Source organism: Ostrinia nubilalis, chromosome 14 (assembly GCF_963855985.1).
Source record: "Ostrinia nubilalis chromosome 14, ilOstNubi1.1, whole genome shotgun sequence".
Classification (NCBI taxonomy): domain Eukaryota; kingdom Metazoa; phylum Arthropoda; class Insecta; order Lepidoptera; family Crambidae; genus Ostrinia; species Ostrinia nubilalis.
Window position 1 is genome coordinate 3,019,544 of NC_087101.1, and position 144,179 is coordinate 3,163,722.

General features: G+C 38.4%; 6 protein-coding genes and 2 long non-coding RNA genes across 9 annotated transcripts; 3 read left to right on the top strand and 5 right to left on the bottom strand.

Annotated features, from left to right (window-relative positions):
• Positions 1-4,899: 4,899 nt before the first annotated feature.
• On the bottom strand, positions 4,900-10,066 carry LOC135077974 (uncharacterized). Its single transcript, XR_010258554.1, has 2 exons — positions 9,799-10,066; positions 4,900-5,766 (listed from the first exon to the last, which is right to left on the bottom strand). It is a non-coding gene; the product is annotated as an uncharacterized LOC135077974 (long non-coding RNA).
• An 8,557-nt stretch (positions 10,067-18,623) lies between these two features.
• LOC135078293 (insulin receptor) lies at positions 18,624-32,553 on the bottom strand. Its single transcript, XM_063972891.1, has 8 exons — positions 32,478-32,553; positions 29,609-29,868; positions 25,083-25,296; positions 24,591-24,731; positions 24,137-24,342; positions 23,575-23,718; positions 21,294-21,456; positions 18,624-20,540 (listed from the first exon to the last, which is right to left on the bottom strand). Exons 2-8 carry the CDS (start codon positions 29,638-29,640, stop codon positions 18,678-18,680), a joined length of 2,763 nt encoding a protein of 920 aa, XP_063828961.1. The 5' UTR covers positions 29,641-29,868; positions 32,478-32,553; the 3' UTR covers positions 18,624-18,677.
• A 2,310-nt stretch (positions 32,554-34,863) lies between these two features.
• Positions 34,864-56,866, top strand: LOC135077975 (uncharacterized). Of its 2 annotated transcripts, XM_063972513.1 has the most exons (24): positions 34,864-35,034; positions 35,224-35,454; positions 35,768-35,916; positions 36,335-36,532; positions 36,889-36,984; positions 37,407-37,493; positions 38,019-38,087; positions 38,731-38,751; positions 39,976-40,497; positions 43,103-43,159; positions 43,261-43,311; positions 43,685-43,930; positions 44,443-44,593; positions 45,146-45,314; positions 45,968-46,039; positions 46,746-46,841; positions 47,643-47,880; positions 48,517-48,640; positions 49,517-49,733; positions 50,142-50,337; positions 51,570-51,742; positions 52,518-52,715; positions 56,471-56,583; positions 56,693-56,866. In XM_063972513.1, coding segments are annotated over exons 1-24 (3,582 nt in total). In that variant the 5' UTR covers positions 34,864-35,032; the 3' UTR covers positions 56,799-56,866. The 2 variants fall into 2 exon arrangements, with proteins under 2 accessions (XP_063828583.1, XP_063828584.1); XM_063972514.1 differs by lacking the exon at positions 39,976-40,497.
• Positions 53,021-56,111, bottom strand: LOC135077976 (nuclear valosin-containing protein-like). Its single transcript, XM_063972515.1, has one exon. The coding sequence runs from the start codon at positions 55,983-55,985 to the stop codon at positions 53,382-53,384; it is 2,604 nt and encodes an 867-aa protein (XP_063828585.1). The 5' UTR covers positions 55,986-56,111; the 3' UTR covers positions 53,021-53,381.
• A 98-nt stretch (positions 56,867-56,964) lies between the features above and the next one.
• Positions 56,965-58,738, bottom strand: LOC135077977 (26S proteasome non-ATPase regulatory subunit 8). The gene is made up of 5 exons (XM_063972516.1): positions 58,548-58,738; positions 58,297-58,472; positions 57,947-58,154; positions 57,585-57,755; positions 56,965-57,153 (listed from the first exon to the last, which is right to left on the bottom strand). The coding sequence occupies exons 1-5, from the start codon at positions 58,653-58,655 to the stop codon at positions 57,010-57,012; spliced, it is 807 nt and encodes a 268-aa protein (XP_063828586.1). The 5' UTR covers positions 58,656-58,738; the 3' UTR covers positions 56,965-57,009.
• Positions 58,739-62,395: 3,657 nt separating this feature from the next.
• LOC135078294 (uncharacterized) lies at positions 62,396-89,856 on the top strand. The gene is made up of 25 exons (XM_063972892.1): positions 62,396-62,589; positions 64,014-64,125; positions 64,521-64,668; positions 65,648-66,101; positions 66,485-66,695; positions 67,501-67,787; positions 68,580-68,772; positions 69,241-70,186; positions 70,541-70,718; positions 71,253-71,410; positions 72,465-72,626; positions 74,492-74,586; positions 75,020-75,188; positions 75,409-75,537; positions 75,897-75,953; positions 76,711-76,831; positions 77,702-77,773; positions 78,061-78,130; positions 85,929-86,062; positions 86,529-86,686; positions 87,529-87,666; positions 88,176-88,323; positions 88,533-88,932; positions 89,058-89,465; positions 89,565-89,856. Exons 1-25 carry the CDS (start codon positions 62,514-62,516, stop codon positions 89,854-89,856), a joined length of 5,316 nt encoding a protein of 1,771 aa, XP_063828962.1. The 5' UTR covers positions 62,396-62,513.
• Positions 89,857-92,349: 2,493 nt separating this feature from the next.
• LOC135077982 (uncharacterized) lies at positions 92,350-93,440 on the top strand. The gene is made up of 3 exons (XR_010258555.1): positions 92,350-92,438; positions 92,786-92,850; positions 93,130-93,440. It is a non-coding gene; the product is annotated as an uncharacterized LOC135077982 (long non-coding RNA).
• A 10,624-nt stretch (positions 93,441-104,064) lies between these two features.
• On the bottom strand, positions 104,065-121,129 carry LOC135077978 (uncharacterized). The gene is made up of 6 exons (XM_063972517.1): positions 120,984-121,129; positions 108,886-109,040; positions 107,252-107,474; positions 106,265-106,389; positions 104,925-105,111; positions 104,065-104,161 (listed from the first exon to the last, which is right to left on the bottom strand). The coding sequence occupies exons 1-6, from the start codon at positions 121,036-121,038 to the stop codon at positions 104,115-104,117; spliced, it is 792 nt and encodes a 263-aa protein (XP_063828587.1). The 5' UTR covers positions 121,039-121,129; the 3' UTR covers positions 104,065-104,114.
• Positions 121,130-144,179: the final 23,050 nt, after the last annotated feature.

Below are 144,179 nucleotides of genomic sequence, written 5' to 3' on the forward strand. Positions count from 1 at the left end.
GACAGACAGAAAAAACGTTTTAAAATAAGTATATTTTGAGCTATAAAGTTTTGAAGAGGAGCTCACAGTGACTGTGAAAATACGAGTATGTAGGTACTAAAAGTCTCCAGTTTTGTTAAAAAAGTTATAAAAATTACGTGTAGAGCAAAGCTTACGCCCGTGTTCACAAACGAACGAACTTAAGTGAAGCAGCAAATCGAACGCACAGCGTTGAATCGATCTGTGACTGGTTCGTGTGTCACCCTGTGCATGCACGCGCACTGTGAGACCTCATGGTAATGTTTGTGAATACGGGCGTTAATGTCTGTCAAAATGGATGTCGTTGTCGATTCTAATTGATTTTATTAACTGTCTTGTATTTAGAACCCATTTTTTTCTTTTGAGAACAAATACGACATAATAATAATGCCTAACATATTATTCTACAGACAAAAGTTAGCAGACGATACATAAATAATAAATATTAGCTCTCTGATTTGAAGTCCAAGGACCTTGTTTGCGTGAGCCAATTGATATTCAATTGTTTACGAACGTTGACGTGTAGGTACTCGAATATCGGAAATATTAATTAATTTTCCACCCTCTTCTCAACAGTTTTTGGCATAGCAACAAGTAAGTTAAGGGTGTGTAATAATAATATGTACCTACTCGTACATTTTCATATGATTTGACAACACAAACATAAACACAGATAAGTATCAAACGATTGTCAAGTACGCTATTTAAAGGAGGTTAAAAATACTCCTTTATACAATGATATTATAGAACTATATACAGGGTGTCCCGTAATGTAACGTCAAGCCGGAACTGGGTGTTGAGGCAAGTTGTGCTGGTTATCAGAAAAATATAAAAAAAAATCTATGTGGCATATTTTAAAAATAATAGGCATTTAAAAAAAATCAAAAAATTCTACTCCAGATGACGGTCCTTTTACTCGTGTTGCCACAAATCTTCACTTTTTCCAAATTTTTTTTTTGTTATGTAACCCTGAATAATGCTTCTCTAAATTGTTATCAAAATTACAAAACCAGCTGCTTCAGCTTGGATGAAAAAAATACATTATTCCCAAAAATAATTTCAAAATAAAAATTTTGCCTAGTTTAAACTGACTGTACTGAAAAAAAAATGTACTGCGCGAGTGTGGCAAGTGACGTCATAATTTGGCGCATTTAGTAAGGATTCCAAAATGGTATAACACTTGGTAAATTTTTGCTGTAATTGTCGACAATTTTTGGTTTTTTGGAAATAGTCCCGTTTTTAACTTTATCTACCTTGGTTAAAAAATATTATTCTAATGTGCCCAAAATTCAAGTTCAAACTTTTGTCACCATGACAGTAATAAGTAGTTGACATACTGTGACAAAAGTCACCCGTGCGCGCGCGCCTTTACTACCTGCTCTGCCTGCACTTGTACTTGGTAACAGGGATAATAAGGATATGAAGTTTCGGTTATGGATACGGTTACGGATATTAGAATAATATTATACCAGTTTCGGTTACGGTCACGGATATGAAATCATTTCAGATTATCCGAAAGTCTCGGATAATTTCGGTTACGGAATTATTAGAATTTCAAAAATGTAGGTATAATACAAATAGCAAGATGCTGCGTGAGCGTGACCCACATAGCTACTTTATGTACCAACTAAGACGACACCTATGTATGATAAAGGTAAAACAGGCTGGCATATTAGATGGTGCCAGCGAATGCCAGACAAGTTGGTAACAAATATTAAGATTTAAGGTACAATTCCAAGACGGGCCGCAGACCGCAAACTGCAACCGCAAACTGCAAAACTATGAAATCGGCAGCGCGGCATTGCAGCTGTGGCGTGTATACTGCAGATTTCATAGAGTTTTGCAGTTTGGCCTTTATCCGAAACTATCCGTAACTTTTGAATCAGTTTCGGTTACGGTTATGGATATTTTTTTATTTCGGATATCCGATAGTTTCGGTTACGGTTACGGATATCCATAACATCCCTGCTTGGTAAGATGGCCCTCTCCGTCCCGCTCATACCTTTTAAAATGGCTTCTCCACCTCACTTAAGCCAGAAACTTGAATTTTGGGCACATTAGAATAATATTTTTAACCAAGGTAGATAAAGTTAAAAACGGGATTATTGCCAATAAACAAAAATTGTCGACAATTACAGCAAGATTTTACAAAGTGTTATACCATTTTGGAATCCTTACTAAATGCGCCAAATTATGACGTCACTTGCCACACTCGCGTAGTACAATTTTTTTTCAGTACAGTCAGTTTAAACTAGGCAAAATTTTTATTTTGATATTTTTTTTGGGAATAATGTATTTTTTTCATCCAAGTTGGAGCAGCTGGTTTTGTAATTTTGATAACAATTTAGAGAAGCATTATTCAGGGTTACATAACAAAAAAAAAATTTGGAAAAAGTGAAGATTTGTGGCAACACGAGTAAAAGGACCGTCACCTGGAGTAGAATTTTTTGATTTTTTTAAAATGCCTATTATTTTTAAAATATGCCACATAGATTTTTTTTTTTATTTTTCTGATAACCAGCACAACTTGCCTCAACACCCAGTTCCGGCTTGACGTTACATTACGGGACACCCTGTATATGTTACGTTCATAGAAATTACGATTTTAATCCGTGCCGAGCTATTCCAAATTGCACACATTGACAAATGTAACTGATAAGTGAAACAAAAGATACGAAATAGTACGCAAATGAAAGAGATAGCTATAGTTTTAACGATTCTGCACTAACTAATCTATGTCCGCAGCGCACGCATCCTTATCGCTCTAACGTCAAAACAAGATCGCTTTCTCTTTCTTAACTTGAACATGGCGCATGGCGTCTTGATTGTTTGCATAAATAATTGAAAATATAAATACTAAATAATTTTGCATAATCACATGTGGTAAGAGATCCCTTGTATTTTGTTTACTTTAGAGTCATAATTGGTACACTTTCGAAACACACACGATGGCATTTTTTATTTATTTTGGTAAGAACACAGGAACTTACGGTGTGGTACGCACGTGATTGCACGACGTAGGCCACACGCAAACTAAACACAAGACGTCCCAATTGGGACGTATTTGAGTATTCACAGCGCGAGCGCTTATAACATATCTGCTTTTGTTTTTATATAATATCATTGCTCCTTTATATTATTGAATTGATCTTTATTTTACATGGATTCTCATTTATAACGTAATTTTCAGAAATATCTTATTTCCGTTAAGTAATTTGGAATGGTGTAAGGTTTCAGGATCTAAAAATATAAGTATATTTCCATTACAAATGAAAATCTAAAATTGTGGTTTAGTAATTAATTATTCTAAAGATAAAATTGACTCATTTTACACACTACTTAGCTTGTATGAAGGCAAAACCTGCAACTGGATGGATGGACTTAATATTTTACACACATATCTTTAATCCTAAATTAATTTTATTTTAAAAGCATTTGAAACTCAAAAAGCAAATGTAATATTCGTTTTTTCACGGGCTTTCAGTAAAACATAATTAAAAATGAATTTCAAGGAAGTACTTCTGTAACTCGCAATTTCAGTAGCACCTACTCGTAATCTGTAGCAATATCAAAATGCCCATCTTCTTACCCCAATTTCTCTGATATCTTAAATTGTTATACTCCTATAAATGTCAGTACCTCACAAGCGTTTCCAGGAACGTTTTATAAATTAAATTATAGGGAAGTGGGTGCGTTATTGCTAAATATTAATAAAGTACGTTGGTAACGAAATCCTTTCAGTTTCTATAAACAGCATGTCAATATTGATTATTCGGGGTTTGTTTTTGTAAGATTGTTGGGTTATATTTGCTTTTTATAGCCTTTGTAAGCTTTTTCATATTTATTAGTGGTATAACTATCCATGTCCTTTTAATAGTACTTACCTAAAAATGATAAAGAAACATGAAATTCTAGTAATACCTACTCTACATAGTTTACTATAATGAGAACATTTTTGGTCAATAGACAGCTTAACACATAGAGAGTAGTTGGCAAAGTTAAGAATAATTATGTAGGAAGTTTATTATTATTTCCAACGTCTTTTTCAGACACATCCTTATTTATGTTACACAACATTATTACCTAACCTCAATGAAAATACTTTTATCTTAAAAAACATTGCTAGTGGTGGACCTGGCAGAAAGCCAGCCATCCTAAAAGGCCTTGAGACATTAGGAGTAATATTACGAGTACTAGGTAGTTCTAAGAGCTATAATCTAGACATTATGTGGCGTTATGTAACACTCACACATCTAAAATAGCAATTCTGTAACTGTTACAGAACATCGTCAACAGATTTATTGTATAACTTATTTACGTCATCAGTTTTAGTTGTATTATGATGTTACAAATGGACTGTTTTATTTTTCTATTGGAAAAAATTATCCAAACTATGTAAGTAAGGTCTCAAAGTGGTTTGGAAACAGAAATTAAGAGGTTTTCCTTCGTGTGATCTGTCTCAGTGAAAATTATATTTAAACGTAAGTTTGCTTTGTGATAAGTTATAGAGAAGTTACTGTGTCTACTAAAACTTCTCTATTTTCTAAATTGCAAGAAAACCGCAATTAAATAATTGCGGTTTTCTTGCAATTTAGAAAATAGAGAAGTTAATATTATCAATAATAAGTAACTGCCAAAAAAAAATTAAAAATCTTGAGTAAAGTTACTACGACGTCTTAAAAATGGATTTCTGTTGTGGAACGCTTGCTACTGAACTTTCTTTAATAACTGAAAAGGAGTGATATTTATATCGAGTTCGTCTTTTGTATATCTTTGAAACAAAGTTTTAAATACTACATTGTAGGCGTGAAATTCACAGGATATTATTAAAAAACTTTATAGACCCACTAGGCGGACCGACGATCTGGTGAAGCAATCAAATCAAATCAAATCAAAAAATATTTATTCAGTTTAGACCACAAGTGGCACTTATGAACGTCAATAGAAAATAATAAAAAAAGAAAAGGTAGCCCTTATGGGGCACTTTACATGTCTCCTTATCTTTTGGGCCCTACCAGCGCTTCGAGACAAACATATGGCAAGTGCTGAGAAGAAACGCCGGAACAAACTCAGTCACCACTTATTGCCAGGAATTATCTAACGGTAAGAATAGTCAAATTTAAGTACATCAAATATGTGCAGACTGAACTGACCACGCATCCTTGTCATCAATATAGTCTCGAACCTTGTAGTACCCTTTGGACATAAGGGTATTTTTTATATGTATCTTAAATTTGTTTATTGGCAATTCGACAAGGTTGTGTGGTATTTTGTTAAATATGGTAATACATTTCCCCAAGAATGAATTACCTATCTTATGCAACCTAAATGATGGAACAGCAAGTTTATTCTTATGTCTCGTGTTAAATGAGTGGACGTCACTTTTCTTAGTAAATAAATGTATATGTTTACGGACATACATAATGTTATCAAATATGTATTGCGAAGCCACAGTCAATATATTGATTTCTTTAAAAACTTCTCTAAGCGAGTCACGTGGTTTAAGACCGTATATTGCCCGAACAGCTCTTTTCTGTAAAATGAAAATTGATTCTATGTCTGCTGCTGAGCCCCACAGTAAAAGACCATAAGACATAATACTATGAAAATAACTAAAATATACAAGCCTTGCTGTTTCAACATCAGTCAAGTTTCTGATCTTTCTCACCGCAAAGGCAGCTGAACTAAGTCTTCCCGCCAAGGCAGCAATATGGGGGCCCCATTGTAATTTACAGTCTAGGGTAATACCTAGAAAGACAGTAGAGTTTATCAGTTCAATGCGTTCATTATTTACTGTAATATTAGTATTAACTTGTTTGACATTAGGCATAGTGAATTTTAAACATTTAGTTTTTTTTGCGTTTAATAGCAAATTATTAGTTGTAAACCAGTCTAATACTTTGGAAAGAGCATTATTCACGTCGTCAAATATTTCCTGACGCCTGTCAGTTTTAAAAATTAAAGAAGTGTCATCAGCAAATAATACTATCTCACAAAGGTCCTTTGAATAAAAAGGTAGATCATTTATATAAATCAGAAAGAGCAATGGTCCCAGTATTGAGCCTTGGGGCACTCCCATTTTTAGGGGGGCGTCCGAAGAGTTAGTTCCGTGAATATTTACTTTTTGTAATCTGTCTGAGAGGTAAGAGTGTAATAGGCTTAAGGCCTTGCCTGATACGCCATAATGTTCTAGCTTAAATAACAGAGTTTGATGATCAACACAGTCAAACGCCTTCGATAAGTCACAAAATACACCAATAGCATCCTTTTTCTCCTGCCAAGCATCGAAAATGTGTTTGATAAGAGCAACCCCTGCATCGGTCGTACTTTTCCCTTTTGTGAACCCATATTGTTTTTCATGAAACAGTTTATTTAAGTTAAAATGAGACAGTAGTTGATTGAAAATAATTTTTTCAAATATTTTACTGAGCGCAGGTAGTATCGATATAGGTCTAAAGTTGGATGGGTCACTTTTGTCTCCTGCTTTAAATAATGGTATGATTTTACTATGTTTCATCAGGGTAGGGAACTGACCTTCGTTAATACATTCATTAAAGATATGAGCTAAATGGGGAGCTATAAGAGGAATGATGGGTTTTATTATGTCTGTTGATATGCCCCATATATCCTCTGTCTTTTTTATATTTAGTTCTTTGAAAGTTTTTATAATAACTATGGGGTCTATTTGTCTAAATTTTAATGGGCTATTGCAAACATCAACACAACCCTCGAGAAGAGACATTGCCTGATATGAACATGAATTAAGATTGCTTGTTGTTATGATTGGTACATTTGAGAAGTAACCTTCGAATGCGTTTGCTACCTTATCATTGCATTTAATATACTTATTATCAATTTTTAATGCGAATGTGTCATCCCCAGATATAATTCTACAAGTTTCTTTATTAATACAATTCCAAGTAGCTTTAATTTTGTTGCCAGAGTTTTTAATTTTGTCACGTATGTAAATAGATTTTGCCATGGTACAAACTTGTTTAAAAACTTTTGAGTATTTTTTTACATATTCTATAAAGTCCGGGTCGCTACTATAGGCTTTTCTACCATATAATTCAAACATTTTTTTCCTACTAATATAAATACCTACTGTAGCCCAGTCACTGAATTTAGTTTTATTGTTTTTAATAATAATTGTTTTCTTAGGAAAAGTTTTATTGAACTCATTTTTAATTAATTCAAATAATTGCTCATATAAAATATTTATACTACAGTTAAAATAATGCAAAAGTGGGACCTTATTAGATATTTGAGATTTAAATTTGTCTTTCTGGGATGCAGTGACTGGTCTATATTCTATTTCCTTGCTCGATGGCACAAAATGGTGTTGAAATGACACTATTTGACCGCAATGATCAGAATTAACAAAATTTATTATTGATTTCTCTAGCACTAAGCAGTTACAGAATATATTGTCTAAGCAAGTAGCTGATGTTGGAGTCACCCTAGTTGTTTCAGAGAAAAGATTTAACAAGTTAAAAGATTTGAATAAATTTAAAAACCGTATTGAAAGAGAGGAATCTTCTATTATATTAATATTAAAGTCTCCACATACAACTACTTTCTTTGAACTATTACACACTCTTCTAAGTACCTCTTCCATTGTGGTTTCAAATAATTCATAGTTACTAGATGGGGGTCTATATACACATACAATAACATAGTCGTCCAGTTCTGCACATGACAGCTCAATAGTTCGCTCAACAGAGAGAGATACAATATCTTTACGCTCTTTACATTTTAATTTATCATTGATTAATATTAGTGACCCTCCACGAATAGCTAACTCTCTAGTGAATGAACTAATAAGCTTATAATTATTAATGCTCAGCATTAGTTCATATTGCCTGAGCCAATGTTCCGTTAAACATAAGACATGAATATTCAATTCTTGGATAAATAACTCAATTTCCAAGTCTTTGCCGGAGAAGCCTTGTACATTTTGATGCACTAAATTAAAACCGTTAAATTTCTTTGTACCCGAATTTTGTATGCCAGAGTTATCCTCTATTGTCTTACGATGTAATTTAAATTATGATTTGGAACAGATTCCAAGGGTCGAACATCCATGTTCTGCTCAATAAAAGCAGTTTGGCTAGCCAAATTAATGGCTAAATATTTAATAAAATATGATAGCGAATTCGCTATTCGTCTTTTACAATATTTATTTAGATAATTATATTTATCTATTGTCAATAAACATTTATTTTTTAAATAATTGTTAATGTCAATTACATGGAATTTGCATTGATTATATGTCAGTGTATTCAATGTCAAATTCAATTTATATCTTAAATTATTTTCCTCCTGTGGCAAGCTTCTACTGTAGGGGAATGTGAACAAAATTATTTTATCTACATTAAGTAAACATAAGCTATCAAAAATATTTAGTAGGTCTTTTTTGCCTACATTGCCCCTATTTCCTATTAAAATTACTAATGTGGTATTTATTGAGAACGAATAATTTGTTATTTTTCTCATAATTTGTAAATAGGAAGCACCCGGTAAACAATGGTTGATTACACTTTGTCCCAAGTAACTATTAATAAGTTGGCCCATATTTTTGCCTAACTCATCACTGAACATTACTATGTTGGTTTTTTCAATATTTTTAGTTGGGGAGCCGTTGGTAAATGTGTGTGATATCCTAGGACAGTAGTCTTTGTTTAGGGTGTTTAGAGTAGGTGGTGACTCACAACCAGACTGAAAACTATCTGTACAAGATTCATCCAATAGGATAGAATTTTTACAGTTGCAATTAGATATAAATTTTTTCAAAGCCTGGAAATGTTCATCACACTCTTTTTTTGTACATTGATACCGTTCAGACATTGTGTTCAAAGATTTCTTAAGATTACATAATTTATATTCTAGGTTTTCGACATCATGTTCATATTTCAGTACACTATTCTCTAACATTGTGGAACATATGTCAAGCTCATTCTTTAGACGCTGTCTCTCATTTATATAGTTTACTTTGTTGTATAAGCATTTTTGTTTTTTAATCAACTTATTTGTTTTTTTAATATAATTACTAATTTTTACATACTTTTTAAATTTATTTTTACTGCATCTGACAATCTTACCGCATACAGGAGTATTGTTTAAAGTATTATCACAAGTTAGGTCTATGGTAATTAATTGTTTGTCAGATGCAGTTTGGGTCAGGCTGGGCGCACTACCGACTAACTCGTCAAACATGATTTGGGTTTTGGTGGCTGTGCAGGCTTCTCTTTCAGCTTCCATTAATTCGATATGGCTGTGAGCATCATAAAGGTCTTGTTTCATGATGGTCATACGTCTGAGGTTGTGTACGTACTCTTCATTGCATTCACCAAACCCGTCAATGATTAATTGTAGCCTATTCCGTTCCTCTACAATTGTCTCATAGTTGGTGTGCAGCTCAGCCATCTCTTTCTTTAAATGCTTGTTTTTATCCCACACATCCATCAGCTCCCTCTCATTGTCCTCTCTTTCCCTATTTAATTGCTCAATCAAGTCTTTGGCTGCCTTCAAATCTCTCAAAGCCAGTTGGAGTTGGGACTCCTCCCGGCGAGCAAAGGCTTTACGTGTAAGCATTGTTTCTTTTGGTAAATAATAAAGTATTAAAATGTAAATGCCAAAGGATCAATTGATCAATAATTGGAGGTTGACAAAAATGTAGGTAAATATAACCTCTTACGCGGGTGACAGTATAAGGTCACAATAATAGTATTTCGTTTCTAAAATATGTACTACTGTTGTAAATATAAAACAAATAGGTACCTGTTTCGAAAGATAGAACAATGTTAACAAAATCAAACGTAATATTTTCGCAATTGCACTGTCAAATCGGTCCTAAGTATTTGCACAATTTGCACCATAAACACAATGCAATACACAGATTTAAACGTTATTTCACTTATAATTACATAAAACAGTAACAGTGATGAGTTTAGAGACCTTTTATGATATTAAATTAAATAAAAATCAGTAAATAAATTGGGACAAGTTCAAATCAGCTGTTAGCGGTAGTGTTGCCACAGGAAAAAGAAGGTCGTGGGAAGAACCTGGATGTCGTTATGGAAATCCTTGAGGGAAGCCTTTAGTCCAGCAGTAGGAGGCATTTGTCTGAAATCAACGAACGAACGATCGATAGACGCAACTATAGAAAACAGCCGAAAATTACGCAAGCAATGTAAGACTGGGTTGCGCCATCTTAATTTAACTTTAACATACGTCAGAAATCTGTCAAACTCCATACAAAACTCACCGGTTATCGTTATAATTACGGTCAAAGTTAGGTGGTGCAACTCAGCCTAAGTGTTGTATAATATACAGGGTGTCCCAAAAAGTAGTGTCAAGCAGAAGCCCGGAGGTAGAGCTTCACTAGGGCTATCCAAATCACCCCCATGTATGTTCCGTAATTTTTAGATAAATACTAGTATTTAAATTATTATTCTTATTCAGAAGTATTTAAATCCATAACACGAATGTAATTCCTGTATGTTGTAAAGAAAATCATAACACGAAAATTATTAAAAGTCACGGTGATTTGGCTAGTGATGCTCTACCTCTGGGCTTCGGCTTAACACTACTTTTTGGGACACCCTGTATTGTGTGTAAAGTGTCATACGTTAGGCCAGTCGTATAATATCATAAATATGATTAATAGTAGACTCTCTATCATCCAGCAAACGGTCGAGCGCCCAAGGGCCCTACGTCTCTCTAGACTTGCCTTATTTATAGAGCTGATTTCAGTATGATATAATACTAGCTTAGGACTTCAGGCGAATTATATTATCTAGTATTTTTTGTGAATATGCCAAAAAGTATGTTATATCTTGGAGAAACATTATCGTTTTGAATGAGTATCGTCTGTCTCACGAACATTATTTATTATTTGCCATTACTCATACACTTTCAATGTGTAAATAGGTACTAATCTTGGAAGCTATCTACTATACTATCCTCTGTAAATCACCAAACCTTTTTCTCTTTCTTTAAGGTTTTACTCAAATTAATTTAAAATTAAAACGTGATTTCAAGAGCGACTTTCATTAATTTTCGCTATCGTATTACGGCCGGATTTACATCTCGTATTCTAAAATCCCCGTCATTTTAGGTCTTAGCAGACTAAAGTGTGAAATCTGAAATGTCTAACGAACCTAGAATCTAAGAATTTGTATTCTAATTAATGCGCAACACAGTTAGCACACGTTGAAATTCGGATTAGCCACGATTAAGATTCACCAAACCAAAAGTTAAGGGTCCCACGTAAATTGGGAACTTAATGACACTCCTTTTGAGCATTATCGTTAATATCAAAACTACTTTAACGCCTCGAGGATCATGAGGCCGCTGGCGATCAGTAACAATAAATAATTTAGAGAAGTACCTACTATGGTTTGCTAGGCTTGTCTTGTTATTACTATACTTCACATGTGTAGGTAATTATGTTTGTATTCAATGTTTTTGTTGTAGTTGTTTTTAATTTGCAATTAGACTAATGAAGAATGCTATGCTGCGCAAAAATATTAAATTAAATATTATAACATTTATCTCTTTTCAAGTGAAGTGTTAATATTGTGTTCTTATGAAAATAAAGTCTTTAAACCTAAATCTGTGTTAATTGGATCTTCAGTATAATGCAAATAAGTTACAAAATATGTATGGTGCTCTAAACTTATTAGTTCTATTACTGGAACATTTACTCAGTTAAAAGAAGTTTCTGGCCTCTCACACGACCACAAGCTACTTACATTATCTCCACAGTCTAAAACTAAAACTCTCATAAAACTCATTTATTTTTGCAAAAAGCTTTTAAAAAGCACTTTTCCACGTCCCTTATTATAGTTTTCTTTACAATGCTCAAAACTATTCCAAAGCCGGCCATACATTAAACCCTTAAAGGAACTTAGTTCAAGTTTACCTCAGTTACTCACATTAATCTTGGCCCAAGTGCCTTCTAATTAGATACATTTGATATCTTTGGCAACTACAAGTTACACGAAACACGTTACTCTGTTTGTAATAAAGTTATGCCAAAGTAGTATAATTTGTACCGACCAAGTTCGAAACTCGCCGAAAGTTGAATGCGATATTACAATTTATCATTTAATTCTGCTTCAATATGAATTTCTGCTGCTCTTTGCCGTTGAAAGGTTTTGGAAAAATACCTTGAAATGGCTTTCTAGCTGTTTGATATTTAACAGTTTTGCTTTAGCAGCTTAGGATTTCTAGAGCCATCCGTCGTCGGGACATAACATTTATCGTATACCATATCTAACTATAGCTAGGACGCAATGCTAACATGGATTTGGTCATCATCATCATCATTTCAGCGTATGGCAAAAAAGCCTCCCCCTCCCCCAAAAAGTTTCATAAGCATTTTTCATACAACTGCTAACTTTTTTAAGTTCGTACATCGATTTTTCGCGCGGGAATAGTGTGTCCTTACCGAGTCGTGGTCTCCATTCAACTACCTATGAATGTATCTTTTGTTTAAATTCTCGTAATATCAAATCCGATTACACCGGTGCTAACAACATCTAATCCGTTTACGCGGAACTTTAACCCTCCTTAAATATGGAGGTACTTACAAAGCGATTCCCAGCTCTATGTAATTCCAGTCACGCCTTCAGGATTTCATCTCCTGCAGACTGATATCTGAGTGAATTATTAAACAAATTCCTATACCATTACCTTCTCGCAAATGCAATCAGACAGGGCGTAACCGCAGCCAACTGACGGTTCAAATTGTTTACCAACTTGCTCGGATGATTTCCTTTAGCTGATTGTACCTGTTGAGATCAAAAGGCGTATTTTTGAGGAATTAGAATTCAATGAAAAGTTGAACAATGATTGATTAGTTAAGTAGGTACTCGTTTACCAAGTAACATTTAATGTAGACGCCGTCTGATGTTTAATTAGATTTTATAGAGCTTTTTATGGTTGAATTATTTACCTAAACACATGGATATGGGCAGCGCAGAATCGGTCATTGTGGAAATACTTGGGGGAGGCCTTTGTCCAGCAGTGGTCGTCATTTGGCTGAAACAAATTAACGAATCCTCTAAAATTCTTACTCTCACAAGTATGTTTCCACCAGTTGTTGTTTAAACAAAACTGGCCATAACTTTTACGAAGCTACTAGTTTTTGCGAATTAACTACAGTTCATTTTACGTTCCGTCGTCAATGATTGCTTTTACGCCTCTTGTTAACTGCTCGTAATGTTTTAATGACTGACATTATATTTGTTACAATCGTGAAAAAGTGGACATTGTGCTGTAATGGCAGTTGGATAAGTATTAAGCACCACTATAGTTTCGTTTTTATCACTACAGGAATATAAATGTAAACCCGTCGTTGGGCTCAAACTTGAAGATCGTAATCGAAAGATGGCTTAACACAAGAGGCGATGGTTAAGTATAGTTAAAGTCATTGTATTTTCATAATTTAGCAAAGTTTGATTAATTAATTAATTATTTATTACGCGTCCATGATTCTTTGTTAAAATAGTATTTTGTAGCGCTTTCAAAAGTAGACATTATGATGTTTTTTAAATTGTCACCAAACCATCTCCACCTTTTATTTGAAAATGATCCTACTGTATCTATTTTATTTGAAAAGGCATTTATTGGACTATCTACAGCTTTTGTTGTTTCGAGGTCTCCTATATCCTTTAATGTTTCTGTACACATACGATACGATACGATACGATAGTGCTCACCCAGCCAGGACGAGGCCTGCTCCGGTCAAACCGGCATACCAGGAGGCACGATTTTAAGGAAAGACACGCTCTGGGATGGGAGAGGACGGCCGACTAGCCGCTGCGTCTTTAAACCGCAACCGGTCGACCACAACCAAGTAGATATGCATCCTGAGCCTGGTCTAGGAAAATAGGTAAAGACGGGTTATCGTTGATAGGACTGAGCGTTGATGCGATGAGATGGGCGGTCTGGCCTTTGATGAGATGGCTTTGGTTGTTCTTGGTTCATGTACTGCTGCTAGACTAGCCTCGTTGTTCTCTTGATATCTGCGGTAGGTACTACGTTTTTGTCGTCTCTGTATCTTCCAGATTAAATATTTCTTCTACTTCTTTTCTTAATGTCGTTGGAAGGACTAAACGCGTGGTGCAATGAGATGGGCGGTCTAGCCTTTGGTGAGGGAGGTGGCTTGTTTATTCTTGGTTCTCGTACTACTGTTTGACTAGCTTAATTGTTCTCCCAATTGTATCGTCTTATAGGTTTTCTGCCTATATATTCCTCCAGGTTAGGTTTCTTGTATTTCTTTTCTTTAGTTTAATCTGGCTTTTAGTGAGATGGCTTGGTTATTCTTAGTTCTTGTACTGCTACAAGACTAGCTTCATTGTTCTTCCGATTTTATGCTTCTTTTCTTCATATCGTTGTTCGGACTGAGCGTTGATGCAATGAGATGGGCGGTCTGGCTTTTCGTGAGGCGGCTTGGTTTTCCTTAGTTCTACTGCTACAAGACTGGCTTCATTTTTTTGTTTTCAATTTTATGCTACTTTTCTTGATATAGTTGGTAGGACTGAGCGTTGCTGTGATGAGACGGGCGGTCTGGCCTTTGGTGAGATGTCTTGGTTCTTGTACTGCTGCTAGAATATCTTCATTTTTCTCCTGAGGTCTGTCCTTTAATGTTTCTGTACACATCTCTACATAATATGAGAATTCCTAACCATAACAATGTCTTGACCGTACCGTCCGTAATGATCATAATATTAATGTTTATGTCTGCATCTCTAGGCTATCCCAGCCTCGGTTTATATAAGCATCGGTATATAACTGTATGCTGATTTATTATAAACACCCTGTAGCGAGTAAGCAATATATTACGTCTGCTAAGTAAGGATATGTTCACTAAGGGATGCCAATTACCTGAATGTTATTTTAATAATCTTGGAACTACAGGGCTTTGGAGAGACGTCTTGTGGTTACGTTACCTGTGTAGTTCAGGTTATTGAACTTTGAGATTTAACTTCCAATTGAATGCAGTGACTGAGAAGAGAACTTGACGACCACTGATTGTGGGTTCGATTCATAAAATATGTACATTCATTGGCAAGCACAAGACGTAGGTATCTGTAAGTGGACGGGCGTTTTCTAAGTGAAATTAAAAAATAATTTAAATATTTTTTACCGTATTATGGTTCTCATGGTAACACGTTCTATTAAGTCTCAAATTAAAGCTTTTATTACGAAACGTAATGCATAAAAAACTTAAGTCTATCAGAGTCGAATATTGATACAACAAATCATATTTACGGTTGAATCTGTTTTGAGCCTCGCTTTACCTACTGATCTAAATGGCGCTAGATAAATGTATCATCATCATCATCATCATCATTTCAGCCATAGGACGTCCACTGCTGAACATAGTCCTCCCCCAATGATCTCCATGTTGATCGATTGGTAACGCTTCCCTGTAAGGGTAAATGTATACCTACCAGAATATTTCCATCAAAAATCCTGTTTGGTTACGTTCTTCGATGCCGAGACAGCCCTATGGCAACACAGTTACGAACCGAACCGTAGTAATAAACTGATGCAGACCACTCAAGTCCGAGCTCAGATGTTCGCAGCTAGATTAAACCTTTCCCTAATGAATGCACACGAAACTTGCCCACGTTAAAATGTAAATCCCACGTGCGAAACTGCGAAGCGTGGACGACCATTAGCCATAATTCAACCGAACAGACATTCATGCAGCAATTTCACACGAGCAACAACTATTTCTAGTTATAAAGCTATCACGACACTGTTGCATTTAAACATGACCAGTTAACTAAACCCACGAATGTATACACTCCACCCCCTTTTATACCCAGACACAGAACATTCTCAAGAAGCGGGGAAGGTCTTCGTTCTCTGGTCCTGGAGCAGCATTCCGCGACTGGTGGGCAGCCAATTAAACAAACTGTGCAAAGTTGTAATGAGATCTGAAGAGGATGAAACTACCAAAGTAGTTGTTACGATTTCATTAGCAATAACAAGTTCTAAACAGAATTGAAGAGTTGATGGCTGTGTCAAAATGAAACTAGTGAAACAACCAGAGAGTTCTGTGTACCTTTAGACAGGCTGTACTAAAATATAGGTCACTAAAGAATGTAATTGCCTTGTAAATTCATTCAGTCGATTGCTAGCCAGCAAGAGTAGCTGACGTACTTGCAAAAGTGTTAACTGCCCATTGCCGGTCATGTCGTCTCGTTCTATCGCATAGAATCACCATTTGATGAGAGCGAGAGCAAAAATGGATATGGATAGTTAACACTGTGGCCGATAGTACACAGAAGCCCATTAAGGTTGTAGTTGGCCACTAAAGTTCATATTATTGTCTATTAAGCTATCGTTAATTACGTGCGCCTATTATTTACGTGATTTGGTTTCTAGTTACCACCTTGCTATGACACATTTTCATTCTGAAAAGTTTGTCTATTTCTACTTGGACGACTTTGGAAACAACAAACTAATGTCGACAGAGGATCCGTGTAACTTAGATTCGAAACTTGACCAAGTCTTATTAAGCTGGAACCACGAATTTTCCGCACAAATTCGCTTAAAGTTTTTCGCAGTTTTACTACAAACAGTTTCTTGATACAGCTGCTCTACTTGCTATTTCCGCATGAACAAAAAGGGGTCAAGTAGCAACTCCACTAAGATTTTCAAGTTCCACAAACTTAGTAAATAGAAGCAAATTAATTTCTCTCGCCGTGCTATGTAAATGGAAACATCTATGAATAAGTAAATATGGAAACTTTAGCATGAACTATTAAATATGTATAAATAAACTGATTGATGTTCTGAGGGTCATCATTAAAGGGAGTTGTTTACAAAGGTAATAATTCTGTTTGAAATAGTTACAGTAATTTATTTACGGTTAATTAATTTATGTCATATATCTTAATCCTTCAATTTTATTAAATCTTATCTTTCTTCATTCCTTTTTTATTTCCCGAATAAGCTGAGAAAAGGCCTTCCATTAAAATTATCATAAAAACTTGGCTTCATTTCAGATTAAAAAAAATGCAAGATATTTTAATTTAACTAGAGCCAATAAATATAAATTTTATAGGTATGTAGAGTCTTTCTGCCCATTGCCACTTCAGCTTGCTAATCCATCAGGCTATGTCAGCAACTTTAGTTTACGTCCACCCACAAGGTGGACTGACGACCTCATAAAGGTAACAGGAAGACGCTGGATGCACGCTACCAACCGGGTGATGCGAAAATCATTCCTGTGTTCAGCAATGGACGTCCTGTGGCTGAAATAATAATGATGAGTCTTTGCAAAAATATGAAATTGTTGACTACCTTCCAAAAAATGTAGCATATTATTTAAATGTGCAAATGAACGGGTTTCCACTTGACACAATTATTATCAAACCGCACACTAAATACGTCGTCATACCCTATAGTAAGCCAACCGTAAATCTCGTTAGATATTACACGATCCCCTTATCCCGTTAGTTAGGGTGTGCGTGAGCTCAAACAGACAACATTAGGGCAGGAAATTCAAGTGTTATCAAGCAAATATAATGTATGTCGTTAGTATACGGTATACATTTGCTTTCAATTTCAAAAACTGCAAATTAAAATTTATTTCAGCTTTGGTTAAAAATACAGGCCATGCAGGCCACTACCAACCGGGCGATGTGGAAATCATTGGGGGAGGCCTATAACAGCAGTGGACGTCCTGTGGCTGAAATGATGTTTATGATGGAAAACTCAATTCATTATTTTTCGCAAGTTGGTTTTAAAAAAAAAGCGCTTTTACGCGTCTCAATATTGCTTTAACCCTACCACTGCTTTGGGACAATATATGGCTCAAGCTGAGAAGAAACTGTGTCAAGGACAAGATTTAAAAGTAAATTAGAAAACAAAAAATAAAGATGTCAGACTAGGACTACAAACGCAATAGGGTTTTTCATTTTTGCTCTCTGTAAAATTATGTAGAGAATCAAACTGACTCTCAGAACTTATTTACTTAACTTTTCGTTAAGTTCCAATCTACGCTGTCTCTACATCAGACTTCAAAGCTTACGCTCAGCCTTAATATCGGAATAGCCAAACATCACCAGGATTACTGAAACCGAATACTGTGGGCTTATTAGTCGTAGAGAAGATCGGCCGGATCAAACGTAAGCTAAGATTTTGCATTTGTTTGATAATGTTACCGTGGCAACGATTGTCATAGTAAAATAAGCTTCACCCACAGCCCACGCATCTTCGTTTCATATAAAAATGGTACTATTGAATAAAGGTGTCCTGAGAACTAATCAAGGGCAAATGTTTGTACAAAGGATTTTGCTAAGTAATTCTCGGGAGTGGGTGACTTTCATACGGGCTTCAAATGAAGACCTACTGCCACATTTTATTGTGGTAACTTGCCTTTGATATGACTTTATTTTGTTGACATCGTCTGAACTTGAAGTACACAAACTTTTAATAACGTTTTCGGGCTAAACGATGCGCTGGAAAAATCTGTAATTGCCCGCAATTAATTTCAACTTAGGTAGGTACTAATGGCAAAATATGACCAGGCAGGATAAAGAAAAAATCTAATATACAAAAAAAATTTATTGAGTATTATTAGTATCACAATATCAATTTTGGCAAGTTATATTATTGTTAAAAACTTAACCTTAGTCTAACCGCGTATCACGCAGTGGTATCGTATACACTGGCATGAAATCTGACATCATTGTACTAGGCGGTTCACTATCAGCTATGACCATATTTTCTAATAGAGGCATCTCATAAGAGTAATCGTTTTGTTTCTTCCATAAAATTCCAACAACTAAAGTGGAGATGTATATTAAAATACCAATAATAACGCCAGTCCAACACCAACGTAGTTCCAAATTAGTTGTCATAATTACTCTTTTTCTATCGCTACAAACACTTCTAGAAGCTAATGTTGTAGAGCAAACACTTATCAAATACTTTTTGGCTTTGATATACTTAACGACAAAATGTCTTTTATCGCCAGATAGGCACCAAGTTTGTGACTGAAGATGCCCAGGCTCATCATACTTAACTGAAGGTAGCACCTTCACAGTGTAAGCTAAGACCGGTCCGTTGGTAACTTTAGGAGGATCCCACTCGACACGAATCTCCCCTGATTCTGAAGCAGTGACGTAATTAATAACAGGCTTATCTGCGTATTCAGACCGCAGAGTCCTTACCACACCTCTGGCATATCGACTGCACTTATCAGCAGAACAAGCTCTTAATCTAAACTTGTAGTCCCTGAAGGGAGCTAGACCCGCAATTTGAAAATCGTTTCTTGGCCCGCTTATATTCAATGTTAAAGTCCGAACAAAATTTCCGAAAGAAGAATTTTTAGGTGGATCTACCTCAAGGTTATTACAACCGTCCTCGATGCTGCTACAGACGTCAAAGTACTCCTCGACCATCGCTCCAGCTGTCACCGTTGATAGAACTCCACACATGGACTCACATCCCCTGTCATAATCTGGAGGTGGACGCATAACAACAGCGTGACGAAAATAATCAATCTCTTCTTCTATTCTCAAACTATCTCTTTTCTTTTTGCAATGATCTCTTGCACTTACGTCCTTTGGATAAATTTCGATAAGAGTGACGTCCAATTCGTATCGCTTGATATGTGACCTATAAACTTTGTGGTCAACCCAGCGCACCACAACAACGTCAGAAGACGAAGCAACCAATTCTAAAATGAAAGGTGGCTCTGGTTTTCCAACAGGTGTAGTGAAATTAAAAATATCACTGCGAGCCAGTATCTTAGTTTTCGGGTCATATTTTTCTATACATAATGCATAAGTAGACGCTGGTCGTAAATTACGCAGTACAACGTTCGTGTTACTATCCAAATCATGGGGGATATTGTATGCGTGCCATTCTGAATCGCTACATGTTTCAGGTACGAATACCTTTCGAGAACCTTGTGGTAGGTGTATGTAGAGAATGGAATAATGAGCTTGAGGATTTGCGACGTGCGTGAAGTCGACAGAGATTGACGTTTCATTAATAACGTTCAATTGTAATCCAATTGATGCATTTGCGCAACCCCCACTGTATCCGTTTGTACCACTGGGAATGTCTAAAGGGCCTGGCTTATCAGGAAACCGACTTTTTATTTTGTCAATCTCATTCACGCACAGCATTGGGTTGTTATAAATATACAAAGACCCCTTTTCAACTTGCAGTGTATTAGTGACGTTTTCAGTAAACAAAGTCTGGAGGTTAGTCATGTCGTATATTATGAGGCTATGTGTTCCATTTTTTAGGTTACGACCTCCAATTCTTTTTAACGAAGACAGAAAATCTAAAGAGGTGATTTTTAATGAACCGTAAACGATGATAAAGTCTGAAACTTCTTGTATCCGACTCAAGTACGTTCTCAATTCTTCCATTGCCTCTGGATGGGATCTTATTCGGATGACTAAAGATCCATTCACATAAACGCATCTTCCAGACTCTTGGATGCTCTCTATAGTTTGTATGTTGAGACTGCCGCAAGTCTGAAAAGGAAAATTAAGATAAATGTAAAAAGGAATCACGCAGATTTAAAACTTTTCACAAAGCTGTATACAGCTAGTTTCTTATTTCCAAGGATATAAGGAAAAATGCTACAGTTTTTGGTTCTGTGGCCCGTACTCTTAAACCTCTCTTAGTAATAAGAATACTCGAGCGCAGTCGCAACTAGGCTAAGCAGCTGTGGAGTGAAATCTCAGCTTACGCCATTGTTGCAGTTTTTAATTTCTGTTCTGACGAAACAATATCTGCAGGATTACTAAATGCTCATGCATAAAACGTGAATATTAAAGACGATTGTTGGGAACTATGAAAGAAGGATGAATGTCTAGAGTCGCTAAGAGATTGCAATGTTTTCATGAATAATTTTTTTCATGAAATGCCTATTTATAAATTCAGAATGATTCTTTTAAACGAGACACGTTTGTGGTATACAAGTGAGTGATGACATCTTAGTATAGAAGTTAGTATCTTTTTCTTCTGTAAATTATTTAGTTTTTCGTTCGTTCGTTTCAGCTAAATGACGTCCACGGCTGGACAAAGGCCTCCCCAAAGGTTTTACACGATGAACGGTCCTGCGCTGCCTGCATCCAGGCTTTTCACGCGACCTTTACCAGATCTTCGTCCACCTAGTAGGAGGCCTGCCCTCGCTACGTCTTCTAGCCCGTGGTCGCCACTCGAGAATTTAGTTTTTATTACTTTCTAAATTACTATTGATACGATGATTCAGCCAAAATTACCTCTTCGCACTTCTCGCAAGGGACACAAACTGTCTCTTTGTCCCTTATATCCATCTTGTACCCAACTGTGCAGTTGAACACGCAAGTGTTGTTCCACGACCAGCCCCTCAGATCTTTGCACTCCTCCTCTGTGATGCAGTAATCGTTGTGAGGGAGTACTATTCTGTAAGAAAAAAGCAAGATCATGAGTTTCACTTTGGATGGTAGATGGTAGGTATCTTCGGCGAACGGCATCGAACGAGCTCGCGAACATTGGAAAGGCTTAAAATAATCTTAATTTAATTAAAAGCCTGTAATAATTTCTGTCTTAATTGATTAACGAAAGAAACCTACAATGGCTACCTCTTATTCGCAACGCCTTAATCTACAGATAACTGAACAATTTGTAATATTTAGAAGATACACAGCCATAAAATAGCCAAAATAAACTTTATGTCCTTCATTTTAATGCACAGGGGTATGCACTATGCATTAGGCTATTAGAAAACGAATAAGAGCTATAGAGACAAAACACTGTATGTGACTTTACAGTGTCATAGATTTACTCGATTCCCTATCGAGTAACCTGGATTCGGCCAGCGGCATCTAAGAGGAACCAAGAGTTACTCACGAATATGTAGAGCACAGATTTATCTTGCTACAAGACAACCTGATGGATTGAAGCCAAGGAACCGAAAGAAGTCGTAGTTTACATGCAAAAAGTCCCCATTGTAAAACACATCTAATTTTGAATTTAATTTTTGCTAGTAAGTGGTAGCAGAATTTTATTAGAATTCTAGGTGAGCTTCATTCAGATGGACACTTTTTTTATGCTATACATATACAAGGCAGGTATTTGACCGCAATCGTACCACTTTAATATAAAATTATATAACATAAAATAACATCAGTAAATGTAACAGTAACTTGGGTATGTTTTGATAGGCTTTATTTTCACAATTTGGGTCAAAGATACTTTTAATACAATTTCCTCGAACGCCACATTTTATTTTCCTGGAATAGAGGACGCTCTCGCTACCAGTTAGTCTCTTAATTCAAGATTTTTTAAGAGGAATGGAACTTCCGCCATCTTGTTTACGAATAATTATGAGCAACTGAACAGATTCCATGAATTTTCACCCTTTTTCCTAAGACTTATGAAAAATAATACATTAATTTTGGAAACAAACGAAGTAATAACATTAAATAAAGTGCTTCAAACAAACGAAGTTTAACAGAGATTTCGATATCAATTTGGCCTCCGGCGTTCGACACTGCGGATCCACGATTCTGCGGGTATACATCTAAATCATGTAGTGAACGATTCGCCGATTTGAATTCATACTCACGCCCGGACGTGCACTTAGGAACACATTGGCCCGGTGCGTGTAGTTTGCCGAATGGAGCACACAAATGAACTTTTAGCGTGTTACTGATTCAGATGCGAGGGATAAATCAGTTTAACACGTTTCCGTGGTTACGGACCCTTGAAAGCCGGGTTGATATCGTGGAGCAGAGTGGTAAAAAACTAAAATGTTAAGTACCTATACATAGATGACGTAGTTCTCAGTTTAGTTTATTTTTTTATGTGACAGAAGGCAAACGACCCATAGACACCCGCAGTCCCAGGGGTGTTACAGGTGCGTTGCCGGCATTTAAGGTGAAGATACGCTCTCTTCTTGAAAGTTTGCAGTTCGTATCGGTCCGAAAACACCTTATTAATGCATTCTCAAGTTGCAACGCCCAGTCTGCTTTTGACACCCATCTCAATTCAACAACCTACAAGAGCCCATTGCTCTTGAATCCTTTCAAGACACTCAGATCATAGGAGTCCCAGAAAACACATAAGAGAGTATCCACTCCAATGAATGATAAACGTACAAGCAAATCGCTTCGACTGTATCTATGGGAAGTTTATGGAGTGGTAGTACTGACCCAGTTGTGATTAAGACGTGCTCAATCAGATTTCCCAATAGGGATATACCTTCAGATGACCCTATTATTCTACCAATGTCTGACATCAGTTGATACTGTTAATATGTATACTACAGCGGGCTGAGTGTGAGTTTACATCAACCTCACTAGTGAGCGCGTTAAAAAAATTATGAAAATTTTAGTTCTCGAACGTTTCCGCTAGGGGCGCTGTACAATTCGTCACTTTTTTTACGCGGTCAACATCGAATGCGTTTGACGTAAACTCACACTAGGCCAGGCCTGTTAATATCTCAAACATTTGAATGACCCTTAAAATTAAAAGAAACCATAAAAACATAAAATATTGAAAATAGTATGTTATACTCACGTTCCAGCAGGGCACTTGGGCACACATCTGTTCTTGTATGTGTAGTGTCGACAAATGGTGCACTCATTGGGGTTTGAAAGTCGGCATCCGAGGCACTGCTTATTGCAATTTGAATTTATATCTTCTGGCAGCCGCTGGCATTTTCTGTGGACAAACAAGCATGCAGTTTACTTGAATATCATATTAAACGATTCGACGAGGTTGAAAGATGTAGACAAACCGCATGCATGACGTAGTAGCTTATTAGTAATCGCACCGCAAGTGTTTGTTTAAAGAAAGACCAGACATAATATTGATAGTAACTATTTCTTTGTGTAAGCAGTCACTGAATGGATATTGGCTACTGTACTATAAAAAAAAACTTATATTCTGTAGAAAAAATTCTACTAAACTAAGCCATATTTTTTGTTTAAAAAAATTATATTCATAAATCTAACTCGAAAAATTTAGATAAACGATCTATGATAAGTTAACTAACCCGAAAGATTACTAACCCGTGCCTTAAAGCTTCTTGGATTGAATTAAATAACCATTGACTTAAGTAACCCTCAGTTCCACTTACAAAATATTCCAGCAATAGTTAGTGGACGCGTTTCTAGTGCAGGAACAAGCAGTGTTGCACTGTGGACTGTCCCAGACTGGACTCAGCACGTGACGAGTTCGAGGCGCGATCAGGTTCCAATTGATGGTGTTGATGAAACAGGCCTGAGGAACCGTCCAAATGATGACCCCTCCCCGGTCTACCTTCAGCAGGTTGTATAGGCCAACCTGTAATTTGTTACCCGACGTTACCGTTATAACTTTTCAAATCATTCATTTTAATTGGGCAAATTAAAAAATAAAAGTAGTACCACTTATATTGGGATTGCGTAAAAGAGTCCGAGTCTACATAACTTACCTTCTATGCTATCTCAAGAGCTTTAAAAGTAAATGAAGTCTTGAAATCTACTATGTAGTCCATTACGTAACTGTAAGTTGACTCGTTTAGATATTGTGATAAGATGATGATGGATTACCTCTTTAAGATCTGGTATGTCGAAGATAATCAAAGCATAGTTGTAAAATAACTGCTCGCCCCTGATTCTGGTCAGATTGGGGAACAGCTGACCAATAGACTCCAGCCCATTCACTCTGTAGAACGCCACGTAACCTGTCACCTGTTGGAAAGTAATATCATTTTAGGGTTTTGGTTTCACCTACCTAAGCTTTAAGCAAAAGTATCTGGTCTCTAAGGTTTGTACCTAAGCAGTCCAGGGTGAAAAATTACGGTACTAATTATAATCGGTTAACAAAAATAGTATAGTCCTACCTATGATTTTGAATTAGGTATTTGACCTTAGACGAAATAAACGTCGAAGCACGCGACCCAAGCCAATCCCTTTGAAATTATACCATTGCATTGATTAAATTATTGATCATCAATATTGATCTTTGTAACACAAGAGGTGCCTATGCGACACTTTATCATGGTGCTTGCTTAGCTTTACTAACTTCATAGGTATACTTGCCTCCCTGAGCTTGGGAAAGCTAATGTTCACGAAGTCGTCCTTATGCGCCTGCTCCATGATCACAATCTTGAGGTTGCCCAGGATGACCATGCAGTCCTTCAGCATCCTCTCAAGCCTGTCAGGCCTGGTGCAGTGCACGTCGCCGCATATCTTGCCGGTCACGTTCGTGGGTTCGGAGTCTAATCTTTGTGCTGAGCATCCCAGGAATATTGCACTGAAAAACGAATATGTAGGGTAGATAAGGCTACTTTGGCTAAAGAATTACATCAAAATCAAAATCGAAAGTATTTATTCAGTTTAGACCACAAGTGGCACTTATGAACGTCAAAATATTATTATAGAAAATAATAAAAAAAGAAAAGGTAGCCCTTATACACACTTTACATGTCTCCTTATCTTTTGGGCCCTACCAGCGCTTCGAGACAAACATATGGCAAGTGCTGAAAAGAAACGCCGGAACAAACTAAAACGGACGATCAGGGACTTTATCTGCAAGTACAACTTTCAATTCAAATTATCGATTCATGAATGTGCAAAATATAAACCCGTGGATGGACCAAAAAACATTTATATACCCTTCAAAGCAAAATTCAGTTCAGTTGAATTATTTTCTCACTCAAATATTTTAATACTAGTACTCGTGCTACTACCCATAATTATGTACCATTGTAGTCTGATGAATAAAGAATTTTGAAATATAAAGATCGATTCAGTCGGTCCAGCGTATAAAATAGAGTGCCACTTTATGGTACCACTATAATAAAACTCCGGACGTTAAAAGCACATGTGCACAGAACGAAAACAAAAGAACTCACAAAATATAGTAAGATTTGTTAAAATAAAAAAATAACTCTTCTGAACGTACGAGCTTAGTAACTTTAACGTCTAAGGTAAAAAGGTAAAAACGGGCGCCCACGACTATTACTGGTAGCACGCAAGGCGCCGGATTCGCACTAGTCGTTGGTTCAAATCTCGTATATAACGAGACTTAAGAGCGTTGTCACATTTTTCATGCAGAAATCGAGAATTTGGCAGATTTCGAAATGATTTTAGTCATATAATTTATTGTTATAGCTTCTTTTGACTTATATCATCGTAATTATCATACGTTTTTACGGAATGTCTATTGACAAAATCTCGTTCAAATTGGATTTTTGCCTACGAAAACAGCGAATTTCGAAAGCCCGATTTCCAGGTAACTCGCGAAGGCACAACTTTGAACTAATATTACAACAAATTTATTTCTAAGTAAGAAGATAGAATGTATTCATTAGAATAAGCATACCCTGAAGAAGAAAGTGTATTGAGAAAATTTTGATGTTTAATTCATTAAAATGCATATTTATCATGTCTAAGATAGTCAAAATTCGAGAAAATTACTGCAAGAAAACAGGTCACATCTCATAATCTAAAAGTCATTTGGCAACATAAACTACTTTATACTTAAGAAGAAACATAGTACTATTATTGTGTGAAAAAGAAAAAATATCTATCTTCAATCTTCAAATGAAAAATTAATTTGAAAATACTATAAAATCGGGTGCATCAAATGGCATAAATCAGTCGTGCTTTGGCACTCGTAGACGCCGGGTCTATGTCAGTTGACTGCCCACTGACGTATATGCGTCACGCGTGATTTTTTCGTAAATTGTAGTATGATTGAGTACTTTTGATCCGCAAGTATTTTAAATTTATTTGCTTAGGTAAATCGGACTTGTAATTTCTTTCTTTTCAAACTTTTTATTATTTTACTTACAGAATATGGGTAGAATAGATAAAAGATATTATTATGGTATCTGTTTGGTCAGGAAAAAATAAATGACTAATAAAAATTTTAACAGGGTGTCAAAACATTAGTCCATGCTATTGTGTTTCTACCAACATAAAATATACTCTTCCTTACTAATAAAAGTTGAATAGCGTCTGTATGGTCACACAACGCTTCGTCATGTTTTTCCGAAAGTTCAGTTACTGACGACTGAATGAAAGAAATTGGTGCGTAACTATTCATCTGATATTAAACTTTTAGTAATAAAGGGGTAGGTCAGGTAAATGGCAAATCCACCAGCGGTCGCTCGATGACACTTAGACAAATAGTTTTATAAAACGTCAACTAAGTTGGTTAGGTATTTGTATTGTAGATACTTATACAAATGAACGTATAAAATGAGTTTATTTTTAAAAGTATAGGTACAGTGTGGAAACGATAAGTGATTTCACTTGATTTTTAATTATACAAGATATCGAGAAACTGTATACTGTTCTTGTAAGTGCTTCATGAACTCTTTAAAACAATAACAATAAATAGGTCAAAGAATAAACTGGATCTATTCGAAAATTCAATGTTTCCGAATTTCATACTAAATGTATGCCGCCAGCCATACCTACCATATTAGAAGTGTTAATTTTTTAAATTTAAATTTTTAATTGAGTAATATATAATAATCAAACAACAAACTCGTAAATTGCATTCTTATTAAAATTATTTACGGAAAACATGATTTTAGGTTTAACTTGCTACAATATCATCAAGAGATACTAATTAATAAATACTAAATAAACAGATAAAGGGGACGGCATTAAGGCACTCAGAATTCTCAGAAACCATTGATTTCGTGTTTGTTTGTAACTGTATTAAATGTATGAAAGCTGGAAATATAGGTTTTTTGAATAGATTCAGTTCGTTCTTAAACATATTATTGATGCCGTTTGCTAGGTCTCATGAAGCACTTTTGCAGTAAGTAACCATTTGTTCGACATCTTGTATACCTACTATAAGAAATATTCGAGTGAGATCACTTGTCGATTATTTTCGTCATCCTTATTTGTATTAAATTTAATTAAAATACACTAAGGCTGAGATGCACCACCTAACTTTGACCCTAACTGACAATAACCGGTGTTTTATGTTAGACAGATTTTTGACCAAAATTTTGATGTCAATGTTAAAGTAAGACGGTGCAACACGGCCTAACAAATGTATCGTAGACAGTACTTTTTATTTTCTTCATAAATCTTTCTTTTCTAAGCTTTTATTTCCTTTGACAACTGGAGTTGTAAAATCTTGCAACTTAAAATTTACTTACTTCCCGTTTTCCCATTGAGCTGAAATTTTGCATGTCTACACAGGTATGCAAAATTTCGTTTCATTTCGCACTAAATAATTTAATTTACACGTGTTTTCATGCGATGGCCAAGTCAATATATTTATGTAAAACGTTAATGATTTCCTGGACTGGACTTGGTATTACATGGATCTCACAACTTCTTACCGTAGAACAACTGAGTAGTGAGACTTGGTTTTTTGACAAGTATTGTTTTTGATGGGTTTGTATTACAGAACGCATGTGTACCTAATGGGATAACTGTTTAAAAACACGATTAGATATTTTAGCATTATACGACCGTGGTTTATAATAATAAATTCTATAAAATCACAATGATATCAGTATTTACCTCTTTGATTTCCTGACTTGTTTAGATTTACAACAACTAAATATTTATTATTAACTTTTAAATAATAATTTGAATGGCGCTTACGATGTTTAGTTACGAGCTCTTTGATGGACACAGATATTATAGATAACGTTTAAAAAATGGCACGCTCGTTTTCATACATTTCATTCTATTTATTTAACCTATCCATATTTATGTGCTGAAACGTCACAAAATCAGAATACATTTTAATTTTTCCATCCCGCATCATAAAAACTAAAAAGTCAAAAGTCAAATTTAAATAGTAAATAATATTTTTCATAAAGAAGCTTTTGATGCTGTAAAAAGAATAAAATAAAACATAAATTCTTTCAAACCCATCAACATTACTTTACTCAATTTAAAGATTAAAAACTTGTCGCGGGATTTACTAGTGTAAAAATACATTAATTACGTAACTTGATTTTGCTAAAAGTCTGATCTGAGAAAAAATCAAATAGGTAATTTATACATTATTTCTTTATTATTATGTATGATGTACTGTCTTAGGTACGATACAACTACGGATTAAGATCGTTTAGTCGACGCAGCGTTGAAATTGTACAGATAAATGCAGTTTGCGCACTCACTACGCGACGTCAAGCAATAAAAACCTAAAATTCGAACGCCAACTTTTTGCTACAACGCTCTTAACAGCTATATGAGTCATTCCTTTAAGTTTGTCGCCATAGCCAATTAAGCTAATCATTGTGGAATCTTATAAAGTTAGATAGATCATTTCATCCACGAAGACGTGTCCCACCATTCTTCCGCTAATGTTTGAGTGTTATCGGTACACGCTAAATTATCCATGAATGCACACGCACTACAATAATGACGCTTGATTGCTCGGATCAAACTCCCCGCACCCCACACTTCCCTCGACCAAAAATTGGTGGGGCGCGTCTTCGTGAATGAAACGATCTTTACGAGTAGAATATAATAAGTGCGATATTTAAACCAAAATGTTTATAGGCTGATGCGCTATCAACAGTACAAGTTCTGCAACGGATTTTGATAAAATGTGTGAATTAGAAAAGTATAATATTTACCATAACAAAATTACTGTCTTCGTCGCCTCCATTTCACCTTCAGCTTGCTCTTGCCGAATCGCTTATACTTCCGCGTCTGAGCTCCCAATCGCCGTCTCAGTATCACTCTATAAACTAACGCCATGCACTTTCGCACTCCAATGGGAAAACACATTGTATTCTGGCTCCCATAGTTTTTCTTTAACACTTCATTGTCTACGGCTGTTCCGGGTTTTGTGGAGTTTTTGTTGGCTTCTATAATTGGAGGTGCAATGACTTTCCTAAAAAATGTTTTGCTATTTAATATTAATGACAAAAAAGTCCCTGGACATCCGAATGAAATTAGCTTCCCCCTTCGGTTTGATCATCATTTCCATCAAGTGAGATGCAAGCCAAGAGCATCATGAAAAATCATTTCATACAACATTTTATGTATGGAATCCAAATGTTGTGACTGGTTCACAACTGTTTTGTTTTGGCATAAAGTTAGAATTCATTTAAAACTAACAAATGAAACATCTATCTTTTCTATGAAAGTGGAACAGAATACTGTTCATTTGACTACTCATGCATGATAATCATAGCATATAGTTCAGCAGGTAGTGCTAACATGAGTGATAAAAATATAAGAGGAAAATATTAAAATCAGGCTTCAATTTCAGTAGCATAAGGCTGCGGATAGACGACCGGAATAAACGGAGGTTGACTTTAAATGTGGCATGTTCAAAAGTAGTTAACCCGCTAAGGGCACATAGTGACATAAACACACAATAGAGAAGAATGTGTCTGGAGGAGAATACGGATTGGCACTAAGTACGCCCTATGTATAAGTTTTAATTAAATAAATGAGTACCTACCTACAACTAGGAGTGTAATTAATGTCAATGTAGAGTCAGTCGAGATTATCATAATCTTACGTATAATTGCGTTTGGAAATTACGTACGCTCTATTAATTGTAATTATGATAACACTATTACAAATTTAATTTCAAACCGTCTATATTTTGTTTTGAACCCGCAAAAAAAAGTATGAAAGGTAAAGGTAGAAAGACACCCAACAGTTTTCCCTCTTGCGCCAAAAGACACTCTCAAACTAAGTCAATAATCAGCTCTCTTTATAAAGCAGTAACTATCTTCATAAAATCACTTGAATCCATTAGACCCTATCTCTACCAAAGCGTAGAGGAAAGATGTTCTTGAATATCCAATAGGATCATTTTCACATCACTTCTCCGCTAAGATCCAATTCGTAAATCTGATTGGTTATTCAAACACGAATCAGACATGAGAAGATCCGCAGGAACACCAAAGTGGCCGTAGGTATAGCCCACAGGATTGCTAAAATCAAGTGACTATGTTCAGGGCACATAAGCTATGTAGCTTGTAGAGATGATGGCCATTGGGGCAGAAAAGTTCTCGAGTGGCGACCACGGACTGGAAGAAGTAACGTGGGCAATGGGCAGGCTTCCCATGGTGGATCGACAATCTGGGGAAGGTCATTGAAGAACCTGCATGCGGGCAACTCAGGACTGGTCTTTGTGGAAATCCTTGGGGGAGACCTTTGACCGCTGAAACGATTCAAACACATCTCCTCTCCGCTTTGGCTAAAACCGGGCCTTAGGTACATCATGTAGACTCGCCTTAAGGTATCGATGGATCCATCAACCTTGGGATGAGAAGCTGACGTCTTAGTAATTAACTGCCAACGTTCATGATGCTTTAGGGTAGAATATAAGTACTTTACATGCTACTATATCATATCTATTTACAAGTTACATAATATGCTCTCAGAAGTTGACTTTTTGCATAGATAACATGATGCAATAAAGATTTATGACTATGAAAAAAGTAAGTGCATATTGATATCGTTAAAAGTATTACGTATCTCAGTAATAAAACGTTTATCACAGAATACATTTTAATCTAACACTATGAGTTGTTTTTATTCTTAACCTTTTTGCTGACAGCAAGAAAAGGCATTCAATTAACATTTTTAACATTTATGTATTGTTATATTTTGAGTCAGCGTACCTGATAATATAAAAGGAATTCGAAAAATTTACTCTCTTTCAGTAAATTAACTCGATCGTTCAAAATATCCGTAGCAACAAACAAAACCGCTGAAATGAATTAATATTGACTGTGAAGCTTGACCTACTTTAAGCTATTTTAAGCCAATACTATATCGGTTCCATTTTGTGCCTATTATTTATTAAACAAATAACTTCTGCCCGCGACTTCGTCCGCGTGGAGTATTTACTAGTCTTAATCCGATGGTATGCCTATTTCCTGTAGCCTTCCTCGATAAATGGGCTATCTAACACTGAAATATTTTATCAAATTGGACCAGAAGTTAAAAAACTCATAAAACTCATTTATTTTTGCAACTAGGCTTATAAAAAGCACTTTTACACGTCCCAGTAAAAAAAAAAAGTCAAAATTTCTTTATTTATTTAGACTAATAAATAGTTCTTAAAAATACCACAGTGTTAACCCTACCACTGCCACTGCTTCGTGGTGTCAATCTCAGGTCAAGCAAACAAACTCTTCAGCATTAGTATAATAGATAAGCCTTAATAAATAGTTAAGTGCCAAACAAAAATTCTTATTTAAGTGCAGACCCTACACCTAATAAACTTTCACTAAAATCAAGTATTGTAAATTGTTGTTAAAAATAAGTTAACTATGAACCGTATAGTAATGAAACTTTAACCTAACTTAAAATCCAAAAACATTACCCTTCAATCTGCACTCAGTCAAAAATAATAAGCCCGATCCACAAAAAGCAATTATATTAAAAACGACTCTATGTGACTGAAAATAAAATATTTTGTAACTTAACGACGCAAACTTTTTAATTAGGTTCAAAATAAGCACATGGCGACCATACCTGGGCACTAATTAATTGATATCATTAAGGAAATACTAGTTAATAACACACAGTGACTGTACTGCACAAAGACCGCTAGCAGACTGTTGTAAATATAATGCATTTTTTAGTTTCTATTGCCATCGATATTGGGTCGCGACCTCTTAAAGGTTTTTAGATAAATGGTGTTTACATAAATCTATCTTAATGTATATTTGTTGCTGTTCTTATCGAACTCCGAAGCGATCAAGGTTGATCTTTGTTTAGATAGACAAGTTACAACCCGATCGAGTTTACTGCGCACCAGGCAGCCGTGACGTCACATCGACGCTCTGGTACGGTCCGGGGAGGTGTGCAGGTGAGTGCGCATTCCAGCGAGGTGCGCAGTTTGCTCGATCGGATTGTAACTGTTCTATGCAGTTAGTACCTACTTTGACGTCTATCTATATTGCTAAACAAGAATTTAATAGACCTAATGATCGTCTCAGCTAGATGACGTCCACTGCTGGACAAAGGCCTCCCCAGGGATTTCTATAACGACCGGTCCTGTGCCGCGCTGCCCGCATCCAGGTACTTCCCGCGACCTTCACCAGATCGTCGGTCCACCTAGTAGGGTTCCCGCCGCCCACTCAAGAACTTTTCGGCCCCAGCATTCATCTCCATCTCCATTTATTCTGACTCTATCAAACTCACCCAAAAGAAATAGTTCAAATGGAAATTGAACTTACAAAACGATTTTCTAGAGTACCTAAATCCAATAGCATTGGAAAAGAAACATAAAGTCCAGATTTTAAAGTAAAAAACTGTTATGTTAACGGTTAAACCGTGTACTTAGTAAAATTAAACGCCCTGTGCACAAGACCTCTGGGGTCAAGTGGTCTTAACGAGCAATATTGCATTTTATACGAAGGACCACTCAATGCCATGTCGGGATCGGATTTATAGTGTTCCGTCCGTAGCGAGAGGCAAACGATATTTTTAGTGCCCGACACAAGGGTAGTTTGGAAAGCTGCCATAAAATTGGGTTTCAGATTTGATACCAGGGTGCAAAAAACACGATGGTATAGGTACCTATAAAATACAAATCTAGGGTCGTAGAAATTCATTTGTGCTTGGGTACAGTAGGTATACTTTAAACTACTTTAAAGCTTAAGCAGACTTTCAACGGGAAAGGGTACAAACCGTATCGCCTTCACAGATTAGAGAGTATGTTGATCGCCTTTCGCCAGCTGTCATCGCCATTCGCGCGCTGTCAATCGCGAGGCGAGGTGTGCGGATAAGTTGCGTTGCAGTATGGGCACGTATGGGGTTTCATACAAAGAATACTAACTGCCTCGAGTTGATACGATTACGATCCCTTTCCAGGTTGAATAGATTGAAGAAGTTAGAAAAGCGAGATGAGTCGGCAGAGGCTTGCTTTGTTCAAATTCAAGTGCCGAAATTTTTTAGGTTGGATTAAAATTCCTAACTAAACGAGTAACTATGAATAACTTTTAGGAGGCTAACAAACGCCATGCCAAATACGCCTACAGTTTTACTTACTACTGATAAAGAACACTCATCCTACTGGTTTCTAAAAAAGAGACCGATACCGAAACCCGGTTTCGGCCTGTTTTGGCCATGGTTTTCTTTACGGTCGAGCGAACCCTACATAATTTTTATTTCCCGATCTCCCGGGATCAGGTGGAGTGCTGTCGAACGGTGCTCGAACTGCGCAAATGTAATATCTTAATAATAGGTAATAACGGTGCCATTACCGCCTGTGGTTGGGATTAATTAGTGTCAAATACGATGGAATACCGCTATTACGGATTTTGAGGCTTTGAATATTAGAGTAAATGGCTAAATAATGTTAACAGATGGTAGGTATTAGCGCACTACGCGTAATAAGACAGTTTATTTTATAATATAGGTGGTGCCAGTCCCCTTTGTCTAAATACTTAGGTCCGTAAATTAGTATGTGAGTCTCAAGGTGCATAATAAAAAGTGCATAGGTAATATCTCTTGTTGGTAAAAGGCAAAAGCTTTGGCTCAGTACATTTCGTTGTTGCACCGATTAATTGAAACAAATCGGGAATCGAACCGGGAAACGCTGATATTCACCCCATCAGGCTTTTATATGCTGAATTAACGCCATCTATCCGTACTTTTATAGACTGTTTGATAAGACAAATAGTTATGCTTTTTCCTTATTAAAAAAGAAAATGTAACTTTTTAATAAAGATTTTTATCACACAAATCCATTCGCAACGATCCCTAAACTAAAACACGGAACAATTTTCTGTATTCACCCCACTTAGAAAAGTGGTTTGTAATAATATTCGGACTACATTTCAGCGTTTTTTATTCTGTTCTTATGTCATAATCTGTCTGTCATCTACTGCCGGTCGTCTGTCATTAATGTCAGTCAAGCTCTGTGTTCGTGTTGTTGCCAAACAAAAATCTTAATTTCTCAGAGAAATTAAATAATTTCTTCAAAACTTTGGATTAATTAGAATTAAGAACACTAATAGGTTTTAACATTTGATTAATTTTGAAGTATTTAACGATTTTTTATTAAATAACCTACGACAATTATGTGAGTACTTTATTTCAATCTACAACCCAGGTTATTTATTTTAAAAAATCCACTATTAACATCATGATTAAGAAACCCTCTCATGCCTCCTTAAAATAGCTAGCCAATAGTTAATAAAGTATTCAGGTACAGTAAAAAAATACTTGTTTGAAGACATGAACTTAATGTGTAATTTAAACACCTTTACAGGGGCAAGAAAAAGAATAAGCGTAACCAGCCAACAACAAACCCGTTCTGGTCTAATATTCATAAAAAAGCTCCAAACACGAACTTGACCGCTATTCCGAAGGCAACCGGACTCTCTGGCACCTTTCAAGCGCCTCATCATCAGCCAGACTCTTTGATGGACCTCACCGATGATACGTCACCAAATAACCCTATGAGTACTGTGAAAGGGAATCCTGGCAATCAGAGTAATCAGTAAGTTCCTTTAATTATTTCTAACCTGACCACAGATATTTTTAAAATTACTCATTATTTTATGCCTTCATATAAAAATGAAAAATATGTTTTATTATGTCTGTATCTAGTAAAAGTTTTGATATTTTCATTTTTTTATAATAATTGTTGTACCTCTTAGCACCATCTGAATGTTGTTCTGAAGTAGTGGAAAAGGGCCTACATGCCTACTAATAAACAATTTAAATTGAAAATTATAAAATATTTCATCCTAGTTCTTTTTCGTTGATGCTTTGTTTGTAAATTATTAAATTGTGTGTATTTTTTTAAATAGGAGTACCAGCAATATTGCATCACAGCCTATTTTCGACACAACAGATGATGTGAAAGAAGGTTTCCATGCGGATGTGACATTTGATCCATCAGGTGATAAGAAGAATACTGGCTCAACTACACAAGCAGATTCACAGTCCAATAAAACTGGTAATTATAAAACATTACATTATACTTCAATCTGGCTGACAATAGTGACTGCAGAGTTTCTTGCGCTGCTTCTTCTCAGCACTGGCCCATTTATTGTCCTGAAGCAGTGGTAGGGTTAATACTGGGACGTGTAAAAGTGCTCTTTAAAAGCCTACTTGCATAAATAAATGAGTTTTGTTTTATGGGAACTTTACAAGGCATTAGCGGTCAAATACTTGCCTTGTTCTGCATAAAAAACATTTTATTTAGAAGCTTATTAGAACTACTATAAGTTTGCTCTCTTTCAATCTGTAAGATGATTATAAGATTCAAAACAGAGAAAGAATCATTTCACAATTAATTGTATGTCAGTCTTAATTTGCAAAAAAATTATAAGTTAAACCTTGCACAAGTAAAACATTATATTTTTTGCTGCCAGCTCAAGAATCCAACAAAGGAGTGGTGCAAGGATCTCCCTCGAGCATCAAACTGATGGTGAACAGTTCAAAGAATGTGAAAGAGGCAACTCAGTCTACGTCAAATGTGACTGAGGCAACACAATCCACGTCAAATGAGAAAGCCAAACCAATCATTTTGTCTTCTCAAACTGTAAAGCCACAGTTTTCTGTTCCAACCTGTACGTAATGAAATAATTGCAAGATAATTTTTTTTTTCATTAATTTATTATATCAAAAAAACTACATACAAAATTACATTTTATTGCATTTACATGGACCACTGCTGAGGTTTGTCTGCAAGGTTAAATTTAAGATTGCTAATCATTTTTATAGTACTTTCAGACCCTAATAGTCTTCAAACAGTTTGTGACACCCAAAGCGGCCAAAAAATTGATGACACAACTTTATACCAATTTATTGTACCAGTGACGTGTTGTGACTTATTGGGCTACTTTAGGTGTCACGAATTTGATGCTAACTGTACATAATATTTCCATACTTTAATTAAATACTATAACAATATCAATTTTTACAGCCACTCCAAACATACCAATTAAGAAGTCTCCCTTAATCGCAGTACCACCAAAAAAGGTCCCGGATCCGAAACCATTAGGTGAAATTTACGTTATCAGTAAGTCATTCATATCATACCTATTATAATAAAAATATTTTGTGCAGAGCCTCCAAATATTGTATAGATAACAGCACATCAAGCTAACATGGTGTAGTATTATCTCGTTTTACTACGGTCTATTTTGCAGCAACAATGTATGTCTCACGCACGTGGCCTCTCACTAGGACGTCCTATGGCTGAAATGATGATGATGATGATGAATGTATGTCTGATGTGATGTCGACTATACATACTACGAGAACCAGATAACATATTACTATGAATATGTACTTACTTAAAAGTATATTAATCTTAATAATTACTTGCTAGCCTATTTATTTATTTATGTCCAAGAAATTTAAAAAAAAAATTTTGTTTCCACTTATCATTAAAAGAGTTGTCCTAAATATTGTTACTAAAATATTTTTTCGTTTTTATAGACAATCATCAAATAAACAACAGAATAACCCGAGCTGTAAGGCCGATAACCCTGCTACCCCAGCAATACATAGCTCCGACCCCGTCAGGTAAGACTATGAAGAAAATGGATATAACATTTCCACAACCTACCGCCAGATGGCGCCACCATACTATGATAATAATAGCCATGGTTGGTATAAGTAGAATATGTTATATTATAGTTAGCTTGAGATAATGATAAATGATCTGCTAAAGGTCGCGGGAAGAGCCTGGGTGCGGGCAGCGCAGGACCGTGCATTGTGGAAAACCTTGGAGGAGGCCTTTGTCCAGCAGTGGACGTCATTTGGCTGAAACGAACGAACGAATGATAAATGATATTAAATATTACCGCGCTGTGCCAGTCACTTTAATTTTGCAAAATGAACTGTTTGGGCCACCAAGATACAGGCTATGCCTAGTTTGGGGCCCACTGTTATTGATAATACATCTTGCTTTTTTACTTCTTTTGTTAACACGTCTTGCTTTTATTATTTTGTAATGCAAAATGTAACCTGTGCCTATTTAAATAAGTATTTTTACATTTTCAATATTTTTAATTCCATTATTAACAATATTTCATTGTTTTATTTCAGTGTTCCAACCGATTCTAGTACCGCAAAGTCCAATTCTACAGCGAAATAACCGACTACCTGCACCTTTACGTGAGTATTTGATTAAACAATATTTATTTTTTAAAAGTCTATATTGGCACCACGAGGCTTATCTCTGATGTATTAGAATTCAAATTCGCATTAACAACGACTTCGCTGAAAAATTCTTCGATAATTCATTAAAAATATTTAATGACTTGTGCCAACGTTGTAGCTCAATATTGGCTACAAAAATAGTCAATACTCAATCATTTATTGCTTTACCACATCGCATTAAAGTCTTACATTCACGCAGTTTCACAAATGTATATCTTACCTATTCTAATTGAAATGGATTGAGTTTGTCAGTTATTTAAACTTACTTTTATAATAATAGTACAATGTTAACTTATTTTCATGCTAATAATAACTAATATAGTCAGATTAATTTGCATTACTTACATAATATACATAAAATATTGTCATAAGCTGAAAAGGTCAAAAATTATCTATTACTATCCAAGTTATCGCACCTTTAGTTCATACTAAATTATATTATCTGTGCTAATAGTATGAATCTTATTACTACTACTGTTAAAGGTCATTTCTCTAAAGCTGAAGTCTGGTTTTAATAATAATTATTACAGTATTTGTTTACTAAGTTTGTTTACATAATATTTGATGTGTGATTGTAAAACTGAGTTTTTTGTTGCAGTTTACCATTCCTACCCAAAAGGTATGTGCCACATAATTTTAAGTTACTAGCAAACAATTCGATCTAGCTAACTGCGCACCTCGCTATAAAGCGACTCTCACACTCACCCGTGTTGCCCCTTCCGTACTAGAGCGTCGATGTGACGTCACGGCAGCGAGGTGCGCAGTAAACTCGACGGGCTTGTACTTGACAAACCGAAAATTACTAGCGAGAGAAATAGTGATGTGCCCGGTTCGCGTCCTGATATCTAGATTACGTATCCACGACTGGGGATTTAGCATGTATTAGTATGGATACTTATAAACTAGAGATTGAAATTGATGGTTCGCTCTGCAACCAGCAAACGTAGCCGCCGGTGAGATCATCACCACCCTGGGTAAAGGGCGTAGGGCCTACGTGGCGTGTGATAGGTAGTTCAGGATGGGTGTCGGGATTGCTACTGCAGGTTAGGCCGGGTTCCCACTATGCCGGACCGGCATTTCTGCCGTAAACCGGACACCGGACAAGGGTGTTCACATTACACCGGATCACCGGATCCAAAATCCGAGCCGAATGAAGTGCGGGGAGCACGGGCGGGGCGGGGCGGGAAGCACGGGCGCGGCGGGGTGGGCCGCAACTCGTTCACATTACTCCGGTCCGGTGATTTTGCCGGCATTTTGTAGCGACAAAACGCTCGGTAAAAATGCCGGGCTCGGCGAAAGCCGGATCCGGGATAATGTGAACAGCTTCATACAATTTGTACCGCCGCTAGGCCTTCCGGCGATTTTACCGGAACGGGAGATCTGCCGGTCCGGCATAGTGGGAACCCGGCCTTAGGATCGAGTAATAAGCATGCACTCGGTAAGGATTAGAGCGGTTATACTAACAGCGGTGGTTGATCGTGTCACGAACCAGCTGCGAGAGTAAAGGCCTATAGAACCAGGGTAGTGGCTCTCGAGCGAATGCTAACGTTCGCGGTCGTCGACGCCTCTTAAGCCGTCAAAGTCTCGTCAGAGAGCTCTCGTCCAAACTCGCCCGAATGTCTCACGAGACAGCCCCATGTGCGAACACGGGAGCGGGAGCGAGCGAGCGATAACGAGATACCCCAAAAAGTAACGAGAGCTCGCCTGTACACTCGCACTCGGCCTGTCTCGTGGGCTCTCGGAGAGAGTGTACAGACGGCTGCCGCAAACGTTGATAAATTCGTATCCGTAATTCGTACTTTGTGTGTGTAAAAAATAATTTGAACTAAATCTGTCGCCCTAGACGTCAGCCTCCTCAGCCTGCTGGTAAGTCTGGAACTGGTCAAGAAGTATTCACAAGCGTCCGGGAGCTTTCGCCCAAATGCGCCAAAGAACTCTCGCCCAAATGCGCCCCAGAACTCTCACCCAAATGCGCCCCAGAACTCTGGCCCAGAAGCACCCGGGAGCTCTGGCCCAGAAGCACCCGGGAGCTCTCGCCCAGAAGCACCCGGGAGCTCTCGCCCAAAATCGCTCGAGAGCTCTCGCCCAAAATCGCTCGAGAGCTCTCGCCCAGAAGCACCCGAGAGCTCTCGCCCTGAAGCACCCGAGAGCGCACGCCCTGACTCGCCCGAGAGCGCTCGCCCAGACTCGCCCGAGAGCACTCGCCCAGACTCGCCCGAGTCTGGCCATGGAGAGAAGCTGGCCCAAGCAGAGGATCCCTGTAGGCGGCCGAGGAAAAAAAGGCGCGGCAAGAAGAGGAAGAGGAGCGGAAAACCAAGAAATAATAGAGAAAAAGCAAAAAAATCAACAGAACCAGCTGAACCAGGCCAGTAACATCTTAGTTTTAACTTTATAAGTTAAGTTTCTCAGTGAAAAAGAATTGTACACAATTAATATTATCTATTTCTCTTTTTAATATTTTCTTATTATTAATAACAAATTAATAAGTTAATCCAGACAATTACTAGTTTCTCTTAGCACACTTATTCAGTTACACACAAAATCACACTCACACTATCACACACACATTTTTGTTTTGTTTTTCTATTTAAATTATTTTTTAAATTAAAAGATAAAATTTAATCTAAACACTAAATTTTAGTCTTATGTTTTTCTTGAGGAGGAGCCTGACTCTCGTTACACAGGTTAACCTTATACGAGAGCGGCACATATCTTGTAATTGTAAAGTGTTTATTTAATAAAAGTATTTTCATTTTCATTTTCAATAGTGCGAGAATATTTAAATGCTTATTGCATATTCAAAACAACCTCTCAACTGCCCTTGTCTGTTATCCAGTTATAGGTACGTAAATTTAAAAAGCCAAACATGTCCGGTTAAAGCCGGACACCTGGAAACCCTATCTCCGTCCCGCTCATACCTTTTAAAATGGCTTCTCCACCTCACTTAAGCTAGAAACTTCAATTTTGGGCACATTAGAATAATAATTTTTAACCAAGGTAGATAAAGTTAAAAACGAGATTATTTCCAATTAACAAAAATTGTCGACAATTACAGCAAGATTTTACTAAGTGTTATACCATTTTGGAATCCTTATAAAATGAGCCAAATTTTGACGTCACTTGCCAAATTCGCGTAGTACAATTTTTTTTCAGTACAGTCAGTATAAACTAGGTAAAACTTTAATTTTGAATATATTTTTTTTAATGTATTTTTTCAACCAAGCTGCAGCAGCTGGTCTTATAATTTTGATAACAATTAAGAGAAGCATTATTCAGGGTTACATAACAAAAAAAAATTTTTGGAAAAAGTGAAGTTTTGTGACAAAAGGAAAGGAGTAAAAGGACCGTCACCGGGAGTAGATTTTTTAGATTTTTTTTAAATGCCTATTATTTTGAAAATATGCCACATAGATTTTTTTTATATTTTTCTGATAACCAGCACAACTTGCCTCAACACCCAGTTCCGGCTTGACGTTGATTTACGGAACACCCTGTATATTTAGATAAATAATAATTTACCACCGCTCAGATGCCTATTCATTGTATGGTAATTTAAATAATTAGACCAGTAATAATAATAACAAGTGTCAAGCATTGTAATGTGGTATAGTGACTAAATAATTATATTAACTTTAATATCAGGAATTATTTACTCGTATAGAACTTTTGTGTACCAGACTTATGATTTTTACAGGTATAAATTTCCGAAAACTAAGGAGGGAATGTAACGCGGCCCGCGACGCATCGACAACCCTAGCACCGAACGTGACCGAACGCGGATATTTAACAACCCTGCAGCTCGGTCCCGAGGCTATTATAATGCCGGTTGTGCATGCGCCGAGAGCCCGCAAGACAGGCCGAGTGCGAGAGTGTACAGAGGAGCTCTCGCTACCTCTCGCTCGCTCGCTACCGCTCCCGTGTTCGCACATCTCTCGGGCTGTCTCGCGAGACATTCGGACGAGTCTGCGCAAGAGCTCTCGAGCGAGACTTTCACGAGAGTGTACTATCGCCAACAGTGTTAACTGCCCATTGAAAGTCATGTCATCTCGTTCTATCGCAAAGAATCGTCATTTGATTAGAGCGAGAGCAAAAACGGAAATGGATAGTTAACAGTGTGGGCGTGTGTACATTCGGCATAAGAGGCAGCGGCGTCCGGAAGCGTTAGAATTTTCTCGGGAGCCATCGCAACAGCCAGACGTTCGCGCGCGCGTATATTCTCGGCTGAATTGTGCAGTCTAGCGAATGGCTGCTTAAGTGCTCACATATACCTGGCTCGATAGGCCTTTAGCTCGCGCGGCTAGATCGTGACATCGAGCAACCATCGCTGCCAGTATACCCGCCCCAATCCTTGCTCCTTGCATGCTTATTCTATCCTAACCTGCAGTAGCAATCCTTCTGCCACCCACCCTGAACTACTTACCTACGTCCTTTATCCAGGGGAGGTGACGATCTCACCGGTGGCTACAGTTGCTGGTTGCAGAACGAACCATTCATCGTACTCGCTAGTTTATAATAACTAAGTATCCGTACGAACACTTGCTAAATCTCGCACGGGGTGATATACAGGATGTTTCGTGTAAGGTGTCAAAGCCGAAGGCGGGTGATAGGTGAGGACTAGACCTCTCGATTTCACCCCCATGTTCTACAATTTTTCGTAGTTTAGAAGTTATCGGTAATTTTGTGATTTTTTAAAATTAATTGCAAATTCATTAGGGGGTAAAATCGATAAGTCTAGTCCTCACCTATCACCTGCCTTTGGCTTGACACCTTACACGAAACACCCTGTATAGGTACGTAATCTAGATAATATCAGGACGCGAACCGGGTACTATTTCTCTCGCTAGTAATTATTCAGTTTGTTAAATGCTTGGTTTTAATCAACTTTCCGCATTCGGTGCTAGAGTTGTCGATGCGTCGCGAGCCGCGTCACATAATGATATTGCTCTATTTCATTTTCATTTTGTTTTCAGGTATCCCTAAGAGTTTCCTAGTGAATCAGAATCAGCACACACCAGAACCCTATTCAAGTAAATATACAGTCTTTTTTTGTTTGTCAAATAATTATGTAGTATTTGATATAATGGTACGCATTTTTTAACATTTTTAATTGAAAATATTTTGTTTTCAGATAATTCATCGGCACCTGTCACCCAGCCAACCCAAGCACAATCGTTTTCAAGTAATTATTACTTATTCTTTGTATATTATTATTAATATAGGTTGCGCAACGAAAGTTGAGGCCAACACGTACTCACACTAATGTAATGATTTGAATACAGAACACAAACAATACATTACACATTCAAGTACTTCAAATATCGAATATACTATCTACCTAGCTCTGCAAGCAAAACAGAAAGCACGTGTCAAGTTGTCAGTCCGACTACGTAAGATGTCAGCGCAGGCAGCGTATACAGATGTAAATTTTTGCTTATATTCATAGCCTCAACTCTCGTTGAGCGATCTATATTCGTCACTGAATAACTCTGGCAGCGAATCATTTATTTCAAATAAAACTATTTTACACTACTTACTGGCAAAAATGCTTACAGGTCAAGCCACGCTGGATCCCAACGCCCAACAGTGGGCTCCGCAGCCCAAAGCCCCAGTGCCCAACGTGATCGAGTATGCCTACAACTACAATCCTACCTCAAACAAAGGTTACAAAGAGACCGGTCCGCTGTACGTCCAAACAGAAACGAAGACAGAAGTAGCGGATGACAAGTCGGTGTATTCCCCATCTGATGTATATGCTGATAATCTACTGGGGACCAGCTTGAATGATGAGGGGGCTACTGGTAAGTTTTCTACTGGAATTGCTAATTTATATTGACGTAACTAAGGATACAACACAGGCGCGGATCCACCGTTGTGGGCACTGTGGGCATGCCCACAACCCTAATTTGCTTGTTTTAATTATGATCTACCTATTGATAAGGTCGATAGGCTGATGATAAAAACGGCTGACTGATGAGCCTTTAAAAAATCGAGCGTGAGTGAGTTCGTACTCCAATCCAACTCTCACTTTGCAAATTTTTGGTGGCTGTGCCCACAACCTTTTTTGAGGGCTGGATCCGCGCCTGATACAACAGACCCACGATAGCCGAACGGTGAAGGTACGTTAAAAATAAAATCCTAATATAACGGGGATTAACGAACTTTTTAGTTCATTATTCCCCATTATAAGCTCCCAATTGGTGTTAACGGGGAATAGTGGAATAAGCCTTTTTGTGTTCATCCCAGGTTTAACTTTTTTGTAATAAAGCCCTTTGCATGCTAGCCCCTCAACTTACACTTAATTATTTTTCAGAGGAACAAGCAACAGACGGTTCGGAATCCCCGGACTTGTGTGAGCCAGGTCAGAAGCGACTAAGTGCCTTCAAACGACTAGGGCCTGTGACTCAGCCGAAGAAGCCGAAACTGACCATCAACTTGCTGTGCAATAAGGATCAGTCGGTTAGGTAAGAAGAATAGATATTAAGTTTTTATTAAAGCTAGCAATAAGCCTCAGCCAACGGAACTTGACTATTAACTTACTGCACTATAAGTATCAGTCAGTCAGGTAATAAGTAAGATTATAATACGTCCCCTGCAGGGCATAAGTCTCACCTCAACTGATGGCCGCGGGGCCTGAACTACTCCAGGTTTAGTCCATACTACATACACCATCCAAAACTTAATGTTATTTGTTTAAGAGTACTTAGTTACTAATAAAAGTACCTACCTTTCACTAGATGAAAAGAAAAATTTTGACATCAGCGCCGAGTCTCTATAACACTATTTTTTATTTAGTATTAAATACTTTAATGGGACATTATGCAATTGCATATACCCATAAAAGCAAACATTCACCAAACAAAGGGCAAATCGTTATACTTGCCTTAAGCGGTGGGCCTGTCACGTGGTTTTCGGTCATGGTCACCACATGAAAACTTTTCGGCCATTAACTAATAATTAATCCCTTAGTCCTTGCATAATCCTAGTCATAAATTATGATATTTCTTCTTCCACAGGGAAGTGGTGGACGAAACAGAAGAAGTAGAAGAGGAAAAATACGTACCGGTCCATCTTCGGCCAGAGATAACTATGAGCACCGATGAAATCGTCATGAAGTATATCAAACACTGGCCGTGGAAAAAACCGGTGCAAGTGAGAAAAACCGTCACTGCTAGGAATTCTAAGGTAACTATTGGCTACGGGACTATTCCCGCTCGTTCCCACCGCTGCAACTCCTGTGTAGCCAGGATCTACAATTTGACCGCCAATAAAAAACCCCAACCAGTGAAGGTCAAGTTTATTAACTATTGACTACTACATAAGGTAGCAGGAAGGCGTTGGAGGCGTTGGATGATGAATGGATCATTGGGGGAGGCCTATGTTCAGCAGTGAACGTCCTATGGCTGAAATGATGATGATGATGACTACATAAGGTGTGAAAAACTGTGTGAACCGAAAGAGTGTGATCAAATGGTAGGGCTTGATTAAGTCCGCCTAGCTAGCTACAACCCTCGAGCTACTTAGCTCGTCCGGGTTGAACCCTTACCTAAGCTGTCACCATGACAACAATGGTAACAGCATTGTTGTCTTCCGGCAGTTAGAGGTAGGATATCTAGTTCCTCTTTGGTTGAGGATTCCAGGTGAAGTTAACTTCCACCTTTGGCATGATGTACTGGACTACCATACTCGTACTGTATACATACTTGAATCGCTCTATGATAAAAATTGAAACTTTCGTGGTTTCGTTTAGTTTTCCTGTGCTTGCTCATGCAGCTAATATTCTAGTATTAATATTATTATATTATGTAATTATTATAATTGTAAATCTTTTGTTACAGTCTGTAATGATCTTAGAGCACGAGCAAATGTCTGAGATTTATGATAAAAACAACGTCTTCATCCAAATTACCGTAAGTTAAATTCGTATTTATTATACGTCCGTTTTTTCACCGGATGACGGACCGTCAAAAAACGGATATCTTTTTTTTTGCTGACGATTTTTTCGCTGGATCTATGTCCGATGCATATGCACACGTTCATTATAAACCATACACCATCGCTAAATCAAGCGAAAAAAATCGGGCCGTAGTCCGGTCAAAAAAATGAATGTTTACAAGCGTCCGCCGAACGCGGGTTCGATCCCCGCTGCCGCTCAATTATTGTGGTAAACCAACTCAATAACACAAGCATATTTAGCTTACCACGAGGGGTTAACGGGATTATTAAGCCATGTATGTATTCATTATACAACATTTGTTGATAAACTGTTTATGACTAGTGTGAAACAAGTTTACCATAAACACAGGTTTCTGAAACTTGGCCGTCCACACTTGCTCTCCACTCATAGCGGGGAGCACGGCAACATGTATCATAAACAATGTTTATGTTTATGGACTGTTTATAAACTGTTTACAGAGATGATGAAACATTGTTTATGAACAGTTTATAAACAGTGTTTATCAACAAATGTTGCCTAATGAACACATGGCTTTAGTAATTTGTATTTACAAATTGCGAACATTCTTATTTTTTTAAAATATCTAAAAAACAAAGCAACCACCATAAAGTCCTTGTCCCTACCCAAAGGAACGTATTTAAAGTTAATTTTGATTGCAGGTCACTGGATATCCTCCGACATGGAAGAAAGAGAAAGTTCTAGACATTTTGTTAGACACAGTCAACGGCAAGATCTTTGTACCATGCTTTATTGAGGTACTAATGCAATATATTGTTCCATACCATACAATCACCCTATAACAAAAGGAGAAACTGACCACCAAATAATAAAAGGAGAAACTGACTGACTGACTGACTGAGATATAAACGCACAGCCTAAACGGCTAAACGTAGACACTTGAAATTTGGAAGGGACGTAGCTTAGGTACCGTAAAGGTGCACTAAGAAAGGAATTCCCGAAATTCCCACGGGAACGGGAGTTAGCGGGAAAATCCTTTTGTATGAAAAATCTTAACCGCTTTAGTTAGACGCTTGAAATTTGGCATGCAGGTACCTTAGTAAACTTAAAGGTTCGTTACAACAGGATATTGCGAAATTCCCACGAGAATGGGAGTTAGCGGGAAAAAACATGCGTATGAAAAAATCTAAACCGCGTAAGATAGATGAAGGGGGTAAAACGGAATCCACGCGTACGAAGTCGCGGGCGGCCGCTAGTTTAGTATAGATCGTTTTATCCACGAAGACGCGCCCCACTAATTTTTGGTCGAAGGAAGCGCGGGGTGCGGGGAGTTTGATCCGAGCAATCCGAGCGACATTATTGTAGTATGCGTGTGCACTCATGGATAATTAAGCGTGAACCGATAACACTCAAACTTTAGCGAAAGGATGGTGGGTCGCGTCTTCGTGGATGAAACTATCTATACCCATATTTGTTGTAATATCGCATCTGTTACAACTACATAAGAACCTACAGGCAGTGTTAACTAACCGGATCAGTGTTCAACAACAAGCTCCATTGACTGCTGTAGTAAAATATTTTTTTATGATTGTTTTTAGTTTGCGCCACAAGAATGCAAGTTTCTAGTGATGCGTTGTCGCACCGCACTCGCAGTGTTCCACAGACTTGGTTTCATAATACACAAAGACGGTCACGAACTGCAAATATCTATATCGCACACTGAATTGACGTTGAACCAATTAGATTTCATACCGAAGAATGTATTGAAGAAAATACTCGTTTCTGGCCACTCCGGTGAAAGGAGTCTGGATTTAAGCGACTTCACTACGAAAGAAGGTTTGTGATTACATATTTATTTTTAAACAACTGTCCAAAGCAGAGGTGGAATTGTGTAAAGCAATCGTAATCATTTGACAGTTCATAACGTACGATAAAGTCAGTTAAACAAAGCGTTTGACAGAATAATCGTACGTTATGAACTGTCAAATGATAACGATTGCTTTACACAATTCCACCTCTTTACTTTCGAACCACGGGGAATGTCAGGAGGGCGTAATAAGTTACAGTACGTTTGCATTTCTGAAAAAAAAAATTAAACTTCTATTCTAATAAAATTCTAATTTGTATGAAGAATAGGCCTCGGCGTAATTTGCGCACTTTTATACATGTGCATAATTAACAGCTCGACACAACTATCGGCCAACTAAAAGTCGGTGGTTTGCGCCTAGCTAGGCTAAATACGTGAAGAAATCTACTGATTATTTAATTCATAATCTTCAATATTATACATATAATAATAACACAGTTGTTCAAAATCTGTATAAAATTACGTCACGTTTTAAACTTACCTACCTACACAGTAATAAAACTAATTTTTGAAAGCACAGTAGAAAAAGATTGGTGGTGTCATTCATCTTATTATGCATATCTTTAATGTATGGTCATATCTCCCTAATTTATTGCTCTTTCCAGATATAAGTCACTTCATTTACTACCCTCTGAATAGAATTAACAATCAGATGGACATTGTACATGTGCAAAGTACGGTAGCGTGGGAATACCTGACCGACATCAATTTGTCTCACAATAGACTTACGTAAGTAATCAACAAGTAATAGTATAAGTTTAACCGCCTCTGTGGACCACAGTTAGACCACCTGCTTCAGACGCAGAGGTCCCGGGTTCGATTCCCAGTGGGGGCAGATTTTTCTGTTCGGTTTGGTTGGTGGTAGGGCTTGTTCTAAGTCCGCCTGGCTAGCTACCACCATCTTACCTAAGTCTGTCGCCTTAACAACAATGTTAACAGCATTGTTGTGTTCCGGCAGTTAAGGTAAGATAGCCAGTTCCTCCGTGGTTGATGATTCTGGGTGAAGCTCGCGTCCACCTTCGGCCTGATCATCACTTACCATCAGGTGAGATACAGGCCAAGAGCTTCCTCGTTGTGGATAAAAAAAACCAACTTACAATAAAATATCCTGATGGCGTCTGACAAAATATTCGATAATAGTAGTGGTCATTGATTAAAATCAAGCACTGCAGTGAAGTGTAAGAGCGGTTTCGCACTACGTCCGATTCGAATCCGATCGAGACCCCTAAAAACATGGTTCGAGAAAACACTAGAGCAGCGTTTCTTAACCTTTACGGACCCCTTAGGAAATCAAGCACAATTTTATTAAAGCACACCTTTAATAAAAAGCAGCAATAAATTTGGTGCCATTTATTTATGATTGTTAAATGGATAGATAAAGCTGCGGTCCCCCAGGGTCCACACAAAAAACACTGCACTAGAGGAATCGGATCCGTACTTAGCTACCATACATGAGTTCTACAACTACGCTTCGGACCGCATTTTCACGAATTCGGATCGTATTCAGCACGAAACCGCACTTACATTCACTGCATGCTTGACATTTTTTACGAGTGATATACTTATTAATATGCTCATAACTGTATATCTTATTTAACATTTCAGCTCAATAGAAGGCTTCAATCTACCCTCAATCACACCCCGACTCAAGTTTTTGGATCTATCATACAACTGTATAGAAAAGGCAACTTTGCTAATAAAATGCCGGTCTCTAAGTCTACGCACGATCAAACTGGAGGGGAATCCCCTTTGCAACGATTATACTGACCCTGAACGCTATGTGAAAGTACTGAAGCTGATGTTCCCTACTCTGATTGAAATCGTAAGTAAAACAAATTGTCTTTGGCCTATTGAAGTCTGGTAATGAACTGAAATGCCTTTGTTTTTCAATTGTGACCAAGATATGGCAATTATTAAAAAATATTGACTAAGATTTGGCAATGATATAAAGAAATATAATTAAAAAAAGGTAAGTACATAAACCTTATAGGGCTCTTTATCTTTTGAGCCCTATAAGCACTAGAAGACAAAACTTGGCAAGTGCCAAAAGTAACGCCGAAATAAAGTCGGTCACCTAGACAGAACTGACTTGAATCTTGTAGTTGCCCTTAATGTGGGTATTTGGTGGCAGACACTGAAAGCAAAAAATCCTTAATAAGTACCTGTTCTGAGCAGCCAATCTAACTACTTACACCCGGTATAAAAATATTAATTCACCCTTTTTATACAGGATGGCATTCCAATCAAACTGCCAGGGGAAATCCCCAGCTTCAAAAACAACTACTGCCCAGAGGCAGCTACGGAGGTGATTGAAAAGTTCCTAGAGGTGTACTTCCCAATATTGGACTCGGTCGACGACAGGGAATTGATCAGGGAACTGTATCACGAGAGGGCGTGCATGACTATAACCACTCGGTATAAACTGCGTAAGTATATTTTTACTTGATATTTTTGTATCTTCTATACTAATATTATAAATGCGAAAGTAACTCTGTCTGTGTCTCTATCTCTTTCACGCCTAAACCACTGAACCGATTTTGATGAAATTTGGCATAGAGATAGTTTGAGTCCCGGGAAAGGACATAGGATAGTTTTTATCCCGGTTTTTGAAACAGGGACGCGCGCGATAACGTCTTTCTGTGACAGACAAAATTCCACGCGGGCGAAGCCGCGGGCGGAAAGGTAGTTATTTTAAAATTGAGATATTTTTGTTTCACTCGCAAAAAGGGTAGTGAAGCGGTGTGTGGATATTTTTGTTACGTCAAAACATCAGCGAGACTTCATACAGCCTCAGACATTTCATTTGAGCGACGACAGCCGATCCGAGGAACGCGGATTCGATTCACGCTGCCGCTGGACTGGTGAACCCACTCGTAACACAACCTTATTACTCACGTCACGAGGGGTTAACGGGACTATCAATAATTTGTATTTACAAATTACTAATATTCTAACTAAAAAAATGCCGTGATGCCTCTGTAAAATACTCTAGTACCGCAGCAACCGTTTATTTTTATCGCCTTTGATGCGTTCCTGTAGACCAGGGGTGGCCAATCGGTCGATCGCGATTGACCGGTCGATCGCGACTATTAGTCCAGACGATCGTGGCAAGGCAAAAAATACTACATGATTGTGTACTAAACTATGCTGTTTCATTAAAGATTTCAATAAGTATGTAAGTGGTAGATGACCCTGGGTTCGTTAGTAAACAGTAGATCTTATGTCTAATCAAGTTGGCCGCCCCTGCTATAGACGCTGTGTTTCCCTTACGCTTTATGCCTGCTGACGGTTTTCGTTGGGCCGAATTATCATAATTGGTAATAGGCTAGTTTCCTAAAAAAATTTTTTTAGTCCGTCATGTTTAATATCAAAAAATATTGGACACATATATTTTTATTTGTCAATCTAACAAATAATTACATACTTATGGTGCGTTGAAGTTCCGCACGACGTCACAACGTGCGGCACTTATGCACGCATTGACGTCACGGGCCTCTTATGAACTTTGGCGCGCTTTATCTCTTTAAATTTTCATTAGTTTGAAAAAGTGAAAAATACGTGTAGAGTATTTTTTGATAAGTTAATTGACGGACTAATTAAAACTCTTGCTTTTTGACCCAGGAAACATCCCTGTTGACACATTATTTTTCCACTGCAGGTTATAGTCCAGTGTTCCGCTCGTTCCGTACTTTGTTCCACCGAGCGCGGGTGCCGGACGAAGGCGCTTTCGACGCCGTGGAGGGTTCGCGTGACATCGCCAAGCTGGCAGCCAAGTGGCCGGCGCTGGAACACGACCCGTTTACGTTCCGAGTCGACGTGCTGATGCATGATGTAAGTTTTTAGAATATTTAGATTGGCTATTATAGATGCCACACTATCGATAGCTGACCTCGAATATCAGTTAGGATTATAATAAGTACTAGCGGCGTGGATCCCGTTTTACCCCCTTAAGGGTTGAATTTTGCAAAATCCCGTCTTAGTGAGCACCTACGTTCTAAAAGGAACCCCCATGCAAAATTTGAAACTTCTAGCACTTGTAGTTTCTCTAGATTTCATGATGAGTAGTGAATCAGTCAGTGACCTTTCGCTTTTATAGTTAGCTCGTTGGGAAAGAAAAAAATATCAATAGCGTAACGACTATCGTGTCTGGACACTCCTGCAAAACTATTCCCACCGCTGCAACTCCTGTTGCCAGGATGCCACAGCTTGACCGCCATAAAAACGCAACCAGTGAAGGTCAAGTTTGTCCCGGGGGAAAGTTAAACTGTCATTGGACCCGCAAACAACGAAATTAATCAGAAGAACATAGAATAGTTCGAAGTTAAGGTCGGATACTCTTGCAAGTTATCAATTATCATTAGAGCGGGACACTAGGGCGGGACACTAGAGTGGGACACTAGAGCGGAACACTAGGGCGGGACACTAGAATGAGACATTAGAGCGGGACACTAGGGCGGGACACTAGAGTGGGACATATATTTTGTTACAATTGAGTCAGATTCGGATGGTTACTCTTGCGTGAGGAATACCTCGTAGGTCAATCTTCAACCGCCCTTCTCTTTCAAAACAATCAGTCAACTTACATTTGTATTTCTTTTGCACCCAGGACTTCGTCACAATATTCAAAATTGGCGGCTTAGTTCGCCTGACAGCAGAAACATTGGCTGAAGATGAACACCTGCTGGCATTCTCGCGAACGTTCGTGTTACATTCGTTCGACGGCGCCGAATACAAGATTGCGAACGAAATGGTTTATTGGGACGAACCGACTGAAGAGTACGCGCATACTGCATTCCGGACTGCGGTGAGTACCTACATTTTTACACCTACAAGAATCATCACCATTATTTACTTACTACTGAACTGAACAGGCCTCTTCCAGATATGAATTTAATCGAAAATAAGTCATAATTAACTCAGTCCTGTGATACGCGTGTGGTTTGGCCCACATACTTGACACATAGACCTCCCACGAAGCTCACCACTGAGTCAGATTCTCTACTATTGGTTTTGCATCGCATTCTTATTTGGCTTTGAAATCTAGCGCTATAATCACTAGAAATGAGTGGAGTGTAAATGTTATTCTTGCTGAAGTTAGTAATAGACATATTCATAAGAAAAAATATTTTTATTATGTATTGTTGAATTTAAAACGTGCAGTAGTATAAATGGCGTAATGAGCGTATCTACATATCACTCTTTCATTATTATTTAGTCACATTGCTTAATTAATTAGCAAAATTACTATAGGGCTGATTCTATTTCTCCCAATACAGATCCATTACAAAACATACATTTTCTTTATTTAATGCATAAATTGCACCACACAAATTAATTAATACATATTTCAATGTAAACATACAAGGAACAACTTGGCACTATCGGTTTGAATTACATACTTAATGTAGTGAATGTGATAGTAATGAAAATTAATCTACTAATTCTGTATAAAACATAAGGTGAATGATTTTCACACTGTGTCCATGGACTCCTCATTTGTAGGCTCAGTCTCCATTTCCATATCTTTGTCATCCGCACCAGAGGCATACTTTAATCTCAATTTCTCGTAATGCAGCTGTTCTTTGGATGATACGGATGGTTTGCACTTTGCAAGGGCTGCTCTAAAATCTTCGAAGACAACTAGTATATCGCTGTCGAGGTCCAAGGTGCCGTTTGAGATGTGAGTGGTCAAAGCATTTGATGCTGCCGCTTTTACTAGCCCAGCCAAGTCGGCGCCGGTGTAACCCTCAGTGAGGCCAGCTATCACTTGCATATCTACATCAGGTCCCAATATTGGTCTTGTGCCATTCTTGGTCAGCTTTTGAAGTATGTCGTACCTATCTTCTCGCGCAGGCATTCCGACGTACATTACACGGTCCAAACGACCGGGCCGCAAAACAGCCGGGTCAATAATGTCAGGCCTGTTTGAAGCTGCCAATACAAACACTCCTTCCCTGCCTTCAATGCCGTCCATTTCAGTTAGCAACTGATTTACTACTCTCGCTGCTCCATTGTGGTCTTGGGAAGTACGCCTTGGACATAGGGCGTCAAACTCGTCGAAAAATATGACACACGGGGCTGAATTTCGAGCCCGCCTGAAACATGTGCGCACGGCTCTCTCACTCTCACCAACATACATGTTCAGTAACTCTGGACCTTTTACTGAGATAAAGTTTACTCCAGCTTCATTGGCCACTGCTTTGGCCAGCAGTGTTTTACCACAACCAGGTGGTCCACAAAGCAACACTCCACTTGCTGCTGCCAATCCAAGCTTCTTCAGTTGTTCTGGGTATTTTACTGGAGCTAAAACAGCTAACTGCAGATCTTTACGGACTTGGTTCAATGATCCAACATCCTCCCATGTGACATCAGGTACAGTAACAATACCTTCTCGAACTGAACAAGGTTTTGTGGTTTTCAAGGCATTCAAGAAGTCTTCTTGCCTAATAGACAGGCCTGAAAGTTTATCTGCTGAGTATGGTACTGCTTCTCCCAGAAGGGATAGTACTTCATCCACAGGGTCTAACGGTTTTGGTTTCTCAGTTTCAACATCTTGGGTTTCTTCTTTAGGTAAATTATCATTACTTGATGTAGAGTTTTCTGTACTTTCAGGTTGGACATCTTGATCTTTCTGGGCAGCATCACCTGCCTCTAGCGCTACTTCATCAATCTCTTTTTCTCCATTTGAAATAACTTCACTGGATGTAACTGCTTCAATAGGTTTTGGTTTTTCAACAGCTTTTTTAGATGCTTCTTCAGCTGCACGAAAATCAGCAAAAATCCTCTTGACAGCGTATGTGCTAGCTTTATTAACTAGAGCTTGTAAATCAGCCCCAACAAAGCCTGGTGTTATTTGAGCAAGTATATTCATATCAATGTCATCACTCAAGACCAAATTCTTGCATAAAATTGATAGAATTTCTTTTCTAGCCTTCAAAGATGGGATACCTAATGCTATTTCCTGTTCTAGGCGACCTGCCCTTCTCAAAGCAGGGTCCAAAGCATCAGGGTTGTTTGTGGCGGCCAGTATGAGAACAGATTCATTGTTTTCACTCAAACTGTCTAAACTAGCTAATAGTTGAGCTACCATCCTCTTTTCCATATCCTTCTGTGCATGTACTCTGTTGCCACAGACTGCATCTATCTCATCAATGAATAATACACTTGGTGCAACTGATACTGCTCTTTCAAAGAGCTCTCTAATTCTCTCCTCTGATTCACCGGACATTCCACCTACCAATTCTGTACCAGTCACAGCTACTAGAGGCAACTGTAACTTGCCAGCGATTGCATGCGCTAACAAAGTTTTCCCTGTGCCAGGTGGGCCGTGTAAAAGAGCACCTCTTGGAGCCTTAATCCCTAATTTAGTATATACTTCTGGATGCCGCATATGTAATATAAGATCACAGATCTGTGTAATAATGTCAGAAATACCACCAATATCTTCAAAACTAACCTTAACATGTTTGTTCGCTCCCACCTCAAACTTTTTCTTTGCTGCAACATTTTTGTTGGCATCCATTTTACGTTTTTTGTCTGTACTGTGTTGATTTGGTTGAGATTTGGGGGCATGGTCAACCCCTGTGTTGTTCGCGTTCTTCGTCGGAATGTGTGGGGTTATGGTAATTTGATCATTGATTTTTGGTAGTTTCGCCGCGACAGAACCGTCCTCGTCGCTGCTAATGATGTCGATAGGCTCGCCCGACTTCTCGTTGTTACGACGAGTAGTCGCTGAACGCTTCTTATCCTGCATTTTGTACATTGCGAGCAGGCGGTCGTTGAGAGCACTGTTGTTTTCATCTAACAACTCCAAATCTGACTCTTCCTCGCTCCCTTCCGAAGTTGACGCTCCGTCTAATCCGTAGCTTTGTAGAACAACCTTGTAGGCACTTTCTACCATCTGGCAAAAGGCACTATCGCTCCTGTTATTGTACTCGCGGTAGCGCTCTTTCAGAGAACGCGCCATTTGACTCACATCGACGAACGTTTTGTCCACGTTCTCCGCTAGGTAGTTTTTAACACGTGACACAATAACAGGATCATTCAAAGTTTTTTGTCGAGTTTGTTTCTTCATTTTGAATTTGTGTAGCCTCAATTTAGGTTTAGATTACGAATTAATTTGATTGTCCACTCCGCAAATTGCAATGTTTGACAGCGGCGTCGGCAAATCGATGATAGATGAATGAGTGAATGAATGAACGACCGAGCGACAAGTGGTGTGGGCAAAATAAAAAAGAAAATTCTTTGTCTATGGTGTCACAGTCCGAATCATCCTAAAATTGTTATTATTTTCCTTATGATTTTATTTTATAAAATATAATTTGTTTTACATAATTCTACATCATACAAAACAAACGTTTATTTATAGAAACCAACAGCGATACTGTATTGAAAATATTAGTTTTAAGATTTAGACTGATAGTAGGTATAGCAATTTACGCGGTCTTATCGCTATTTAGGGAGCCATCTCTTCCAGACAACCTAGGCAGGGAGAGGACATTTTGTTTGAATAAATAAATAAATAATAATATTAATGAGTAATATAACTATTATTTTCAGGTAAAACCAAAACGTTTAAGTTTAAAATTGGATACACCAGATGAAGACCTCAAGAAACAGTTGCTGGAAATATTCATGAGACTAACAGACACAGATAAATCAACAAGTGAAAAGTAAGATTTTAATTAATTTTTAATTCTAATAGCTATTATAATAATGGATGGTCAAACTTACAGAAAACCGTTTTATTAATTTAATTTCAAGTTTACTTTTTATTTTCAGATGCTTGGAACAAAAGGAGTGGAATTTAAAATCAGCTTTGGAGTATTTCATGAAATTACTGAAACTTGATGATTTAGAAAATTTGACAAAAGAAATTAAAGCATGATTTGGGATGAGACAATGCATATCTTTTTACTTTTTAGGATGAAATAAAATAATTTAAGTATTACAAAATGATTCTTTTAATGTCCTTTTAGTCTTAGTGTATTAACATGACAGCAGATACTTACAAATATTTGTATAGGAAATAATTAGGTAATACAGAAAAGAAGTTTATTTAAGCGATATTTAATAATAAAAATTTGAACATAGATCTATTACACAATCATTTCGAGGTGTCTAGCATACTCTATTGTTTGCTCAGCGAGCTCAGACGATGGCAGAATACCGGCGGCTGCAGCACATGTCTCTTCAGCAGCATTGAAGTGGTAGCAGTTGTCAGCACCAAGTACCCAGTTACGCTGTAGAAATACACATAAATGTAGATTACAATGTCCATTTCCTACAATTTAAGATAAAATTATTTGCTTTAAATAGTGATTTATAGGTTAATAATGTGACGATGAATAATCATTTTGTTATAAAATCTTACCAAGACTGTGACTTCAATAGTTACAGTGTACAATCATGACAAGAAGAAAAGTACCAGCTTCATCATAAATGATGAGTCATAGGCTGAGTTGCACCACCTAACTTTGACCGTAACTATAACATTATCTGGTGTTTTTTATATGGCAGATGATGGCTTGACAGATTTTTAACATTTGTTACCGTCAAAGTAAGATGGTGCAACCCAGCCTTAGTATTGGATGGTCAGAGTTTTGCTTCTTTTCCAATTACAATATTCATAAATAAACTTATACAGATTTAAGTATTGCAATAGAATACAAACCTTCTGCCCATACTCATGGACCGCCTGCTGCGACGGCAGGTTCAATCTCCGAGCTGCTTCAGCGCAGGAGATACAAAGATAGGCCTTCTCAATGCAAGCGGCTATCTCTCCCCTCACTGTGTCTAAGAGGGTGTCCATGAAAAGGGTGTAGCTTTCTGCTGGCACATTACCCTGCAAAAAAATAGAAAGATAATATATTTTAGCTTAGTACACCAAGAGTATTAAAATAATGAAAACCTAAGCAGGTTTTATTCAAAAGTATCAATGTCACTATGCACAATTAACAATGAAGTTAGTTTGAAAAACATTGTAAGAGCTATTTTTACTCAGCAACTACATCTTCAGGATCAGACTCTTTTTACCTTGGCCAAAAATATCTTATTATAGCTGCCTTCCATTAGATATTGTTCCAAAGCTAAAGGATGCTTCACGTATGGGTCTGCTCTAATAACATCTACTGGAAGACGCTCCAACTCCGTGTGGAACTCGGCCACTCGGTTTTGAGACAGCAAGAACAAGAGATTGAGACCAAGGAGTTGGTACATGAATGCTGACTCCGGTAGGTGATCTCTGAAAAAAGATTTGTAATAAATTAGAGGGAAAACATATAATTTAAAGACAGAGTAATAACAATAGATGTGAGGTTAAAACAAAAACTTATGAAAATACATTGGATACTCGAAGTATAGCGTAAATAGTAGTTCATACTCACTTGTAATCGAAATAGTAGCATTTTAGTTGAGACATGAAGCGTTCGAACGCTTTAACATCTTTTACTGCAACAGCCCATTGAGCTCCAATTTCTAGGACATCCCGAGCTAAAATCAACTCCTTTTGATTAGCTGCAGTATTATTACTCGGCAAGAAGGTTAATTGCGTCAACGCCACCTAAAAATATCAACATTTTAATACAAATTACAACAAAATATCATGATAAAAGTTGCACAGTCATGTCGGACTTACCTTTATTTTGTTCAAAAGTTCGCCGCATTTATCGAGTTTACGGGGTTTCTTTCCCCATTCAGTTTTTAAACTTTGATACAGAGAAGCAACGTCTTTAACTGAAGCCATGATTACTTAGATAATTGTTCTTATTTTCTTGAGAAAAATGAAATAAATTCGCCTGCCTCGATTCAATTTCACACAGAATTTGACGTAACCATAGAGAAAAGTAATACATAGGGACGTAACTTTGTTGTCAAAAGTACGTTCTGAAATCTAAGAAACGTTATGTCCGACAGTCAGCTTATACACCACTACATTTCTATCACCGGAAAAAAAAAATCTGGGTAATGAGTTATTGATACTGATCCTATTTATGCAAAAAAAAAGTTAAATAAAGCTACTCAAAATTTCATCCCAAAATTGGTAATATTTGGACACACGCGTCGCTAGCACTATTTACGCTCAACGCAAGGCCGCCCGTTACTATGGAGAGAGATGCGACGTTGCCAGCCCGACGCTTCCTAAAGGCGGCGGTGTACGTTTTTTGTGCGGCCATTATCACCCGCGAGCCACGAGCGAGAGGGCGGCGCGGGGCCGCGGCCCGCGCCGCCCTCTCGCTCTTCCGGCCGCCGGCCGCGGTCGGTCAGTTGCGCGCGCGCGAGCTCTTTATCGGTCGTGGTGAAGTGTCTTGTTAACATTGTATCAATCAAGTCAATATTGTCGTGCAATTATTACGTTGTCTTACCAATTCACCTCACGTGAATACGTGTTAATGATACGTGCATTATTATTCTTGGCCGGAGAAATTGTGTAGTGCAGTTTTGCGACTGTACCGGGACAGCCACACTTCAGCACGATGCAGGGTGCTTATCAAAGCATTGAATTTTGCCGGTCCTAAGGCCGATCCTAAGCCCGGGTAAGTATGAAGGGAAAGTTGAATTATTTTTATTATTTTACCTAAGCGCCTACTAAAACCACCATCTAAAACTGTTCGCACCCAATTTCGCACCACTCAGCTGTTATTATGGCGGATCTTAAATTCACGAACTACGAACGACGCGCGATCTCAATTGGAGTTACACAGTAGGTATTATTATTAACTAGTGTTAAAAACTCACAGAAATACAACGTGACGTATTACGTAATTACTAAATTACTGTTTTCGTCCTTTGCCCTGCGTTCAATTACAATTCTAATTACCTACTTGAAATGTTGCAATAAAAATAGCCTAAGATAGGTAGCTAAGTAATACATTATTATTATTCTGTGATGATAACACTGAAAGCCGCTGTTTTGGCAGATCTTTGAATTACATATTTCTTTTAAAGTCGTAGTAGCCTCGTAACGACACATTGGTGTGTACCTATTCGTAACGTATTCACAGTAGGTAGGTATTTCATTGTATTATTAACTTACAATTAGTGTTAACAGTCAGAATACCACGTAAAGAAGTACGTAAGTGTAATGAAACACTTATTACAACTCAAAATTACTTGAAATTAGTTGAAATGTTGCATTGTAATCATGTAATGGTCTAAATTAGTAATAATAACACTGGAAGCGTGGTCAAGGCGTGAGCGAGACAGACAGATCAATGTGCGAGCGCGTACGACTACTCTACTGAATGAACGAGCAGCGGAGTGGCCCAGCTGTGACGCGTAAAATAGGGACTAAAGAATAAAAAAATTAACTTTATAAATTTTTTTTTTTTTTTAACTTTATAATTTTCACACATTTCTACATAACCTGTTAAAAATTTTCCGGTGATAAAAAAGTAGTAGTGTATTTATTTATTTACCTATTGCACATATTTATTCTAAGAAAACACGTACAAAATAATTACTAAACTTTGTTTGTAATTAATGTTTATTTATAATTCCTCTAGGAAAAAGCACAAAAGTTAAGATTGTAAAATAAATCCAAATAAATCTTAGTCAAACTTTTTTAATACGTTTTTGAACGTATCAAATGAATGATGAAGAATGAACGAACGACTGGTTGTTTGTAGATCATAGACTAGGGATTTTTTTTATGTTCTAAAATAGGATATAGGATTTTTTATTTTTGCCTACGATGTTTTATTGCGTGGATGGATGATGATTAATGCCCATATTTTTACGATTAAAGCTACTTTTCCAAGTTTCATTTAAAAACAAATTTTTTTGCTCGGCAAATTGATTTTAAAAATTCGTACAGCGCAGCTGCACATTCTGCGCAAAAAAATTAACCCTTTTCCTGCGGTTGGCGTGTTAACTCGTTTTTAATTTGCTTCGACGATTCTCGTTTCTCGTTCGTCGCACAAATCCATCTTGTAATACGTAATGCCTGTGTATCGCTTTCGACAATCCAAGAAGCCATACTTATCATAAGAATATCTAGATTGGTGTTGCTTTGCATAAGCAAGCCTCAAGCTGGTTTTAGTGTCACGCGGACCGTCCGGTGCGGACCTGCTCCGCACGGCCAATCTGTATGAACTTCTAGGGAGCATTTTAGAGTTAATGCGGAGGAGTCCGGAGGAACCGCTCCGCTCCCTAGCAGTTCATACAGATCAGCTGTGCGGAGCGATCCGCACTGACATGACAGTCCGCGTGACACTAAAACCAGCCTCAAGGCGATTCCTGTAATATTTAAAAAAGTTTGTACACCGAACGTATGCGGAATACGGGTGTAGTACGTCGACTTAGGTAGCTTACTCCTAGCTAGCTAGCTACAAAACAAGACTGTTTATTACAAGCTTTTCTTTTAGAGTAGGCGCACACAGTTGATTTTTCGTCGGCCGATAGTTTAGTCGGGCAGTTGATCAGTATGGGCATGTATGGGAGTGCGCACACTACGCCGATTCGATTTGGCCGATTCTTCATACAATTTTAAATCGGGCACAACTAAGTATCGGCCAACTAAAAATCAACGATGTGCGCTTACTCTTAAAGTTTCACCTGCCCGTTACACCACCTCATTACAAAATCACCCTGTAGTTTTGTATGGTAAGCATTTCTAGTTAGACGATTAAATTTCAATCTTACGATAAACACTACAATTTTTTCGAACGAGTTATAGTCGTATAATTAAACGAGTTATTTCATTCACCACCACCTGTTTAATTTTATCCTACAACCCTGGTACGTACGGTACTGGTACGGACGAGGCGAAAGCGGGGAGGTGTGCGGGTGAGTCATAGTCATATGTCATAGTCATAGTCATAGTCGTAGTCGTAGTCGTAGTCGTAGTCGTAGTCGTAGTCGTAGTCATAGCCGTAGCCGTAGCCGTAGCCGTAGCCGTAGCCGTAGCCGTAGCCGTAGCCGTAGCCGTAGCCGTAGCCGTAGCCATAGCCATAGCCATAGTCAGAGACTGACTCAGAGTACGAAAGAAGAGGGTCGCATTCCAGCCAGGTGCGGTTGTAGGTACTGTACTGCACAGATGAGAGAGTATAGCGTGGCTTAGGCAGGCCCTATCTATATCAAAATTTGAAGGGCCCCATAAAAAACAGTCATTAATATTTCGCTTAAAAAAGGTCATCGTCAAATTTCGTCAAAAGTCGGGCACTAGTGTCTGGAAGCCCTGTGTTCCGAGCCCCCGTAACATTGATACGAAATATCGCGGGAAGAGCCTGGATGCGGGCAGCGTAGGACCATTCATTGTGGAAAACCTTGGGGGAGGCCTTTGTCCAGCAGTGAACGTCATTTGGCTGAAACGAACGACGCGTACGAACAAACTCTCATTCTTCTTATACTACACTCTTCCCGCAGGGAAAAGGTTAACAATGAAAATGAAATCTATCTCACAGATTAGAATTTCTCCAAGGGCAACATTACACCACAGTATTTTTTGGCAACATTGAAATCGGCTGTCAAAATGCCAAAATTTTCTTGAAAGATTTTCTCGGTTTCGTTTTGTTGTGCCGAGAAAAATGGTTTTTCGTGAAGTTACTACGTTTCATCTATGTCATGACTGACCTCTTTCACCTCAGGAAAAATAAAATGTGATATGTTTAAAATGAGTTCTACATCGGCGGTGGTTTGCCGTGAAGTTTTCGATGAAAACAGCCAACCCTCTGCAGAAGGTAAAGAATTCGATAATTTAATAAATTCTTTTATGAAAACTACTTCAAATAGGCTTTCTATAGTTGATTTAACGTATTAATTGTGGCAAAGCTTTTACTTTTTAATTGCCTTTGTATTTTGTACTATGGTCCAATTTATAACATGTATGTTTAGTTCTTTTTGTAATGGAGCTTTTTCACATATTATTTATTTAACTCTTTTGTTTAAATTAAAGTATTGCCTATTCCGTCGTTCTGAGCTATTATGTCATACAGTGTTTCTAAGGATGGGTCAAAATGTATCAGGAAAAACTTAATATTGAAGATAGTATACATGCTAATGGTATTAAATTTATTGTTATAAATTATATTGGTCAGTAAAAAGGTTAAGAGTTGTATATGTTACTGTAAAAGCTCGAATTGCAGTAAATCCTAAGATATTCCAGTAAAACCTAAGATCTACCAATTCCTAATGGTAAATGTCCCAAAAGGTTTGCGATTCGAACTCTTACCACCATTTCGTTGGTAAATCTTAGGATTTACATTAATGGCACGGTAAACGTTGAAAAACAAAACATGTCATAACGTGCTCAGCGCATCTCATCATCATCATCATCATCAGAAATTACTTCAATTGGAAAAAAACGAATCTATCTTAATATTGAAGTTGCCCTCTTTGTATTTCTAGTCGCTCACTTAGTAATGGATTAAACATAACCCACTTTTTGTAAGCTCGTTCTGCATTTGATTATATTAACCTTTAAAGTCCCAGACGGCATACATTAATGCCATAACATCTATTGTGTCTAGATTCGCGGGCCTTGAAGGATTAATCAATATTCGTCGTTAGTTAAGTTAATTTTTCGCTTACTCAAATTCATACCGATCAAGTTATTAAAACAGTAAGTATGCCATCTTCAGTCGCTAAGTTATTTTTTAGTCGATCATGTTATAATTTCCCATTAAGAATTACTCATCGTTTTATTCCTAAAACCAACATCTACCAGCTGACAGAGGTAAAACCTAGCATATACTGAATTCGAATGCTAAAAGCTCGAAAAAATCGTCGTATTTTCAGAAATACTTACATTTAACAACTCATGTCGGTAAATCCTAAGACTTACACTTAAATCTTAAGATTAACCGTAGTTCGAGCTTTTACAGTAACATATACATATTTAACATTTACAATTTAAAATGGTTGTCAATTGGTAATACTTACAAATTCTGTTAATTTATTATCAAAATGTGGAGTGCGAACAAACAGTTAATGTCACTTCAACCTATTTAATATCAGGTTTCATTTATTACCCGACTGCACCAGAAGGATCGTTATGTTTTTACATTTAAACTTAATCTTATAAGTGTTATAAATCAATGTAAAAACTCAAGAAAAGGATTTGGTTGACTGGCTATTGTCAGTGTAAGTTTTAAAATTGTTTCAGAAATCTCCGAGTATGCTCAGCAGCTGGGCATCGACCCTGAGAGTGAGAGCCACCTCCTGCCGCTGGCTCGAGATGGCCTCATGCAAGCGCTGCCTCCACCTTGGAAGGCTTAGTAAGTTTAACACCATTATTATTTTGTTTTTTCTGTTGATGAATTGAAAGTTCTAATTGGATTAAAAGATGCAAAACAGTATTCTAAATGGTGTTACGTGACTTCAGAATGATTGTTTTTTTGAAAAATGTATTCAATTAACACTATTGAGTTTCTTGAGTTGTTACTGAGTTAATGGGTTTACTATTAAATGAGCTTTCACTTTTGAAATGAAACTTGCTGTTTAATAAAAATACTGACATGAAAAATGAGTAACTTATGGTTGAATGAAGATATTCCCTTTGTTCAATTTATGTATTTATTGCTGATTTTCATGACTCCTATATTCTCACAAAACATCTAAAACATTTTAACACTCCTGCTGATATAAAGATCTAAATTAATTCTTATTGTAGCTTTGATGAGAAACTTCAAACACATTACTACTACAACGAAGAGACGAAGAAAACCCAGTGGGATCATCCGTTAGACAATATTTATAGGGAGCTCGTGAAACGGGCGAGAGATGCGTCGATGCAAGATGACACCTGTGCTTCAGTGCAGGTGAGAAACTGGGTCCGTGGCCGAGTCCCACAGTGTCCGACGCACCCGTGGTCGACGCCCCCGATTTAAATTAATTTAATATCATATTTTTTTCGGCTTTTGCACTAAGTACAGTCAACGAAAAGTAATGAAAAATATAATAATTTTGTTATTATAACAAAAATTGAAATGTTGTATTTAATTTTTGGTTACAAATAGGTACTTAATAAAAAATTTATAATTTCAACTTTTATTTGTAGTTAACTAAATGTAGAGTGAGTAGAGTTATTTTAAAGACTGGTTATTTCATTGTTATTATACAGAGTGTTTGGCGAAAGGGTAGACAAAATTCGTGAGTTTATAGATAGGGACGTCGCGGGCACAACTAGGAGTTCGTTTATAAACATTTTTGTGCCTGACTGTACATTTAATTAAAAATTGCTTCAAATCAAATTTCACTGACCGAGGGCGTCGACCACAGGTGCGTCGAATACTGGGGGACTCGGCCACGGACCCGAGAAACTAGCTGCCTAACTATGTAACTGGTATTAGAAATGTAGAGCAATTAAATATTATTTTAACTTCAAGTAATAAAACCGTCTATCTTGAGTTTAACTTTAGAAAACTGTATTTGACAATAACTAAGACCTGTAATGTAATACCTACCTATTTTGAGCTGTTTAGTGGATAACCTAAGTTGTTTATTTATAGCGTCTGTATTAGAGGAAGGCGCTAATGACTGCGACACAGTCTGACTACTGCAGTCATTAACGTTTCATTTTGTCTATGCAAAATTGTAATTGGCTACAAATAAAGTTTATTTATTTATTTATTTGTAATGGAAGTAGGTTTTTTTTAAACCATTATTATGTTTCGAATTGATTTAATGGATCCGATTTAATTATGTGTAATCATCAAGGCCATCAATGTCTTTTCTTCTAAAATTAGTCCTATTAACCTTAAATTCTAGTTCTAGTTTCTAGTTCAATTTGTCTTCTAGGAACTTCTCACATCAGAAGAGAACACAAAAAACCTGGAACGCGTCGAAACAAAAGTTGAAAGCGACGATGACGAACTCACAACCGACAGCGAAAACCAGACGGACGTTAAAGACAACGCATCCGCGACCTTAACATCTGGGCTTAAGCGCTTAAATCCTTTGGGTCGACCGCCGCTTGCGCCTTTAGCAAGACTAGATAAGAAGCTGGGTGATTTGCGGATCTCGCCCTTAAGGCGTAGTATGGACAGTCCATTATCGACTAAGCCGAATCTCGTGAGGAATACTTCTGATAGGGATCTCCTGAGTCGGCAGCCGTTTGAGAGGCCGAAGCAACTCTTCAAGCAGCAGTCGGAGATCATAGACTTGAAGATGCATGTGTTGACAAGCCCTGAGGAAGAAAACTTCAGCCCTCTGCTTTCGTCTGCTAAGATTGACAAGGGATTACCATTGACAGGTAAGAATGGGACCTACTTACGTGTTCATGTAACTATTGATGTAAGAGGCAAAAACAGGATTAGTTAATTAAAATAAACTTCTCTATCTGTCTCTTTGAGTGATGGCAAATATAATATTTTAAGAAATAAAATACAATTAACATATTATTTCATCCTTCGATTATGCAGCCCTTCCAACTCAGATGTTAAAGAAGAGTTTGAGAACTAAACCCATAAGACAATAAATAAAGGAAATGTCTGTCCTTCAGATCTTTTAGTTACAACAATTAAAAAAAAATCCAGTTGGAAAATTTCTAATGAAGCAAATGCCTTGTCATTTTTAACAATCCACAACAGTAGGAATGGTAATTATTTTATTATTTCAAACCAAAACATTTTTTAGGCAAAGGCAGCATGTTCCTCAAACTGTCCAAGTCAGATTTCCCCAGTCCCGACACTGAGAAGTCGCTGCCTCTAGATTCGGTCACCAAGAGCGACCCGCCTAAAGGGATCCTACGCGAGAAGATATCAGACACGCTACAGAGAAAGGCTGACAGTGTTGCCATTGGGAAGAAACAGGCGTCTAGCTTTGAAGAAGACAGAAAGAGTGTTAGGTAAGTAGCAGAATACTATAGTTTTTTAACCAAAAACAAAATATTCAAAAACTGTAAATAATGATAAGTAGACTTTAACTATGAGTGCCTCAAGAGTTAAATTTCTTATTTAAAAAGAACACAATCATACTAATCAAGGTATCACTTTAAAACAATGAGGACTTTCGTTTCGTATCACCAGTTGGCGCAGTGCGCCACTGTAGAGAATGTGAGGCCTTGTTATCTGCTAGTGGCTAAGACCAATTGTCACGCCAAACTGATAACTATACACCACTAAATTTTTATCACCGAAAAAAAAAATCTGGGTAATGAGTTATTGATACTGATCCCATTTGTGCAAAAAAAGAAGTTAAATAAAGCGACTCAAAATTTCCTCCTAAAATTGGTAATTTATGGACACACGCGTCGCTAGCACTATTTAAGTAAGATAATGTAACACTTATTAGAATTCAAAATGGTCTAAGTTAGCTAAGTATGTAATAATAACACTGGAAGCGTGGTCGAGGCGTGAGCGAGACAGACAGATCGATGCAACGTGCGAGCTCGTACGACTACTCTAGCGATCAGCGGAGTGACAAAGCTGTGACTCGTAAAATACGGACTAACGAAAATTTAGTAAAAAAATTAACTTTATGAAAACCATTTCTTTTTCTTTTGCTTTCAATATTCCACACGTTTCTACATAACCTGTTAAAATTTTTTCGGTGATAAAAATTTAGTGGTGTATACTCAGCATCATGGCGCCACTGTAGATCTGACAAATACTTGTGTCAAAAAGGTACTTACCAATAACTAATATTTTTAGATTCAAACTGGAGAACCTTCCAGATCCCACCATCAGTCCAGGCTCGAACAGCTCTTCAGAACAGAACGATGGTCAGAGCTCCATTATTAGTGCGGCCCCCGCTGTGCTATCCCCTATTATCCCCTCGTCGCCCCTCATTCCCCCTGTTATCCCCCCTATTGCCCCTGTGAACCCCTCGATAGTGCTGTCTCCTTTGGTAGCCAGACCGCCTCTGCCGCCGAGGCCGATGGCAGGGGAAAGTCCGAGGGAGGTTAGGAGTGCTTCTATATCCGAGAAGGAGTCGATTGGTGAGTAGAACTGTTCCTATTTTGTATTCTTTTTCATAACTAAATATTTTCGAGGCAAGATTTGCAGTTGAAGCAGTTTTAAACTAACAGTAATTAACTTCACCTGCTACAAATATTAGGCAAATTAGAAAACTGAAAGTAATAATATTTCCTTTCGAAAGATCGGGTTGATAAAGTATTCAATTAAAATCATCCATACCAAACTGGGTACACTATTTGGTTTTTGTATGTCCCGTCTGGGAATCGAATCCAGGATTTCAGGATCAAGTGCCAACTTTTTCGTAGAACTTCTAAATTCGACCCTTTCAGGCTATGCTGTCTTTTAATGAATGCAAAAGACAGCATACGATTTCTTTCAGGACTCAATTAAAAGGACTTGCACTCATTTATAACTTACAGTACTTATCAACAGATCGAATAAGGCCTTTGCCATACTTGACGGATGTCGTCGCGGATCTTCCGCCAATACAATGAATTGCTTAAAAATAAGGGCACACTGAGCGATGAGGGTTTTCGCGAATGAAAAATCCGCCAGATGGCAATACGTAGACGCGAGGTCCAAATGCTGCATGATTGGTTATTTTTGACATGACATTGACAGATTTGTCAAAATCCACCAATCACGCAGCAGTCAGACCCCACATCCACGTCCCGCCATCTAGCGGATCTTTCATTCGCGAAAACCCTCATTGATCGGTCGCTATTTATAGGCAATAACTTGCTTTGCGGAAGATCCGCGACGGCATTTCTGTCAAGTGTGGCAATTGGTTAAAATCGTTATTTTCTACACAGACAGCGACAGTCGCGAAAGCCGAGGCACGTCGCCCAGAAGGCGAGTTCTCCGTCCTCCAGCAGGCGATTACATCAAACCGGACTTATTCCAGAAGAACTTTCAGAAGATATCCGATCTAGTCCGACCCGGGGACATCGAGACCTCCTCGGTGAATCTGGAAGAACCGTCTTTGGAGAAGGAAGCCAGGCCGAGGTAAGTTTTATAATGAAACAACGTTTGTAATACACATTCAGAAACTTTCATGCAAATACCAAATAAAAACATAATTAATTGGTAACAAAAAAAAAAAACAAGTGAAATAATCTAAAAAACGTAATTCGTGATGTCACTTGACAACTTATTCCTTACTGATATCCCATACATACTAGTTAGTGGGCGCGAGTCATTTTATGTGACATCAGCTAAACAAAGTGGGCGTTTAATAACGTTTAATAACATGTATTTAACTTCTTTTGTAATCAAAAGAAGTTAAATACATGTTGAACATTGCTTTAAAATGACATTGCCATACTATATGACATTAAAATGACATTGCCATACTATATGACAATTTAAACAAGTGTTCAACGGATGTTTAACTTTTTCACTAAGCCCCAGTATAATTTTGACATTTACTTCAACAATTACGCGCGGCAAATTATTAAGTATACCCATTTTCAGGTCTCCAATGATCCCACAAAAGAGCAAAATATCCATCAACCTAATGGAGAGCATAGAATCGGAAACCTCAATAGATTCACCTGACCGAGAGTTCGCGAATCTAGACCTAAACGACCTGGACGATTCGAACGACATTCCAGAAAAAGAAACAAACGAAAACATTCCAGACAAAGACTCAGAAAAAGAAAGCCCCAAAGAGGTTGAAGTCACAGAAAACTCAGAAAAGACTTCGTCACATTCCAAAGCGTCTACCAACAAGTCGCGTACCATCGACAGTGTTCCGATACCTCAAATCAAAGTTCCTAACTTAGAATTTATTTCGAAGCAAAACAAACTACTGCATTCCGACTCGGATGATTCCAAAAAGTCTAACAACGAAGAGAGTAAAACTAGATCGGTTAGCGTAGAAGTCCATAAAGCGCCGCAATTGAAAGTTTCTCCCACGCCTAGCTTTGGTTCTGATATGAGATCTCCTAGAGAATTCAATAAGCCTTGGAGTCCCCTATCGACCTTCAAGCCTTTGAACAAAGCGGTAATAGCTCCTCAAATTAAGACCTCAGAATCTGCTTCGAGTCTCGGTAAAAACCTTGCCAGTCCTCGATTGGATGGGGTAATATTATCTCAAGGAAAATCCAACGATAATGTGGTAGTAGTGTACCAGTTTGAGACTCAAGAGGATTCCGTTCCGAAGATTATAAAGTCGCCCATGATTCCTGATATGGGGACCAGGGATATGATTGAGAGAACGAAGGGAGACGAAAGAAGAAGGCTAGAGTTTTCCTTGCAGAAAGAGCTGGAGAATATGAGGTTGGAATGGACTACCAGGGAAAGGAGAATGCGAGCGGAGTTGCAGGAAGAATTTAAGGACGCAGAGGAGAGGTTTTTGACTGAGAAAAGAGTTCGGTTGGCGGAGCAGATTGAAAGGCATAAAAGGGAAATTGAAGAGGTATGTTAATGATTAACATTCTATTATTGGTAGTGGAACATCCTTAGTTCGATTACTGAAATAACCATAAAAAAATATCTAAACTGGGTTTAGATTGTAAATACAGACTGGATTTATGAATGTGGATGATTCATGAATGTTTGGTAAACTTCTTAGAACTAATCATGTGAAGTTAGAGAAGCTAAAACTTATGAACTTGATATTTATTAGAATAGTTAATATTTCTTAAAACTTTGACATAAAAAATAATTTTCATCAACTTGCCTGCTACTATGTGTCTTCTAGTATAACTAATTATTGTTATAAACAAATCTATTCACACAAAATATTTATTCATTAATCTATTTCCAAAAGGCGTTGCAAACAGCAGAACACAACCACCAATTAGCACTGCAGAACTCACTCAAACAACTGGAGGAGCAGTTCAACCACGATAAGGACACTGCAGCAAGGCAGTACGAGGAACGAATGGATAAACTTAAAGAGGAGTACAATGCTAAACTGTTGCAGAGGAAAGAGCAACTGGAGATCGGTAAGTTGGATATTAATAGTTGTGCAGAGTTTTTGTCATAAACAGTTGTTATTGAAAATTTAATTTTAAATGAATGCTATAATGTTTTCTTGAAGAATTTAAAAAAGTGTTATGATAATCCTAAACAAATATCGTCATTCAAATGAGTATTTTACTGTTCCTTAACTACGTGGCTGTTTGCTGCCTCTTGTATACAAACAAACTTCCAAATGTTTGCTTCTCTAATGTGAATTACATAGGCTAAATATTCTTAGTTTGTGGTGGACATTTACATGACTTATAGTGATTCAGTTGAAAACATATCTCATTATTGTAGTGGTAAGGTTCCACCATACTTGGTATTCTTCTAAAAATGATAAAAGTAATTTAAACAAGTACACACGGCCACACTGTTAACTATCCATTTCCGTTTTTGCTCTCGCTCTAATCCAATGGTGATTCTTTGCGATAGAACGAGACGACATGACAGGCAATGGATAGTTAACAGTGTGGCAGATGGTACATCAAACTAAATGTTCGACATGTTTCCATCAGAAAACGAACACGCTCTCACCGAAGTTCGTGAACAACTGCAAACGAGTCTGCACAGGGAAAGGGCTCAAATGGTGGAGGAGAACAGAGCGATTATAGACTCGCTGCGGGACGAACATACCGCTCGGATCACGGAGCTGAGACACGATTATAGGGCTGAGGTATGTTGATAGCCATGTAACTCAGTGTTGTTTTAAATTATAATTTAACCAGTCACAGCAAAATCTCAGGTTGCAAATAATAAATTTTTGAGGGCTTTGGAATCGTTTCAAAAGATGACAGTGCCTGAGGATGGGAGCGTCAGCGAGCGAGTTAGTTAGGCACTAGACCTATCGTCGTCGTTTCAGCCAAATGACGTCCACTGCTGGACAAAGGCCTCCCCCAAGGTTTTCCACAATGAACGGTCCTGCGCTGCCCGCATCCAGGCTCTTCCCGCGACTTTTACCAGATCGTCGGTCCACCTAGTAGGAGGCCTGCCCACGCTACGTCTTCCAGCCCGTGGTCGCCACTCGAGAACTTTCCTGCCCCAACGGCCATCGTCTCTACGAGCTATGTGCCCCGCCCACTGCCACTTGATTTTAGCAATTCTGCGAGCTATGTCGGTTACTTTGGTTCTCCTGCGGAAGATGTCTTCAAGCTTCTGGACTGGAACGGATTTGGCATAAATATCAACGGCGAGTACATCACCCACCTTCGATTCGCGGACGATATCGTAGTCATGGCTGAGACCTTGGAGGATCTAGGCACAATGCTCGATGGCCTCAGTAGAGCCTCTCAACAAGTGGGCCTCAAAATGAACATGGACAAGACAAAAATCATGTCTAATGTCCGTGTTGCACCCACTCCTCTGAAGGTTGGAGACTCTACACTCGAAGTTGTTGACAATTATGTTTACCTGGGACAAACAGTCCAGTTAGGTAGGTCCAACTTCGAGAAAGAGGTCAATCGTCGAATCCAACTCGGATGGGCAGCGTTCGGGAAGCTTCGCCATATACTCACGTCCGAAATACCGCAGTGTCTCAAGTCGAAAGTATTTGACCAATGCGTGTTGCCAGTGATGGTATACGGATTTGAGACGTGGTCGCTTACTATGGGCCTCATAAGAAGGCTCAAGGTCACCCAAAGGGCGATGGAGCGGGCTATGCTCGGAGTTTCCCTGCGTGATCGAATCAGAAATGAGGAGACTAGACCTATAATTACATGTAATTCTTCTAGGTGGAGCGTCTCAGAACCCAACACGCGTGTCATCTCGAAGAATTACGGGCGCGTTTAGCGAGCGAGCGCGCGGCTTCAAGCCGACACCACGAGGAGCGCGCTATGGCTGAGAAGTACAAGTGCTTGAAGGAGAAGTACGCTCGCCTGAAGCATGACGTCAAAGTAAGTAGCACGACACAGTAGGCACTAGACACGCCAATGTGTGTTGCCAGTGATGGTATGTATACGGATCTGAGACGTGGTCGCTTACTATGGGCCTCATAAGAAGGCTCAAGGTCACCCAAAGGGCGATGGAGCGGGCTATGCTCGGAGTTTCCCTGCGTGATCGAATCAGAAATGAGGAGATCCGCAGGAGAACCAAAGTAACCGACATAGCTCGCAGAATTGCTAAAATCAAGTGGCAGTGGGCGGGGCACATAGCTCGTAGGGACGATAGCCGTTGGGGCAGGAAAGTTCTCGAGTGGCGACCACGGGCTGGAAGACGTAGCGTGGGCAGGCCTCCTACTAGGTGGACCGACGATCTGGTAAAGGTAGCGGGAATAACCTGGATGCGGGCAGCGCAGGACCGCTCATTATGGAAAACCTTGGGGGAGGCCTTTGTCCAGCTGTGGACGTCGTTTGTCTGAAACGAACGAACTAACGAACGAACGCCAATGTGAGAGCTACGGGCGCGTCTAGCGAGCGGCCTCCAGTCGGCACCACGAGGAGCCGAGAAGTACAAGTGCTTGAATCAGAAGTACTATCGTCTGAAACACGATGTCAAAGTGAGTAGCACGACACAGTTGGCACTAAACACGCCATCATCATCATCATCATTTCAGCCATAGGACGTCCACTGCTAAACATAGGCCTCCCCCAATGCTTTCCACGTTGATCGATTGGTAGCGGCCTGCGTCCAGCGCTTCCCTGCTACCTTTACGATGTGGTCGGTCCACCTTGTAGGTGGACGTCCCACGCTGCGTTTTCCGGTACGCGGCCTCCATTCCAGAACCTAGCTGCCCCATCGGCTGTCAGTTCTGCGTACTATGTGCCCTGCCCATTGCCACTTGCTAATCCGTCGGGCTATGTCAGCGACTTTAGTTCGTTTACGCCAATATGAGCCGTATTACAAGAGAGCTACGGGCGCGTCTAGCGAGCGGCCTCCAGTCGACACCACGAAGAGCCGAGAAGTACAATTGCTTGAAGGAGAATACGCTCGCCTGAAGCACGACGTCAAAGTAAGTAGCGCGACACAGTAGCACGGCGCTATAGTCTGGTCTCCGAGCACGTAGAATTTTGTCCAATGACCCCAAGCTACTCACTCATCCTTATCGCTCGCGCGTAATTATGTTGCTGTTCAGTTAAGACCACAAGTGGCACTTATGAACGTCAAAATATAGTAAATAATATAAAAAGAAAATGTAGCCCTTATGGGGCACTTTCCTTATCTTTTGGGCCCTACCAGCGCTTCGAGACAAACATATTATTATGGTAAGTGCTGAGAAGAAACGCCGGAACAAACTCAGTCACCACTAATGAGGGCTATCGTTTTAGCGCTCACCAGTTGGCGCCACTGTAGAGTAAGGTCCTGTCACTTGCTAGTAGCGAAGACAGTGGCGCCAACTGGTGAGCGCGAACTGGTAGGAGGACTATCGCATTTGCACTCATCAAGATGGCGCCACTGTAGAGTAAGGTCCTGTCAATCGCCAGGGGTGCCAACTGTTGAGTATAAAAACGATAGCCCTCATTGCCAGGAGAAGAAGTACGCTCGCCTGAAGCACGACGTCAAAGTGAGTAGCACGACACAGTAGGCACTAGATACGCCAATATGAGCTGTATTACAAGAGAGCTACGGGCGCGGCTAGCGAGCGAGCGTATACCCACAAGTTGGTACTACTTGGATATGTGAATGCAATCCATATTACAAGAAAGCTACGGGCATATCTAGCTATGGAGGTGTGACCTCTAATAGATCTATCTACGATATTAGTAGAAATTATAGAATCGTAGAAATAAGAGTCCTTATTGTATAATGATTTTGTTCACAGATGTCAATAGAGCGCCGTAACAAAAGAAGAGAAATGAGCATGACCACGGGATCTGAGACTGAAAAATCTAACTCACATAAAGCGACACAAGAAAGGTCAGTATTTATTATGCCACATAGTTCAGAATATGACAATAGGCTAGATGACAAAATTTCAATTATTTGTCCTACAGATAGATAATAATTAATTACAAAATATAGGCTCGTATTTTTATTTTCTTTCATAACTAAATGATAACAGTGCTACATCGAGTTTAAATGGCGCGTTACGTCACGCCTATGTAGAATTTTTACTTAAAAATGTCGTCACGCGACATTTCAACTCAATTACTGAAATTATTCGATTATGAAAAAAATAAAAAAATACGTGTCCAACATTTTTTTATTATCTGTCTGATGGACTAAATAGAATTTAGATTTCATTACCCAGTCTTCATCCCAATTCTATTGACTACGGGTTGCATATTTTCGATTTCACTCTGTCAATACTTACTCAGTAATTAATATTACCACAATATTATTACCACAGGTGCAAAGAACTCAACGAGCGTTCATCAAGCATAGCAGCTGAGACGGACCAAGGCAGCGGCCGCGCTAACAACAACCCCACTGTAAGATACAACGACAACGAGACCTCGCAGTCCGAGACGCACAAGTCAAGCCACAACAACAACCACAACTGGACCGCTAGAGAGAACGTGAGTGTATTACTTCCACAGGTGTTGATAACATAATAGCAGCTGAGATGGATCAAGGCAGCGGCCGCGCTAACAACAACCCCACTGTAAGATACAACGACAACGAGACCTCGCAGTCCGAGACGCACTAGTCGAGCCACAACAACAACCACAACTGGACCGCTAGAGAGAACGTGAGTGTATTACTAGCACAAGTGTTGATAACAGTCTAGTATAGCAGCTGATGGATCAAGGCAGCGGCCGCGCTAACAACAACCCCACTGTAAGATACAACGACAACGAGACCTCGCAGTCCGAGACGCACAAGACGAGCCACAACAACAACCACAACTGGACCGCTAGAGAGAACGTGAGTGTGTCACTACCACAAGTGTTGATATCAGTCGTCTATAGTCTGGTCTGTGAGCACGTAGAATTTTGTCCAATGAACCCAAGCTACCTATCCTTATCGCTCGCGCGTCATTATATTGCTGTCGCGACTGTGCGACGGGCGCCGGCAGTGAGTGTGCGAGCGCGACAGCAACATAATTACGCGCGAGTGATAAGGATGGGTAGCTTGGGGTCATTGGACAAAATTCTACGTGCTCGGAGACCAGACTATAGCACAAGTGTTGATATTAGTCTAGTATAGCAGCTGAGCTAGACTAAGGAAGCGGCCGCGCTAACAACAACCCCACTGTCAGATACAACGACAACGAGACCTCGCAGTCCGAGACGCACAAGTCGAGCCACAACAACAACCACAACTGGACCGCTAGAGAAAACGTGAGTGTATTACTAGCACAGGTGTTGATATCAGTTGTCTATAGTCTGGTCTGTGAGCACGTAGAATTTTGTCCAATGACCCCTAGCAACCCATCCTTATCGCTCGCGCGTAATTATGTTGCTGTCGCGTTCGTACACTCACTGCGGGAGCCCGTCGCACAGTCGCGTCAGCAATATAATTACGCGCGAGCGATAAGGATGGGTAGCTTGGGGTCATTGAACAAAATTCTACGTGCTCACGGACCAGACTATAGCACAGGTGTTGATAACGGTTGTCTAGTATAGCAGCTGATGGGTCAAGGCAGCGGCCGCGCTAACAATAACCCAACCGTTAGATATAACGACAACGAGAACCGGGATAGCGTGGTTATTTAATTGTAATAGTTTTGCAATCGTGCAATCAAAAACTGTGGAGCACTCCTGTTAATTGACATGCTTTTTATGAGCTCTCCAAACCCGACTTTCCCATAGATTTTATATGGCAAAGGCAAACCTATCACTTTATTCAGTGACCCGATATTATTATGCTATTAATAAAATGAGCTATTTGATTGATTTGACGCCACTGGGCTGTGCTCTTGTCACTTGGATTTATGTAGTAAAAAAAATTTTAAAATGAACAGTTATGTTTTTGCTTTGCTTAGTTTGGGACTAGGCGCAGTGTAAAATGTCCAAAGATATGTATTTATTTATCTTTAGCAGACTTCAAAATTGCAAGAGCTATAATGTCCTCATCTGTATCTTTCATCTTTTTCAGACCATACCATCAGCAGATACGTCCCAAATATCAGCCGTGAAACACCAAAGGCCCCATCGTCGAACTGCCGTTGCTTTCAGAGAGCCGCCTCGCCGTAGGAGGGACAGAGATAGAGATGCAGGTAATTAAAAAGGAAAAAAAGAGATGAATATATTTTTGTTGTGACCACTAGGTATAGGTATTAATGAAGAATGTTCACTAATTTTGTTTTTTAGCTTTCTGTATTCTCTGTTAAAAATTAAAAATACACGTCAAAGAATTATTTCGATACGTCTATTAGTTTCCAAGATATTGAATTTTAAAAGTGCGGGCGGCGGCCGGCCCGCCATTTTATGCGCGTGACGTCATATTACAGTGACTGGCTCATATTTGTATGGGTGGAATCTTGCAAGCTGAATTAAGACCCACTTCCAGGCAACCAATTAAGCTGAAATTTCGCAAACACGTGTGATTTGGATGACCATGCAATATTATGATGACATGGAGCTGATCTGATGATGGAGCTGGAAGGTGGCCATAGGAACTCTATAATAAAACGACTTAAATGCATCGAGTTTGGGCTCGTTCGTTTTGTATTGATGAGTATTTTAATGCTATATAGTAATCAGGGTCTAATGATGAAGCTGGAAGGTAATTCGCAATAAACGACACAATCGCATCAAGTTTGGGTTTGGTTCAATTTTAATTTTTGTGATGGGTCTGGGTGTTAATATGTATGATAAGTTTGTATTTACAAAAAAAAATGTATTTAAGTATGTTTATATCCGTTTTCTAGTGAGCGGACACTGTGAATGTACGTCACGCGGGGTCACGTGACCGTCGGCGGGACTCAATATTTAAGCGAACTTTGAATGCCTATAAAATCATAACTACTGGGTATTTTTGAATGAAATAAAAGCTAATGTATTTGTAAATGTAAAAGCTTAACTGTAACATAGGTTTCAAGTGATTTTGCATACCTAGTAACATTCTCAATTGCAATTGTTTTTAGGTGCAACCACTGATTGTCAAGACACGTCCGATGCGACAACCGCAGATGAAAAACCGAAAGAAGCTGTAAATGGTAAGAAAAGAATGGTCTGAATAAAATTGACATACTTGTTACTTTTTTTAAATACAAAAAAAAAATAGGAGAGTGAAATTAAGATAATAATGATCTTTGTTCCATCATTACTTTTTCTATTATCTTAAAAGGAATTCAGGACTAGGGCATAGAATGATAATACCTAGAGAATATTGTTGGTGCAATCAATCGAAAATTAAAAAATACTGTATAAAGTTTAAAAATATGCACAAGATATACTAAGTTCACATACTAAGATATCATGAGATCGTTATTTTTTGTCATAGGACATGGACGTCGTAGGTGCTTTACAAGATTAAAATCGGCGTCCACTTCGCGACTCAACTACTCACCGAAGTAAGGACATTATTTTATTATTAGCAGTCTGTCCTTTTCTTCCATTTCACATATAGTCTTTTTCTGCTTATATCGTCGAATATTGTATGAATTTCAAGCACTAATCTTTACATTACGTTGAAGCCTGTCATTGGTCTCATTATTGCTTGAGTTTGAATCAAGTTTTGTGCTTTCTATAAATTTCTTTGTACAGGGGGCGTAGTGTGAGTTTACGTCAAACGCATTCGATGTCGACTGCGTAAAAAAGTGATATTAAATGTATGACGGATTTTACACGCCCCTAGTGGAAACTTTCAAGAATTAAAATCTTCATTTATATTTTTTAACGCGCTCGCTAGTGACGACGTTTGATGTAAACTCACACTAAAAAACGGACGTCTACAAGCGGCCTAAGGCCCAGAACAGACGGTGAAACGCAACTGCAACGAAACTGCAAGTTTCTGATGATTCTGATGAATGAAACTGAAACTGAAAGTTTCAAACTGGTCGCGTCATGTGTGGTCTCTCAACGGACGCTATGGCAGAAACTTAGATGCAACTCAAAAGTAGTTTCGTTGCAGTTGCGTTTCACCGTCTGTTCTGGCCCTCAGAATATTTTTTTTTAAATAGCACTTATAACAACAGCTTATGTGCTGTCGTTTGTAACTGAAATTCTCATTATTATTGTTCACACACTTCACATCACACGATTAAATAACACAACTTCCGTAGGCTGATAAAAACTTTATTAAACCAGTTATGCAAATCACCCTATAAAGTCCAAAAAAAATCAAATGTTAGCGCGAGTCAATTACGGTCAACGCCATCTATTAACGAAAATTGGAACTTAGTTCCGCGCGGGGGTGGCGCTACGAAAAGCGCAAATACATTTTATCTTAATCTAAACATTGCCGCCAGCCAAGGACGACTTAGTCCTTTCAATAACATTAGGATTCTATAGGGAGCATACATATTTTAGTAATAGGACGTTTCAGAATCGTGTCACAGCATTTAACTGTCACTACACGTACTAAGCCATCATTTCCGGGATGGATCTCTGTTACTCTACCTAGCAACCACTTAGAGGGAGGAAGGCACTCATTTTTGACAATTACTAAATCGTTTACCTGAAGGGACCTTTGCGGAGAAGACCATTTGTATCGATTTTGAAGAGTGACTAGGTATTCCTGAGTCCAACGCTTCCAAAATGACTGTAACATGTGCTCTACATGTTGCCAACGATTAAGTCTATTCATCGGTATATCGATTACATCTTCATGAGGAACCACTGAAGGTGGACCTAACATTAGAAAATGACCAGGGGTCAGGGCGGTAAAATCATCTACTGAATCGCTTAAAGCAGAAATGGGACGAGAATTGAGACAACATTCTATCTGGGCTAAGAGGGTACTATACTCTTCAAAGGTAAGTCTGGTGTCTTTTGTAACCCGGTGAATATGATGTTTAGTGGAGCGCACACCGGCTTCCCACAGGCCTCCAAAATGAGGCGATCCTGGGGGAATAAAATGCCATTCAGTCCCGTCAGAAGCTAGAAGCTCTCTTAATTCTACAGGTAGGGACGCTTTACATTTATTTAGCATTCTAGCGAGCTCAAAATTGGCACCAATGAAATTAGTTCCACAGTCAGAATATAAATGAGCACAATGACCACGGCGAGCTGTGAACCTCTTAAAGGCAGCGATAAAGGCATTTGTTGATAGCTCAGACACGAGCTCTAAGTGTATGGCTTTTGTGACAGTGCAAATAAATATGGCAATATAAGCCTTAATTGAGGCAGCGGTTCGAAGCTTGGAAGATTTCAAATAACACGGACCGGCAAAATCTACACCACTACTAGAAAAAGGCTTCGATATAGTTACCCTGGCTGCTGGCAAGTTCCCCATCAATTGAATAGCAAACTTGGGAGAGTATCTCACACATGCAATACATTTTCTAACATGCAACTTTACTAAAGATTTAACATTTGTTATCCAATAGTTAGCACGAATAACATTTAACATAAGCAAGGGGCCTCCATGCAAAGTCCTTTGATGCGTTTGGTTCACTATCAATTTTGCTAAATGAGATTTTCCTGATACGATCAATGGGTTTTTAGTGTCACGTGGGATAGGCGCGTTTTTTAATCTACCACCAACTCTTAAAAGTTGATTCTCATCAATAAATGGATGTAAAAAGTATAAAGGACTTTTCTTGGAGATACCTTGACCAGTTTGCAAAGCATTAATTTCATCAGAGAAATAGCAATTTTGTGACATTTTAATACAACAGTTCATTGCAAATCTTAGTTCATTAGTGGTTAGATATTGAGGAAATTCATTGGATAGTTCGTTCTTAGAATTAATTTTAGCTTGAATTCTTAGTTTACAATTTTTCACAAACCGTAAGCAATATGCAATCACTCTTTTCAATCTCATTAAGTTGGAATAATTTTGTATAATCAATTCATCGGGTAGTTCATCAACATTAACTGCATGCGCAACGACTTTATACTCTAAATCAGTTTCATGCAATTCATTATTCACAATAATTTCATTAGAGGAATATAACCAATGCGGCCCACTCCACCATAGTTCATGTTCTGGCAGTTGTGCAGGAGGAATGCCTCGCGAAGCACAATCTGCTGGGTTGTCTTTAGAGTTTACATGATGCCATTCACTAGATTTAGTAACATTCAAAATCTCGGCGACGCGATTACCCACAAACGTTTTCCAACTATTAGGATGCTTCTGTAACCACGCTAGAACTATGGTAGAGTCGGTCCAACCATAAACATTACAATCAGGCACATTTAAACAAGTCTTAACTCTGTCCATTAATTTTGCTGTCAATACAGCGCCACACAACTCTAGGCGAGGAATTGAGACTTGTTTTATTGGCGCTACCTTGGTTTTGGCTGCCACTAATTTAACTACAATCCCGGAACTGTCAATTATGCGAAGAAAAATAACTCCTGCATATGCTGCGTTGGAGGCATCACTAAAACCGTGTATCTCAACCTTTAAATTCGTGTTTGTAACCCCAATCCAACGTGGTAAATTAATAGTTATCATGCGGTTAACTTCATCTCTAAACGACAACCATTCTGTTTGAAAATTGACGGGAAGTTCGTCATCCCAGCCAACACCAAGGAGCCATAATCGCTGTAAAAATATTTTAGCAACAATAACCACCGGAGACAACCAGCCCAAAGGGTCATAGATTTTAGCTATGTCTGAAAGTACTATCCGTTTAGTCAATTTTTTCTGTGAATCTTGTGAAAAATTAATTTTTAATTCAAAACTGTCCTTTTTTGGATTCCATTTAACACCTAAAGCCGTTATTGAATTTTCCATCACAATATCAAATGACTCTTGTGGTTGGCTGCCGTCCTTTGGTAAGCTATTTAGAACATCAACTGAATTTGTACCCCATTTATGTAACACAAAACCTCCACTTTGTAACAAACCAATTAACTCCTTACACAAATTAATAGCGTCATTTTCTGTATCACATCCCGACAACAGATCATCCATATAAAAATCGCACTCTAGAACACTCGCGGCGTTAGGATATTTACAACGCTCATCACTTGCCAACTGCTTTAACACTTTGATCGCGAGATACGGGGCACACGACGTGCCATACGTAACCGTACACAACCGATATTCACTGATTGGGTCTGCAGGGCTTTTTCTCCAGACGATTCGCTGATAATCCTGGTCTTCGGGTCTCACGAGTATTTGTCTATACATACGCTGGATGTCGGCTACCAAGCAGACTTTGTGTTGACGCCAGCGTAAGAAGATGTCACGAATGTCGTGCTGAAGAGATGGACCAATCAGTAACTTCTCGTTCAGTGAAGTACCTGAACTTGTTTCCACAGAGCCGTCAAAAACGACCCGCAGCTTTGTGGTTGTGCTGTCTTCTCAAAGGATTCCGTGGTGCGGGAGATAACAAACGTCAGGCTTATTCAAGTCTGCCACAGGAACCTTTTCCATATGCTGTAGATCCTCGTACTCATCCATAAACCCCTTATAACGTTGCTGGAATACCTCATCGCGCTGGAAACGACGTTCCATGTGCAGCAAACGTTTGACAGCAAGGCTCTTCGATTCTCCGAGCGGTGTTCCATTCTTTTCAGTCGAGAACGGTAGAGCAACAATGTAACGCCCAGAGTCAGTGCGAGAATGCGTCTGTTCAAATATCTTCTCACACTGTGTTTCACTTGCTGTCTGTGTACGAGTTTGTGTGTGTAGCTCCTCCGATTCCCAGAACCGCTGTAAAATGTCATCTGTCTGAAGTTGGCTGTGCATAACAACGATCTCCTTCATTTCAGTGTGTGGTCCCTCAACTTTGCCTGAAATGAGCCAACCCAGAAGCGAGTTCTGTGCGATAATTGAGCTATATCTTTTGACACCATCCATCAAAATTTGTGCGTAAATCTCTGCTCCTAATAGAAGGTCTATCCCACTTGGTCGACTAAACGTGGGGTCTGCTAACGGCAATTTGTGTAATTCAGAGGCGCAGGTTACATTTATCTCTTTTCTAGGTAAAATAGAAGCTAGGGTTTTCAGTACGTGAGCTTTCACTTCCAAAACAGGGTTTTCATCGTGTAACGAGTATAAATTGAAACCCACGACTTCTTTAGAGACTGTACTGACCTTCGAATCAACACCTGTAACTCTGCTGTATAGATGTTCCCTGTGTAGTCCTAATCTCTGAGCGGCTGATGTTGTGATAAAAGACGCCTGTGAACCTTGGTCGATCAGCGCTCTCAGGGAGTGTCTTCTGCCATCCTTGCCTCGAATCTGTACCAATGCCGTAGCTAACAAGACCTGTGTTCCGGTTATATCAGCCTTGTATACCGCCAACTGGGATGTGTCATAATCTCCAACCTCTTCATCTTCTTCGTTATCAACTTGGGTAGCATGTGTTTGTTGTGTCTCTGTAGTATTCAGGTGCAAGAGTGAGTGATGACGTCGCTGGCAAATCTTACACGAAGTGTTTTGACGACAAAATCGGACACTGTGCTTCGGAATAAGACAGTTGAAGCACAGCTGTTTTTCTATAGCAACGTCACGTCGTTCTTCTGGACTCAATTTGGTGAAATCTTTGCAACTGTGTATATAATGGTCCTTACTACAGAGTGTACATATTGGTTCAGCGCTGGCCTTAAACGATTTCAACGGTGGAGTGCGATTCACTGTCGTTTCCTTCGGAGTGGTGATGTTTAATGACTCAAGAGTTCTAAATCGCATCTCCATGAAATCCAGCAGCTCCTTAGTAGTTGGAATATCACGTGATCCTCCCAACCTCTGCTCCCATAGTCGATGACTTTCACTGTCGAATTTACCGACAATGATGTGCGTAATCAGAGGGTCCCAGTTTGTAGTCGATACGCCCACATTATTCAATGCGTTCAAAGTTTCATTTGTGGTGTCTAATAATGTGCGTATACTAGGGTGTCCCATAATTTTCAAAGTTTTAAATTTGTAACGCATAGGTCTTAGTTTTGTTTGTTTGCCTCTAAAACACTCGGAAATAAATTTTTACTTTATTTGGAGTACGATAACCCGTGCCGACTTGCATCGAAACATGTTGCACGGCAGTAGCGGTGCGTATTCGCGGTATTGTCATTTGTTCTCAATTAATCATCACGACCAACTTACCAGCTCTGATGAAAGCCTTAAGGAACTCTTAACATCCACTTTCCAAAAGGTATATGAGAGTGTTGACAAATTGATTTCCAAAGCAGCCTTGAGCAACTTTAGTCAACATCTTTGTTACTTCATGTCAGAAGAAATTGCCGTTTTATCACTCTTTGATGATGAAGGTAATGAACAAACACCGTCAATACTGTAGTAAAAGTACAAAGAGAGAGTATGTATGATTCTGGGAAGATATACATTCCATCTGAAGAAGGTATGATTATTTCTATGGTAAATAGGACTAGTACTAATTTTTTTATCATGTTTTTAATGAATTGATAATAATACTGCCTTATTTATTGTTGCTGGAAACCCATTGAGTGATTTAGTGTCTGTCAAGACTATACATTTATTTTTTCCATTGAAAATTGATAAGAATTTTCCCCTGAGACCCATTTCTAAATGAGATGAAGATGTTGCCTATTTAAAAGCAAAAAAGTGCTTTCTTTAAGGGTAGTTAATGATACAGCTGAGAGAGCTATAAAGCTTATGCAACATTTTCATTGTTTGATCACTGCAAAGGAAGAGAAAAAGCTATTTTTGCTACGCACAGTGTAGCAAAAATCAGGCCAATATTCAGGAGCATGGAAATCTGTATCTAGAATGTAAAAAAGGGACCCTCAAAAGTAAAATATATTGTCTGATATCTTCTTTATATAAATATTTTATAAAATTTAAATATTTTAATTGATTAAGCTACATAACCAAAGGGATAAAACCAGCATTTTTCAAAATCTTCAGAGCTCAGTCGGCACGGGTTAATGTTGACGTAGGAAGATGAAATTTTGTATTTAACTATGTCTGAGTAGTACTAAAAGAAATAGAGGGTATGCATTTCAATATCTAAAAAAAATTTTTTTTCAGCCATTTATGGGACACCCTAGCGTATACCCTTGGCTGATTCTGACGGAAGTTTCTTCTGACCAATAAATCGTGTGATGTGTGCATGTACTATAAGTCTCTTATTATCGTATCTAGCCTCCAGCAATTCTAAGGCCTTCGTGTAGTTTGCCTCGGTTAAGGGAAATTGCCTCAACAATAACTCGGCTTCGCCCTTGAGATTGCTCTTCAAATAGTGGTACTTCTGGATGTTGCTTAACTCTGAGTTATTGTGAATTAATGATTTGAATAAATCATAAAAACTAGTCCACTCATTGTAATTTCCCGAGAACGATGGTATTTCTATGGCAGGCAACTTAGTTCTCAAACCATATTTTGCTGGGGCGGTCACAGTGATGTTTTCACTGCCTTTGGTGACCGTGTCTAACTTGGGGGCCAATTCCTCTAAATGTTCCTTCATAAGAGTCTTCAGTTCTAAATAATCATCCTCACAGTTGTAATAAAAATCTTCTCTAAAATATTGCAAGTCTTTCCTCTCCTCTGTTGTAGCTAATTCCAGTATTTCCAAATGATTTCTTTTAAATATTACGAAGTTTGACTCTAATAACTCTAATCTTGTGTCTATGTATGGTTTGGTGACTCTACTTTTCGATTTCTTATAATTGCTCAAAAGTCTATTTATTTGTGATGATAATTCCTCTTGTCCCCGTAATAGTGCTTGAATACCCATTTTAATCACTTATTGTTTTTCGTATCAAAATTAAACTGTCTCTAATTCATTAAGTCCAGTCTTTTCACCATACAAAATCCACCGAAATTTTTCTAAGTCTTTTTTCCATACAACAGATTTCACAATTTTTCTAAGTTCTTAAACACTGGAATTTGCACTAAGTTCAATTTTCTTCCTAATTTATCAGAGTCACTCTACTTACAGTTTTCCTTGCTACGCACCGCACACTAACCACAATCCGTAAAAATCACTGCGATCCAATAGTGCACTGCAATCCAATCCTTATATCCGGCTCGTTAAGGTCCAAATGTTCACACACTTCACATCACACGATTAAATAACACAACTTCCGTAGGCTGATAAAAACTTTATTAAACCAGTTATGCAAATCACCCTATAAAGTCCAAAAAAAATCAAATGTTAGCGCGAGTCAATTACGGTCAACGCCATCTATTAACGAAAATTGGAACTTAGTTCCGCGCGGGGGTGGCGCTACGAAAAGCGCAAATACATTTTATCTTAATCTAAACAATTATTGCAGAAGAGGCGAAGGCTGGTCAAGCCCGCTTGAATCTCTGCGGCAGCAACTCAGAAAATTAGATGACTTAGAAGACCAGTTCCCTGATCTGGCCTGTCAACCGGCCTACAGCTTAAGATACCCTTTTACGGAGTTAGGTAAGTTGATTAGTGTCACGAAAATTTTATTTAAACTCTTATGTGCTATTGTGTTATCAAGATTTCTAACAAAATTATTAAATGACTTCAGAGGATTATTGAAGAACTTAAAAGATTGGGCATGTTGTTTTTTGGTTCCTCAGAAATCCTCCAGACTGAATCTTCATAGGCTAAGTCAGTATTAAAAGCTTCATTAGCCTATTTTTTTTTTCAATTGTAGGACTAAATTACAATAAAACTTCTATCAGAGCCATTTTCACTGGTTTCTGATATAGTTTCAGATAGTACTACCTAACAAATAAAGTTTGTTGATTACCGTTGGCTCTTTCTGTTAGATATTTGGTCCCAGCGAATCAAAAAGTTGGACAATCTGGTAGATAAGTTCCAAATATGTTATCAGTTTCTTTAACATCAAGCAGCGAAAGTTGCCCTTAATTGAAAAATATGTTAATATTTGTCCCTCTAGGTGCGGTCACCACAGCAGATACACCCGAGTTGGAATTTGTACGGCACAGGGCTTTAGTGGAAAGAGAAGGGATGCGACGGGCTCGCGCTGTGTTGAAACGGAGACGCGCCGCTTTGAGAGAAACTAGGGCTTCACTGTCGCCTCATAGGGCTCCTTCGGTAAGACATTCCATATTTAATTACTGTTATATTTATTATAATTTACATAATTACAATTATTGAAACAAAATAATATTAAAATTACCTACTTAGATACTGAATAAAAGTGAATAAGGAACAACGCAGGACTTAATACACTACCCTGTAGGCCTTAAGATGCGCGCCGTGATAACTTTTATCGACGTCAAAATGTATGGACAAAATCGATAACATGGCGTGATAAACACTTATCGCGGCGCGCATCTAGGATGCACTTTTCTATAGGTTTAGTACGCTGTAACGGTACTATTAGTTCCTCTTAAAATTCTCAAGACTCAAGAGGCGACCAAGTTCGAAAATATCCTCATAAGGCCTCCCCTACCCTTTTTGCGTGACGAATCAGGAATGTAGGAGAACCAGAGTGACTGACATAGCCCGCAGAATCGCTAATATCAAGTGGCAATGGGCAGGGCACATAGCTCGTAGAGCTGATGGCCGCTGGGCAGGAAAGTTCTTGAGTGGCGACCACGAGCCGGAAGACGTAGCGAGGGCAGGCCTCCCACTAGGTGGACCGACGATCTGGTGAAGGTTGCGGGAGGTGCCTGGATGCGAGCGGCGCAGGACCGGTCTTTGTGGAAATCCTTGGGGGAGGCCTTTGTCCAGCAGTGGACGTCTTTCGGCTGAAACGACAACGACGACGACCCTTTTTGCTAGGCAGCGAGCGAGTGTAGTCCAAATCCATCATTTGCCTCTGTTAAATCAGAGAGGGTAATTTTCCTTTAGTGGGGACCTAATGATGATGATTCTTAAATGATTCTTACTCATACGAGTTAGGGTCGTTATTACAATAACTTCTACCTTAGGAGGAACGCGAAGCAACTGAACTAGAGGTGGCGTTACACCGAGCGCGGGCGTTACTTGGAGAGAAGGAAATAAGGCTGAGACACATTGAGCGCGCGCTGCGAAGGCTCGCCGACGCACATCCACCTCCGTTGATACAGGTCAAAGGCTTGATCTAGGTTTTTCTAGAATTTTCGTTGCGTCTTCCATGGTTATTGATTTTGTTCTCTTATTTTCTACGTTACTTCACTGTGATTGTTGCATTATCCAACAGAGTATTTTTGGCGTAAATGTTTTATTTTGCTAGGTTCTTCATATTATGTCTTAATTGGGTTCTCACCACCTTATTTGGTTTATTTATTCAACGCTAGACTTGCGTCTTATTTTGAATATCGTTTCTGCTGTCCTAGTTTGTCACATTGTTTTTTTCTTCTTCTCCACATCACATAGAATTTTTGTTGCGCTTTTGATGTCGTCGCCTGCCTTTTAGATAGTTGTTTCTTTTAATATACCGCTGCTAAATATTTTTTTTTATGCAATTATTTCCATCCATACATTATTACAATCACGCTAGTATTTTTTATCTTATTTATTATAACGATACCTACTGTACTGTCTGACTACTATGGGTGAATGTTAAAAATTAATAAACGAAATATCTTCTACACAGGAAGCAACAACGAGCGATGCGTCATCCGGCAGCGAAGCAGCAGTGGTGGAGAACGAAGCGGGCGGCGCCGTGCTTCGGTCGCTGCGGGCTTTGCATGCGGATGTTAGGGACATCTGGCGCGCTTTGGATGCTAGGAGGCCTCATACAGGTGAGATGACTAAGAGATTCTAAAGCAACAACGAGCGAAGCGACATCCGGCAGCGAAGCAGCAGTGGTGGAGAACGAAGCGGGCGGCGCCGTGCTTCGGTCGCTGCGGGCTTTGCATGCGGATGTTAGGGACATCTGGCGCGCTTTGGATGCTAGGAGGCCTCATACAGGTGAGATGACTAAGAGATTCTAAAGCAACAACGAGCGAAGCGACATCCGGCAGCGAAGCAGCAGTGGTGGAGAACGAAGCGGGCGGCGCCGTGCTTCGGTCGCTGCGGGCTTTGCATGCGGATGTTAGGGACATCTGGCGCGCGTTGGATGCTAGGAGGCCTCATACAGGTGAGATGACTAAGAAAGATTCTAAAGCAACGACCAGCGAAGCGTCATCCGGCAGCGAAGCAGCAGTGGTGGAGAACGAAGCGGGCGGCGCCGTGCTTCGGTCGCTGCGGGCTTTGCATGCGGATGTGAGGGACATCTGGCGCGCTTTGGATGCTAGGAGACCTCATACAGGTGAGATTACTAAGAAAAATTCTAAAGCAACAACTAGCGGAGCGTCATCCGGCAGCGAAGCAGCAGTGGTGGAGAACGAAGCGGGTGGCGCCGTGCTTCGGTCGCTGCGGGCTTTGCATGCGGATGTGATCCGACATCTGGCGCGCTTTAGATGCTAGGAGGCCTCATACAGGTGAGATGACTAAGAAAGATTCTAAAGTCAACCAGCGAAGCGTCATCCGGCAGCGAAGCAGCAGTGGTGGAGATCGAAGCGGGCGGCGCCGTGCTTCGGTCGCTGCGGGCTTTGCATGCTGATGTGAGGGACATCTGGCGCGCTTTAGATGCTAGGAGGCCTCATACAGGTGAGATGACTAAGAAAGATTCTAAAGTCAACCAGCGAAGCGTCATCCGGCAGCGAAGCAGCTGGGTGGAGAACGAAGCGAGCGGCGCCGTGCTTCGGTCGCTGCGGGCTTTGCATGCTGATGTTAGGGACATCTGGCGCGCTTTGGATGCTAGGAGGCCTCATACAGGTGAGATGACTAAGAAAGATTCTAAAGCAACGACCAGCGAAGCGTCATCCGGCAGCGAAGCAGCTGGGTGGAGAACGAAGCGGGCGGCGCCGTGCTTCGGTCGCTGCGGGCTTTGTACACAGATGTGAGGGACATCTGGCGCGCTTTTGATGCTAGGAGGCCTCATACAGGTGAGATGACTAAGAAAGATCCTAAAGTCAACCAGCGAAGCGTCATCCGGCAGCGAAGCAGCAGTGGTGGAGATCGAAGCGGGCGGCGCCGTGCTTCGGTCGCTGCGGGCTTTGCATGCTGATGTTAGGGACATCTGGCGCGCTTTGGATGCTAGGAGGCCTCATACAGGTGAGATGACTAAGAAAGATTCTAAAGCAATGACCAGCGAAGCGTCATCCGGCAGCGAAGCAGCAGTGGTGGAGAACGAAGCGGGCGGCGCCGTGCTTCGGTCGCTGCGGGCTTTGCATGCAGATGTGAGGGACATCTGGCGCGCTTTGGATGCTAGGAGGCCTCATACAGGTTAGATGACTAAGAAAGATTCTAAAGCAATGACCAGCGAAGCGTCATCCGGCAGCGAAGCAGCAGTGGTGGAGAACGAAGCGGGCGGCGCCGTGCTTCGGTCGCTGCGGGCTTTGCATGCAGATGTGAGGGACATCTGGCGCGCTTTGGATGCTAGGAGACCTCATACAGGTGAGATGACTAAGAAAGATTCTAAAGCAACGACCAGCGAAGCGTCATCCGGCAGCGAAGCAGCTGGGTGGAGAACGAAGCGGGCGGCGCCGTGCTTCGGTCGCTGCGGGCTTTGCATGCGGATGTTAGGGACATCTGGCGCGCGTTGGATGCTAGGAGGCCTCATACAGGTGAGATGACTAAGAAAGATTCTAAAGCAACAACTAGCGAAGCGTCATCCGGCAGCGAAGCAGCTGGGTGGAGAACGAAGTGGGCGGCGCCGTGCTTCGGTCGCTGCGGGCTTTGCATGCGGATGTTAGGGACATCTGGCGCGCGTTGGATGCTAGGAGGCCTCATACAGGTGAGATGACTAAGAAAGATCCTAAAGTCAACCAGCGAAGCAGCTGGGTGGAGAACGAAGCGGGCGGCGCCGTGCTTCGGTCGCTGCGGGCTTTGCATGCGGATGTTAGGGACATCTGGCGCGCTTTGGATGCTAGGAGGCCTCATACAGGTGAGATGACTAAGAAAGATTCTAAATTTAGAATCTAAAGTCAACTAGCGAAGCGTCATCCGGCAGCGAAGCAGCAGTGGTGGAGAACGAAGCAGGCGGCGCCGTGCTTCGGTCGCTGCGGGCTTTGCATGCGGATGTGAGGGACATCTGGCGCGCGTTGGATGCTAGGAGGCCTCATACAGGTGAGATGGCTAAGAAAGATTCTAAAGTCAACAACTAGCGAAGCGTCATCCGGCAGCGAAGCAGCAGTGGTGGAGAACGAAGCGGGCGGCGCCGTGCTTCGGTCGCTGCGGGCTTTGCATGCGGATGTTAGGGACATCTGGCGCGCTTTGGATGCTAGGAGGCCTCATACAGGTGAGATGACTAAGAAAGATTCTAAATTTAGAATCTAAAGTCAACTAGCGAAGCGTCATCCGGCAGCGAAGCAGCAGTGGTGGAGAACGAAGCAGGCGGCGCCGTGCTTCGGTCGCTGCGGGCTTTGCATGCGGATGTGAGGGACATCTGGCGCGCGTTGGATGCTAGGAGGCCTCATACAGGTGAGATGGCTAAGAAAGATTCTAAAGTCAACAACTAGCGAAGCGTCATCCGGCAGCGAAGCAGCAGTGGTGGAGAACGAAGCGGGCGGCGCCGTGCTTCGGTCGCTGCGGGCTTTGCATGCGGATGTTAGGGACATCTGGCGCGCTTTGGATGCTAGGAGGCCTCATACAGGTGAGATGACTAAGAAAGATTCTAAATTTAGAATCTAAAGTCAACTAGCGAAGCGTCATCCGGCAGCGAAGCAGCAGTGGTGGAGAACGAAGCAGGCGGCGCCGTGCTTCGGTCGCTGCGGGCTTTGCATGCGGATGTGAGGGACATCTGGCGCGCGTTGGATGCTAGGAGGCCTCATACAGGTGAGATGGCTAAGAAAGATTCTAAAGTCAACAACTAGCGAAGCGTCATCCGGCAGCGAAGCAGCAGTGGTGGAGAACGAAGCGGGCGGCGCCGTGCTTCGGTCGCTGCGGGCTTTGCATGCGGATGTTAGGGACATCTGGCGCGCTTTGGATGCTAGGAGGCCTCATACAGGTGAGATGACTAAGAAAGATTCTAAATTTAGAATCTAAAGTCAACTAGCGAAGCGTCATCCGGCAGCGAAGCAGCAGTGGTGGAGAACGAAGCAGGCGGCGCCGTGCTTCGGTCGCTGCGGGCTTTGCATGCGGATGTGAGGGACATCTGGCGCGCGTTGGATGCTAGGAGGCCTCATACAGGTGAGATGGCTAAGAAAGATTCTAAAGTCAACAACTAGCGAAGCGTCATCCGGCAGCGAAGCAGCAGTGGTGGAGAACGAAGCGGGCGGCGCCGTGCTTCGGTCGCTGCGGGCTTTGCATGCGGATGTTAGGGACATCTGGCGCGCGTTGGATGCTAGGAGGCCTCATACAGGTGAGATGACTAAGAAAGATTCTAAAGCAACGACCAGCGAAGCGTCATCCGGCAGCGAAGCAGCTGGGTGGAGAACGAAGCGGGCGGCGCCGTGCTTCGGTCGCTGCGGGCTTTGCATGCTGATGTGAGGGACATCTGGTGCGCGTTGGATGCTAGGAGGCCTCATACAGGTGAGATGACAAAGAAATATTCTAAAGCAACGACCAGCGAAGCGTCATCCGGCAGCGAAGCAGCTGGGTGGAGAACGAAGCGGACGGTGTCGTGCTTCGGTCGCTGCGGGCTTTGCATGTGGATGTTAGGGACATCTGGCGCGCTTTGGATGCTAGGAGGCCTCATACAGGTGAGGTGACTAAGAAAGATTGTAAAGCAACAACTAGCGAAGCGTCATCCGGCAGCGAAGCAGCAGTGGTGGAGAACGAAGCGGGCGGCGCCGTGCTTCGGTCGCTGCGGGCTTTGCATGCGGATGTTAGGACATCTGGCGCGCTTTGGATGCTAGGAGGCCTCATACAGGTGAGATGATTAAGAAAGATTCTAAAGCAATGACCAGCGAAGCATCATCCGGCAGCGAAGCAGCTGGGTGGAGAACGAAGCGGGCGGCGCCGTGCTTCGGTTGCTGCGGGCTCTTTGTTTTATTATTTTCAATTTAATAATAATGATTAAAGATTTTGTATTTTTGTAAAAATAATGCCAGAAATGGCATCTCGTCAATCACTTTCTCTGATTCCCAAAGTCTAACTGCGGCGGTTATTATAAGTTCTAATGTCATTTCACAGAGGCTTTTTAATTTAGTCCTTGTCTATATTTCTTTATGTCATAATTTTCTTATGATATTTACATGCTTTTTCGTTGTTTTTTAGCATCACCAGAAACAAGTTCTTGCAATGCTCCGAGTACGTCGCAAACCCGGATGACTTTATCTGCAGTAAGTACAAATATTCATATTTATACAAATATTAATTTACATTTTCGAGCACAAGCACTCTTGAGATGCGACTACGCTAGATGAGCCGAGCATAAGCGAAGCACGAGCCGAGCCAAGAGTAGTCCACTTACGAGTCTCGAACGAGCGTGAGTAGATCGTCTTCGCCTATTGTCCGTTTTTTGACTAGTGTTTCGTGCTCGGCTTGTCTAGCGTAGACTTACCTTTGGGAAAGCACATTCAATTCAGGGATTGAATATAGAATATTACTTTCGTCCCCAGCCCGAACCAATAATGCAAGACAACTCCGACGGCGGTGTCGCCGAGCGAGCCCGAGGCCTTCGCGCGTGGCTTCAGACCGCACCGTAAGCCCGCTTTACTATACCGACAATACTATAGTTCTGGTAGTGACGAGCTAGATAGATTAGCGGTTGCTGTTTGTAAACTATGCCCATGTGAGTTATCAAGATTGAAGTAAAAAATTAAAGGTTGTCTAAAGTCCGGTCGCCGAGCAGATAGAATTTCGTCCAATGACCCCAAGCTACCCAACCTTATCGCTCGCGTGTTATTATATTGCTGTCGCGCTCGCACACTCATTGCGGCCGCCCGTCGTTCAGTCGCGACAGCAATATAATTACGTGCGAGTGATAAGGATGGGTAGCTTGGGGTCATTGGGCGAAATTCTAGCTGCTCGGCGATCGGACTTGAGTAATTTCATGCAAAGGTTTTTAAAATTTTGTTGAGTTAAATGAGTTGTTGTGAAATTAGATAGGTGATGTTGGTATGGCGAAGTGTTTATGAAGTCTTTCAGTTTTCAAACTGAAAAAAAAAGTTATATGCATTTAAAGTGCTCTTGTTCAATAATGGTATTACCTGCCATAGATCACAGACGTATTTCTTTTATTTAATCTGAGTAATTTTCTGGTGACCGTGGGCATAGTTTACATAACATTTAAAGACATGAAAGTCATTACATAATAGAAGTAATAAAAAAATGTTGGCCATTAAGACTTTAAATATAATAATCCTAGTATGAAATTATTCTAGTCAAAATCAACCTCAAATACAGGCACAAACTATTCAAGTATTAACATTTATTATTTATGTGAGTAAATCGACTAGGTATTTAGTTGGATGACTCGACGTTTGTATAAATAGACGAAATCGTATTATTAACGAGTGAAAATCAAGTTAATTTAAACGATGTCGTTTGTCATTTTTCGAAGTCTAATCGTGAATATATTCGAACAACATATTGATTGATGACCCACGCTGAACTGTCTCACCAAACTCAATGACAGGGGGGCGCTATCATCGTTCAACTATATGGTTTCCAACATGGCAAAAATCGGAACCAGCGATCCGGTATTGACGGTGGCGCCCCACTGTCAATGTCATGGATAGGACAGTTCAGTATTTTGGAACTATATTATAACTCAATTTTCACTCGGTTAAAACAATACAACAATTTTGTTTTAAAAATCGAGAATCAATCCTTCGATTTATTCGAAGCCATCGATTTATGCATCAGAAAAATTACAATTTCATAGTGGTGTTGTGCCTGACTGTATTTAGACAAACCGGTACAGGTTTGACTTCAAAAATGTACTTAAGACTACAGACGTAAACACCATTTTCGCACAAAATATACTACATACAATACAATGTTAATTTTTAGGCCATTTTAAAATTTGAAGTCCCATCGGTGGGCAGTATGGTCTTACGCGTATGTGTTGTATTATGTATAGAAGTTGACTTTTGTCATAAAATAATATGTGGTTCTACTATTTATAAATCATTTCGTAAATACGTAGATAAATATTTTTTATTCACTATTCGGCTGTAGAGTAGAATTTGATCTAGAAAAGTGTATGACCATGCTAGATGCACTGACTGACCAGGGCATCTAGTAGTAGGGAATTTAGTGCAAGAACCCCTCCACTTTTGTATAGAAGGCTCATTTTTGCACCAGTTGTTCTTTGGATGCTCCTGAGTAGATTTCCGTCGGTAGACATCGGGAGCCCCCCCTGTGATAGCAGGGGGAGGGGGGGCAAGTTTCCTTCTGCCGCGCTTCACTTTAAGGCCCATATCTTCAAAACTATGGGTATTAGGGCAAGTATGGTGTCATTTTCGGATAATTAAAGGATGGCGAATTCATTTCTAGAACAAACTGTTTGCCTTTTCATACAAAAAAATAGAAATATTGAGTAAAATTCACAAAAACCAAAAAGTATTTTTTTAAATAAACGCCGTTTACTTTTAAACCACTGGAGATAATCTAATAAAAAAAATATGTCCTGAAAGCTACATTTATCAGGATTATAAATATATACCATTGTATGGTACTTTTTTCGAAAAAAGTAGGTGAAAAAAAATTTTTCTTCAGGACACAGCGGACGAATTTTAATGCGCGTCGGAAAAAAATATTTATTTTATCCATGAATTCATACTATTTGGTTCATAAGCAAGTAAAGATTATTATTTTAGAATTTATTTAGAGTTCCTGGCACATCATGCTACCATGATTTGTATTTTTTCTTCAATTAATTTTGAACTCTATGTGTTAGACATAAGGTTTAAAATAGTTTAAATAAATTTTATTATTTAAAATATCATATGAAGAAAGCATTAAATAAAGAACTTGAATTTGTCTAAACGTGTAATGATTATTATTATTATTTTAATTAACATTTTTATTTCTACATACTATTGTACCAGTGATTTAACGGAAAGGTAAGTGTGAGGAAAGTGAGGATTGATATTATCATAGTACCTACGGGAGACTATTTTTAGCACAAAGGCTACGGCTGTGACCATTATAATTGTTTTTTCAGACAGCACCAGCTTCTGCACTACTTCTTGCACTAACATCTCACCTTTTCCAGGCAAGCTTCGGCAGCTACGGGTAATTGGTCCATGTAGGCTCCATGTTGCTATCGACTCTGGTCCACCCCCAACCAGTCGGGTAAAGGGAAGACTGAGTCGGTTGCTTGCAACTGATCCTATACGCGAACCTCTTGATATACTGCCAGTAGCCAATGCTGATAAAAAGCTGTCTGGGTTATCGTAGGGCCACACCTAAGCGTAGTCCACAGCGACCCATTAGGATCTTTATTCTCCCTTTTTTATTCCCTATCATCCAAAAAAATCCTATCCATTAGTTAGGTGAATTAAGCGTCTGAGTGAAAGCCACCTAATAGTCTTCTGATGCCGGATATGCTGACCCAAGCAGACTAATCCTTACAGTATTAAGTGTTTCATGGACTCCACATGCTACATGTATTCCACATGCTCGAGAGCTTCTGTTGTTAGGCCCATTTTGTGGGACATGTGGTTCGTTCCATAATGCCCAGTTTGCGTACCTGTAATTGCTTGGGCTTACCTTTGATAAGTATTCTCCATGACCCTGTATTTCCCTTTAGGAATGATTTGGAGAGGCTTATATCGTTGGAGCTTTCCCATTCAGCCCTGTGCTTCTTGAATATGGCCATAGTAAGTATGGCCATGAGGTACCTAAGCTTTTAGATAAAGGTACTGTCAGTTCTGACCCAATAGGTATCGTCTCTGACCCTTGTCTCGCTAGACTGTCGGCTCTCTCATTGCATTCGATCCTTGTATGTCCAGGTATCCCACATCAGGGACACTTTGTCATGCCTTCAGAGTTTGTTCATCTTTAAGATTGCATCTAGAATAATTCTAAACTCAACCTTCACTGAGGCGATGGCTTTGTTTGAGTGTGGCTGGCTGTGGCTCAGGATGTAAATATTGCGTTTTTTACACCCCTGTTTTTAGTGCACACATAATTATAGCGTAGAATTCAGCTTGAAATACTGTAGCAAACCTCCTTAAACGTTCACTGTGTTCGTAGTGTTTACAGTAGACGCCCGCTCCCGTTCCCAAGGCCAGGCCATCTTGGCTTGGAGCTGTCAGTAAAACAGATTAGGCTGTTCGGTTGGGATTTTGGTCCTCTTTTTTAGTCGTCCCTTGTTCAAGATCTATCCACTTATTAGCTCAATCCACTGTTTTTTACCCACTTATCACAATATTAATCCACTCGTATTGTTTTAGATCAAGTACCTCCTACTATTACTACATGCTTGACTATGAACGAGTGCTGTAAGTGCCCATCAACCTAGGCAGTTTTGTATCAGTATATCAAGGGCAGTAATTATGTCCTTATGATTTTTTCAAGTTATTTAAAATTTAGTTGGTTCAAGGGGTTCGCGTATAGGATCAGTTGCAAGCAACCGACTCAGTCTTCCCTTTACCCGACTGGTTGGGGGTGGACCAGAGTCGATAGCAACATGGAGCCTACATGGACCAATTACCCGTAGCTGCCGAAGCTGGCCTGGAAAAGGTGAGATGTTAGTGCAAGAAGTAGTGCAGAAGCTGGTGCTGTCTGAAAAAACAACTATAATGGTCACAGCCGTAGCCTTTGTGCTAAAAATAGTCTCCCGTAAGTACTATGATAATATCAATCCTCACTTTCCTCATACTTACCTTTCCGTTAAATCACTGGTACAATAGTATGTAGAAATAAAAATGTTAATTAAAATAATAATAATAATCATTACACGTTTAGACAAATTCAAGTTCTTTATTTAATGCTTTCTTTATATGATATTTTAAATAATAAAATGTATTTAAACTATTTTAAACCTTATGTCTTACACATAGAGTTCAAAATTAATTGTAGAAAAAATACAAATCATGGTAGCATGATGTGCCAGGAACTCTAAATAAATTCTGAAATAATAATCTTTACTTGCTTATGAACCAAATAGTATGAATTCATGGATAAAATAAATATTTTTTTCCGACGCGCATTAAAATTCGCCCGCTGTGTTCTGAAGAAAAAATTTTTTTCACCTACTTTTTTCGAAAAAAGTACCATACAATGGTATATATTTATAATCCTGATAAATGTAGCTTTCAGGACATATTTTTTTTATTAGATTATCTCCAGTGGTTTAAAAGTAAACGACGTTTATTTAAAAAAATACTTTTTGGTTTTTGTGAATTTTACTCAATATTTTTATTTTTTTGTATGAAAAGGCAAAAAGTTTGTTCTAGAAATGAATTCGCCATCCTTTAATTATCCGAAAATGACACCACACTTGCCCTAATACCCATAGTTTTGAAGATATGGGCCTTAAAGTGAAGCGCGGCAGAAGGAAACTTGCCCCCCCTCCCCCTGCTACCACAGGGGGGGCTCCCGATGTCTACCGACGGAAATCTACTCAGGAGCATCCAAAGAACAACTGGTGCAAAAATGAGCCTTCTATACCAAAGTGGAGGGGTCTCCATACAAATCATTGCACTAAATTCCCTACTATAGCTACAAATGCTATAGATTTCGATTCGATCGGAATTTATGTATTGCATCAGAATGAAAAACATTGATCGATGCGGGTCAGAATGACCGTGTATTGAATGAAATCTTCTTGGCCGAATAGTAAATTCAAAAGAAAAAGATTAGTACTGAAAATGCTTATGATACGGAACGCAACGTTGTCAATTAGCAAAGCTTACGTTTTGGGTTTAGAATGCGGGCAACGTCGCAAAATATTGTCTTTTAAATAATTAAAAAATAAAAATAAAGTATAATTTCAATAATTTTATTATGCAACTTCGTAAAATATTAAATTTTGATAAAAAAGTAATTTCAATAATTAATTTATTAAAATTACAAAAGTGCGCGCACAAACTAATGGTAGTGTGATAGCCAAGTTCTGATGAAACTTTGTGCTTAAATCACATTTCGTGATAATAATATGGTTTACACTCAAATAATAACATTTATAGGTCTGTATCGTAAATAAAATAAAAAAGAACATCTAAAATATTTATCAACAATTTATTAGGTGTTAGTGTTAATAAAATCTGTTTAAGTATTGCCTTCGATCCCTCGGAGATTATAGCATGTATCTTCCAACTTATATGATGTATATTTATGTACCTACTTCTGTTTATTGGTGGAAGTGTTTATTTGTGATTAATTTCTAGGGCAAATGTGACTACGGAGTTTGTAATGAGCTACATCTTGCCTTTAAATAAATTTATTTTAAAATCCGTTTCACTTAATCGCCGTTTGTTTTAATTCGTATTCTTTACATTCCATTTTTTAAACGGACCCTTTTCTCAATGATCTACCTTCGTGAATCAATGTACCTATTTTATTTAGTTGCTTCCTTTATACCTCCATTTGCATGTGGTAAGAAATAGAGAAAATCATTGTCCTGCAGTGGCGACTATAGGACCTGATAGCGCTTAGGGTGCAGTCACATTTGCTCTTGATGGTAGAATTTATAATATTTGCTACTCGTTAGTAAGTTCCACCTTTATATCATTATGATCGAATTAATTTAACTGTGATGCGGCATAAGTCCCAGATTATGAAGTGTCTTTTCTACATATTCAATGACCGTGGTGTCTATTTGTAATTTTAGTTTTTTATTCGTTGTATTTACCTCTAGTCTTATGTCGCTTTTCGCTGGCCTTCTAATATTAAATTGTACGTTGGTTTTTTTTTATAAAAATGGTAATTTTATCTGCCAGTATTATTTTCGCTGTAACGTCGTCTCACATAAAGTCTCAAAACGTCACTACCTGTTTATTTCATATGCTACTAGTGAGTGGCGTCGTATCCACAAGAAAAAATCCTTAGCTTGTTAGTTGTTAGAAAAAACTAAGCATGTAATAAAAGGTCAGTGAATAGTGACAACTCTTGCCTTGCTTTAAATTAGTGTAAAACATTCCTAGCGTTAAGAATTCCAATTTTATGTTGTGATAGTAAACTAGGTATTTTATTATAAGTATTTATAAAAGAACTGTTTGCACGTAGATGTGTTCGTATGACGCATTCGCCCATTTAATAGTATACACCAATATTTAAAATTGTATCGTTGACTTTGGAATTGATATCTATTGCGTGTGGTCTTTATACAGGGTGTCAAATTGACGCAGACGGCGACAAATGAAGCTAAACACTGACATCTTATTTAACTTAATAAATGCAATTTTGAAACAATAATGTTAAGTCCTTATCTGTTTATGTCGATAGTGTCGTCTTTATTTCAACGAGGGAGAGTAGAAAGGTAATTAAGGAAATAAAATATTTACGTCCGTACTTTCACTGGACATCAAATTATTACAATCGAGTTTCTGCTCTCAGCAAGAACATTTTTACTGCAGTGACAACTGTTATAAAAACAATATCGTGTGTGAGTACTGAGTACATCCTTAATCATTGTACACCCTGTATATCGATCACCACTTATATCCCACCTTATTCGGTGTAACCTAGCCAAATAAACCCGTAGAAACTTAGTAATTCTAGTCAAATATCACTAATAGTGATCGTAATTTAGATATGTGCTAGTCGTGACGTCATAAAGTCATGCTAAATACAGACGTAAGAAAATTTTGCTCATCCTTATACCTGTTGACTGTGAAACAGCTATATCTAGTATTGCTATATAATTATTATGTATATTATACAACCAATAACTTCGTCATTGTCCTTTACTGTACAAAATAAATCTAAAGCCAAAAAATTTTATAAAAAAACGAATTTCCTTCTATTTACTTTTATTTACATTTATGTACCATCATAACTGTCACTTACTATTATCTCTATTTGACAATAACGTCAATATTCGAATGTCATTTTATATACACATAGAATAATTCGTTGAAATGTAAAAAATGTCCAAGTTCAGCACAAAATGACTCGTTTATTAGTGTTCAATTATATTTACACATTTTAATATTATATGTGTGCGTTTTTTCTGGCCTCCGTTATGATTATTAGAGGGTATTTGATGTAAGGTTATGCGCAAATTGTGTAGTTTAATAATTAAACAATTGTTGTTCAATCACGAAGACCTAGATGAAGCTTAATAATCGCTTCAAATTATAAAAATGTGAAACAGAGCACTTAAACCTTAACTAAAGAAGCAATAATTACGTTGTATAAAAGTAATTACTAGTGAGTCTACAAAAAAACTTCTTCCTTTGAAGGTTAAACATTCATAAAAAAGGAAGAAAAATTCGTAAACTTCGTACCAAAGGATAGCAAATTAAAAAACAGAAACAATTTCATCTGAATTTTTATAAAAAGTGTCACCGTTGAAAGATGTGTATCCAAATGCGAAAGAAAATAGAGAGGTGCAAGCATTAATTTTGGTTGTGCATGAAAAAAAGAAAGTGGTCAAACACTTATCCAAGTTTTCGGTGATCAAATGGTTGAAAATATTAAATGTGAATTCGATTTCAACGTTACTTAAGTCATAATTTGCGCATAGCTGCACTTGCCTGGCGGGCAGACTGAATTATTGATATGGTTCAACTGTCGATGAATTCATTATCTTATATTAAATCTAAAGTGTATAAATAAATCTGATAAAGAAATGATCAATGAAACTACAACTTGATTAATTGATGGTATCATTTAGTTGTCAATTCAAAGGTACACATTAATAAATTATTAATGAAAACTCAAAACATCGCTTAGTACACTACCGTGCCCCAAAATATTGATAAGTATAGGCCAGAGTCGACTTTACTTTTGGCATCAGCAGTTAATTTTGGTTTTAAGATATCGATACCGCATTGCCTTGATAGCTCTGTGGTCGACAACTTCTTGTGTCACAGTGTGTAACAAATCTCCTTCGAAACGGCCTGACCGATTCTTATGTAACACTTTCAGAAATAGCACCACCACACAATAAGACTCCCCGCAGATTACATACTTTTAGTCGACCGATAGTTGACTTACTTGACTTAAGGTCCTATGTCCCCTAGATGGGGCAGAGGGCGTCCACAACAGTCCTCCATCGCGTTCGGCCGATTCAACCGATAGTTGGGCTCGATTATAATTTGTATGAAGAATCAGCCGATGTAATGTGCGCACTTTCATACATACTGATTAACTGCCCGACGAAACTGTCGGCCGACAAAAATCGGTGGTCGGCACCTGGACTTAAACTTGTCACTATTGATTGATATGAGGAGTATAACTTGCCACTATGCTTGGCGTTCGTGGACTATGAGAAGGCCTTTGATTCGATTGAGACGTGGGCAGTGCTGCAGTCTCTCCAGCGGTGCCGTATCGACTATCGGTACATCGAGGTACTAAAGTGCTTGTACAAAAACGCCACCATGTCGGTCCGAGTACAGGAGCAAAGCACGAGGGCGATTCCTCTAGAGCGAGGCGTAAGACAGGGAGATGTTATATCTCCGAAACTCTTCACCGCGGCATTGGAAGACGCTTTCAAACTCCTGGAATGGAAAGGATACGGCATAAACGTTAACGGCGAGTACATCACTCACCTTCGGTTTGCCGACGATATCGTGGTCATGGCAGAATCGCTGGAGGACCTCGGCACCATGCTCGAAGACCTTAATCGAGTTTCCCAACAGGTAGGCCTTCGGATGAACATGGACAAAACGAAGCTTATGTCGAACGTCCATGTTGCGCCCTACCCGGTGTCGGTTGGGAGCTCGATTCTTGAGATTGTTGACAAGTATGTCTACCTCGGACAAACGATCCAGCTAGGTAGGTCCAATTTCGAGAAGGAGGTCAATCGTCGAATCCAACTCGGCTGGGCAGCGTTCGGGAAACTACGCAACATCTTTTCGTCCAAAATACCCCAGTGCCTAAAGACGAAAGTCTACAACCAATGTGTGTTACCTGTGATGACTTATGGCTCGGAAACGTGGCCCCTCACTATAGGCCTTATACAGAAGCTCAAAGTTGCACAGCGTGCTATGGAGAGGGCTATGCTCGGTGTTTCTTTACGAGATCGAATCAGAAATGAGGAGATCCGTAAACGAACTAAAGTCGCTGACATAGCCCGACGGATCAGCAAGCTGAAGTGGCAGTGGGCTGGGCACATAGTACGCAGAACTGACGGCCGATGGGGCAGCAAGGTTCTGGAATGGAGGCCACGTACCGGAAAACGCAGCGTGGGACGTCCACCCACAAGGTGGACCGATGACCTGATAAAGGTAGCGGGAAGGCGCTGGATGCAGGCCGCTACCAACCGTGCGATGTGGAAGTCATTGGGGGAGGCCTATGTTCAGCAGTGGACGTCCTGTGGCTGAAATGATGATGATGATATTGATTGACCATTCAACTAACTTGATAATGAATTCACCGACATGAAGAGTGATGGCACTGTGATAGTAATATTATTAGAGATCATTAATCAACCTCATTATTCATCGTTTGAATGTCTTAAATATCAGGCCTACCTCTTGTTTAGTGTAATATTAACATTCAAACATTACTTATTTATTATTATGTCTATTAAAAGGTCATTTAGTTGAATTGGTTAGAAAAATACAGGGCTGCTTATGGAACAGTCCTGTTAAGAAGGTATTTGAATTTACTTAAACACATGGAGTGGTATTCAGACGGTAAAACAACCATTGTTCCTGATTTGTTTTATTTCAACTTCAACTAAATGGCACCTAAAAACTTATTCACTAAATTATATTTCTTCAGAACCCTATCTATTAATTTACAAATCATAAAAAGATATTTTATTATACGTTCTCTTTTACAAAACTAATTCATATTTACTATTATAACGTCCAGTGTTTATTATTTACAATTGTATAAGCACGTTTTAAATTAACACATTTAATAATAATATTATACTTAATTTAATTAAATGTCGCACATAAAATAGATTAACAGTTTCATTAAAATTGTGTAAGTTTTTAATAGGTACTTCGTGAAACATGAACTCATTGTTGTTTGTTACCTATAGGTAATTATAAAATAAGATAATGAACACTGTAAACTCATTGTGTAATATCTTAAACAGTAATAAAATTAACAAGCCAAAAACGATTTATGCAATAAGAATATTAAGCTGCAGTTACACTTGTGCGTCTTTTTATTTACAGTCATAAAGTATTATCAAGTTTGCTTGTTCATTTAATTCTTCTAAATTAAAATTAATTTGATAAGCTTTTAGTACCAAATTCTCAATTCCTGACAATAAATAAATGAGTTATACCTATCTGTTGTTACCTACTTTATTTGAAGTAAAGGTCTCTGATGGCATATACCTTATGACCTATTTCTACCTCACGTTCGGAAATTAAATTATTCTTCTATTCTTAAATCTCAGTCAAGTGTGTCTGCAGCTTAATTTAATAGTCGTTTACAACGATAAGAATAATCTACCGAAAATAAAAACAACAAACGAACAAATGTTTTTTATTAAGTATCCAAATTATTACCTCAATTTATTTTATAATAACAACAAAATCATTGCACTGATGATAAGTATCGTCCCATCTGAAAAATAATGAGATGTTTTTATTGAAATGTTTCTCGAAAGACTTAGCCTAGGCGCAGACCGATTTTTTATCGGCCGATAGTATAGTCGGGCAGTTAATCAGTATGGGCATGTATGGAAGTGCGCACATTACACCGATTGAGTCTTCATACAAATTAGAATCGGGTCCCAACTATCGGCCAACTAAAAATCGGTGGTCTGCTCCTAGGCTTAAAATATCAGAAATTATTTGGCATCAAAAATTAGTCTGTGCTGTACTGATTTAAAAACTGAGGACTCAAACGGTTATACCGATTTTGATAAAATATGTCTATTAATCCCTTTTCAAATTTCAAAATTTGTGCCACGTTTAGGGATGTTTCCTGGGTATAAAAGCAAGAGTTATAATTAGTCCGTCAGTTAACTTATTAAAAATACTCTATACGTATTTTTCAAACTAATGAAAATTTTAAGAGATAAAGCGCGCCAAAGTTCAAAAGAAGAGGCCCGTGACGTCAATGAGTGCTTAAAAGTGCGGCACTTTGTGACGTCGTGTGGAACTTCAACGCACAATAACTTTGTAATTATATGTTTGATTGACAAATAAAAATATACGTGTCCAATATTTTTCAATTATAAACATTACGGACTAAAAAAAATTTTTTTGGAAACTAGCCTATTATGACATTTACAGGAGGGCGCTGCTATCAATATTAGGTAAGTGCCGATTTTTGCCACTTGACGTTTCAGAATCGTTTGACTATAAGTACAGTTATAATTTACCTAAAATCTGTTTCTGCGCGTCGTTGTACTGCGCCGATGCTCCCTTCACGACTTGGTGGCCCTTTATTACTTCTGGCGTGCATTGAATTTTGTCCAGCACTTCTGGAGGCGGCGTGATGGAGGACCACACGTCCCAGAACTTGGATGTGGCGTTCCATACCGGTGTGCTGTGGAAGTCGTGGGGTATCTGGAAAAATGGGCGTTTTACAGGTTATTTTTAAGGGACGATCACGGTTCACCATCGTCGTTTCAGCCGAAAGACGTCCACTGCTGGACAAAGGCCTCCCCCAAGGATTTCCACAAAGACCGGTCCTGCGCCGCTTGCATCCAGGTACTTCCCGCGACCTTCACCAGATCGTCGGTCGGTCGGTTCACCATCACCTGATGGTAAATTATTACCGACGCCCATAGACACCCGCAGCCCTGGGGGAGTTACAGGTGCGTTGCCAGCCTTTCACTTACAGATCTATTGTCTGGTCCGTGAGCACGTAGAATTTTGTCCAATGACCCCAAGCTACCCATCCTTATCGCTCGCGCGTAATTATGTTGCTATCGCGCTCGCACACTCACTGCGGGTGCCAGTCGCACAGTCGCGACAGCAATATAATTACGGACCAGGCTTTAGCAAAATCTAGCGCTTACTTAGTCAGTGCCTGAGGTATGGGAGCGGCACGGGGGGGTGTTTTTGTGATGTCAAACGTCAGTGAGACTTCAAATGCGATTCCGATTTTTCACGTCATATTTTTTTTGTCAATGTGGGTGACATTCCCTTCCCTTTCTGTTCCCATACCTCAAGCACTGACTCTACAGGGTGTTAGGTAAATGGGTATATGAGCCGACACTAGCCCATGTTAACATGGTCATATAAATGGTATGGTGAAGTCAGAAAATTGATATCTTCATTTTAATTATTTTAATTTTCATACAAATCGGATTTTATAAAATTTATTTTGTATGAAAATTAAAAAAATTAAAATGAAGATATCAATTTTCTGACTTCACCATTCCATTTATATGACCATGTTAACATGGGCTAGTGTCGGCTCATATACTCATTTACCTAACACCCTGTATAAAAGAAAGTATTTTTTCTTTGGGTATGACCAATTTTCTAAACCAATTGCATTTTATCTAAACAATGTTAGAGAGAGAGAGAGTTTTGAAATGTTTGATAGAGAGGTGTCTTATAAATAACTATTTGTAAGTAAAAGTTAAACTAAATAGAAAAATGGAACTAGAAAAACTAAGCATCTATCGTTCAAAGTTGTTTGTTAAAGTTATATGAAGTGTAATAATAGTCTACTCCCTTAATTTATTTAAGGGTAAATCATGAAAATTACCCTTTGTGTTTCTCCATCAACAGTCCATATTATACTCGGAGCTGGTAGTCCACTGGAGGTGCAGTTCAACGTTACTCGGCCGAATTCTGACGTCACCGCTTTCATCTCAGCATTGCTGGGTGGAACTGAAATTATTTTCAGTATTATTGGCATAGACGTTTACTTGAACTCATCTTCTTTTATAAGCGAGTCCATGCACAATACATTTTTAGGCGCTGCTAAATTAAGTTGTTTTGCTGCATAGTTATATTGATTGCGATAACATATTATCGCGTACATAGCGCGTTACATTTGCAACTTGCACCACCGCGTTGACAGCGCTTGAAAAAAACGCGGTTTCACAAAATTAAATGCCATCTATTGTAGGGATGTTACGGATAATTATGTAGTTTCGGTTATGGATACGGTTACGGATATAGAAATAATATTATACCGGTTTCGGTCACGGTTACGAATATTTATTTATTTCGGATATCCGAAAGTTTCGGTTACGGTGTACGTACAGATATCTGTGCTTTAGAATGCAATTTGCAATAGTTGTTCAACACGGTTCATTCATGGCCGCACACGAATTTAAAGTAATAAAAAAATAAAAATTGATGCTAGATGGAATTATAAAGGTAAATCAGGCTGTTATTATGCATTTACATAGAATGCTATACAAAAAACAATTTAAACTGACTACATCCGAAACTATCCGAAAATTTTGAATCGGTTACGGTTTCGGATATTTTTTTATTTCGGATATCTGAAAGTTTCGGTTACGGTTACGGATATCCATAACATCCCTGATCTACAGATTTAGCGCTTGACTCAGTCAGTGTCTGTTCTCGTTTGTTCGCGTCAAACGTCTGGGAGACTTCAGATAATGCTTCAGATTATATGCTGTCACGTCATAATATATGTCAATGTTATGTACCCCTTCCGTGACGCTCTCATACCTCAGACACTGGCTGAGTTAAGACCTATGGTTGTTAAAATACTCACTTAACGCTTCAACAACAATTTCTTGGTGTGCCATCCTAAAATATGGTCTCTCCCCTGAAACTTCGCAGCCGAAAGAGAAATCTTTCTTCGGAGGGACTTGGGGTTCTATAGACAGGACACATTTGCCCTTGATACCGCTGTCGACCGCCTCCACGCAGTCCACCTTTATGATGGATTCCGCTAGGTCCCAAGTTTGAGTCTTTCGGAGGTTCCCGTACTCATTCTGTAATATATTTTTTTTTAATGTAGAGCAAAAAATGGAGTGTTATCAAAGTTCACTGAGAGGTGATGGCATTATATGTAATTTATTTTGAAGAATGAAAGTTTTTTATGTGACAGGAGGCAAACGAGCAGACGGATCACCTGATGGTAAGTGATTCCCGTCGCCCATAGACGCCCGCAGTCCCAATGGCGTTACAGGTGCGTTGCCGGCCTTTAAGGTGAAGATACGCTCTCTTTTTGAAAGCTTGCAGGTCGTATTGGTCCGGAAACGTTAGTTAGTAAAATGAATAAAACCACTACAGTTTTTAGACAGATTAATAAGTGAAACGTTAGGCGGGCTGGGTGAACAATTGAGGCTAGGCGCAGACCACCGACTTTGTCGGCCGATAGTTGGGTCGGGCTGTTAATCAGTATGGAAGTGCGCACAACGGTATCGGCTGATTCTTCATACAAATTAGAATCAGGCCCAACTATCGACCGACTAAAAGTCCAGTCTGCGGAGTGTCTATAGTTATAGAACGATAGAACCAGTGGACTGAGTGTGAGTTTACATCAAAAGCTTTTAGTTTTTGAACGTTTCCCGCTAGGGGCGCTGTACAATCCGTTATACATTTAATGTCATTTTTTGACGTGCTCACTAGTGAGCGCTTTTGATGAAAACTAACACTAGGCCCTCTGTAGGATGAATAGCTAAATAGGTAGGCAATAAAACGTGTTTACGGTTGTATTTTAATTAAATTTCCTGAAAACTCGTTAGGCCTGTAAGTTTAATGGGTTTGTTCTTTCGCAAGGACGACACACGTAACGGGAACTGGAATTGTGTCATGTTTGGTAATTAGCTTATTAACTCGACTAGAACACTCATTTACGCCATCCGTTCCCAAATACAAGGGCAATTAGGTTTATTTTTACATAAAAACATATCATGCCGATCAGATATATTATTTCATATCAGTGAGTAAATAATACATATGTGCCAATAGTATAAATTTTACCAATATTTTTTCAATGTAAGTAGCTAAGGAAGAGCTTTCTCTGACACAGGTGCTTATGTACCTGCTTAATTAATGATAACATAACGGGACTGTTCTCTCCTCTCGATCCCACCGCTGCAACTCCTGTGTAGCCAGGATCTACAGCTTGACAGTCAATTAAGTAACTAATTAACTTAAGTCTACACCTAATTTGTAAACCTATAGTTTGAATAGGACCATTTGGGTAAAAATAAAATTGAAGGTGAATGACAAACAATCTTTTAAAAACTCCCAACAAACTCCCTGTAAAAAACCTTTCTGTCATTTCAGCCATCCACTGCTGAACATAGGCCTCTTCCAATCATTATATTTTTATATCGTAGTTGGTCTGGTCTTCCTAATATAAATAAATAAAATGTTGAATGTAAATCTCCTTACATAAGGTCTGAATATGAAGAACTGCTGCTTATTCTTGCTCAAGTTGACGGACTGTAGAGTGTCGTTCATGTAGAGGTTCCAGGAGCAGGTCACCTCCCACCCGAAATCGGGCTTCCATTGCTGTGTGATGTCTACTTTTGTGGCTTTGACTAGCGCTAAAATGAATAAAGTAATAAATTAATAGTCGATTCATACAACTGTGAATCCACAGTTCTGTCAACGTGTTCGCTCTTCACGGGCCGGCAATCACGGACGTATCATTGAAACTCCTTGAACTGAGTACTGACTGCTGATACTAAACTGAGCGAGAAGGTGGAGGAACTGTGGCTTCTCTGATATGTGTGAATATAATTATAACAGATGGTTAAACTGGTTAAACCAAATGATACGGCCGTGCATGTCTTATAGATAAAGTTTCCGATTTTTTACGTCGCTGAAAATGCAAACTTGCGTCGAATTATCTTTTTGCTACAAGTAGGGTAGTTCTAAAACACAAGTATTTATAAAGCTATTTCAATGCATAGAGTGAACAAGAGAAGTACCTAGTGCAAACTTACAAAATGTATGTAATCATGATTAGGTGTTTCAAATCTCACTGCTGATTGAGATCCTCTATGCGGAATAGCGTGCCCTCAGTGGCGAAAAAACGCAAGTTAATCGCCATAAACCAAAGAAGAAGAAGAGATCCCCTATTCATAAAAACTAACTGAAATCTAAGCACTAGTGCACATGAGTAAGTAAACACAATCCACATGAGTGGATTAAACAATTCATTATGTAAATGGGTCGACATTTTCCGCCCAAACGGATGTTGGTCACGCAGGCTGGGCGGAATATACTTAATGCAAATGATCGAGACGTTTGCGCGGTGCTCTAATATAATGTGCAGGAAATAGGCTGTATGTGGTCTGGTGAACGTGTCGAGGTAATAAAATAATAATAATTCCATCATTGGGGAACCAGACGCAGGTTAGCGTACCATCCCTATATTGTTAACATTTCACCAGCTCGCACTAAGCGTTTCGATGACTTTTATAATGCGAACAGCTAGGGAGTGGAATTCGCTGCCTGCTGCTGTCTTTCCCGAAGACTATAATCCGGGCCTTTTCAAGGCGAGAGTGAATAGGCACTTACAGGGCAGATATGTACCATCCTAGACTGCATCCCACTTAACATCAGGTGCGATTGTGGTCAAATACCTGCCTTGTTGTACATAAAAAAATGCGCTCTTTTAAGACCTATATTATTCTGAAACGATCACATCTGTGATTTAAGACCCTGATTGAGATAAACATTGAAATTCGTCCATCATAGTTGACAGGTTAAAAGGTAAACTGTTTACCTTTCTAAGGCACCTTACCCATCTTCGTAGCTTTATTAATAACTTCATAAGCAAGTTTTTATGATTAAATGTTGAGATGACGAATTGCAAACCACAGCATGGCTAAAGTCTTACCCTAAATCAATCAATTACCTGTGCTAAAAATGTCTGCATACTTACTTAGTATTACTTAGTCCCTACAGATCTTGTAAACTGCCCATTAGAAAATTACCCACTGAATAACATTCTAGTTTTGTTCTAATTTCGTTTGATTTCCAAGCTGCCAATACTCAATTCTAGGGCATGCCACATTTATTACTCAATTTCAATATACTTAGGACTAAAGTAGGACCTTTAGTGGGAAAACTCGAATACTTTTGTAAAATTTGAAATATACTCAGAAGTACAGACGACAGCACATCAGGCTATACATATTCGTTGCAAAATCGCCCTTATCGCAACTACGTAAGATACCACAGTGTTTACGTTGACGTGCTGTCGACTGTACAACGCCCAACTTTATTTTACTCAAATTCGTTGGCATTTATTGTTGAAAATATATTTCAAATTAGTATCCCTAAACATTTAATTCCTATTTCCTTCAAAAGAGTGCTATTAATTTTAGTATAATTAATACCACTAGATAAGCTGTAAATAACGTAAAACACTATGTTACTCAAACTTAAAAACATGGCCTAGCATTTCAGTTGAATAACACTAAAAGCACTCATTATTTCAATTATTATCCACTGGTTACCACGGTACTAAAGCTAATATAAACTCAAGCAACCATTTCATAGTTCACGCATTCCCCCAGCCGTTTTATATTTTTTAAATTAGCCAAATTAAACGCTCGTATTAGTTGACTACTCCAGGCGGATCACTTGACTTAGGGCAATGGGCGGTGTATGAGGGTACTGTTTACGCTATGATAGAACGTTATTAAACAAGTGACATGTACAATTGTAGTGTTTGTTATTGTTATTTTTCATTTATCTTGAAACATTTATAACTTCAGTATCAAAGTTTAGACTATAAGATAACATACACACTGTGAACACTGTGGTTTTCTTTTGTAGTTGTTGCGATTTTGCAATAAAAATGTACATACAGTTTGATCCTTAAAGTTACATTAAAGTTTCACTTCACATTGACGACATTCAGTTATAGTGCACGCACATATTCTTGCTTTTTTATTGTTCCACAGATACTCGAACATAAAGGTATTTCACCAAAGTAAAATCATATTTTGTCGATGTGATAATTTTAATGTAATTATTAACAATTAATAATATTTTTTAGTTAATGCTTTCGCTAGCCGCTGGGATTTCTTATAAAAAAATATTTTGTATTGTATCATTTTGCTAACACTCGATGTGCCCAAAAAAGTGTTCTCTACCTATACCATCTATGAGCTCTATGACTTAAGTCCCGGCTTAATTTGCTCAATTGGTCGGCAGCGCTCCTTAACACTTTAATATGGCGTATTTAGGGCGTCATGTCATTCGTATCTCCTTCATGAATACGCGGAAACTGTTTAGGAACCGGATAATCTTGAGTATGGTGACATTGTTTATGTTCACCAAATACCATGAGTTTGAGTTACGGGCGAATGAGAGACGTTAACTTCCTTGCGCTTTTAAAGTTGAAATATTCTTTATTCGTATTGATCAGGGGTGGCCAAATTTTTGTCCCGTGAGGTCTACTTATGCTCGAAAATATTTGTTGCGGTCGACTGCAAGGCACGGTTTAGAGGGTGATATAAAACATTTTTCATTGTCAATCAATTTGTTCAGTTTATTTAACTCTCGCGGGCTACCAAAATCGTCTTAGCGGTCGACCGGTAGAGCGCGGTCGACCTCTTGGCCATCACTGGTATAGAAATTATTACTGTAAATATATTGTAAATTTTGGAAAGAAAACAAAAGCAAGGAGTTGCCTTAATCTTTGCCAGCGTTTTGCGACCAAGATTTAGTAAGTGCTAAGAAGAGCTTATTTAAGAAAAAGTTGAGTACTAATTATGAGCACATTTAACATGATGTACCATTCGTGTTTATATTTCGTTATACTCCTAAAAATGGCCAGCAAAATACTTTCCGAGAAAGTAAAACAAAAGTTGTTCGCGTATCGCATTTCATACATTTTTCGAGCTGAGTTTTCTGCCGTTTTGACTGAGTCTGTATAATTTTAATTGGGTCGTCCAAAGAGGGTTGGGTACGGGTTGTGACGTGTTGACATATTTTTTTCTTTGGGACATGTAGTATCACTAACATAGATTATAGCAGGGGTGGCCAACTTGATTAGACATAAGATCTACTGTTTAGTAACGAAACCCTGGGCATTTACCACTTACATCTTGAAATTTTAAATGAAACAGCATAGTTTAGCACACAATTATGTAGCTTTTTTTGGTCTTGCCACGATCGACTGGACTAATAGTCGCGATCGACCGGTTGGCCACCCCTGGACTATAGGGACATAATATACGAGCGTACATCAAGCTAAGCCTAGGCGCAGACCACCGACTTTTAGTCGGCCGATAGTTGGGCCCGATTCTAATTTATATGAAGAATCAATTGGTGTAATGTGCGCACTTTCATACATATCCATACTGCTTAACAGACCGACCCAACTATCGGCTGACAAAAAGTCTGTAGTCTGAGGCTATTTTGAAATACGTATCTTATTTACTTTAGTATTAGGCGCATAAAATGTAGAGTCTGATTTGCTACCAAATTAAAATACTACGGATATTCGAAATGTGAATACTTTCGACATTAATTCATTATGATATCATAATAATGTCTTTAAAACAGAAATTATCACTTGCACGTTTTGTAAACATAGTTACTTATCATGTCAATAAAAATATAATAGGTATTGAAAAACGTTTAGCTTTGTCTACAGATTGAACTGTAGGCAATAGCAGCAAAATGAACAGTTCCTAATTATAGATAACTAATTTTATCTGTGACAGAAAAACTTTGTTTCAAAAACCGGGATAAAACTATCCTATGTCCTTTCCCGGGACTCAAACTATCTCTATGCCTTTCATCAAAAATCGGTTCAGTGGTTTAGGCGTGAAAGCGATACAGACAGACAGACTTACTTTCGCATTTATAATATTAGTATAGATGAAACATTAAAGTAAAGACAAAAAATACCATTATCTATCACCGTTTTATGCATTTTAATTATCTGGGTGTGACTATGTATAATATTTATGTATTTAAAAAAAAAAGTATATGTATAAGTAGTATATCCGTTAAGCTAGCACCCATAACACAAGCATTAAGTTGCTTACTTTGGGGCTAGCTGGCGCTGTGTGAAATTGTCCAAAGATTTATTATTATTATTATTATTATATACGAATAGTAAAGTATATACGAATGTGCATTTAATGTGTACCATCAGCCGGCATTACAGAGTCATAAAGCTGGTTATGGACGTCCACTGTAATTGATTTTAATTGAGCATTATTACAACAACTGCCCTTGCGTGCTTTCTTATGAGAAAAAACATACAACGAGCAACTGGTGCATTGCATACTGGAGGGTAAGACGAAATTGCTTAATCAATTTCGCGAAGATATAATTTGACCTTTGTTAGGAAGGAAAACGGTTACTTTTTATTGCCTTGCCATTATTAGTATACACCCCTGTTTATTGTTCGTACTTATTGTATGTGCAGATAGACAAATCTACTTATAATAATATTATAAATACGAAAGTAACTCTGTCTGTCTGTCTTGCTTTCACGCCTAAACCACTGAACCGTCATATAGTTTGAGTCCCGGGAAAGGACATAGGATAGTTTTTATCCCGATTTTTGAAACAGGGACGCGCGCGATAAAGTTTTCCGTGACAGATAAAATTCCACGCGGGCGAAGCCGCGGGCGGAAAGCTAGTACTAGATATTCCTTATTGTACACCACACAAAACGGGCAAAAAAGGGATACAAAATCGAAAAGATACAATTTATGCGGTCTTATTGTAGGTACTCGTTGGCTAGGTATACGTTGTAAGGTGTTTGAAACGTCCTGGTGTTTGAAAACATTTGAAATGTCCTGTTTTAGCCTTCCAAAACATCTATTCACACTATATACTGCCCATTACATAGCCACAGTTAAACATAAACGTTGTTCAGTGCATTTGTAAATGATCTCTCTAATGAAAATGTACGGTTATAATACAAAATTAAATAGTTTTTCGCTATGTTCACAACATTTTGTACATAATTCTTTGCTTTTGGAGCCAATATATTCCATTATGCATGTCTACATGACGAATTAACAAGTGCTTTAAAAGATAAATAGATTGTGCTTTAATGTGAGAGCTTTAATGCGTATTAAACGAGTACGTTTTTGTCCACAGAGCTTTATCGAAAGTGTTGTCCAATAAAGCAATTAATGATCCATCAATTTGGGATAATTGTATGAAATCAGGCGGTTGAGGAGAGCTTTCATGATGATAAATCATTTTGTTATTACTTATTAGTAATATTGAGTAGAGTTAGTTAATGGGTCATTCCACAAAAATATGTCAACTCTTAGTCCGCGCCACATTTCACATGAAATATTTGTTAATATTTTATTCCAAAATTGTTAAATAACAGCTCGCAATGTGCTTTATTCATCACCCATTTATATTTTTTGAAACTATTTTTAAAACATCTTAAATTACTTTTGAACGACCCAAAACGTCATTCCCTAGGCATGTCCGTACTCCAAAAGTTTGTGTTTTGGGACCCACATTTATAAAAAACATCAACTTTATCCTTTGTTTTAATTAACGAATAATGTATTTAAATGTATATTACATCAAATTTTATTAATATTTTGCGGTTTCAATAAACAATAATTTGATTTTCTTTAGTTGAAAAATGGTCTACAGCTTTTAGCGTCATTCCCTCGCCACGCACTGATTTTATAATTTTGCGCTTTAATATGTATTTAGAGTGAATGACATTTAGTTGAGTTTAAAGTACGATACGAAGTTATCCTCAGACCATACTGGCTTTGCGGTAGCCGTTTTTTGAATTAGTGCAAACGTGCCAGTTGTTGGGGAAACATGTGTTAATCCAGTCACTTCGTCAGTCCCTAGTTGAGTAGCTTTATTGATTACAATAGGAAATTGTATATAATTTAATAGTATTTACGTGTGGTTTTTTGGCTATTTTCGGCACATCGTATTAAGCATCTTATAATATAAAGTTAATCTGCATTTGTGTTAAGTTTTACTCCAAATCGTCAGTCCCTAGAGCGTCAGGCCCTAGCTTTAAACGGCACTTGGGACTAAATTACTAGTTAAGGAATGATGTTTTTTATATAGTTGTTGTGATGGAATTAAAAGTAACGGATTTACTAACGAAATGTATTTTAATATGTCCTCGACACACTTTTTATAATATCCAACCCGAGTACAGAAAACGTCACAGAGACCGGAAGTCTTAAATCTACCATAGACTATTAAACCAGGATACACCTCTTTTTTTTTTTTTTAAACAGTAGTGATTGCATTGGCTTGGCATTCAACACCCCCCCTCAATGTAATTACTACATTTAAAAAAAAATTAAACAAAAATAACATTTTTTTTGCTTCTCATAAACTTAAATTCTTAAATTTTCAACTTATATACTTATACTTCTTAAACTTATACTTGTTATACTTATCCTTGTTACACTTATACTTGTTATACTTATCCTTGTTACACTTATACTTCTTAAACTTATACTTCTTATATTTTATTAATTACTTTAACTGAAGTCTGAACTACACTGTATTATTTTCATTACTCTACATTATTAATTTTATACATTTATGCCACAGCTTTTAGTAAACTTTAAAATTAAATCCCTTTCTAATGGCTTAGTAAACATGTCAGCAATTTGTTCCTCAGTTTTAATATATTCCAAACATATTTGTTTATTTTTAACTAACTCCTTAATATAGTGGTAGCGAATATCTATATGTTTTAATCTTTTCAAACTGTCTGTACTAGCAACTGTTATAGCAGACTGGTTATCACACAATATTTTCACAGCATAATTTACATTTATATCAAAATCTTTCAATAAATTTTTCAACCAACATGCTTCACTACTTGCCATACTTAAAGCCACATATTCAGATTCAGTTGAGGATAAACTTACTGAAAGTTGCTTTTTGGAACACCAAGAAATAAGACAATCAGAAAACTTGAAACAGTACCCAGTTGTTGACTTTCTATCTTTTAAGTTACCCGCCCAATCAGCATCACAATAACCCAACAATGGTACATTTTCTGGTTTAAGAATTAACTCATAATTTATAGTATGCTTCACATATCTTAAGACCCTTTTTAAAGCAGTCAATAAAACATCATTTGCTTGGTTTTGATAACGGCTCAATATAGCAACAGGAATACATAAATCTGGTCTTGTAGCTAAAACTGCATACATGAGTGACCCTATCATTTGTCTACACAATCTTTCAACTTCAGGTAAAGGTTTGCAATTTTGGTTATTCAACATTTTACAATTAAAGTTAACATCCATGGGTGTATTCATTGGCTTACAATTTTCCATTTTATATTTTTTAAGAACATTTAACAGATAACTACTTTGACTTAATGTTGTTACTCCTGTATTTAAGTTTTGTTTTACATTTATCCCAAGAAAATTAGACACCCTCCCTAGATCTTTCATTTCAAATTCACTGCAAAGCTTTAATTTAAAGTCATTAATCCAATTTTCATCAGTTCCAAACATGAGCAAATCGTCAACATACAGCAAAACATACATTTTATTACCATTCTGACATTTTGAATACAAGCATGAATCACTTATGGATCTCTTAAAACCTTCTTTTTGCATAATTGAGTTAAATTTATCATTCCAGTATTTGGGAGATTTTTTTAAACCGTACAATGACTTATTTAGTTTTACAATCTTATTATTATCAGTATAAGCCCCCTCTGGTAGTCTGAGATAAACCTCTTCATCTAGTTCCCCATAAAGGAAAGCCCCAGTTACATCCATCTGATAAACAGGTAACATAAGTTTAGTTGCAATTACCATGAACAAACGAAAAGTTGTCAACTTTGCTACTGGAGCATAGAGCTCATTAATATCTAAAATATCTGACTGTTCAAAGCCCCGAGCTACCAGACGTGCTTTATACTGATGTTTACCATCGCTAAATTGTTTAATTTTAAAAACCCATTTGCTACTCACAATGTCTTTGTCCACAGGATACTCACAGACTGTCCACGTGTTGTTGTCTTTCAATGTCTGCAGCTCTTTACTTACAGCCTCACTCCATTTGCTGGAATCACTCCTTTTCATAGCCTGCTCATAGGTTGTTGGCTCATTTTCTTCGCTGTAGACATTATGGCAGCAGTAAAATTTGTTCTGCTTTCTGATCCGCCTGCTCCTATCACGACGTACCTCTCTTTCATCCACCAACTCCATTGAACTATCACCTTCATCAATACATGGCTCATATTCACTCACTTCAGTTTCATTCTCAATCTCTGTGTCTTCTCCTGTACTTATTTCAACATCACTTCGAGGTTCACATGCTCCATCATCTTCCTGTTCCTCATCCTCCACATTGCAATCCAAATCCAACTTTACCACTGGCTCTCTGCTTTCACTCTGTACTTCTTCTTCTAAGAAAACCACATCTCTCTTTATTTCTACTATATTTTTCTCTGCAAAATAGACTCTGTAGCCTTTCACGTTTTCGCCATAACCAACCATGTATCCCTTTTCGCCTTTCTTGTCCCATTTCCTTCGTCTTTCCTTTGGTATGTGCACATAAGCCGGTGTGCCGAAAGCCTTCAATAGATGGATATCGAAACTCTTGCCAGTCCACAGCTCGTATGGGGTTTTCTCACTATTTTTGCTCTTCCCCGTTCTATTGAGCACAAATGCAGCTGTATGGACCGCCTCCGCCCACAGTTTCTTCGGCATGTTCTTGGCATAGAGCATGGTTCGTGCTGCCTCCACCAGTGTTCTGTTTTCCCGCTCAGCCTTGCCATTTTGTTCTGGACAATAAGGTGTGCTTGTTTGGTGAGTTATTCCATGCTTTGAAAACAATTCCTTGACTTCTTTATTGACAAACTCAAGCCCGTTGTCACTTCTAAAAGTTTTCACTTTATTACCAGTTGTGTTCTCAGCTTTATTTATGAAATCAGCTATGCAGTTCTTAATCTCGTGCTTATTCTTGACAAAGTATACGTGTCTATAACTTGAGAAGTCGTCCTTCAAGACCACAAAGTATCTTGACCCTCCAACAGATGTTTCCTCCATGGGGCCACATGTATCCGCATGGATCAGTTCACAGGTTCTAGTGCTGACACTCTCGCTGTTATGGAACGATAATCTATGTATCTTCCCTTGAAGACAACCTTCGCACTTGGGCAACGAAGTTGTGTTCACATTGATGTCGTTTTTCGTAAGTAACTTTTTCACATGTTCGAAGTTTTGGTGCGCTAACCTTTCGTGCCACTGATAGAGATTATTGTCCACTGCTTTTGCAACACTAGCCACTTGGTTTTTGTAGCGAAAAACCATGTAATATGAGTTCCCATGTCGTTTAGCAATCGCACAAACATTGTTGTTTTTGATGAACCTACACGATCTGTCATCTGTCACCATGACATAACCTTTGTCAGACGCACAGTTTACCGCAAAGAGATTGGTTTTAAGGTCCGGAACGTATAACACATTGTCCATGGTGGTATCAATCCATTCTTTCCCGTTATGAACTTGTACAGCCACTAGTCCACATCCTAACACACTAATTGAGTCACCATTTCCTAGTATCACTGATTTTTGAGTAGCGCTTGTCAGAGATGTAAACAAAGCGCGGTCACAGCACATGTGTTCACTGGCTCCGGAGTCCACTAGCCATTCTGATTTCTGATAATGTCCTGAAGCTGACACTACAAACGCATTACTTTTCTTATTGTCACTGTTTTTCCTAAACCAACACTGCGCTTTTTTATGTCCCATTTTACCACAATAGAAACACTTGTTATTGATATTATTTGAGTTCCCTTCACTGTTATTGTTCACCCTACATTCACTTTTGTAATGTCCAAGTTTGTTACACTTGTAACACTTCACGTTCTTCTTAGATTTAACCAGGAATGCCGACGAATTAGATGTAGTAACTTCTTCATTTTTCTCATTTATTCTTTCTTCCTCTATTAATAACCGAGCAACCAGATTGTCTACTGTTTGTTTTTCTTCAGGGGCTGACTCCCACGCCGAAACGAAGTGTTTGTACTCGTCAGGCAGCGACATCAGGATTTTTGTAATGGTGAACTTATCAGATACTGGCTCTCCCATCTGTTTCAATGTGTTTTGCATCTCCTGTATTTTAGAAAGGAAAACTGCCATTTCTGTACCTCTTTCAAATTTAAATTGAAAGAATCTCTGTTGCAATATATGTATACTTGTCTCCGATTTCTGCTCGTATACACTCATCAGCTTGGTCCACATTGCTGCGGATGTACTGCATGTTAAGATGTGCAGCATCGCCTTCTCGGTCATCCTGGACACTATTATCGACTGTGCTTTGGCGTCTTTGGCATCTGACTTAGCCCTGCCTTCCTCCGCGTCCGACCGTCCCTCAACGATGTCCATCAATCCTTGGCTTCTTAATAGCACCTGTGTCTGGAACTTCCACACGTTCCAATTGTTGGATCCTTCCAATCTAATAGAATTGTGATTCCCTTCCATTTCGTTATTGTTATCTTCCTGTCTTGTCCGATCTTAACAAGATCTTTCACGACTTCACGTGCAAGCCGGCAACCCGTTACCGAAGCGAGAAATACTAATACTATTGCGATCACTTTAACTTTCTCACTACACAGATATGTGCCTGGGCCAATAACCTATTGTGATGGAATTAAAAGTAACGGATTTACTAACGAAATGTATTTTAATATGTCCTCGACACACTTTTTATAATATCCAACCCGAGTACAGAAAACGTCACAGAGACCGGAAGTCTTAAATCTACCATAGACTATTAAACCAGGATACACCTCTTTTTTTTTTTTTTTAAACAGTAGTGATTGCATTGGCTTGGCATTCAACAATAGTGATAATAACAAAACAACTACATTATGTATATTAACTTATCTGTAAATGTTAAGGTTATAAGTTTTATACTTTATTAGAAGTCATATAGGAGTAATGTAGTATGAAAAAATTGAAAATTATAATTTCTCCTAAAATAAAGCATAAAGTGACTGGCCCTTTTAGACATAACATAATAAATTAATAACCTATAATTTACACTAATAAAGTATTCAAAAGCATCTTAAAAAAGTCACGGACAAAATGACGTCGAAAATATACAGATTTTTATGGAATGACCCAATACACATTTATAAACGATAATGTCAGTCATTATGTAATAAGTATGTACTTAATTTAATAAAAAGAGCCGCATTGCTATAAATACCTTTTTATAGCTTGCATTATCAAAAATATTTGGTAAATGTTTATATTATAATGCAAGTAGCTGAAAAAACCGTAAAAGGAGATCTCACTTTAAGGGTTGTGTTACAGAATTCGCAGTATGTTAATGGCCGCTCAGGTAATTAATGTAGGTTTTTGATACACGAAAACTTATGTACCTAATTAACTTTATCGATATAAAAAATAGGACACACATAAGTTAATTGATATTGTATAAATCAAAACAAAACGGACACACATTTCAAAGCTTTGTTAAATATTTGATATTGTAATCAAAACAATAAGTTAATTAAAACTCACCCAATAAAAAGCACAGAATTGTAACAATTGGTATTTTGTTCGCGTCCGACGCCATTATACACTCCACGGTCAGTAAACTGGCGATTGTTCAAACAATAATGTCTGTCTGTCACCGTTGTTTAAGAGACACTGGATCAAGCAGCGCCCGCGCACTCCCTGAATTGATGAAACGGTATAGTCCACACGCGGTATAAGAGTGCGCGAGATTAGACAAATAGTTAGGTACATAATAATAAGTTTAAAAAAAGCTCATTTTATAAACATTTTTTTTTATAAATAAATTGTTTATTTCTCTTAACAAAGTAGGAAACATGCGTACTTAAATACAAGGTCTTGTGCTAATAGTCTTAGCTTAGTTCCTATCACATGTGAGAGACTGGTGCCTGAAGTAGGTTTCAAAGAAACCTGACACAGGTTGCCATTTAAATCTAAAGTAATATTTTAATTATTGAAGTAAAAAAAATACCGATTAAAAAGTCAGGTCATCTGAAAAACAAAAAACTCAAAACTCATTTTATTTTTGCAAGTAGGCTTTTACATATTTACTTTAGCGGCCATCATAACTATCCAGTATGTCCTACCTATTCAGGTAAAAGTGAAAAAACTAAAACTCAACCAAATAGATCGGTAACTTCACGCAGTTATCATAAATAAACACCAAAATCTAGATTTAATTAGAGTAAAAAACTAACAATGATTTACTACCCTTCATATTTTTGCCTCACAAACTGCAGCATGTTCACAATACGACACACAGTTATAAATATTACTTAATCAGAACAATAGTCTCAAAACCACAAGCTCACAGCACAATCGGGAATAATTCACAATAATCATTAATTAACACAATCAAGGCAGCTCGAAAATATGACATCGTCGCTGCATGATTCTGCATAAATGATCAATCGATGACTCATTTGGATCTGGGCTTGAAATTTCAATTTCCATCCGAGTATTCTGATCTCCCATTCCCTACATTTAGAATGGGGTGGTGGTTCAGGTTAATTTTGCTGTGAATGCTTTTAAAATAATGGCCGTAATAGCCCGCGCATTAATTGAGTGAACGCACTGTAATCAAGTCGCGCTTAGTACAGGATTTTAGTTTAATTGTTACTGTTCACGCTACACAAAACGCCGGTTTTTAGATGACGCCTAATAATGATAGGGTGACGTTATTAATTGTAAGCTTGTAGTTATTTATTGGTTCGCTTTCGGTTTTATACATTTTTAATGGCCTATCGGCGTGCACAGGGTTGTTTTGACCATAGTTGGGTTTCGTTACAAGCCGATTTTAAAATGTAAAGCAACTAACTACATCTAACTGTGCTTTATTTACGTTGAACAAAATCTAACAATTGACGATGAATATTAACGCAAATTATAGGTAAACTAGCTTTTGCCAGCGGCTTCACCCGCGTGAAATTGCGTTTGTCACAGATCGTCATAAATTTTATAGCCTATATGTTATTCTGGGTTATACAGGGTGTTAGGTAAATGGGTATATGAGCCGACACTAGCCCATGTTAACATGGGCATATTATAAATGGTATGGTGAAGTCAGAAAATTGATATCTTCATTTTAATCATTTTAATTTTCATACAAATCAGATTTTATAAATTTTGTGTGAAAATTAAAAAAAATAAAATGATGATATCAAATTTCTGACTTCACCATACCATTTATAATAATATGCCCATGTTAACATGGGCTAGTGTCGGCTCATATACCCATTTACCTAACACCCTGTATACAATAATACTGTAAAGTTTCATCAAAATCCGTTCAGTAGTTTTTGCGTGAAAGAGTAACAAACATCCAGACATCCAGACATCCAGACCTCTAAACTTTTGCATTTATAATATTAGTGGGATGGCTCTAAGTGCACGTGAGCTCAACGTCGAAATATTATACAAAGATAGGATATAGATGACCCACGCTGAACTGTCCCACCAAACTCAATGACAGGGGGGCGCTACCATCGTTCAACTATAATAATATGGTTTCCAACATGGCAAAAATCTGAACCAGCGATCCGGTATTGACGGTGGCGCCCCACTGTCAATGTCATGCATAGGACAGTTCAGTATTTTGGAACTATATTCAGTATGATTTTTAAGGATCAAACATACACACTCATTTCACTTACAACAAGTTTGTGTTCCAACCTTTGTACGAGTAAGTCTGTATTTTCAGTCACTGTCAATATTTAGTGTCTGGCCTTTAAGATCGTGACTGGGGCCCGGATTAGAGCCTTGTAGAGTCTTATCCCAGTAAAAGATGTGATAAACTCGTATTGATAATAAATAAAAGAAGAGCTACTCAGTAATAAACACGTCTGGAGAGGAATTACAGTTGGCTAGCTATAAAAATGAAAATAGAAAACTTGACTGCAAATAAATAATAACGATCTTCCTTAAATTTTGTAAAGTAAGTAAAATAATAGTGTTTTGAATCCACAGGAAAACTCTAGTGTTAAACCAGACTGAGAAAAACTCTATTCTTCAATAATCTAAAGACTTAAGTTTAAAGATCAATAACAAAGTATTTGAAAAAGACATCTTAGATATTAATTTATTTATGAAGTTTGTTCCAGATAAGCATAGCAGGTAAGCAATTATACAAACTTGCCTAGTGTGCGAGCGCGAACTCTTGTAAGTAAACCTCTATATTTATTTAATTTTATGAGACATTTAAACGATATTTAATTATCGACAAGATAAAACATTACAACTTAAAACAAAAACATACAAATTGGTGTTACGAAATTTTATTACATCACACAAATTAAAACAAAAACACACAAATTAGTGTAATGTTTTTAATAAGCCCAGAAGTCTCCCCATAAAGAAACAATCGAAAGTCGATATCGGTAAAAAATAAAAATTCTTAGTGGCCAGGTGCCTGGGCAGGCACATAAAAAAGAATGCTTGTACATATCTTTAAATTCTATCTATCTTTGTCAGCCTTTGGGTTCGCTTTTGAACATAGGCCTCCTCTTCAACCTCTTTATTCTTTACATTATTAGACGATTAAACAAGGACAACAAGGATTTTTATTTGCTTCCTGACATAAAACGTACTCGTACATAGTATTTATTTTTTCTTATATTTTACAGTTTCACGATTTTTTTTATAAGCAGATAAAGCTTAGAACAGTGGTTCCCAAAATTGTCTGGGCTACGACTCATCTAATACAAGTTCCCAAACTCGGGACCCACCTATAGGAAATTTCACCCGCTACCCAGCGGTTGGATCGGTAGGGTGGTGTGTCGTTCTACAGGCAGGGCCCACTCAATGTTCGCTCGCGACTCACCACTGGGTCGCGACCCATAGTTTGGGAAACCCTGGTTTAGAACGTAGGTGTGGTAAAACACTATACAATGTATGTATGAACGAGTCATTATCGTCATTTACTATACAAAAATGTGATATTTTCAACTTAAATTTATAATGCACCATGTGTGTATCTAACGACAAAGTCGAGCTCTACATTTCAATAACATTCCAGTTCCATTTCAAATCTAATAACCAATAACTAAATCGGCATCGAAGCCCAGCTAAACTGTACTTAAATAAAACCATTCGAAATTGAATCGAAGAAACAAAGTATCGGAAATATTGTGATTCGATTCAGGCGCAGAGAGAATTGAAATTTTTAACCGGGGTGATTAGCCGCGTGGAAAATTACCCTCAGTCGGGTAAATACACAGTGGAAAGCCAGGTCGGTAGGCCTGAGTAAGCAAATACAAAATCTTTTATCGCTTCAACTTTCGACCGGTGGTCCTGGGCTGTCTTTGGAAATGGTGGTGCATAAAAATTAAATAGAAATAGAAATATTTATTTTTCTTTGAATAGGGTGTACAGAAGGTCGAAAATAACAAAATATGATCACCTATCCAGCCATCAACAATAGCATGCAAATATATCGAAGAAATATTGATATTACATATAATTATTACGGTATTACTTTTTGCTGATTATTCCCTATAGCTTAAAAATTCTTGGAGAGAGTAGAATAATCGCGCGACAAGCCACTTTTGCAATGTGGTCTTAAACTGATTAAAGGACAGTTCTTTAATATCTTGAGGAAGTTTATTATAGATTTGGACACACATGCAGAAACAGTTTTTTCGAATACGAGTACTTTTTGGGATAAACTCAAGGACTAGTCTATTGCAATTCCTAGTATTACGTCGGAAAACGTCTTTGGCTTTTTTGAAAAGATAGGGGTTTTGTTTAACTAGTTTTGCAGCTTCAAGTATATATAAAAAAAGAACTCAGTGGTAATTGAACTGTCATTGGACCCGCAATGAAATGAATGAGGAAAATAAAAGGAGTTTGAAGTTAAGCTTTTTTTAGTGATCAAACTTTGTTCTTACCTAAATTATATGGTTCCCCTTATTCGATTTTATAGATTACGGAAAATCAAGCTAAACATTGAAGGTGCTATGCTAATGTACGGCCGTCATCTTAGGTTGTAAATGTTATTTTGCAACAATAAATGTACATATTATAGTCTGTTGTTGACTGTAGTATGGGTTCAAGACAATCGACATATTATGTATACCTGAGCCTACTGTTCCCTCCTATTTTTTGGCAAATATAGAACGGAACGGTTTCAGATATGGGCCACGTTGATGAACTAAAAACTTATCTTTTGCAGTAGTTAGAATTTAGTTTTAGTTTGATTGGTTTTTTCACAGTTTAGTGAATTCGAATCTGGGACATTTTTTGCTGAGTTTTGTGACAGGGGCTTAGTGAAAATGGTTTAGTTGATTATTTTACGCGGTAAAAAGTTTGTGTATGTCCTCTACGATTGCTACGATACGTGATACGTTACGCAAATATCGGCTACGAAAAAATATCTTGCTACGGTATTTTCTACGAGAAAACGTCGTAGCCGTCTTATTTAAGCTTCACCTTGCCTGCCGTAGTCGATCGACTAGTTTTCTTTATAAGTAAGTGCTATTGTAATGCACTATTGGGGTACTCCAATTGCAGGGCACTGATTTAGATTAAGATTGTAAATTGTAATTATTATTCCTTAAGTTTTATTGAAGTCTTGTAAACTGTTAACAATAAATCTTTAGACAATTTCACACATCGCCAGCTAGCCCCAAAGTAAGCAACTTATATGCTTGTGTTATGGGTGCTAGCTTAACGGATATACTACTTACATATATATTTTTAAATATATACATATTATACATAGTAACACCCAGACCCGACACAGAAATTAAAATTCATCATTTCAATTTCTGCCCGGCCGGGAATCGAACCCGGGACCTCTCGGCATAGTAGCACGTTTATGAACCACTACACCAAACGGCCGCCCTGCCAACAATGGTTATGTAGCATTTAAAACTTTTTATGGTGGATTCTTTCTTGGTGATATCTTCAAGATTAAGACAACACATCGAGTTTAATAATACTGTGATAATTATCATAGCGTTATAATAGGTACTGTTTTGTGTAAATTTTTTCGTTTGTTAGTCGTATACCTCGAAATCGAAAAATGCTTGTAGCTTTTCACCTATTCGCATTTCACCGTGATAGCGTTTTTTGTTGTAGCGTGTAATATCGGTAGTATATTTTGTTACTAGCATATATTTTTAAAGATTTTTACAACAGTAGCAAATTTTGATGTAGCATGTATTATCAATAGCCTATTTACAGTGAAGACAGGCAGGAAAGTAAATCTACTATGAATTTTTTAGACAATTGTAATTAGCGATCAAAAATTATACTACAAGAATAAAAATCTATTCAGAAATTTTGATATCGCGGCGAAATGCGAATAGGTGAAAAGCTACAAGGATTTTTTGATTTCGAGGTATACGACTAACAAACGAATTTTTTTTGTGCAGTTAACTGTACAAGACGTTTTCTACTGAAGACAGCCGAAAACACTCAAGAAACTGTAAGTCAGTCATGATGATTGATTGAATATAAAATAGAGCCGATGTTCTTGCTTCACGCTGTTCATGCATGCCATTAAGCTGTGCATAAATTACGATCAGTCATTTGCAAATCAAGCCGTGTTTATGAATTTCTAAAGGCCTGTTTCACCAGCTGAAACTAATTGCTCATAACGTCCCTGATAGTATTATTATCCGGCAGATAAACTACAAATTCTTATTTCACAGATCCAAGATCGGTGATGATATTATAAAAAATGGTGTTAGATAGTGTTATATCTATGCGTGTCAGATAGCTATCTGAAACCTTAAGGTCATAGCACACTTATCAAGTTGGAAAGGCATCAACACTGTATCGCCTTTCGCCGCGAGGTGAAGAGTTTACGTTATGGTGCAGATAAATGTGTGCAGTACGGAGTTTCATACGAAGAATACTGACCGCCTCGAGTTGATACGATTAAGATTCGTTTCCGGTTTGATAAGTTTGCTTCGTCCTTTACGCGGTGAAACTGGTTCTAAACTAGCATTAAAAACTTGTTATTGCTAATTTAGCTCGGGCTTAGTATAGTCTGAATACAGCTTTACTAGTTGCAAAGCATCTGTCGCCTGGCGCATTGGAACTTAACGCTTCACGCTCTGCCAGTTGAAACTAAACGTCTACCAAGTTTATTATTGTATTTACAAATTGCTACTATTGTGTCTTTATTGCTAATTGTTATTATTGTGCGTTTATTGGCGATCCATGAATACTTGCCCTTACTTTTATTTCAAGTGTACCTACCTATTACAAGTATACCTGACAGGATGTTTGGTAAATGGGTATATGAGCCGACACTAGCCCATGTTAACATGGTCATATAAATTGTATGGTGAAGTCAGAAATTTGATATCACCATTTTATTTTATTTTTATTTTCATACAAAATAAATTTTTTTAAATCCTATTTGTATGAAAAATAAAATAATTAAAATGAAGATATCAATTTTCTGACTTCTCCATACCATTTATATGACCATGTTAACATGGGCTAGTGTCGGCTCATATACCCATTTACCTAACACCCTGTATACATAACTATCAGACATTATTCCATTTAGGGGGTCAGTAAGATCCATCAATCTGCAATAGGCAATGTCCAATTAAAAACAAACAAATTCCTTAACTAGCCCTGCCAATCAGAAGGCTGAATAAACCAGCGAAAATTATTCACAAACCGTTCGAACATTGATATCCAGTCCGGTTGAATTCAGTTTAATCCGGTTATAACAAGACTGCGCTGGTGCAAACCAGATTTATCCGTCAAAAGCTGATCCTTATAGCCTGTAGAAATTATGTGGCACACGTATCGACCGATCGCAACTTCTTTACTGGGTCGTGAGGTACTTAACCTGTAATGGGCGTGATGTAGTCTATTAGACCTTTTTTTTTGTTAATAGGCATACACTTAATATGGCCAATATAGCCGCAACTCGGTTAACTACGTGTTTTCTTCAAGCATAGCCCCATCTAATTTTGCTTGGCCTAGTTATTGTCTGAAAGAAAATGTAATTTCGTAATAAGTTCACTTTAGACTATATGTCTTAGTTATGTTCAAATAAATATCAAATGGTTTTTAGACTCTTAATGTCTTAATACTGCGAAAATTGGATCTTTAGTAATACGAGACTCCGGTGAATCGTGGATATTTGTTTTAAAAGTCGACAGCTCAGTTTACTGTGATTTAAAGTAGCTCACTTACGTTAAGAATGCATTTTAACATTCTATTACTACAATCTCTACTGGTATCTTTCTATATGTATTAAACATAAATAAAAACATTACTATTCTATATAAATAAAAATGAATTACTGTTCGTTAGTCTGATTAAAACTCGAGAACGGCTGGGCCGATTGAGCTGATTTTGGTTTTAAAATGTTTGTCGTAGTCCAGGGTAGGTCTAAACGGTGAGCAAATAAGGAAAAATTGCGATGGCTTATTTATTGCCTTTAAGGCGGAAGAAAGTTCGCCGGGTCAGCTAGTAATAAATGAAAAGGTAAAAAAATTAAATATTAACTGTGAGGTATCATTATAAAGTCAAAATTTATTCTAAATTAAAGCACTTATCAGCTATCTTCAATTGAAGATAATAATAATTAATGACGGGAGAAATTACCAGTTCTATATTTAAAACCTAATCATCGTGTCGACAGACTGAAACTCAACTATATTGTCTTTCATAAACACCCACGCCCCCCGCGTCTTGAAAAAGACGTCTGTCGATAGTCACAGGGTCGTCTTTAACCTATGGAGACCCTGACCAAATTAGGGTCAAGGTATCCCTTTTCCTTAAAAAAGACGATAGGTACCTACAATAACAGTGGCAAAGTTAGAAAATTTAGGGCTTATTTAATATTCATCAGTGGACGTCCTATGGCTGATATAATTCATGATTATTATTACAAATTCTTTTGAGAGTAGGCAAGAGCCCTGTCATTCCAATGTGCCAAGTGCACAGTAGAAAAGAATGGCTGGTCTATCAAATACATTAGCAGCCGGCACTAGACTGCTGTGTTGTAGGTGTTCTAAGTGGAATACGTCGTAAAAATAAATCTAATTCCACTAGACCTGCCCAAAATATCGATAGGTGTTCTAAGTGGAATGGCCAGCTGCTTTTCGTGCAGGTGCTATTTGGGCGGCTGCTCAAAGTGGAATACGTCGATGGTCTAACAGACCATCACGGTCACCAGAGGGTTAAGAACGTTGAGCAGATCGAGCCGGCTTAAAAACTGTAAATGTAAATCTGTTCATTAAACCGAGCGGAGTCGCGTTCAAAGGGATTACACGGCTTCGTTTCGCTCCACCATGTCGTTTTGTTGCTGCAAAAAGTGTGGGTTTGTTAGGTAACGGCTTCATTTAGAAACTTTGCATCGGGAGATGATGGAAAAAGTTTTTTAATATGACAATTGATAAACTATTTTCCGAAGGCTTTGGGCCTACGCAGAAAATCTGTCTTAGTTCCCACGGTGGCTGGGATAACAAGTGGGCCGTGTCATTTGGGAATAGCTTGCGTTTGTATTGTTAAAGTATTTGGGAAAAAACAGCCTAAAATATTGCTCGAATTTATTATTGTTTTTTGTTCCTACATCACCCAAAGCCTATGTTTTATATTAAGGCCCAATTTATATAGAAACAACATTCTGGACTATTTGCTTCATCCTACAGAATAAAAATGTCACGAAGAGTGAAGTCCCCCAGTAAATCCTACCAATAATGGTTGAGTCTTTCCCAGGGGAATTACTATAATAGATACGATACTTATCAGAGGGAGAGAAATCGAACCTCATAAATGAAACAAAAACAATAAAAGTTGGGCTAAAATACACTCGGCATGAAATAAATCGCACCTCCCGCGACAAGCACTTATCAAACGTATGCATCCCCACTTCCCACCAACGTTGGTACCATATGAAAGCCTAGTTCTAAACTTCATTTCATCAAAGGAAAGGTTTTTACCCCAAAAATGTGTCTTTACAAGGATCCAGAGTCACTTCTTCAAAAAATAGGTAGTTACGCTATAGCCATTTTTATGACTATAAAACTGTTAAGTTGGGATTAATCGCTATCCATCTGTTAAAGAGGACACGTGAGAGCTTTATTTGGTTTTATAACCATAAAAATTGGTCTAATTGATCCCAGAGGTGAGCCCAAAGTGATGTCTATTTTCAAGTCACATTTATTGTATATGTTAATCATTTATTTAGAAATAGAATGTATTTTTCTTTAAGGATATTTATTGGGCTTTCAAATAACACCAATATTGTTGGAGTACCATGATTGTGTCAGAAGAAAATCTTTAAAGTTCGCGTCGCGGAAGGTGCGGTTTATTTGATGTTGAATGTAGTAACCTTAACCTTACAATTTTTTTACAAAAAAATCTTCCCTCTGATCACAATAAAATTTAAAAGGAAAGTTAAAAAGCATTTATAAACTAAAAACGGTTTTTAACCCATTTTAAATTTCTGAATAAAGAGGGTTACATTGCATATTTACCTACACCAGCAAAACATGATAATTGAGTAGGGATCCGTGTACAAAAGCTTTGTACAAACGAGTCCAAATTGAGTTACTGAACCCTTGCACAATGCAAATGGGCCGAAACTTCTAATAGGCAGGATTAACAAAATTACTTTGTTTAAAACGCCTTAAAATTTTCAAAGTGTTCACCGTTACACAGAGCATGGAAAACAGACAACTCATTTGATAAATGTAGCGGATTTGCAATTTTTGATATTTTAAAATCTGAAATGCCCCTGCGGCAAGATAACGATAGAATTTATTTTGCAACGGGACATCACAGTAATTAATACACAAGAAGACGAAAAATAAAAGTAACTCTATATCGCTATGCCCTTTATAATGATTCCAATTAACACGGGCTGCTGGTTTTCAGTGGGCTCCATCCTGATTTATTAATAGACAAACTTTTATTTGTAGACTTGTGAATCAATACGAGAAAAAATATGTCACGTACGTAATTGGTAAAATACGCTGTTTGACACCCCGCAGACTACAGAATTAAGTCGACCTGTAGGTTTGGTCGGCTTCTAATTTGTATGAGGAATAGGCTGATATCAAATCGGTGTAATGTGCAAATGTGCATACTTCCATACTTGTTCACATTGATTAACAGCTCGACCAAACAATCGCCCGACAAAAAGTCTAGGTTGTCATATGCCCGTATTCACAAACATTACTATGAGGTCTCACAGTGCGCGTGGACGCACAGGTTGACACACGAACCAATCACAGAGCTCTATTCAACGCTGTGCGTTCGATTTGCTGCTTCACTTAAGCAAGCATCGTTTGTGAATACGGGCGCTACTGTTTTCCTTGAGCTACGCTGAACGCTGCGTCCGTTGAACGTAATTCCAGCACTAATGGACCACGAGGTGATTAATGGTGGCGACGACATTATTTTAATGAGGATAAATCGCATCTTTGAGTGTCCTTCGTAATGGTCGTCTTAATTATTCTTTTGCTTGCCCTGGATTAGCCGTTGGAGGATACATCGCCCGGAATGGAATGCCATCGGCGAAGTTTTGCTATTTCGAAAACGATCGTGAGCTTGTCAAGTTACTCGCACGTTTCGAATCGTACGATTGTGAGATACTAGAGTTTCAAACATTCTGTCAACCTCTAGTATCGCACGATCGCGCGAGTCAGAACGCGTCGTCTGGGCAAGCTCTAAGTTCTATTATAAATGTCGCTGAAAAATGAAGCAAGACTGTCAATAATGCTAAAAGTAATTTATTTTCTATAAATAGGCGTTTATAAAGCGATTTTACATAAAATATTTGCTTCGAATATTGGCATTGAATCGAGTTTTTATCGACGTTTCATTTTAGTAACAGTTACCTACGCAGGTTGTACCTACAGTATAAGTTATTTCAATGTAAATAAAGTTTTTTTTATACATAACAAGCCAGGTATTTGACCACAATAGCACCTGGTGTTAAGTGAGATGCAGTCTAGGATGCTACATATTTGAAATTCCAATGAAAATGAATATATTTTGCTTATGGTTATACAAACGTTATACAACTGCGTTATAGCGGTGTTACTTCGCTTTTGTATTATATTTGAGTATTCAAAGCATCTCCGTGAAACCTCTTGGGTCTTGATTATACTAGACACAGCAGGAAAACTGTTGTTTTTGTCTAACACGTACAGTATTAGGGATTCGTGACCCATTCTAAGATTCCTTTTTAAATTAAGGGCAAAATGGGCCAATATCCTGCATGACAATTGTAGACGACTTGGGTTTGAAACTGATTATTATGTTACCTACACACCTTACCTAGTTTAGGTTAGGTAATGAGTACTTGTTTACTTAGATAGTGAAATATTAATTATCTATTTGTTTGTGACAAATCTGTTTCAAATCTGGGGGCACAACAGTGCCCACGCCAAGTCGAGCGCGATACCGTTTTCTAAATGTATGGGGAAATTATCGCAAAAGTAACTTATAAGTTTACCAAACAGCTAGAAGGAAGGACACCCTATGCTCACTATATTATTCATTATCCTGTCCTGTCACCACAGTCGACTGAAAGAAATCCTTTTATAGATATTAAGCATTCCAGTAATTTCTATATTTTCTTAAAGGTATCTTCTATCCTTATTTTGTGTACTATAGGTAACTAAGCGTTTCGACGACTCTTTTATAATGCGAACAGCTAGGGACTGGAACTCGCTGCCTGCTGCTGTATTTCCTGAATACTATAATTCGGGCCTGTTCAAGGCGAGAGTGAATAGGCGCTTACAGGGCAGATATGTACCATCCTAGACTGCATCTCACTTAGCACCAGGTGCGCTTGCGGTCAAATACCTGCCTTGTCTCGCATAAAAAAAACTACTAAATAAATACATACATAAAACTTACAAATGTTACGAGTCGGATCACTATAAACGTATTTCCTACCGATTTAACCTACAAAAATAGCGGTTTGGAGATAGAGATTAACATTCAACATCTCGCGGGGCACGAAAAAACCGATTTCGAGACTGACGTCCCAATTTGCTCAAATACTATTTCCCACGAGCCACCCTAGTTCAATTGATAGCGGGAAAACGATACTTGACTCTATATTACAGGTCGATTAAGTTTCTGTTGTGGGGAATATTTTTTGAATAAACTATGCTCATTGAAATATCCTGGGCTTTTATGTTAGTGAAGACTTTGACCTTTGGTTTTGTTGGGTTCATTTGCAGACTAAGATGATAGAAATTTAACATTTGTTGCAAACCTCATACTTATTCAGAGGTGTTTTAGGCTGAGTTGCACCATCTTACTTTAACTTTGACAAACGTCAAAAATCTGTCAAATTCCATACAAAAAGCATCGGTTATCGTTACAGTTACCGTTAAAGTTAGGTAGTGCAACTCAGCTTTAGTGATGTATCGTACACAACACACGTAGTCACGTAGTCTACCTACTTACTTACATCACTGAAGACAACAAAACGCCAGCACGTAGTTGTAGAACACTAAAATATTTTTTCTATAAGATATTTTTTACCACTTTTCAATTTAGAAGTTTAGTCTCTGAACTTATTTTTACCTGTCCCTTACGCTCTTTATGCATCTTGTTACATCTATCCACATCAGTCCACTTAAGTAAGTCTCAAATGATGCCACCCAACTTATTCCTACTCCTTTAGGGATACTTTGAATGTCGGCCGCGACTCGGCAAACGCAGTGTAAGGCCTCAGGCAGAGGGGACCCACAATATGGACAAAGTTGCTAGCGGCTGGAAATTATTAATCTCTGTACATATCAAATTTCAGAGGTATTAAATTATTTAATACTATGTTTTCCCCTTCTGGGAATTAAACCTGGAAACCTGAATCAAAAGAGTCTTTATCAACGGACCTTCTGGGAATAATTACCTGTGCCTTCTAGAAAGTATCTTGTCAATCCATTGAAATAGAAATTTCCACGTAAAGTAAGCAACAGCGCTGCAGCGTCTCAGGATATTTATAATCTATCAACTATCTATCTGGTTTAGTTCTTCTCAGCACTGGCCCATTTATTGTCCTGAAGCAGTGGTAGGGTTAATACTAGGACATGTAAAAGTGCTTTTTAAAAGCCTACTTGCAAAAATAAATGACTTTTATGAGTTTTCTTTGCATGCACTTCAGAATATACTTCGCTACCGCAAACCTACAGTTTACACTAAAATAGTTCTGCACCAGAAATGTAATTCAAAGGATTGCGAGGGCAATGTATTTCATCATTTCCTATGCGCTGGGGCAAAGGTGGGGGAATAGTTTCCTTACGCTTGCAGGTCCAAGGAAATCCGTCGCCAATTGAAAAATCTTTGTGGGATGTGAGTACCCGAGATTTATGGGTTAGGGCAACTGGAATTGGCAAATTTATAGCTGTTATAGATAAAGGTTTGGATTCGGACTGGAGTATTAATTTCAATTTTAGAACTGTTCCGGTTAAAGTGCAGACATTTTACGCCAGCTGTTTCTTTGTTTACATTGGAGCGTTGAAAGGATATCACTTTGCACGGACTGAGGATGCGAGTTGTTTAGATTGAAAGGTTTTACAGGGTTACTTTGTTTCTTCATCTTGAATCCAGCGATGGATTCAGACGGAATTGAGGTATAAAAAGTTTGAGAGAAAAGGGTAAAAAATTTAAAAGGACATTGTCAGAAACCGCCTTAGATTCCTGGGCACAGCAGTAAAGTATCAAAATTAATCTCTTACTTTTTGAATACTTAAATATTAATTAGATTGTAACGGACACTTGAGGATTAAAAAATGAAATAATAAAAGTATTTTATATGTATTCCATAATACGATGACGACATCCGGACATTTTAGGGCGTGGCCTGCTCCATATCCTATGAAGTTCCATAATTTGTGTCGATAAAATCTATGTAAAATCGGCACAAGGCAATGCCGTACTTCATTGTTAGGAATCCATGTAATAGTGATGTTGACTGCGGTCATCATAGACAATAAGATACCGATCTTGTAAATAAAATAAATCGTCCAAATTGCTACAGTATGACTAGATTTTAATTAAAAGTTAAAAATATATTGCACGATACTACAAGAAGCTATCTAATGTGTCCAACTGGTCGAAGGTCATGAATAAAATAAAAAGAATTGTGATCATAACACTGATATAGACAATGACAACAATATGGGATGATCTTTAATATATCTGTTACAGTTTCAAAATTCGATGAAAAATCCAATGCCGCTTAAAGTGAGAGAAATGTCTAAAGTTCTAATAGAATTGAAAGTTTTATTCGCTCAAAATGCTTATAACAATAATTGGTAATACATTTCAAATATTAAGTACCTTTATAATGTATCGATAGAACCAAAATGATATCCTCTCAGCTTGGAAAGGGAAAACCCAGGATTGGGGGAGCGCTCCAGGCAATTTTTAGAATATTTCATAGGTGGTAGTAAATAATATTTATTTTATTATTAAAATTGAATATTTTGATATTGATAAAATTGAATATATCTTTCGATTCAAATACCGAATATTTTTCAATCGATAATAATTATCGAGAATTGTTAATAATATTCAATTAAAAGTTGTTCAATCCCTAGTCATGCATAGACTAAGACGGTAACCATGGAGATAGTTAGTTTGGTAAGTCACGTGTTAAATGTCAAGAGTGGAAAGTAAACATAGGATTCATGTTATTTATTTACGTGCAAAATGTAAGTAAGTAAATCATAAAAGTGGAACGCCGAGCTATTTCCAAAACCCGTCCAATATTATAATACAATTTGGCTGCGACAACTACAATACAGAACATCTCCCAAATCGATGTGCATAAAATAATATAATACAATACTAGTAAGTAAGAGGTTATGATAACAATATTGCTATCAATAAGTTTATAGAATTGGTCCGCCAGGAATAATTGTTCTTACATAAAGATTTGTGTCATTTAGAACCTAGAAAGTATTATTTCGGCACTGTTGATCTAACGGCGAACAATGTATGGAGAACGAACATTGTCCTTTGCAAACGAAAGGTCTGATACACGTACTTAGTTATAATATTATAATATCGACATAATCATGAACGTATTCTAGTCGATATCGGAATTTTCAAAGGTACGTTACCTCTGAGTGATTTCTGTCTGTTTTTCGCTGTAAACTACTACTCCGAGACCATTTGACTAGTGTTATGTGCTCGGTTGCTTATTTGAGTAGGCGACAATCATCCCACTAACAATTATTATAAACTAGCCACCGTCCCTGCTTCGTGCAGGTACAAAACCTTCCTCTTGAATCACTCTATCTATTAAAAGATCTACAAAAACCGCATCAAAATCCATTGCGTCGTAGTTTTAAAGATTTAAGCATATGATAGGTACAGACAGACAGTGAAGCGACTTTGTTTTATAATATTAGTGATTCATAAAATAAATCTTCTAAAATGTCACATCTAGTTTCCAAACCATCTTCAGTCGAGTATTAGTCTCAAAGCCTCAGAGCTTTGACGTCATACCTAATAACCTTTTGAATCTTCATTCTCTACTGCTCCAAGAATGTTATTACCTGAAGAGATTTAGGCTAGAATATTGGCTCAGAAACTGCGCTTTCATTAGTTTGATAAATATAATAAAAAAAGCTTTAATAAAATCAGTTGTAGCATGTGCTCTGTTTGTGTAATATGTAGTATTGAAACTAACTTTCTTGATTTTCATCCATTTAATTGGATTTATAAAAATTTGTACAGAAGAACGTTGGGTTTCGTAAATTGAAGTCGTTTCATTGACAATAATAGAGTAGTGAATAGACAATAGTGATGTTCCTTTTTCTGCGCGAAGTTTCGGCACTGAGACTTTAGTGATTGGCCTCAACATCTTCCCCCCCTTCGAAATCTCCAGGGTTTCGAAGTACTGCTGCTGGTTGAGGTTATGATGCGTGCAAAGGGCAGAGGTTGCGAACAGCTCTGCGAACGATGCCCTTGGAGGTAGTGACGTCTGCGACTCTTGTTGTTCCGTCGGAGCCAGGGTATAGGTTGCTGACGCGTGCCATGCGCCACTTCAAAGGAGGCAGATTAGGTTCCTTGATGGCCACCAGGTCGCCTACTTGTAGTCCTTGTTGATGCGTCTGCCATTTGGTTTTTTGTTGCAACTCGTTCAGGTATTCGTTTCTCCAGCGATCCCAGAAGTGTTGCCGCATTTTTTCCAGAAGTCTATATCGATCCAGTCGGCCAGGGTTAACATCCAGCAGGTTCTCTGACGGCAGCGATGTCAGTGGTTTGCCGATCAGGAAGTGCGAAGAAGTCAAGGGATTTAAATCGGTAGGATCTGATGATAGAGGAGATAGGGGTCTGGAGTTGAGGATTGCTTCAATTTGGGTGAACAAAGTCGTTAATTCCTCAAACGTTAGATGTTTATCGCCTAATATTCGCGTTATATGGTATTTCGCAGATTTAACGCCTGCCTCCCAGAGCCCACCAAAGTGGGGAGAATAAGCTGGTGAGAATTTAAATTCAATTCCCTCATCCGATGCGAAACCAGTTATGTCATCGTTACTTGATTTGAGAAAACGTGTGATTTCGTTGTTAGCGCCGACGAAATTAGTGCCGTTATCGCAATATAATTGCAATGGTTTCCCTCGTCGGGAAATAAATCGCCTAAGACACATAATGAAAACATCAGTAGTCAGGTCGCTGGCTACTTCGAGGTGCAAAGCCTTTGTACTGAAACAGACAAATAGGCACAAGTAACACTTTGTTATTTTACAACCGCGACCTTTGCGATCAGTGATGTAGAATGGCCCGGCGAAGTCGACGCCGCTGATGTGAAATGGATGATTGGGAGTTATTCTACTTGAAGGTAAGTTTCCCATTATGGGATTATAAGATTTAGCTTTCATCAATCGACAAAGTTTGCAATTATTAACAATACCTCTTGCTAGTATTCTGCCTCTTAAAGGCCAATAAGTATTTCGTATACTACTTAGTAGAAGTTGAGGCCCACAATGAAGAAGTTTAATGTGATGATGAGCAAATAATAATTTAGAAAAATTGTGTTTAGAGTCCAGCAAAATTGGATGTTTTCTCTCATAGGGCTCATTGGAATTTTGTAGTCGGCCTCCAACACAAAGTATGCCTTCTTCATTTATAAATGGACTGAGAGATAAGATGCGGGATTTACAAGGTAAGTTTTGTTTACTATTAAGAGTATTTAATTCAGTGGAGAAGCATTCTACTTGATGTTGTTTTACCAAAACTTTTAGAGCTGTATTTAATTCATTTGTGGTCAAAGGACCCGTTAGTTTTGAATTTTTATTTTTCAAATTGTGTAAGTATCTAAGTACATAAGCAATAGATCTGTGTAATTTTGTGAAGTTGGAATATCTATCAAATTCTATCACCCTTTGAGCATTTGCAGTAGTTGATTTTAGTGTAGTAATTTGCTTTGTAGTTTTAGGTTTAATATTATTAGATTTTCTTTCAGGTAGATCCAGAACAGCGTGAGATCCTATGTTTTGCGGCCAATAGCACGAGTCTTCAGTTAGAAAGGAAGGTCCTTCCCACCACAAGTTAGCGGATTGAAGTGATCTGGGGTTCACTCCCCGTGATGCTAAATCCGCTGGATTTTTCTCTCCAGGGACATGTCTCCAAGTGCCAGAAGTCGTCAGCTCCTGGATTTCGCTAACACAATTCGAAACGAAGGGTTTCAAGTCAGATGAATGAGAAGATAGCCAACCTAACACCACCGTTGAGTCTGTCCAGTAGAAAATAGACGCAAGCTCACATCGAAGTGCCTTCAGCACCTTAGCACTGAGGCGTGCTGACAGAAGAGCGCCACACAGCTCAAGCCGAGGAATGGTTGCTGCCTTGAGCGGAGCCACCTTAGTTTTAGCGCATAACAGCCTTACCAAGACGTGACCAGATGCATCGATGCATCTCAGATAAATTGAAGATGCATAGGCTAATTGTGAAGCATCTGAGAAAGCATGCAGCTCAATTTTGATTGGATTGCAGATGATTGTGCATCTGGGAATTGCAAGTTCTGTCAAAGACTTCAAATTTTCTGCGAAGGTGTTCCATTCCTTGAGCAATGAATCATCTACAGGATCGTCCCAATCCAGTTTTGACTGCCACAGCTTCTGTAAAATGATTTTGGGAATTATTGTGCATGGACTGAGTAAACCCAAAGGGTCAAAAAGTTTAGCTGACTTAGATAAGATGGTTCGTTTAGTGACTGGCTGATTTAGTTCCATGTCAACAGAAAATTGAAGAATGTCATCAGAAGGATTCCATTTGAGACCCAAAACACTGGCCTGAGAAGAAGACATGTCAAAGGTTTTAGGTTGGGATGTGTTTGACTCAGTTTGAAAGATGCTAGGTGCATTTGTTCGCCATTTACGCAATGGAAGACATGCTGAGTCAAGAATAGAAGTAACTGAGTGAACTATTTTCAGCAATTCGTCTTCTGAGTCGGTTCCCGAAAGGAAATCATCCACGTAGAAGTCCTCCCTGATCAACTGAGCCACACCAAGGTCCTGACACTCCTCGGACAGTTGTAGTAAACATCGAGTACTAAGAAACGGTGCTGATGCCGTTCCATACGTAACAGTGTTTAACTGGAATATTTTGATGGTACTCGACGGATCGTCCCGCCACAAAATGAGTTGCAGATGCCGTTGTTCAGGGTCTACTAGTATTTGACGGTACATTTTTTCCACGTCTGCCGACACTACAAACCTGTGCTGTCTATACCGCAATAGAATTGAAAACAAGTCGTCCTGAACAACCGGTCCGACATGTTGTATGTCGTTGAACGATACGCCAGATGCAGTTTTTGAGGATGCGTCGAATACAACACGCAACTTTGTGGTTTCGCTAGCCTCTCGAATTACCCCATGATGTGGAAGGTAACAGCCGAATGCTGGCCGAGGAATCTCAGTCATGTGACCCATGTTCTCATATTCGTGGATGAACTCTTGATATTTGGTTTTAAGTGATGGATTATTTTTGAGTTTACGCTCTAAATGAAACAATCGTTTCTCTGCAATGTGGTATGATTCACCTAAACAATCTGAAGATTCCTTGAGAGGAACCTGAACACAAAATCGCCCGTCAGCTTCGCGACGTGTGGTGGTGGTGAATAAATTTTCACAATAATCATTTTTGTTGTATTCAATGCTAGGAGGTACCTCCTCAAGTTCCCAAAATTTTGTAAGTTGTTGACTAATGTCTTTTGAAAAATGACAATGTAATTTTGTATTATTTGTTTCATAATAATTTGTTGCTGTGGGGCCAGCCACTACCCATCCTAATTCAGTTTCTTGTAAAATGGGCCTTTGTGGTCCCAAAGTTACCCTGCCGGGTCCTAGAAGGTCCCAAAATATGTCAGCGCCCAGTAGAAGATCAATGTCTGAGGAATGATAAAACATTGGGTCGGCAAGCTGAATATGATGTGGAATGCCTAAATCTTGTATACGAACTGTGGCATGGGGCAACTTGTCTGTAATGTGAGGTAAAACAAAGCACTTGACAATTATGTTGAATGAGTTGTGACAGGAATGAAGATGTAAATTGCAATGTTCTGTAACATTTAGTACTGCATTTCCTATACCTGAAACACTGTGAAAACAATCATGACGTTTTTGATGGCCAATTTTCCTTTGAGCCCTGTCACTAATGAATGAAGACTGGCTCCCACAATCCAACAAGGCTCTAAGTGTGTACACTTTGTTGTTGTTTCTCACCTTGACTAATGCCGTAGAGAGGAGTGCTTGACCAGAGGAGGTAGCAGACATAGTCACGGAGGAAGCAGAACCAGATGGAGTGGAGCCAGTGACAGGACTAGGTGAGTTGCTAGTAGTTTGAGGTAAGTTATTTACTTTATTGTCATCACTATTAATTTGTTTAGTTTGTGAATATTGCAACGAATTTTGTCTATGTATAAGTGTATTGTGTTTTTTATGACAAATACGACAGCCACCCAACCTGCATTGATGGGTTTGATGACCTTCACGAAGGCAATTGTTGCACAGTTTTAATGAGGTAAGTTTAGAAATTCGCTCACTAACGGGCATTGATTTGAACACAGAACACTCATACAACCTATGACAATCTTGCTTACAGATCAGGCACTGCTTAGCAGGTGATGCATTGACCGATGAACTGTGAAATGATTGGAAGCTATGACGTTTCTCATGCTTATTGTTAACAATTTTACTTGCATTTACAGTCTCTAGTAAGTTAGCTCTCTGACGAAGGAATGATAAGAACTCATCCAGTGAAGGAGAATCATTGCTGCTTCTACACTCTTCCCACCGACGGGCAGTAGCGCTGTCCAACTTCGCCGAGGCCATATAGATGATAAGTGTGTCCCATTTGTCTGTTGGTTCACCTAAATTATTTAATGCGTTCAAATTCTTTGATAAACTGTCTATAAGATTTCTAATTCCGCTGTGAGACTCTTTGGTTAATGATTCAATTGAAAATAAACACTTAACATGTTCATTGATTAAGAGACGCTTATTATCATATCGCTCACAAAGTAGGTTCCATGCTATTTCATAATTATCTGAAGAAACTGTAACAGAATTAATGACAGAACTAGCCGGACCCTCCAAGTAAGATTTAAGGTAATGGAATTTATTGACATTATCAATGCTATCATTTTGATGGATAAGTGATAAATAAGTGTCTCGAAAGGCCAACCAATCATTTGCATTTCCATTGAATGGAGGAATTTTTAAAGGTGGCAGTTTAATATTGATGTGATTTGAAGTTGTGTTGGATGAAGACTCCTGTTTATGTTGTGTTTCAAAGTAATCTAATAATGATTGTGATTTTGCTATTAAATAAAAGAACTTATTTTCAGTTATTTCCCGTTCATTCATTTGAGCAGTGGTATCTTCATCCAACATTTCTATTTGGGATTGTATTTCCTCGAAATTGCACGATAAATCACGCATTTTGTTACATCGCAAACGGAGTTCATTTACTATAACGGCACTAGTCTCTTTACAGTCCAACAAAGGCAATAAATACTTCTCAAATAATGTTAATCGAGATCTAATGCTACCTCGTTGTTTAATAAGATCTTTTAAATCTGCCATTTTGCTAACGCAGCAACGAATCACACGGCAATTATGTTTACGTTTACGATAAGAAATAATAAAGATACGTTACGGTTCGATGCTGTGAGATAACAAACCGGTTTCGCAGGCGGCCGATCGCTGCACAGGCGCACACACACGGCACTGTGTTGATTGTTGGAAGACCGGACCCGCCACACTCGGCAGAGGTTTTGATTATTTCCGTGTTCAGAATGCAGGAATACACCTGGAATGTTCGGCAGTACGTAGGTATAAGTATGGCGTAATAACAAGATTTATGATGTTAAGTTCTTATTATGAACTGACAGTTAACACTCGTGAATTGAATTTGTAATTTGAAACTGAACTATTTGTATGAAATATAGCTAATTGGACTAGTATTTTACGATTTAATTTGTGAAAAAGTATTGCGAAACACCATATAAATGAAGTTAATTCTTAAAAAAGATGAAAATAGATGAAATTTAGACTTATTTTTTGCGTGAATAGTTGTGTAGGTAGTATGTACCTACCCGTTGGATTTAACAACTGTATTCACACAAATAGAAGCTGGAAGGAATGGGTAGAAGGATAGGAATCGCACTTCCCTCAGAATAGTTGCTGCAGCTGGATACTGGCGGTTTCCTGAAGGATGAGCTGGATTTTTCCAATGTTCAACGGTTTGACTTGTTGAATTGGTTTCGTTGACTTTCTCGTTGCAATCACGTCGGGGTCACCATTTGTTTGTGTAATATGTAGTATTGAAACTAACTTTCTTGATTTTCATCCATTTAATTGGATTTATAAAAATTTGTACAGAAGAACGTTGGGTTTCGTAAATTGAAGTCGTTTCATTGACAATAATAGAGTAGTGAATAGACAATAGTGATGTTCCTTTTTCTGCGCGAAGTTTCGGCACTGAGACTTTAGTGATTGGCCTCAACATGAAGTTAATATTCCTTCGGAATAGAGCAACAACCACGAGCTGTCAAACGAAACCGATTTTGCATGACACTGGATATCATTGGTCAGGAGGAATAAATAAATCTTTGGACAATTTCACACAGCGCCATTTTTTTTTTACTGTTTTGTGCCAATAAATCAATCACTGAACCATTCACCACGTTTCTCAAGCACTATTTCTCATAAGCACTCACGTAAAATCTGAAAAAATCTCAGAGCTCATAACAGCGTGCCAATAAGTGCTAACGAATTGTCAAATAGTTGCAAACGGCGACAGCATTACGCATCTCTTTTTATCACACACTGTTGTTTCCGCTAAGTAGGTATATTAACTTTATGGTTGGTAGGTAGTTTATTTTTATTAAATCAGTTCAACTTGCATTTTTATTTTGAGAGAGAAATTCTCTATCTCACTCCATAATTCGTGTTAAGCCGCAGTGATGTAGTCGTACAACATTGATGAGCATGCGCTGAGCCGTTATTACAGGCCTGTCCAGACATATCAAGCTAAACACTGTTGAGTCTTATTTAGTTGTAATAGGATTGAATTTGCAACTAAAATGTATAGTCTTTGATGCATCAGGCTGTACAATCTGAGTTAATGATAACCGTCTGTTCTTATTTCTGAATTTATTTTTAATCTGATTGAGTATGTACCTCTCTTGTACACCACATAATGCTCTCTTCGATTACAATCTCTATTCCGTGTCACATACGTATC

Excerpts from the sequence above, each read along its gene's own strand:
- LOC135077976 (XM_063972515.1), bottom strand. The coding sequence starts at position 55,985 with ATGAAGAAACAAACTCGACAAAAAACTTTGAATGATCCTGTTATTGTG.
- LOC135077977 (XM_063972516.1), bottom strand. The coding sequence starts at position 58,655 with ATGGCTTCAGTTAAAGACGTTGCTTCTCTGTATCAAAGTTTAAAAACT. Across the intron at positions 58,473-58,547 it reads AACTTTTGAACAAAATAAAG|GTGGCGTTGACGCAATTAAC; the intron begins GTAAGTCCGACA and ends TGATATTTTTAG. Across the intron at positions 57,154-57,584 it reads TCCATGAGTATGGGCAGAAG|CGTAACTGGGTACTTGGTGC; the intron begins GTTTGTATTCTA and ends GTATTTCTACAG.
- LOC135077978 (XM_063972517.1), bottom strand. The coding sequence starts at position 121,038 with ATGGCGTCGGACGCGAACAAAATACCAATTGTTACAATTCTGTGCTTT. Across the intron at positions 107,475-108,885 it reads TCTTCATATTCAGACCTTAT|AATGAGTACGGGAACCTCCG; the intron begins GTAAGGAGATTT and ends AATATATTACAG. Across the intron at positions 105,112-106,264 it reads TTGATGGAGAAACACAAAGG|ATACCCCACGACTTCCACAG; the intron begins GTAATTTTCATG and ends CCATTTTTCCAG.
- LOC135078294 (XM_063972892.1), top strand. The coding sequence starts at position 62,514 with ATGTTTAAAATGAGTTCTACATCGGCGGTGGTTTGCCGTGAAGTTTTC. Across the intron at positions 71,411-72,464 it reads GACACGATTATAGGGCTGAG|GTGGAGCGTCTCAGAACCCA; the intron begins GTATGTTGATAG and ends TAATTCTTCTAG. Across the intron at positions 78,131-85,928 it reads CGACTCAACTACTCACCGAA|AAGAGGCGAAGGCTGGTCAA; the intron begins GTAAGGACATTA and ends CAATTATTGCAG.
- LOC135078293 (XM_063972891.1), bottom strand. The coding sequence starts at position 29,640 with ATGGAGGCGACGAAGACAGTAATTTTGTTATG. Across the intron at positions 21,457-23,574 it reads CCCAAGTGCCCTGCTGGAAC|AATAGTACTCCCTCACAACG; the intron begins GTGAGTATAACA and ends TTTTTCTTACAG. Across the intron at positions 20,541-21,293 it reads CTTGCGAGAAGTGCGAAGAG|ACTTGCGGCAGTCTCAACAT; the intron begins GTAATTTTGGCT and ends TTTCCTTTTCAG.
- LOC135077975 (XM_063972513.1), top strand. Across the intron at positions 43,312-43,684 it reads CCAAGCACAATCGTTTTCAA|GTCAAGCCACGCTGGATCCC; the intron begins GTAATTATTACT and ends AAATGCTTACAG. Across the intron at positions 51,743-52,517 it reads TCGACGTGCTGATGCATGAT|GACTTCGTCACAATATTCAA; the intron begins GTAAGTTTTTAG and ends TTTTGCACCCAG.